This window comes from Lissotriton vulgaris, chromosome 11 (genome assembly GCF_964263255.1).
Source record: "Lissotriton vulgaris chromosome 11, aLisVul1.2, whole genome shotgun sequence".
Lineage (NCBI taxonomy): Eukaryota > Metazoa > Chordata > Amphibia > Caudata > Salamandridae > Lissotriton > Lissotriton vulgaris.
Genome location: NC_141699.1, coordinates 762,635,326 through 762,779,504, shown reverse-complemented (window position 1 = coordinate 762,779,504; position 144,179 = coordinate 762,635,326).

Genomic DNA, 144,179 nt, shown 5'->3' with positions numbered 1-144,179 from the left:
TCTATTCTGCCTCTTTCTGCTAGTTTCTCACCTTCATTTTTCCTCTTTCTGATGCTAAATGACCTTTATCCTGCCTCTTTCTGCCCATTTCTCACCTTTATTTTGCCACTTTCTGCTTGTTTCTCACCTTTATTTAGCCTCTTGCTGTTGGTTTCTGACCTCTTTTTTTCATTTTCTGTTCGTTTCTCACCTTTACTTTGCCCCTTTCTGCTCGTCTCTCACCATTATTGTGCTTCTTGCTCCTGTTTTCTGACCTTTATTTTGCCTCTTTCTGATCACTGCTGACCTTTATTTTGCCACTTTCTGCTGGTTTCTCACCTTTATTTTGGTCCTTGCTGCTCGCTTCTGACCTTTAGTCTACCTCTTTCTGCTCATTTCTGACCTTTCTAACCTTTGTTGTTCCTTTATTCTGCCTCTCTCTGTCCGTTTCTCACCTTTATTTTGCCTCTTTCTGCTCGTTGCTGACTTCTATTTTGCCTTTTTCTGCTTGTTTCTCACATTTATTTTGCTTCTTGCTGCTTATTTCTAAACCGCTATTTTGCCTCTTTCTGCTTGTTTCACACCTCTATTTTTCCCTATTCTACTTGTTTCTTTTTTTTGATAATCAATTTTATTGATTTTGTAAGAACTAACAAAAGAAAAACAATACCAGCCAATAACAAATCGTAAGTGCAAAATAAAGGCAGGAGAATACTACACCAGCGTACAGAGTTCGACAGACAAGAAGAGAATGGGCTTTCACAGTCGCCCCAGTCCATAAGTGATCTTCTGAGATTATCAGTCCTCGACCACCCCGACCAATTTGCCCCACATTCTACAAAACTTCTTCGGGCAGCCTCTGGCCTCATACATGGGCCGCTCCTGTGCAGAGTACCAATCGACTCCCCTGTGCCAACGCGCCATGGTAGATGCAGTTGAATTCAGCCAGCTGGCCGCAATGTCTCTTTTGGCCACCATCATAGCCGTGTTTAGAAAGAGTTTTTCAGCTCTGGAACAATCTAGTCCCTCGGTAATACCCAGGAGCACAGTCATTGGGCTAAGGGGAACCTCCCAACCCAGGACTTCAGTGAGCCTCCCGCGTTATTGACTCCCAATAGAGCATGATTGCGGGACAAAGCCATACCATGTGATAAAAATCAGCCTGGGGGTATTCGCAGTGTGGACAAGATGCATCAGGTCGGAGCCCAGCGTGTGGAGATGAAGCGGCATAAGGTAGGCAACATGCAGATAGTATATTTGAACCAGTCGGAGCCTTGCTGAGGCTGCAACTGCTTTAGGGGCCATCAATGCTTCTCGCCAATCAGCATCATCCAGGGATCCAAGCCAGCCCTCCCATTTGCCCCTAAGAAGGGATAGGGAGTTGAGGGTGTTATTTGTGATGGAACAATAGATGCGGGAGATCCCACCCTCCCCCAGGTTTCTGGTCATAACCTGGGCCTCTAGTGGACTATATTTTGGTAGGGAGGTATCCTCTGAAATGTGAGAGTGGAGGGCATGGCGCAACTGCAGATAGCGGTAAAACTGGGAGGCGTGGAGGGAGTAGCAGGTGTGCAGGAACTGAAAGGTGCACTTACTGTTCCCACCCCAAATGTCCCCCAGTTGTGAAATCCCAATGAGATCCCATGCTCTAAAACCGGAGAGATTGGTAACCTCCTGGAGACATGTTCTGCGCCACAGCGGGGTGTATCGGGTCAGTTTATTAGACCAGTGGGTGTGACGCAGAGAGGCTTATCAGGCTAGAATGCGTGACCTCAGGCAAGGTCCAGGGGAACGGTGTTCCCGTACAGCATTCCCTGAATGTTAGACAAACACAAGTTATGCAGTTCCAAGCAGTATGCCGGGTCCGACCAGCCACCATTGAACTAATCATGCACAGAGGGATCCGCCACTGGGCGAGGGCCAGCCTCGACCTTCGACCTCCCCATAAGAACTTGGTGGCTAAGCTGTCCATCTCCCGAAACTACGACCGCGAGAAGGAGAGGGGTGTGTTCTGAAGCATGTAAAGAAATCTTGCCAGAATCATCTTTTTAAAAGAGCTATTCTGCCCATATGATTCAATGGCAGTGTTTGCCTTTTATGGAGGTCAGCACGAACCCGTTTTACTAGTGGGGTTACATTGAGGGACCAGGCAAGGTTGGGGAGAAGGGCCACCCAGATCCCAGGTATTTGAATGTTTGTCGCCGAAGGGGTATTGACGACTGCCAATCAAAGCACTCTCTCGAAAGATGGAGAGGGACCAGAACAGATTTGGCTGAATTCAATCGGAGGCCAGAGATTCATTCAATCTGCTCATTTCTTACCTTTATTTTGCATCTTTCTGTTTGTTCCTGACCTTTATTTTGCCTTTTTCTGCTCATTTCTCACCTTTATCTTTCCTCTTTCTGCTCATTGCTGACCTATATTCTGCCTCTTTCTGCCCACTTGTGACATTTATTCTGCCTCTCTCTGCTTGCTTCACACCTTTATTTTATTTTTTTCTGCTCGAAGACGAAGCCTTGGGGTCAGGGTATTCCAAACCTGCCCCATTTTTTTTCCACTTTGTTTTTCGGACTCTGAATAGATTTACATGGGAAGCACACTTTTTTTACCCCCCCTTTCTCTCGGCCACCACTTTACGAATGTTCCTGAAACTTTCAATGCACAACAAGACTCACTATGACAATGTTTCTGGGAACATTTTGTGAAGATTTGTCTAATGGCGCCAAAGATATAGGCAAGTCAAAAAATGCTTTTCCTATGGAAACATATTCCTAACTATAACTACCTACTGGTGGCTGCAGTCAGTGGTGTCATTTGAGATGTCATGAGTGATGTCATAGACCATGTCATGAGTGATGTCATATGTGAGGTCATAAGCAAAGCATTGCAGGATCGCGAGTTATAGTTAGCTGAGCTAACTAAAACAGGCTGACATTATACTCGTACAAAACTAGAGAAATTCAGCAAACTATAACATCCCTTTAACCTTTATTTTTTCAGTGAATTTCTATGGTTCTTAATGTACTAGTCACCTGTGCAGAGTGGTGGAGAAAGGGGGGCGGCCGTCCGACACGATCTCAGGGATTCTGCTGTGTAGGAGTTATAGGAGGTACCAGGAGGGCTTCTTGGCCCCCAAGTTCCCTCAGGAGTAAAGAGGACTTCATCCCTCAACCAGTAGTACACCAGGAGCCACGTTTGCCGAGTGGTGGATATAAGGGGCTTGGCCTCCAAACACGTCTCTGGAAATCCCACTGTGTGCAGCTTTCTGGAGGTATAAGTAGGTCTTGTTGGCTGCTAAGGACTCTCAGCAGTCAAGGAGACTTCATCCCCCAACCAGGAGTGTGCCAGGAGGCGCATTTGCAGAGCAGTGGGATAAGGGGGCAGGGCCTCCAGCGAGTTACCGGCTTTTCTTTTTCTATTTTAGGAAGGAGGAAGGGGGCATGTGCAACCTTTCCCTGGACCAATTTAGGCCCCAGGGACTGCATCCCCCAGGGCAGGATCCTTTTTAAAAGATTATTATCCAAAGAACAGGAGGGGGGCGCATGGCCCCCCTCCCAGATCGATTTCGGCCTTGGGGACCCCATCCCCCAGGGTCTGGCATTCATAATTATTTGTATACACTTTAAAAGGAGGCGGGCAGAGCACCCCCCCCTCCTTGGTCATTTTCAGCCCCTTGGACCCCATCTCCCAGGGCCAGGCCACCTCGTTTAAATGAGAGGTGGGCCAGTGCTGCCCCCCTGCCCAGGCCAATATTACCCTGGGGACCCCATCCCCGGGGGCATGGCCACCTCCTTGAAGACCGCGGGGGAGTCTGAAGGCTCCCACTATCCCTGCCGGCTACCCACCTCCTGTGGGAGCCGACATTGCTTTTGGACAGAGGGTACTGCTAACATGCAGCTCCCTTTGTCCAAAAGCACACTTCATGCAAATGACAGCATTTTCTGCACTTGTTTGCATGAAGCGGACCAGAGTTTGCTAAGTTTTGTTTGGAGCGGTGTCCCAGGGAGGTGGCAGTCCCCGTGGATGCTGGGAGCCGCATGGCCCTCCATATTTCTTTGAATTAGAGTAAACAGGGGAGCCTGCGCTTGATTTTTTTTTATTGCAGGGAATATCAGTGTAAATAATTGTTTACAATGCATTTATGCCATGGCGAGGTCCAAAGGGTACTATGGCTTGGCTGTCGGGGCATTCCTACCCTGTCCCCTTTTTTTTATTTGTACTTTTTTGGGGGGACTCTGTGAAACGGAGTTCTAAGATGGCTGCCAACACTTCCTGGTTGAAGTGTTGGCAGCCAATCAAAGCAACGTTTTTCCCTGCAAAAGCTCAATTTTTTGGCGAAGGCTTCGCGACCAAAGATATCACTATTTTTTCTTCTTAAATTTCTCAAGAACTACTGAATGGATTTGCACCAAATTGCAAAAAGCACCATCTGCATAACAACACCTACCTTTCTGCCAAATGTGGTGTAATTCCATTCAGTGGTTCGGGCTGTAGTTGTGTTGACATGTTCCTATGGTAATTAACACTGCAACGCACCCTTTTTTAATCCCATTTTTCTCAGCTCCCACTGTAAGAATCCTCCCGAACTTTTCCATGTGCAACAAGAATAACCGGAGCACTTTTTCTTGGAAAATTTCATGAAGATTCATCAAACGGCACCAAAGTTAAAGGCAAATCATAAAACGCTTTTCCTATGGAAACATGATCCTATCTATAACTACCTACTGATGACTGTCAGTAGGTATTATATGTGTGTGTATAAATATATATATATAGGTGTTTATGGTTTAGGAATGGGGTGAGCATATGGTAGTAAGGGTGATTTGAGGGGTGACTGAGGGAATCGGGTCTTAGGGTGTCTTTAGAGTTTAGCGATGGATAAGGGAAATAGGTGGCAAGGGTGTTTTTAAGGTCATGAGGTGGGTAAGGGGATAAGGTGGGAAGGGTGTGTTTAGGGTTTGGGGTGGCTAAGGAAATTGAGTGGTAAAGGTGTTTTTAGGGATTAGGGGTGAGTAAGGGTATATGGCAGTAAGAGTGTTTTAAGGGTTTAGGGCGGGTAAGGGAATTGGGTAGTAAGGCAGTTTTTAGGGTTATGGGGTGGGTAAGGAAATTGGGTGGTAGGGGTGTGTTTAGGGTTTAGGGATGGGTAAGGGTATAGGGTGGTATGGGAGGTTATAGGGTTTTTAGGCTTTAGGGGTGATTAACCACATCGCTGCTGCGGCTATTCCGCCGCAGCGCTAAGGGGCAGGCGCATGCTGGTGACAGAACCGCTCCGTCACCAGCCGCTGTTGGGCTGTGCTCATGACGGAGCGGTTCCATCATGGTCCCGCCCGCTCAATAGAACGCGCCGCGCAAGCGCGAAATCAGCGCCGCGCAGGCGCGTCGGGCGGGCCATGACGGAACCGCTCCGTCATCAGCACAGCGCCACTGCAGCTGATGACGGAGGGGTTCCGTCATCAGCATCGAAAGAGTTAAGGGTGGGTAAGGGATTTGGGTTCCCCAATTTAAAAAAAGTAATATATTTATATAGACATATTCACACACACACACATATGAGGGTTTCACTTAGTTTACATATACTTCCCTGGTGTACGCATGGTTAAGGTGTGCGTTGTACAGGCAATGTGTGGTAAAAGCATTGTGTTGTAATTGATGCTTTGTAAAAGCATGCATTGTAAATGCATGTTTGCTAATGTCATACATCCATCTATTACATGTGTGGCAAATCAGTTTACTTCCAGTTAACACACAACTGGGTAGGGAGTTGTTAAGCAGCCCTAGTCTTCCCTAGGATCGATCACATTAGCAAGCTAGACCTTCCTCTTGAGTGATATATAAGGAGAAATAAGAGTGGTCTTCAGCAGATCCTTAGAGATTTTTTTGGAGTGCTTATACCTGCAATAGGAATCACTTTAAATGATGTTCCGATTGAAAGACTATCCCCTTTAGTAGATCAGCTTTCTATTTACACTGCAGGAGAACTGACCATCATATATAAAGTATTGCTTGCTATGATTAGGCAAAATAGCTTTGCGTTGGATTTGCTCCTCACAAAGGAGGGTGGAGTTTGCAAAATCATTAATGCTCGCAAATGCTGCGCTTAAATCTTGCACATAGATAAGCTGCTTGATAGCTACATTACTAATATTACGATAATAATGCATGAAGTAATCGAACGAGAGGAGGCAGGTGAATGGGAAGGATTGGGTTCTATGTTTGGAAATACTGGAAGGGATTTTGATAAGATAGGGGAGTGGCTTGCTAGTTTTGTTGGTGGATTTCTAAAACTGATTTTTATCCCTATCTAGGTCATAAAAATCGGTATTGCACATGTGCCTATTTTCCTGAAATTTTGCAAGAGAATTTCATCAAGCAATGGTATGGTTGAGGGTATAAGAAGCGGCCAGCAATGAGAGGAAAGAAAAGAAAGAGTTGACATAAATGTTGAAGAAATGCAAAGTAATTTCCATGACAACCTTGTAAGACTTAGAAGAAACCAAGAAGAAGAACACAAAGTAAACGAATGACATGTTGGAATAAATAGATGATTTAGAAATCATCTGGGGGGATACCTTGAGAGAGCCTGAGAAGCCATTGTGAGAGCTGTTTTTCTTATTCCCGCTTTACAATAGGAACTTGGCATACATTAACATAAGCTGGATTTACCTCCATTGTGATCACTGATGTAATATACCTCACAATGAGTAGTACTGTTGTTTCTTGTTCTAAATGTTTCCTATTGCATGTTCATCATTGGTGCATATCATGAGAACCATGTACTTGTGAATTAATGTAAGAAAAGAATTGTTTAAAGTCATATAAAAGGGCGTGTTTTTCTGTATCCCAAAAACATCCCAACTCCCCAACTTTAGAAGGCACATCTATGCCAGATTTCACATAAAACTTTACTGAGTTACTTGTATTTACAAATCGTACACTTTGCTGCGAAAAGTATTGATGGTATAAACCATGTATTTTGCTTCTTAATTCCTTATATACATTTTCAAACTCTAACCTGTGTCTGTCATTCTTATTGAGAATGTTACAGTCATGATTATTGAACCTGCTCTTAGAGGTATTGAATCACAGGTCCATTCGGGGAGCACCAAAGTTCATATCCTGACTACACCACTCCCGGTCCTAGCCTTTGACGTGCATTTTTTGCAAGATCATTTAAGGTAGGTTTTCTCTATGACTGAATTTCCTTATGCCAATTGATCAAGGTGAACTTGTATGACAGAACATCCATCACACTTAGTAAGAAAATATATGGGCAAATCACATTAAAGAGACCACCCTAATTGTTGCCACAGACGACATACAGATGATGATGCAAAGAGGTGACATCATGGCCCTCACCCTACTGGACCTTTACACAGCCTTCAATACTGCCTCTGCCCGTACTTCGCTGGATTTGCTCCTTCACACAGTCAGTCTGGCCCCCTTCACCTCGGAAACTGTCAACCTCCTCTGTGGAGTTCAACAAAGACCCTCAAAGCCTATATGACCCACTTATCAGCATCATCTGCCCCTATGGAATCAACATCCTATCCTACGCTGATGACACCATGCTCATACTTTTCCTCTCCAATTGGACGCCAAAAACCTGGAACAATTTTGCAGCCGGCATGACAAAGTCGCCAGATGGTTGAAAAACAACTGCCTCAAGCACAACGCAGACAAGACAGAAGTAGTAGTTCATGATAAAGACACCTCGCTCTGGAACTCCTCCGGTGGCCTGATGAACTCAGACCTGTACCCCTTCCTGCAACCCAAGCAAAGAACTTTGGAGTAGTAATTAACAACAACTTTACCATGACTGGTCAAGTGAAGGCAGTCTCCTTTGCCTGCTTCCACACACTCAAGATGCTCAGAAAGATATTCAAAGGACTCCACACCAACACTCGCAAAAGTATTGCCCAAATCCTCATCAACAGCAAGCTGGACTTTGTATACACACTCTATGTTGGAATCAATGTTAAACAGGCCAGAAGACTACAGGCCATGCAAAAATCTGATTCCAGTATCACCCTCAACCTCCCACCTCGTACTCACATTAATGGCACCTCAAAGAGTATCACTCTCTCCCAATCCCCAAATGAGCACACTTCAAACTCAACACTTAGACAATCAAAGCCTTACACATCATTGCACCCACATAACTCAACAATCGTGTAAACATCCACAAACCTAGCAGATACGTAGGCTAAGCCAGACTCCTACTTGCACGCATCCCAGCATACACAGAACCAGATCCTGTGGTCGTGTTTTGTTCTACCTTGCTCCTAAAGCCTGGAACGACCTTCCCCTGAACGTCAAAATCATCTCCTCAGTGTACTGATTTCATATAGAATATAGAATGTGGTATATAGTCATAGCCACAAATAGAATGTTGATAATTAAAAAATAGGATTATTGTTGGATGAGCAGAGCTGGGGAGTGGAAGCTGAAGAAGCTGCTCCAGCACATCAAATAAATATATGTTATATCTCAACTTAGGCTTAACGTTGTTACAAATTGGCGACGAGCGCCAATTGAAACCACAATTTAAGAACTGCTATGCCGGTAAGAGTGCACTTTTAAACAAGACAACAACAGTCAACCAACCTTTTAAACTGAATAACTTATATTCCGTGTAAAACGGCAACCGCCTTAAGCAGGAACTCCTACCACTGCAGTCTCCACTGCAAATATTTAAGGTAAAAATAAAAAGAATCTTAAATTTTTTTTTTAAGTAAAAGCACTTACTATTATATAGTATAGAATGTTGATATTAAAAAATAGGGTTTTTTTTTAGGAACAAAGCTGGGGAGTGGAAGCTGAAGAAGCTGCTCCAGCACATAAAATAAATATATATGATATCTCAACTCAGAGGCTGCGTTGTTCCACAAGAAACTGAAGGCCTGGCTTTTCACCTACCCCTTGCCCTGGCTCACCCCATGCAGCTCCTGTGTTAGCAACAGGATAGCATCCAGGGTGAGTTGCATGGTGGCTGGCATGGTTTGTTCATGGCGGGGTGGTTGTGGGCGCTGGGGGGTTGCGAGGGTAAAATAAAATAATAAGAAGAAAAGAAACACTTACCCTGTGCATTCCGAGGCACAGGAAGCACAGAAAAGGGTCTCTTGACCAATCACAACGCTGCAATGCACTACTTAAAAACAGTGGGCCGACGCTTCTCCATCATAGTGGAGGAGCCACCTCTCGTAAGTTGGGCATGATACAAATAAACAAACATAACATACCACAACACAACATAACATTACATATAAGATGGCATTACATAACATAGCATAACATAACAACATAGGGGTATGTGGGCAAGCCCAGGCTCTTTATACAAATGGAAATGGAAAGATGAGAGAACAAGTGTAAGAAGTACTGCAATAAATAAAATACTAGGGATAACATTTACAGAATAGGGTCAAACAAAACAAATAATATAATATGCCAAAGTTAACGAAAATTATATGTAGAAGTGGTTGAGTTCAATAAACACAAGTTACCACAGTTATAGTAAGGTGGATCACAAATATACAAAAAAAACTATGGGAATGTCAAGGGGCATGATACCAGGTGTCAAATAAATAGTTCAGCAGGGTACCATCAGATCAGAAAGACACATGAGATCCACAGGGCTGAAAGAGGGAGGAGTTCAACGTTTAGATTAGGGATGTGACAAAGTGTTGAACAAGAAGAAAGTGTTTATGTTCTCATTAAAAAGTGGGCAGACTGGTAATATTGTGAATGGGAGACGTAATAGCAACTATTGTGTCCTAGGATCAAAAAAAGAAGGCATATAGCTATATGCTCATGTAGTATTGAAAGCAATTCAATAGTTCCTGTGGCTGATTCTGTCAAACCGTGCTGAGCTATCCACTTGCACTAATAGGCAAAGCCCCCACCCTCTTCCACCATCGTCCTGCATTATGCGAACATCATAGAGCATTTGCAGCATCATTCTCTCCATACTGCTAGGGAGGTGGGAGTCAAATCATTCTTGGTGCAGGAGGTTATGATCAGCATCATGCCTTTTTCATTCTATTGCCACCACACTTTCAGTGATATAGAAGGGCGTTCTTTGAGAGAGAAGTTCAAATGTTCTATATCCAGTAATTTCAGTGAGTAGATCACTACTTTAAGCAAGTCTTTCGGTGCGAAGACCTTGGGGTGCGGGGTCTGGAATCTTCAATTCCGGGCAGTATCCCTCCAGCAAAATCCAGCAATTACTTTTGACTCCAGAAAGTGGAATTATCAGCTGGACCCTGAAATGTAAGTTCCTTTTCTGCAGTTTTTCCCTGATTACTGGGACAAACATGCTGATCTTTTCTGGCTTTTAGGGCAGGTGGAATACGTCAGCTTGAGGTTCGGTGGTGGTCTCGGTTGTTAGCAGATTCGCCAGTATCCACGGGAACGAAGAAGAATCCCTCTACCTCCAGGACACAGAAACAAGAATGTGATAAGGTACACACTCCTGCCCACTGTCCCCTAAAGTATGAGGGAAAAACCCAAGGAGTGTCCACCACTCTCCTCATACATGGGGTCAGCATACAGGTAGAAGTACTTCAGGTGGTGGTCCAGGCTAGGAAAAAGAACAGGAGGCAATATATATAATACACTCTAGTCATGCATATAAGTGCTCAGAACATTAACATGCGTGGTTGTCACAAGGAATTTCTTACCCCAAATGAAGTTCGTGATCGCTGTAAAGATGAGTTCTTAGCTCAAGGAGACGACCTGTGCACCCGGGTACCAGGCCAGTAAGGGCAGAACTCACAAAGGACTCACACACTCAAGTGTACCAAAAAGAAAAGAAAAAGGAATGAGGTGTATCGATCGGCTGTGCAGGGGAAAGGACAGCGGAGCAGTGACACACTCAGGAGGAGAGACACCCGGCCCGAGGGAGAATCAGGGCGGAGCGCTCACTCTCAATAGGAAGGACAACAAGGTGTAAAAGAAAAGGCACTTCTGTTTGCTAAGGGGTTTTGGAACCAAAAACACGGGCTGTGCCGAACGCCCGCTAAATGTGTGAGGAAAGGTAGGGTGAAATGCCAGCGCCCGACCGGGAGCCGCGAAGGAAAATGCCGGCAACAGCTTGTTTGAACTCCAGAAGTGCACGGAGAAAGTAGGGCCAGTAGGAAGGAGCTGTAACAGGAATCGGGAGCAAAATGTCACGAAACATCAAGAGGGAGCAGCGAACGCTGAGGCAAAGCGCTGCTGAATCAGGAAGTAGGAAGGGGGGCGTGGTACCGGAACAGTAAGCCAAGCAACGGCTACGTTCTGACGTGCATCTTTTACGTGCGCCAGGGAGGGTCTAAAAATTCCATCTGCTGTGCTGTCAATAAGTGGATAGGGATTAGGTAAAAATGACGGGACGGGGATTCCAGGACAACACGCATGTCAAGGTCTTCTCTCCAGCCCCAGTCACCGTTTCCTAACATCGGTTGTGGGGAGTGGTTAGGTGGCATCAAGACTGGCCAAGACCAGATTATGGTAGGCCAGGGGAGCACAGTCTGTTCCCCTGTGCCTGCAGGGATAAATTGGGGACAGTGGCGGTTGGTATAGTTTACCGGTGGCGGGTGCAGTCACAGGGGGTCACGAGGAAGGGTTGGTCAAACAGTAAAAAATTAATATAGATAAAAGAAACACTTACCTTGCTGCGCTGGTCCTGTGTCTCAGCTCCTGCTCCATGGATGCACAGGAAGCACAGAAAAGGCTCCCCTGACCAATTGCAATGCTGAAATGCAGAGTTGAGATTGGTTTTGAGTGTCCTGTCGGCGCTCAACCGGGGAATGGGGGCCTGGGCTTGTTCTCAATGCAGGCTGTAATGCAGCCTGCATGAAGAATGGGGAAAGTGTGCATGACTGGTTTGGGCGGTCCAAGAGGGCACCAACAGTCATTGGGCACTTAAGAGTGGGCAAACCATTCCTCTTTTTTTAAAGATAAGGGGTGAAAGGTCCTGATCCCTTACTTGCCGTAGGATGAGCAAAAATTTGCCAGTTTGATTCCTGCCCTTGACAGAGGGAAACCCCTAACCCCCTAATACGTGCAGGGTTCACCAGGATTGTCTGGGCAAGAAGGGTTTTATGATTCTTTGCAGGGAAAAAATTCCAATCACGCATTGATTTTTGTGGTGTGAGTTATTTTTTAAATAACTTTCACTCTATCCTTGAGAGTGAGTGGAGAAACAGCCAACACATGTTTTGCCCCCTTACATGGCCTTCCAGCCTAGGGCTTTCTCAGGGTGTTTTAGTAACGTTGAGTATAGAATAAGTCTTTTGAGTCGAAAGAGTCCTAGGATTTTCTTAGTCAGCGCATAATGCTGGTCCGCGTTGTGGTCATTCTTGCCCAGGGCAAACCACTCCTCCCCTGCTCCAAGAACATAGCAGCCCCGCCCACCCACAAAGCAAGAGGAAACATGAAATGATAATAACAAAAAGTTATTATCATTTTATGTTTCCTTTGCAGTTTACTGCTTAAAAGCAGTGGGGCATTGCTCCTCCGCCGTAATGGAGGAGACTCTCCTGCTGGGGGCCAGACATTGCTTCTGTACACTGCTCCCCCCATATCCCTGTTGTGACTTAATGGTGTGATTCTGTTCCCAGTGAAACAAGTGATGGTGCTCTGAAATCAGTGGGAGACACTAGACCAGAAGTAATAGCCTGGAGTGGTATCCTGTCTGAAAGTCTAAGTAGTAAAATGCTGAGTTAAACAATGCAGTGGGAAGACAATTCTCCCACAGTCATAGTTTGATATACTGTGAAACATTGTAGTGCCATCGGTGCCAATGACGTAGTAGTGTGCACAGACATTTCGATAGCAACATTTTGTTAAATTTCTCTTTCACAAAGTTTGTAATGCTTCGTGGTTTGCTATGCTTGAACAAGGTATTTGTCTGCATTTTGAGTTTGTTATCACTGGAAACACACCCACTCAGTCTGAAGAATATTTATCTGCTATTATATCTTTTCCAAAGATTTTCTATGTAGGAAGGCACATTTTTCCAGTGCGTTTTGCTGTATGTTAACATTTTGCATAGTTTTCTTTGCGCGGTTGGTAAACCGAAAAATTTCTAATTTTCAACAAAATGTCACCAAACACATACCTAGAAGTTGTGGTGCAGGCAGACATCGGTGCGCTTGCTTTTCTGTATATTTGTAAAATTGTCACTTTGTCTGTTGTGGGATTTTTTTTCTCCAGTCTTCTTACATACTGTCACTTACCTCCCTATGAAATTTACTTTTGGATGAAAATCTTTAATTCAATTGATTTGTTACACTTGATACGCACCTATCCTTACTCGACAGGGGTCTGAAGAGTATTTCACCTCTATTTTTGGTTCCATTGAAGTCAAGGGTTAACTTTGAAATCCCATATCTAACACATAAACAGAAAGCATCTATTTGAAGATGAAGCCTTATTCACCTACACGAACTTTGAGATCAACATCAAAATTGCTATTGCAAGTTCCAAAGGCTAAGCAATCTACTGAAAAAGATTGTTTTTTTTTCTACTGAGGGTTGTATCATGTGCTTGAAATTATCTGTATCTTGAACTGTTTCTCTGAGAATCACCTCGCTTTGGAGCTAAATTGGAAGTGTGTCTTTTCAACCTCTAATCCTTGATTCTTAGACAGCTTTCTGGTGCCCTTGAGTCAGTGGATTATCAGATCCGACAAAGTAATACATGTTATCCGATCATTTCTTTCTAAATATGCAGCATAGTTAAGAAAAAAAACCACAGTTAAATGGCAGGGAGGGAACATAGAATTTATGCGAGTGGAACACCAGCTGCAAGTGGATATAAAGTTAATTGTTTGAAGTCGTTGAGTAGTTACATATTAGCATGTGAATGAGTAATAATCATTTAGGAATATGCTAATATGTGCAGTTAGAGGCCTCCTTCAGTTTTTTCATGTGGAGTTTGGCTTTTGCTCTCTTTCTGAAGCCATTGAAATTGGAAAGTCCACAGCATAATGTTGGTAGTCTCAATTAGCGAAAGAGTTTCATACTAATACCAAGCATAATATTGCAAGGATGCCAGAGCGGCAACCTTGGCATGTTCGGGGCAAATGAATAGGTAGCTGGCTTTGAGATATATGGCCTGATTTAGGTGCATTTTCACAAGAACATGCAATAACTATCGCCATAGTTATGTATCGGCAGAAAAGTTAGCACTGGCTAACCCCGATTATTATCACCATGATAGCGGGGTATTCACAAGTCCACGCTACATGGCGATAATTACAGCGAATGGCAGAGAAAACAGGCGACAACAACATCGCAGGCGATAGTTGTGGATCAGCCCATCAGCGCCAGATAACTCACCTTTCTCAACTCAGGTGATATTGCATTGCGAACACGGCCCTACAAATATTAGGACGTGAGGGTTAGGATGTCAAGTGAATAACACAAGCAGGAGACATTGTCTGGTTCATTTAACATTTGGCATGCAGCCTGAAAGACTGCTGTGTCAACAGAGGCCTTTGCCGGACCTCTGTACCCCCGCTCTATTGAAAGACCCTGCCAGCCAGCACCTACAAGTGATAGATGGAAATGCATTCATGGTTGAATACTGAGGGGTTGTCAGGTTATTAAAAAAATATGGCGGGGCTGGGTGTGGTGGCAGTGGGTGTTGTGACCCTCGTGGGTATCAGAGCTGCATAATCATTGCCTTCATGGCATCTGTGGGTCTTCAGGTGTGGCTCTTGGCTGAGCTCCCTTTCATGCTGCAGTAGTCATCCTTCTTAGCACCAGCAAAAGGTAGGTGTAAAATCCCTGGTGGTACCGCGGGTTATCCCCTGTTTTTGCTTTGCTTCGCAGATCTGACAGTTCGTTGTGAATGTGGTGTTGTGGTTTTCTCATGTGTTTTGCATGGGAACGCCTACTCTGCATCTCATTAGTGTTAGTTGGTGGTGTCCACCTTGGAGATACATTTGGGGGCAGTTATTGCAGGAATACTGGTGTTTTCTGCAGTTTGCACCAGCTTGTGAATGGGGTATTAAGTCTATCTCCACTTTTGTTGAGTTAAGGTGGAGATAAATCGAAGTTTACTCCTTGTGAATATGCCCCATAGAGTCTGATGGATAAGTTACTCCCTCCTAAGGGTGACAGATGCACCGTCTGTCTTATTGCAAGTGCATTATATCTTATGGCCCTTGTACCAAGGCTGCTATAATATCTGTTACGTTTACGTTTGTGATGGAGTAAGCTGCCTGCCAACCTCTAAATCGGGCTACTAATATGGAGAAAAGTAGGCGGTATTCAAGGTTGTTTCACAGGCCAGAATCTGAAATTTGAAGTGCCACACTGACCTGTTTGCGACAAAGGCTTGGAAGCAGTGGGACAACCAGTGCATACGTTTTCATCATAGAAGATGAAGAAGCACCTTCAATGAAATAGATATATAATGCAGACGGAGACACAATGTGCCATTCGTCAAATACATTTACTACTAGTTTCAGGCCGGTGGGTTGCGGCCTGTGGGACTCTTAGGGAGTTTCTTTATTCTTACTATAAAGATTAGTGGTGGCCAATAAAGCAATGTCATTTTAGGATTAGATGTTTAAATGGGTAGTTCTCATTTTAACATGTGGCATGTAAAAATTGGTCTATTAAACGTTGACACAATAAGGGCTTTAGGCAACTCCATATGCACATCAAGGCCTACAGGATTTGTGATTGAGAAATGTGAATGTACGTGTGTTTGTGCTACTATACTTGTGGGCACTTGCGAGTGATAACACTTGCGGTGGGGACTTGATTCCATCCACTGTGGGAGCCTAACCGTAAATCACTACAAGGCAATGGCTTCCAAATGATAGAAAATTACTTCACATTTTTTACAACTTTATGAAAATGACATTGTGGAGACCTGCTTTTTGTGACGCATGTTTATTTTTTTGTTCAACTCTGCCTTTGTAGACAGGAGGTGGTACTGCAGCTTAAAACACACCCTGAAATTTAAATACACTTTTGTAGTTTAAAAAGTAGCATAGACAGCATCATTTGTGTTTAACTCATCTTTTCTATGTTATGTAACCTTTTCGTTTTTGTAATAAAATTAATAGAAATAATAATCCGACGAAACTGGTTAAATATACATTTTCAAACATACTTTTTCTACATGTCCAAAACTTTTATTTAGAGTTATTTTAAAGCAGGACCATAGGCAGAATGATCCCTTATGTTAATGTCTTCAGTGTATGATAGTTTCACTTTTTTAGTTTCATATATATCATGCTTCACACTTACAACTGGTATTTATAATTTATTTACATCTTTTTTGAGATTACATTTTAGGTGTACATGGCTGCCTTTACATTTAGATGCTAATGTGATGAATTTCTGACTTTATTTTGTTTGCCTGAATGTGAGTTATTCTATCCTAGATGTCCTTTAAAACATGGGGCCATGTGTTCAAATCATTTTTGCAGTCGGAAACGGCCCGATTAGCAGAATGAGGCAATTTTCAGGCACAAAAATGCCTTTACCTTTGTTCAAATTACAAATTGCAATTTGACAACATGTTATCGAATCGCAATTAGTGTTTTCAACTCAGTATTTGGAAAGGCCAAATACGTAACTGCAGTAGTATGTATGAATGTTTAAAATATTCATTTATGATCGACACCTCAAAGGAGGTGGTAACCATTAGTAAACGGGAGGGGTCCCCACATAACCGCTTCCCCTTTGTGGATGTTGAAACAAATACTTTATAAACTTAAAAGTTTAAATTTCTTTTTTTAAATGTATCCTATTTTCCTTTGGGAAAAAAGGGCTGCATTAAAAAAAGGTTGCTTTTTTAAAATAAAATCACAGACACATCCTTGATGACCGCGATTCCAAAGGGGGCACAAATTGTGAGCTGCTTCATTATTGTTACGTAGGTTTATTTGCGAACCCATTAAAAATGGGAAACCTCGTTACAACGCACGCGTTACAAGGCGTGTCATTACAATGAATGTTTTACAACACGAAATCCATGCTACATCGCATAATCCATTACAACGCTTTCCCCAAAGTAACGCCCCAGTGGAGTTAGAATAGTAATTGTGTTGTAATGGATTATGCTTTGGATCAACATGCGTTGTAACGAAATGCGTTATAATGGATTTTGCGATGTAAAAAAGTGTGTTGTAATGACACACCTTGTAACACGTGTGTTGTAAAGTGTCATATTCATTAGGAATTGCTATTTTGGAAATCTTTATCATGTTCATTAGGAATTGCGATTTCCTAACTACAATTCGGTAAGAACCACTGTTAGGATAGTGCAATCGCTATTTCTGTACATATGAACCATGGTTCCTGAGGATATTTTACGTTAGAGAAACCTACTAAACAAGTTAGGAGGGAGGGACACGCTGTGTTGTGGTCTATATGTTTCAGATTTGTAGGAGTTTACATGTATGAAGAAAATTTTCACCTTGCCCCCTTTAAAAAATCTTGGTGAAGACCGTGTCGGCAAGTGGAGCATGGCTAGATAGGAATTAGCCATCTTCACCTTTTTACATTCCATAACCAACACGAAAGAAACAGAATAAAGATAAGTCCCGTGTTGCTTGTGGCTTTTATGTATGTGTTTGGTCTCACGTATTGTGGTTGTTTGTCTCACACGCTGCACTTTTTCACAAACACTGTTTTGTTTGTTCTGTGGACAACTTTTTTCTTTTAGAGCTTAATGGCGCCAATGATGAGATCAGGGCAATCCTGGTGAGTACCTGCCAGGTTCCCGTTGGTGTTTCGCCTGTGAGGTGCCATCTCGCTCACACACACTTTTTCTAATTCTCTTCATTGTTCTAATTTAGACACATTGATGTGTGTTATTTGTTGTCTCACAACTGTCTTTTGTTTCTTCAAGGGTCTGGGCAATGTGTTTTTACTGATTGGCATATTTTGGTTGTACCTCCTACCTCAATAATCAAAAGAGAGGAGTACTGTGCAAAAGGTTTTTGCTGTTGATGGTAAACCATTAATATATTGATATCTCTATGCCTGGTTGGTCTAGGTCTTGTTTTGTATTTATATAACTGAGTGGAGGGTGACCTATGACCAATTCTTTTCCCTCTAAGCTCCTCTTTGTCTACTGCATTTCGTACGGCGGCTCAGCCATGAGAGCTTTTTCCCTTCTTGCCCTAAAGGTATATGTCTTTCCCTTGATTTTACAAGCCACTTTGTTTCGTGGTCCTGTGTGTGAGTGTCCCGCCACCTGTCACATCCAGCTAATAATTCTATCCATATTATGGACAAAAATTGTCTAGCATTCACAGACGATCAAATAGCCGCAATTCTACCTGGACCTTCACTACTCTCTGATTCTCCTTTCTTAGGGAACACAACAGTTAGAGAAGAATGGGAGAAGCTTTGCAATCTTAAAAAGAAGCAAGTTAGGATTGACCTTCATGGGGCGTTAATGTCCGAATACTATACATCAGGAGCCTCACCAGCAAGTCTTCTAGTGAGAATAGAGCCTAGGATTTTTCTGGATGACAAAAAGTTCAGGGCAGACTGGAGCTATATAGCCAACAAATGTACCAGGGATTGGCTAATTCTCATCATTAGCAAAGCTCAGCGATTGAGTGAGGAACTCTTGAAAGAAATTCTAGAATTGGAGGAAAGCATCAGTCGTGATAACACTCTCACCAATGCCAAAGAACTTCTCTCCAAAATACAGGACGACCCGAACGAATATAAGAGTTACATGATCAACCAGAAAATCAAAGGCCTCAAAAGAAATCTTCAAAGATACTCCCACGAATGGGCATTCCCCTACGTTAATGACACATACTATCAGTCAGGGCCAGAACAAGTCAATCAAAGCGGGCCACGTAGAGGGCGGGGTGGCAGGCAACAACAAAGAGGCACCCCTACGAACTGGACATTCGACAACACATCCAGTGAGGACGAATAAGATAGACCCCAAACTAGTAGAGTGAGATTCAACCCCCAGGAACAATCCAACGCAGACCTAGGGGTGTTGTTACGTTCTTTTTTAGGTCAGGGTCAAGGGGCCAACAGGGGTGGAGGACAAACAGGAAGAGGAAGAGGTCGGGGCAACCGTCCACCACCACAATGGCAAGCATTCTCCCCACGACAAACCCGGAGCAGGGGCAGACAACCCCAGTAAATAACATAGTGGTTAATTTGTCTAATCATACCCTATCTAAAAATGAACTAATAGTACTTAACAAGGGTTTGGGCTTCGTCCCGACGCCTACCCATGACTCTTTCAAATGTAGAGTTGAGTTTTTTGAAACGGTCCGAAAAATCAAACTCAAAAAGTTCTTTGCGAACCAACCACAGGAAGACCAAAGAGGGTTCAATACCAACTTAAGGAAACCCTCTACTTTTGTACCCCCGGGGGGGTCTGTGGGCCCTGAAATTGCAGTCTTTGAATCTAAAGTCCTTCATGATATAGAATTGTTGGAAGCAAAACAAGTAAATACCAACTACAAGAATATGTCTAGACTTGATTGGGAAGCGGTGAGAAGTTTACAAAATAACAGTGAGTTAACAATAAAGAGTGCGGACAAGGGAGGAGCGGTAGTTGTGCTTAATACAAGCGATTATGAGACAGAGTTCCACCGTTTACTCAATGTCCGAGCCAACTACCAGCCACTGAACAAAGACCCCACCCCTGAATTACTAACCATCATCAAAAAGATGGTAGGAGAAGCCAAAGAAAAGAACTGGATTTCGGTGAAAGAAGCAGAGTTTTTGGTGAATACCAACCCCAGAACTCCTGCATTCTACATCCTCCCGAAAATTCATAAGCCTGCCCGGCCTCCTCCGGGCAGGCCTATTGTCTCGGGGATACAATTGGTTCTAGAACCGTTATCGCAATTCGCGGACTACTTTTTACGCGAATCAGTTGTCACACAACAATCTTTTCTTAAGGACACCATGGACATATTAAATATCATCAAAGATATGCCTTTCAATCCAGATACCGAGATATTGGTAACAATAGACATTGAGTCGTTGTATTCCTGCATCCCCCAGGACACCACGCTGGTGGCAGCAGCACGGGCCCTGAGGGTGCAGGAATGGTTTTATGATGCACCCCAAACTTTTGTCTTGCAGTGCATCGAATTGGCCCTGACAAAAAACTTCTTTTGTTACAAAGACTAGATGTTTTTGCAAACGACGGGTACTTCAATGGGGGCTACGATGGCACCCAGTCTGGCCTGTATCTATGTTGGCCAATTTGAGGAGCACGTCGTCTATCCCACCACCAATCCCTTCAGAGACCATGTACGTCTCTGGAGGAGATATATAGACGACGTGCTCTGCGTTTGGTCTGGGGATGAAGCCAGACTCCTGGAATTCCTCAATTGGCTTAATGTACAGGACCAATGCCTGCATTTTACGTGGTCTTACAGCCGTGAATTGGCAGTTTACCTGGACTTAGACATTTAAACCAACAATGGTGGGCTTCTTACCAGTGTCCATCACAAACCCACCGACAGGAACAACCTTTTGGCGTACGACTCATACCATCCGAGGGCCCTGAGAGACAACCTGCCGGTGGGGCAGTTTCTAAGATATCGCAGGAACTGTTCGACCACAGAAATATACAATGACCAGGCACAGGTCATATGTGAAAAACTCAAAAAGAGGAATTATCCCAATAAGATCATAAAACAGGCTAAGAAACGGGCTTTGAACACACATAGAAGTGTCCTACTCGAAGTTAACAAGAAAGAAAAGAGTGATTGTCTCCCCGTGGTTATGACCTTTGATCCGTTGGCCCCCAAAATAAGGCAAACTATACGTAAGCACTGGTCGTTGTTGTCCAGCGGGGATTTTAAAATGCCCCTGCCCAGGTTTGCCTTTAAGCGTTCAAGTAACCTTAAGGACAAACTTGTCCATACTAGGCCGCAGGATAGAAATAAGCCAAAGAACAGCACTATTCCCAACGGACATTTTCCTTGTGGAGGATGTTTGGTCTGTCCTTTAACGTTTAAGACATCTGAGGTCACCTTGCAATCAGGTAGACAATGGTACCTATCGCAGTTCAGCAACTGCAATACCACGAATGTGGTATATAGGCTTGAATGTGAATGTGGGCTACAATACATTGGACTTACCACCCGAAAAATTAAAACGCGAATACAGGAACATCTCAGTACCATCAAGGGAGGGAAACTTACCACCAAATTGGTCCAACACTGTTACACCAACAAGCACTCTTTTAAATGGGTGGTACTAGAGAAAGTTATAGGTGACCCTGGAACAGTAGAGCGGCTGCTCACTGCCAAAGAAGCAAGATGGATCTACCAAGAAAAATGCGAACAGATAGGTCTGAATGAACTTCTGGAATGGAATAAGGTGCATTAATGTTAAATTGTAACACACCACCTCTCCAGTAACCTCATTATAACAACTTTGCGCTACAATTGGAATACGCCTTCCCTGCATTTCCCATATATTGTTCCAATGGACCAGTGTATTCAATGTCCAACATCACTCCACTTAACAAATATTTAACAAATATCTGCATCCTTACATTAACTTGACAGAAAACCTGCACTTTCCAATATACTGTTCAATTGAACCAGAGGATTCTATGTCCAACATCACTCCACTGAACAAATATCTGTGTCCCTTAACATCACTCTGTTATATACTCTCCATAAATAGCTGTGTCCGTGACCATTACTGGTGGGTTAATGGACTGGTGCATGTTATAGCACACCCTTGCAGTTTTGCCCATTTAATATCTTCAGGGGTTCGTGTCTCTAATACTCCTGTTTTTTTAAAAATTCCTTTATTTTATTTTTTGTGTGGGACTGCTCCCTTTTTCTGAATACCAAGTTAACATATAACAAAAGTTTCCCTTTACTTTCCCGAGATTTTAGGGTGGTGCCACAGAAGAGGCATTTAGGTTCGATCACGCAATCCCCTTTAAACGATATGAATATCACCCCGACTTAAAATGACAAGCCCGTAGTCACGCGATACTTCGCGAGGGTTGCCGCATTCTAGGTGGATCTTATCCTGTAGTAACATGGCGGACCCGTAAACTCGCGATAGGCAGCGAGGTCTTTGTAAGCTGGAAGGGACTATTTCTAGCCCGAGGTTTGAACTGCCGGTGTTCGCGAGTGCTGAGAAAATGCTGTTTTCCCCCGCATTACCGATAAGATAGTGGAGAGAGAGGTCGAGGGGAACCATAAGGGGACAGAGGTCGAGGGGTTCTATAAAGGGACATAAGTTGGGTGCTCGAGTTTGTTAGGTGGCCGCAATTTAGTTTTGACCCTTTTGTTCCGGTGCAATACCCATGAGCATTGGACTCATTTCTAGGGGATATTTAACGTCTTTTAAAGTTTCATTTAAGAAACGATTGATGTAGATTGCATCTACTCCCGGGAGCTGCCCATGCCGATGTTGTCAGCTTGAGTGTGCGGTCGGCATTCTCCTAATGGCCCTCTATGTCCCAAGGAAGTGAAATGGACACATGGTCAGAATAATATGGGGTGTTCATGGCTTATTATCTCTATGATGGGCCACATTTTTACAAAGGATATATAGAGATTAGAAATCAGCCATTTCTCTAGATACATATTTAGAAGTGCACAGAGATGAGAATTGGTACACTGCTCTCTATATATATTCCCTACAGTAAAATTACGGAAAGAAGAGTGACTTACAGCTGGAGTCATCTTGAAACCAATTATTGGTCTGGACCTCACGACTGGTACGAGCCCAGGTGGTCGTTTGAGGGTAAATAGCTGGATGTTGTATGTGGTTGGTGACATACTCATTTCTTCGAAGCCTTTCATAAACCTGGCTTCTGTTTTTAAACAGGATGACAAACTATATGTGTGCGTTTTTATTCTTATTTGTTTTTCAGTTGTGAATACGATGTGTGTCCTCATGCAGTGGCTCTAAAAATTTGTGATGCCCTGAAGAAATTGCCCGAAATATAAGTGGCAATGAAACATGTCGGCAAGTGGAGCATGGCTAGATAGGAATTAGCCATCTTCACCTTTTTACATTCCATAACCAACACGAAAGAAACAGAATAAAGATAAGTCCCGTGTTGCTTGTGGCTTTTATGTATGTGTTTGGTCTCACGTATTGTGGTTGTTTGTCTCACACACTGCACTTTTTCGCAAACACTGTTTTGTTTGTTCTATGGACACCTTTTTTCTTTTAGAGCTTGATGGCGCCAATGATGAGATCAGGGCAATCCTGGTGAGTACCTGCCAGGTTCCCGTTGGTGTTTCGCCCGTGAGGTGCCATCTCGCTCACACACACTTTTTCTAATTCTCTTCATTGTTCTAATTTAGACACATTGGTGTGTGTTATTTGTTCTCTCACAACTGTCTTTTGTTTCTTCAAGGGTCTGGGCAATGTGTTTTTACTGATTGGCATATTTTGGTTATACCTCCTACCTCAATAATCAAAAGAGAGGAGTACTGTGCAAAAAGTTTTTGCTGTTGATGGTAATCCATTAATATATTGATATCTCAATGCCTGGTTGGTCTAGGTCTTGTTTTGTATTCATATAACTGAGTGGAATTATTTTCCCTCTAAGCTCCTCTTTGTCTACTGAAGACCGTGAAGCACCTATTATCTTGTGTAGTGTGCCCTTTAACACATTGTCGCAGAGATGTAGTTTGACCACACTATCAATGTAAATCTTTTTAAATACCAGGTTTTGTGAACAATAAAACCAAAACCTTTTATTTTACGCAGGAGCTACAGCATGCTTTGATTCCATGATGCAAATAATGGTTATAGTGACATGGCGATAAAGCAAAATGCCAAAGGACATGTGGTTCGTAAATTTGACCAGGCCACCGAAATGACATTTTAGAACAAGAACTTGCAAAATATTAAAAAAGGAGTGAGGTACAGAAGTGATTTGCACAGCGAGCAAACTATGAACAAGAACATGAACAATCACAAGTAACAGATGAGCAACTATTTGCCTCAGTGTCACTAAACCATGCACAGATACTACCTAGTGTGAACAAACCCCAAATTCCTCCATTTAGATTTGCCATGTCATGGTCAGACACTTATTACGGGAGTCACCTGCAGAGTTTTATGACATAAATAATGTCGGTATTTTTTGACAGCAATCATGATGCAAGCACCTTTGTTGTTAGTAATCACGCCTTCAAAAGTTAAGTTCAGAGTCCAATTCTCTATAAAAAAACAGTAGATCAGCTTGTCTGTATTTATATAGTTATTTAGAATGAAAAGCATTTACATTCTAAAATGTAATTTCCTTGGTTTTATAAGGGTAAATAGAGTTTTAAAAAAATCAGTTTGTACCATTACAATCTTCTAATTCTCATACAATTAGTTATTTGCTTGAATAGCATAAGGAGTGCACACTAGCAAGGAATCATCTTGCTGTAGTGGTTGTATGACAGAGGCATGCATGGCTCAACCACGTGTTCCTCTACAATGCTGCCCAGACAACGAATGAGTATGAACAACGCATTTCTTTACCACGCATGCCTTTACCACACAATTTCATGGCAAAGGTATGACTTGTAACGTTATATGTGTGGTAAAAATCACACCTCAGCTCCAGCCCCCCCCTGAAGCCCAAAAAACTACCCAACCGCCTGAGCCCTGAAAACTACCCCGACCCGCCCTGAGCCCTAACCATTACCCTGAACCTACGAGCCCTAAAAACGACCCCATAGTAAAACTGTTTCCTCGCAGTAGTTCATGTACATTTTTTTCTTTCGTTAGAGGCTACTGGAAAGATAGACCTATTGTTTGTAAGAGTAATGCTAGTATCACAAGTGGCTCAGTTTCCTATGTGATAATTATCATATGTGATATAATTAAGCCTGGCCAAAATTCAACTTACTCCAGTGTAATTTGTGCAATTTCAGACATTTTGAATTATGTTTGTACGTGAAATTCCTGAAATTGGACTATTACACCACTTCGCACATAATTAGGCTGCAGTTCGTGGCACAACTATAGCATGAGTGCACATGTGGCAATTGTGTTTTTCAATCAATTTTTGGATGCAAAATGAGGCCTTGTGCCAAAAACACAAGGATGCATTTCACACCAAAATATTGCACCAAATGATGGATGTGCATGATTACGCATAATTTAACTCTCATTTTGCTTAATTACCCCTACCTCTAGATACATTTCAAAACCGAGATTTTTGGAATGTATTGTGAGTGGCAATTACTGTCTATAAGGTTTGCCTGCAAAATGGGAAATAAACAGAGGATTTTGATGCTCAATTTACCAAAATTCAGATGTCCTGGTGTTTTCAGGCAGAAATGTTATGCCAGGGGATGCAGATTTTATGCAGATCTTATTAAACCGATATTACCCAAGTTGGTAGCAGGAGTTAACAGACATTGGAAATATTTGGGCACACCTATTGACCTGTACCCAGGATTTTTTCTAGCAGCGACTGCTACCAGATGGGGTGGTGAGGTGAGGGAGTGGAAATGGAAATATAAAATTGACTTACCTGAAATGGATGGAAGGCTGCATCCCCTCTGTCCTCTTCATCTTCCGGTCTCCAGTTCCGGCCAGCAGCAGCAGCAGGAAGCACCCTGGCACAAAGGCTCTCCTGAGCCAATCACAACGCTGCAATGCAGTGTTGTGATTGGTCTGAGAGCCGTGGTTCCTCACCAGGCTGTGTAATGCAGCTTGGTGGGAAAGATGCAAAGTGTGCATAACTGCTCAGCTGGCCCAAGAGGTTCGGCCAAACAGTCATGCGCACTTAGTGAGTGCAAACCACTCCTCCTCCTGCGCTGCCCAGCCCCATCCCGTGAGCATCTGACTTCGGTAGGAAAAAAACAAGGATACAACGTTACATTATCACCATTGTATTTTTCCATTTGAGCAGTGAGGCGATGCTCCTCCGCCTTAGCGTAGGAGCCACCACTGATTTTTTCATAATGCAGCATTTAAATGTTGTCAAGATGACGTACTAGACATTTGTGTAATAATCACATGGTTTGTTGTGAAACATAATAACGATTGGAAAACAAATAAAATTAAAAAGATAAAACGACATTGAGCACATTTAGTAATCATATTTACATGTTCAATAGAAAGACTGGCATTTCCTTTGCTTTTATTCTCATGACGCATTTCATACTTGAATTAACTCATTCATCAGTTTTGTTTCTCGCCCCATGGCATCCAATAAACATAGTGGATTTTCAAGGCTGAAAATGTTCGTAGGACAAAGCAATTGATATTCATATAATTTAAATAGTACATAAATTGTAAAAAGGAGGCACTCGAGGTCAATGGAAAAGCAATATAGTTCAGGTGTTGTCACATGAGGTTAACAAATATGGGTAAACATTTTTGTTCACAATTTCATAAAGCATTTATTTGTAGGAGGTACATTAGTGTGAAATCAATGAATGATTACCTATATTTATTGGTTTATAATATGGTATGAAGGGAGTAAAAATATGGGTCCAGTCAATTGGATAAGCCTTTCCTAGCACAGCTGGTGGAGAAGAAATGTGTGAGAAATAAAGTGAAATTTCCAATTGAAAGAAATAATGGGGCATATTACCAAGCAATAGCGATAATTATCGCTATTGCTTGGTTAGAGACAAAAATGTACCGCTGAGCTGCGATGATTTTGATCACAGATAAACCTTGGTATTACCAAGGTTTATCGCAAATGCGATAAAAATCGGCCGCAATGCATGAATATCGCTGAAAAGTCCGCGATATTCATGCATTACTGAGCTAATGCTCTTAGCCATGTTATCCACCTCTCATTGGATAACATGGCTAAGAACTGCTCAGGGCAGGTGTTAGCTTTTGGAGATATTCGCGCTTAGTGCGAATATCTCCAAAAGTTGGTATTAGGAGATAGCGATGTTAGCGACTGTTTCCAGTCGCTAACATCTTGGCACGCCCACTTTGCATGTCATTAGTGATAAATATCACTGACATGCAAAGTGGGGCCCAAGATGGTCGCTATCTCCTACTAGCTGTCGCTAACTGGTGTTAGCGACAGCTAGGTAATAGGGAGATAATTTTATCTCCGCTTCCTTGGCAAGATAAACCCCCTTGATAATATGCCCTAATGTTCTCCTTACAAGGTTAGTGTGGGAGTGCTAATTTAATCACCTGTAGATGTGTGGAATCAAATCAAATCAAAGTAAGCTTTATTCCATTCTTTGTATAGAAACAATAAAAGCAAAATACAGCAACAAAGACAGTAGTTAAAATATGCAATGTATAAGCAATAAAAATTTAGGCATAAACTACATTGATATAAATAGGATTACATAAATATAATTATACTCAAAAACATACACAGCACATAAAAAACAAACCATTATCAGACAGCTTAAAAATCAGTCACAGGCTGTAGCCGTCGGTGGTGGGAGTGCTGCTTGGTGGTGACGTGGGGCGGGGGAGGAGCAGGGTGGGAGCTAGTAAACTATGGAATACGGTCAAATACAGGTAAGTAAACATATAAATTAAAAATATGAATTTCGTTGCGCGTACTGCATCGCCCAATGCGATGCAGTGCGCGCAACAAATTTTTTTTATTTACTTATTTGTTTACTTACCTGTATTTGGCCGTATTCTGTACTTTACTACCCCCACCCTGCCTCTCCCCCGCCCCACGTCACCGCCCGGCAGCACTCCTACCACCGACCGCTTCTGTCACAGGTTTGTAGATGTGTTATCAATGCTAGGTCAGAGTGTCAAGCGAATTGGTTGTTGAGTCCTCTTCTACTCTGTTCAACTGAGGGGTGACTCCTAGTAGCAAGAGTGACACCCTGCACACTACTTTATACATTAAAGGTGTAAAGTGTCTCTTTTTGAGGATCGTAAACAAAAGGAGAACCCACAAAGGGGAGAACCGTGTACATGCATGTTTTTGTCCAGGGAAGGCCAGAGGGCTTGATTGTAATCCTAATCTTAATGGTGAGAGGCTATTCTGTGTGGGTGATAGTGAATGGCCAGAGAGAGGTGTTTGTTGAGAGTATTGAGGAAAAAGTGAGCACAATCTGAGCAGGTGGTAATGCAGTATCTGTTGCAAGTTATTGATGGAACGTTCTTAAACATCCTCTAGATGTGATGGTTGGTGGTGGTGACAGGTTGCGCTATACAAGTATGCTACAATACAATGGTGACAACTTTGTGTAGTTCTTTGGCAGGGGGTTTGAAGCTTTGACTTGAAAGTGTAATGCAAAGTAGTACAGATATATGGGATTGAATGCTTCAGTGATTGTGGGCGGAGAGAGTGTGAGGTGGGCTGAGATGTATTGAAAATGCTGGAGGAACTGAGGGAGGAGATTAGGAGTGCAGGTTAGGGAATAAAGGTAAGGCCACCACCTGTTTTTTAAAGTGATTGATAATAAAATGCCATAGCCATCTTAGATGATCACTTTTTGATGAATCAATGTGCCTTTTTGACACTATTGCTTTTCACTGTTTCTCCATGGTTTCATGATATTAGGAATTTTTATAACAATAATTATATTAGTATTTGCTATTCATGAAGGAAACATCCCAACTGAAGAAGTTACGTAGTAAGTACTATCATTACCTTATCGAATAATATTCTCTCCATTGACCTCAAAAGGATTGAAGGTTTGATATCCCATAGAAGAACTCCAGCCATCAATGATCATGAGTACTCTGGTGCAGGTAGCAGCCGCGGTCGCTACAGGTAAGAGCAGTGGGGTGGTGGGGTTGGGGGGGGATTTTGAGAGACAACCACGAGGGAAATGTAAATAAATAATTGATTTTCCCTCATGGTCATTGTTGTGGTTACTATCCCTTTAATAGAACTTCACCAGCTCTACTTTCTTGACATCATTATCCAAATGTTATGTTTTCTCCTGAAGAGTCAGTTGCTGTGGTCTCCTGTTGATGGTTGTACTAATAAAGCTCCTTCTACAACTTATCCTGTTTCAGAGCTTTTATCACTGGCGACGAGGTCAAGGCTCGATTGGGGACAAGCACCTACAACCATCAACTCCCCTACCTTTGGAATTTCCTTTTGGACTTGGATTTATTCAAATTTTCGTTTTTTCTGGTTATTGGATTACCTTGGACACAGTATATTCATTTTGGACTTGGTTTCTATCATCTGGATTGTTATTCTACAGACTTATTCTATTGCCTTTCTTGGTTTGGATTGGATTTTTTTCAGTTTCTGAAACCTTCTACACTGACTGGCTGACTGTCCTTCTCATCGTTTTTGGACTGCACTTGAAACCACGTTATCTTTACCCTACGTTGGAAAGCTTTGCAGTTAATGCCTTCTTGTTAACTTCGGCCTCAACAAGGAACATACTGAATTTCCCAAAAAAGGTACAGTCACAGGTAATGCCTTCTTATGCTCGAGGCTTACCGTTACGCCTGGTTGTTGTTTGAAATTTTCATCGCGAGTGTCATTGCGCGAGTGCCACCAGTTTTCCTGAGGTGAACGTGTGCCATTGCGCGAGTGCAGCGAGGGCCGCCTGCCACCTGTCTTCTAGTTCTCTTCCTCGCTCCGGCAGCTTGATCAGAACCCTGACCTTTTGACGTCTGACGTCTGACGTCCTACGCGTGACGTCATCACGCAGCGGCCATTTTGGATTTCCCTGGCAACCACGCCGATGCGCACGGCAGCACATTTTATTTACCTTCACAACGGAATTAACTTCGCCGATGCGCACGGCAGCGCATTTTAACCATTTATTTCCCAGATGACCACGCTGATGCGCACAGCAACTCAATACACCAAAACAAAACTTTGTTTTCCTTCCTGTCATCGTTGATGTGCACAACAGCACATTCTCCCTATTATTTGGTCATTTTTGATGTGCGCAGCTGTACTACTCATCAATTCTAGGTTTGGACCACCTATTATTCTGCACTATCATACATCAATTTATTGTATTGTACTCACCTTACAAATCTTGGATGTTTTATAGACTTTTATCATAGTTCATTATTTTTCCTCTTCTGAAGTCATAATATTTTCCATTGTTATTGTATATAGACTTCCTGTATTTTGGTTTATTTTCATAATGGCTACTACTTCTAGCATGTCACAGCCACCTCCATTTCTTTCAGTGGAAGGTGAACCCATTCTTCCTTGGAAGAGATGGAGGAACTTATTTGATTCTTATTTGGTTGCTATTGGGAGAGAGAAATTTTCGGCATTCAGAAAACAAGCTATTTTGTTACACAATTTGGGAGTTGAAGGTAGACATACGTATGATAGTATGGACAGTATACCTGTGGGCAGATCTGATAGTGAACCTGCAGATGTTTTTGAAATGTCTATGACTATGTTAGAACAGTATTTTGGTCCAAGGATTAATGTTGTCTTGGAACGACATAGATTTTTTTACTCGTGTTCAAGGCTCTCGTGAACGAGTTGGAACATATGTTGCTGCTTTAAAAACTCTTTCACGCACTTGTGATTTTGGTGATCTATCTGAATCTCTTGTTAGAGATCAACTTGTTTGATGCACGAACAGTTCTAGGGTTCAAGAGAAATTATTGTCCAAAAACCCTTCATTGAAAGAAGCAGTAGCTATTGTAGAGGGTATGGAGAACACCTCTACATGGGTCAAAGAAATAAGAAAGAATAAAGAAGATGAGAGTCAAACTGTTAGCGATAATAAAAAGAAAACTCCTGACTCAGTACATATGTTAGGAGAAGATGAATCCAGTGAATGTCAGGAAGAAGTGGCTAAAGTCAGTGTTGCTTCTAAAAGTAAACCTTCTCAAAGGAGTTCTTTTTCCCCAAAAAATTCTTATGAGAATCGCCCTTCTTACTCCAATGAATCCATTATTCCTAAGGAACGTGATTCTCGTCAACAACGTTCTTTCACCAACCAAAAAATGCATTGTTTTAGGTGTGGGAGTTTCTTTCACACTTCCAATTTTCCTCAATGCTTTGCTAAAGACAGTGTTTGTAATAATTGTGGTATCAAAGGGCACTATGCACGTGTGTGCAGGTCTGGTAAAAAGAGAGAAACCAATGAACCTGTTTCTGATATTATACGTACAGTTGTAGTTTCTAGTGTTAGTGGTGGTATGGCTGACACAGAACACATTTTCATGCCATTTTGTGATATAGGGGTTGACAAGTTTGTATTCAAACTTATGGCAGACTCTGGATCCCCTTTTACCTTAATTGGGAACAAAATATGGGATGAAGTGGTGGGTTTAGAAAATATTAAACTCTTACCTTCTGATATCTCTCCTTTGAGTTATACCAAGTCAAAGATAGAGATACTAGGATATACTGTAGCCAACATCTCTTTCAAAGGTAAAAGTATTTCTGGTAAGGTTTATGTTGCTGTCAGAGGTGACAACCTTCTTGGATGGCGACATCAGCATGATTTGGGGATTATCCTTAATCCAGGAGCTGAAGACCCAAAAGACCAAGTCATGTTAAAGCAAGATTTTCTTGCTGCTTCCTTTCCTGTTTCTCTTTCTTCTCAAGTGGATTTTGTGTGTGGGTCTGAGAAATATTTTGCTGATTATCCGAAGGTTTTCGCAGATACCTTAGGGTGTCTAAAAGGTTTTGAACACAGAATCATTCTCAAGAAATCTGCCAAACCATGTGTGCACGAGGTGAGAAAGGTACCTAACATGATGCTGGAGCCGCTTAAGGATGAAATTGAAAGATTGTTAAATTTAGGGTGGATCGAAGAGATCGAATCATCTGAATGGTTAAGTTCAGTGGTACTAGCACCCAAAGATGGTGGGAAGTCAATTAGGATGTGTGTGGACTTGCGCGGATTGAATGAATGGATCTGGGTAGATCGACGGCCATTGCCGAACATAGCTGAGAGCATTAGTACTTTGAAAGGTGCGAAGGTATTTAGCGTACTCGATCTCTCTTCAGCTTACCATCAAAGCGTATTACATAAGGATTGCAGACATTTAACATCTTTTGTCACGCCATTAGGTGCTTATCAGTTTCTACGAATGCCATTTGGTTTAGCCTCGGCTGCTGCGTGTTTTCAAAGAGTAATGAAGATGGTTTTAGGCTGTCTTTCAAATGTCATGCTCTTTCAAGATGATATTTTGATATATGGAGTGGATGAGTGTGAACATGACAAGGTATTAAGATCTGTTTTGAATAAGTTAGATGAGAGTGGACTTACTGTAAAGAAGGAAAAGTGTTGCATTGGTTTAAAATCTGTCACATATTTGGGACATGTTATTTCTGGAAGTGGAATCCAGCCCAAATTGGAGTTAGCTGAGAGCATTGTAGGGGCACCGACTCCTGTGGATAAAGATCAGGTCAAGTCATTTTTAAGTATGGCGGAATTTTATTCCAAGTTTGTCAAAAATTTTGCCAGTCTTGTCGAACCCATTAGGTCTCTCTTAAAGAAGGGTGTACATTTTTCCTGGTCTGCTGATTGTGAGAAGGCTTTTGAGTTGGTTAAAAAAGCGATTGGTAAAATGCCAACTCTGGGTCATTTTGACTCAAAACTCAAAACCATTCTCACAACTGATGCCAGCCTTAAAGGGTTAGGTGCTGTACTTTCACAAGTTGTGAATGGTGAAGAGGTTGTTGTTGCTTTCGCTCTAAGGGCTTTAAGAGAAGCTGAAATTAATTATTCTTGTATTGAGAGGGAAGCGTTGGCAGTATTTTGGTCAGTACTTCACTTTTAATTTTATTTGTGGGGGATTCCATTTGTTGTAAAATCCGATCATCGTCCCCTGGTCCAAATTTTTTCATGTCATCAAAGTGATCACATGACGCCTAGGTTGAAAAGATGGAGTGAGGGGTTGCAGGAATTAAATTTTAAAGTACAGTACATTCCCGGATTGAATAATAAACCTGCTGATCTAACAAATCTCCTGAGGCGGAAAGCTGGGAGCGCAGCAAATTGTATTTTTTTTTAAAACTGTGATATCTTGTGTTTTTACCTACCTGCACTAAAGCTAGGATTCCAGCCTTGATTCTTTAACCCCCGGACAGCCGATCTTGACGCTGTCACGGGGAATCCTTCCTCGCTGCCGCCATCTACAGCGAGCGAGCTAGCTCCGCCCACTTCATCGGCCACGCCCCCTTCTCCCAGGTTAAAAGGGCGCGCTGATTGCCAGCGCGGCCACTCTAACAAAACTCCTGAGGCGGAAAGCCGGGAGCGCAGCAAATTGTATTTTTTTTAAAACTGTGATATCTTGTGTTTTTACCTACCTGCACTAAAGCTAGGATTCCAGCCTTGATTCTTTAACCCCCGGACAGCCGATCTTGACGCTATCACGGGGAATCCTTCCTCGCTGCCGCCATCTACAGCGAGCGAGCTAGCTCCGCCCACTTCGTCGGCCACGCCCCCTTCTCCCAGGTTAAAAGGGCGCGCTGATTGCTAGCGCGGCCACTCTAACAAATCTCCTGAGGCGGAAAGCCGGGAGCGCAGCAAATTGTATTTTTTTTAAAACTGTGATATCTTGTGTTTTTACCTACCTGCACTAAAGCTAGGATTCCAGCCTTGATTCTTTAACCCCCGGACAGCAGATCTTGACGCTGTCACGGGGAATCCTTCCTCGCTGCCGCCATCTACAGCGAGCGAGCTAGCTCCGCCCACTTCGTCGGCCACGCCCCCTTTCTTCTCTCCACTCCCTCTAAACGCCCCTATAAAACGATGTGTATGGGCCGGAAGTGCAGCGGGCGCGACGATGACGCGCCGAAGGGGCGCCTAAGGCAAGCCCGTCTGCGCCCGTCCGCGACCGACCGGGGCCAGGGGCATGTCACCCTGCCCAAATCATTACTTACACTTCCTCTCAACTCCGTACTCTTCATGGCCTGTGGCCTCTGCCCGCTTCTACTTGTTCCATCATTTCTTTACATGACCTGACCCCTATTTCCCCCCCTTCCCTTCCCTCCGCTGCTTCCACTCCCCTCCAGCTCCCCAGAGGGGAAACCAGCCCAGGTGCTCCTAGGACTCTCTCGGCCTACTACCTTAACACCCGGTCAGCAGTGGCCCATTCACATGAACTGTCGGTGCTGTTGGATTTCTACGCACCTGATCTTCTCTTTCTAACCGAGACCTGGTTTACTGACGATTCTCTCCCTACTCTTCTGGCCACTCTTCCCGCTCCATATTACGATCTACGAGCAGACCGTCCTACCGGTAGGACTGGGGGCGGAGTGGCGGTCATTACCCGGACCGACCTCCCCTTCCAACTTCTATCCCTGCCAGATATCGCTACTACAGAGTACCTTGTCATCCATACCATATCGACCACTCCCCCTCTTACCTGTTTTCTCACTTACCGGCCTCCCTAGTCACCTTTGCTTTTTCTTTCTGATTTTCAAGAGATACTCGCTACACTTACGGTTAATAATTCTTCCATCCTACTATTGGGAGATTTTAATTTCTGGCCCTCAGACCCAGGGGAATGTTCTTCTTCTAAACAGTTTTCAGACACGCTTCAATCTGTTAATTTTGTGTCACACGTTCATTTTCCCACCCACGTCAAAGGACACATCTTAGATCAGATTTGGTCCCTGAATTGTCCGGTAGGCTCCCTGTCCATCTCACCCGGCACCTGGTCTGACCATCACTTGATCTCGTTTACCCTTCCCATTAATTCTCCCGTTAGACCCCCGCTCCCAAAGAATGTTTATGTCCGCTCATGGAGCCGAGAGGATCCGGAGAATTTATCTGCACTATTAATTTCCTCCTATCCTACCCTACAAGGCCTATCCACTCTTTCTCAGGCCTCGGCTATCGAACACTGGCTTCTCTCAGGCTGTGATTCCATCGCCCCGCTGAAGCGGGTAACATCAAAGCGAGAGAAGGATGCCAACTTGTGGTTCAGCAATGATCTTAAGACCACCAAACTGGCGGTGCACCGAGCAGAGCGTGCGTGGAGGAGGAAATATTGCCCCATACTCAAATCTGAGTTTACCACTCTCTTGGCCCAATATAAAAAGGCCATTCTGGAGGCAAAAACGACCTATTTCTCCTCTAAAATCCTCATAGCTGAGAATCGGCCGAGGGAAATCTTCTCGATAGTCCACAGTTTGGCTTTCTCTGACAGGACATCTCTCAAGCCCTCCCCCTCCCAGGACCTTTGTCATTCCCTAAATAATTTTTTTATTGAGAAGATTGCAATGATTAAAGCCAACATTCCCTTACCTTCCCCGACTTTTGTTGACCCTCAACGTCCACCATCTAAGGGACAACTCGATGCCTTTCCCCCCCTTACTAAGGAATCTTTGACCTCGATTATCCCCTTGGTCAAATCTGGGTCCCCACTGGATGCTTGCCCCGCGCACATTCTTCGTCACATTTACACAACCTGTCCAGACCCTCCCCTTCACTTCCTTAACAGTTCTCTTTCTCAGGGAGTCGTACCCAACTCACTGAAGACAGCTGTCATTGTCCCCATTTTAAAGAAGCCTGGCGCAGACCCCTCGGTCCCCGCCAATTATCACCCCATCTCTCTTCTACCATTCCTGGCTAAGGTGCTCGAACGCCATGTCACCAAGTCTTTGAGCACCTTTGTTGAGGAACGTGGGGCTTTGGCTTCCCGCCAGGCCGGCTTCTGCCCCGCACACTCTACGGAGTCCGTAGTTCTCTCAGTCCTCGACAACCTCAGGGAGGGAATGGATACCAATCAGGCCCAGGCTTTGGTTCTCCTCGATCTCTCAGCCGCCTTTGACACGGTTGACCATATCATCTTACTCTCCCGTGTCGGGGCGGCGGGGATCAGGGGCACCGCTCTGCTATGGTTGTCCTCCTTCCTCAGGGACCGCACCCAGGCTGTTCGCCTGGGTGATTTTTCCGCGGACTTCCGGAAAGTTCAGTGCGGGGTCCCCCAGGGCTCTTCCCTCTCACCTCTTTTGTTTAACCTCTACATCGCCCCCCTTATTTTTTCGTTACAGCAAATGGAGGTCAACGTGTACAATTATGCGGATGACCTCCAACTTGTTTTCAATCTGTCTTCTTCCTCTGTTTCCATTTCAAACTTTCAGTCTATTATGATTTTTATCCGGGACTGGATGAGTCACAACCACCTGAAACTCAACCCGGATAAAACTGAGTTGGTGTTGACAAGTGGTTGCTCCAGTCCCTGGTCTTCTCTTTTCTGGCCCCCTTCCCTAGGCTCTCCCCCGGTCCCTTCCACCTCGGTTAAAACCCTCGGTATTAAACTTAACTCCCAGCTCACTCTCCACTCCCAGCTTAGTTTTGTGGCTTCCCCTTCTTTTTGTCACTACGCACCATCCGCAAGGTATCTCGTTTTTTCTCTTTTGATGCCTTGAAACTGATCGTCTTGGCGATGGTCATCTCCCGTCTGAATTATGGCAACGCCCTGTATGCAGGTATTCCTGCATACTGTCTAAAGCGCTTACAGCTGATCCAGAACCAGGCGGAACGTCTGGTGTTTAATCTCCCAAAATCTCACCACGTTACACCCCTTCTCAAATCCCTGCATTGGCTCCCTATCCGTGAACGCGTCCAGTTTAAGCTCGCTTCCATCACCTTCCAAGCTCGACTGGGTGCAGCTCCGGCCTTTATCACATCAGAGATCATTCTCTATGTTCCCACTAGGGATCTACGATCATCCACACAATCCTTGTTATCAGTCTCCCGTTTTCGGAGGAAGAAATGGGGAGGATCAAAGTTTGCGATCCTTGCCCCAGCTATGTGGAATTCCCTGCCTCTAGAGCTTAGATCTCTGACTCACTACCCTCAATTCCGTAAGAAACTCAAAGCCCATTTATTCGCTCAATCTTTTAACTAGGCTGGTTCTGTGTTCTGTCTTCCCCCCTAGGGATTTGTTTGTTGCAGCGCCATGAGACCGCTGGTGAAAGAGCGCTTTTATAAATATTTTAAACTCAAACTCAAACTCAAACTCTGATTGTCTTTCTCGCCTTCCTATTGAAAGGGATTGTGTCACAGAAGGTGTTTGTATAAATTGGGTTTTGGAGTCTAGCATTTCCAAGGGGAATGGTCACAGAGTGTTGCGGATTATGTCATTTTTCAATTGCTTAAAAATGTTATCAGAGATGGTTGGCCAAACTATGATGCTCTTGAGGGTGTGTTGAAGCCTTTTTGGACGGTAAGAGATGATTTAACTTTCATTAAAGACAATTTGATGAGAGGTGACAGAGTTGTACCTCCAGGTGTTTTGAGGGAGAGAGTCATTAACCTAGCTCATGAAGGGCATTTGGGTAGAAATCTCACGAAGGCTCGTATTAGAGAGAGGTATTGGTGGCCCGGTATGGATCGCATGGTGGAGACTGTTGTCAAAGATTGTCATTTGTGTACTGTCAATGACAAATCACGCACTACTAGTCAATCTCCTCTGTCACCTGTTGAAGTTCCTGTTGCTGTGTGGACTAAATTGGGTCTGGACATTGCAGGTCCGTTTGAGCTTATGCCCTCGCATGAAAGATTTGTTGTATTATTAGTTGATTATACTTCTAAATGGGTTGTTTCCAAATGCATAAGTGTTGTTAATTCTAGAACTGTAATTGAGTTTTTGAAGGAGGTATTTGTGTCAGAGGGTGTTCCAAAATTCTTGCTCACTGACAATGGAGTGCAATTCACCTCCAGAGAGATGGATGATTTTCTAAAAAGCCTGGGCATTATTCATCAGAAAACAGCTCTTTATTCTCCACAAGAGAATGGTCTCATCGAGAGGATGAATAGAGTTGTAAAAAGTTGTGCGCAGAGGGCTTTGGAATCCAAAGTCTCTTTTAGCAGTGTCTTGAGGGAAACGTGGTGGCCACACCGCACGACTCCCAACACTATCATGCAAAGATCTCCTTTTGAGGCTTTGAGGGGTAGATTAGCTTGTTCTAAACTCAATCCTTCTTGGCTTCCTGAGAAGAGTCGTGATGACAGTGTTGAGAGAGAAGTGAGAAGGAGGGAAGTGTTGACAAATTATCAGCAGAAATATAAACAACGTTATGATGCTAAGATGGTTGTCAAACTTAGGAAATGGAATGTGGGTGACAGTGTTCTGGTGAAAAAACCCAAGTGTGGTCATAAAGGTGTTTCAAACTTCACCGGTCCTTTCATCATTGTTTTCATCAGAAAAAATGTTGTCACATTGAACAATGGTTGCACTTGGAATATGTCCAAATTAGCCAGGTGCGATGGTGTTAGGAATCATTCCAATAGCAGTTCCAGTTCCTCCTGTAATCCTCGTGTTACTCCTTCTCCTTGTCATCAGAGAATTGTTCCTAGGAGGTCTATACACCTTCCTCGGAAGTTCAATGATTATGTAATGTCTTAGGTCTTAAGTTTTAACTTATTCCTTGTTCTTGATTTTATGAAGTGCTTTGCTTTTACTTTTTTTGTTCTTTCTTTTATATTGGTAAGGGGATGTGTTGTGGTTACTATCCCTTTAATAGAACTTCACCAGCTCTACTTTCTTGACATCATTATCAGAATGTTATGTTTTCTCCTGAAGAGTCAGTTGCTGTGGTCTCCTGTTGATGGTTGTACCAATAAAGCGCCTTCTACAACTTATCCTGTTTCAGAGCTTTTATCAGTCATCTCACAAAATCCACCCCACCACTCTTACCTGGAGCGGCCGCAGCTGGGAGGTGGTGCTCAGTCCATTGGGCTCTGCTTTAATGTATGTCCAATGCAGGGGAAACATCTGTAGCTCCTTACGGTGCAATGAAGTGGTACTAATTACTTTCATTGTGTCTCTGGCCCATGTACTCTGTTTTTCAAATATAGTGGGCCGCTTGTGCCTTGTATAATCATTGTCTTGTTAGAGATCTGCCAGTGCACCTCTTCATACCTGCTCTGTGAACTGTGATCCCATAACTGAGCTATTTGCAGAGGCCCCACAAAGTATCTCTATCCTTAACTGAAATATTTACTGGTTTTCCTGTACTGAGATATCCACTGAGGTCTCATTGCACCCCAGTACTGCCATGCCGAAATGCATAAAACATCACTGACCGGTAGAAATTTCTTCACATTGTCAAGTACTGAGCAGGTACGTACCCTTCTTGCTGGACAATGGGTACAAAACTAAGAGATAGCACTTTGTTATGATCTGGCCCAATGTTGAGAGAAGAGGTTTTTGCAAAACGACAATGCAAAGTAAGCAATCAATACTCTAGATGGGCAGCTAATTTGTGCCTGACCGTTTCAATGCCCAACTACAAAGATGTTGTAAAGACCCTCAATTTCATAATGCAGTACACCTGGATTGATTTCAGATGTCAAGATAAGAATTTGCTTAGGGACTACAAAAATGGTCTTTGATGAAGACATCATGAAACTATTAAATCCTACAATTCTGTCATTGACCCAGAAGCAACCACCAGACCCTAAATTAAGATTTTCTAACCTGCCTTTAAAGAATCATTTGTTCCTACCTAGCTCAATAATTGCAGCTCACCAGCATTAAAATAACAAATATTTATCAAAAGATGTGAATGCACACCTTCAATAGAGTTCCAAGAGGTCTCAGCAACTGAATTTCAGAGCCAACACAGTATTTTTCATTAACAAAACTGAACATTCTAACAGCACCACAATTTTGCCCTTGATATTCGTCAAAAATGCACCAAACCATACTTCCTTGATCATGAAATCCTCCTTGGTCAAGAACTGTTTGCGATACACCAGAATGATTTCATTGGAAAAATCCACATAAGTTGGGCTTTATTTCTTTGCATTGTGGTGCCTTTCTGATACAACATATTTCAATCTCAGGGGCATATTCACAAGGAGCTATTGCCGAATTAATGGCACATTAGCACAGCCAAAGTCGTAATAAATTTACCTCCCCATTCACAAGCCGGTGCAATCAGCCCACAGCACCACATTTTGTGCGTTAGCATCCGGAACAAACATCACCACGGATGACTCGGGCAACTATCGCTAACGAGATACAGAGTAGGCGTTCCCATGCAAAAAGCAGCTTCCACGTCACTCCACAACCTTCTCAACGACCAGCCAGATCAGCGATAAGAACACAAAACAACAAAATTAGCAGCAGGAAAATAAGTCGAACCACAGCCTGCACCACAAAAGGGAGCATACCCCAGAGCCACACCTGAAGACAAACAGATGTCATGGAGCAAATAAACATGCAGCACGGACACCCATGAGGGCCAAAACACCCACCGACATCACACTCAGGACCGCCCCTCCCTTGCACCCCGACCAAAGACATTCCACATCAGCTACACCTAAACATGTACAAAACAATCTGCCTGATGTTGCACAATCACAACTGGTGACATGCATGTGTCGTCACAGAAATGAACATCACACATTCCCTTTCGTAGCAACCAATGAAACTTTAATGAAATGAACACTGTGATGAAATGAAGACACATGGCGGCTACCCTCAGGACAATTCATAGGTCACAGACTGCAACTCAAAAAACATGATGAGAAGGTGTGTCCTGCACATATCAAAGGACAGAGAGAGTGAGGAAGAGAGAGAGAGAGAAGAAGAGAGGGGGAGAGAGAGAGAGAGAGAGAAGAGGGGTGAGAGAGAGAGGGGGGGAGAGAGAGAAGAAGATAGGGGGAGATAGAGAGAAGAAAAGAGGGGAGAGAGAGAAGAAGATGGGGGAGAGAGAGAGAGATGGGGAGAGAGAGAAGAAGAGAGGGGGATAGAGAGAGAGAGAGAAGAGGAGGGAGAGAGAGAGAGGGGGAGAGAGAGAAGAAGAGAGGGGGAGATAAAAAGAAGAATAGAGGGGAGAGAGAGAGAGAGTAGAGGGGGAGAGAGAGAGAGGGGGAGAGAGAGAAGAAGAGAGGGGGAGATTGAGAGAAGAATAGAGGGGAGAGAGAGAGAGAAGAAGAGTGGGAGAGAGAGAGAGAAGAAGAGAGGGGGAGAGAGAGAGACGGGAGAGAGAGATAGAGAGAAGAGAGGGGGAGAGAGAGAGAAGAAGAGAGGGGGAGAGAGAGAGAGAGAGCGCCGTCCCTGAGCAATCAGACCACACTGCTCACCTGCTGCCACAAGTGTGTCTCCAACCACTTGCTGGTATGCATATCAGTACACCAGGTCACACATCAGAGTCAGAGCCGTCATCTTAAACAGAGTCCAGATACATGACTGGCACAGTACACACACTTGCACAAGACAACATCGCCCGCCCTCCCATGCACATCCAGGAAGAGGCACACCAGCTCATCCCGCTGCCCATCGGAGCATGCCCGCCCATGTACACCTGGGCCTCACAGCTCACCTTCCACCACTGGCGTGTAGACAGTCAGTGCCACCATGTGCCGGTACAAGCCACACCCCGGGCTCGCAGACATGGTTCCCTCCACACCATGCAGCCACGTTGCACAGGCCACCAGGTCTCACGTCTGCTGCTAGGTCTTGATCACTCCATGGCATAGGACAACCCAGTGCACCCGGCACATCGCAGGCTGCACACCCGCTCAGCCCAATGGGTGCCACTAACTCTGTGATCCCGGAAGCAAGGCCCCGTGGCGGTAGGCCCGCTGTCTCTGGCCTACACTGCAGTCCAGCAGGGCACACAAAACCTGAGCTGTCCAGACCGCCGAGACGAGCATCATTGCAGGCTGCACACCTGCTCAGCACTTAAGGTGCTCCTACCTCAGTGCACCGAAAGTCACCATTCCGTGGCGGGGTGCCTGTGGCGGCCGCAATGTTCATGGGCCACTAACCCTGTTCAACCCCAGTCAACGTCCCGTGGCAGGGTTCCTGTGCCTGCCGCAATGCTCCTGACCCAGTGCTCCGCCAGACAGCACCAGGTGGTGGGAGGCCCATGTCGGCAGCAAGGCCTTCGGGTACCACCAACCCTGTGTGCAGCAAATCATGGGCCCTTTTCATTGAGCACCTGGTGCGCGACTCATCTAGTCACCACCGGTAGAGGGGAATGTGACTTTGCCAGCCCCATATATTTGTGGGGTCACATGGCCTTTGATGCCTGTGCCGGATGGGTGTGGTGTGCATGCAAACCTGCCCTCAGGGAGTGGCTGTGACATGCTGACAACTAGACCAGTGACCTGCACACCACCTGCGAGTACGCCTGGGAAGGATAGCAATGAGGCCCCCCCTGGGAGCGTTAGCAGAGCGGTCTGGCCTGCCGTATGCCGGAACAGCGCACGGCTTGCAGAAATGTCTTGTGGGCTCTGGGCATGGTTCAGTCCATGTCCGAATAAGGAAGTGGCTGATGCGTGTGTCCTTGTTCTGGTGTCCACTGGATCCGTTACACAAATTGCTATGCAGCACCCTCTGACTGGCATCCTAAAGGATGAGCATCATTGACGCAAGGGAAATCACTGTCCCAACATTCATCCACACATACATACATGAATGTTGAAAGACATGACACAGCAGTGCGTCACTGGATGTTTATTGCACATCCAGTGCAGTTCTGCAGCTGGAGCGGTACAGGGCAATGTCGAGCTTACTACACAATATGGGCCCATGGAGGGCCAGCCAGAGTCCATCCGGGGATGACAAGTACTGCGGAAGAGGAAGGGTGCATTCCAGAATCTGGCTGCTTCATTGGTCTTCAAACAGGATGTGGCAGTCCATGTTGCTGTCCAAGGTGAGTGCATCTGAGTGAATCGGGGGTCAGTGGAAGGTCATGAGCCATGTGCAGGACCAAGCAGAAACAGGCCAGGTGGCGGAAATGAATGCTACTGACTCCTTCTGATCACATGCAAATCCACGTCCTCATTGCTGGATGAGTGCTCTGCCCCACCTGTGGGTTTTGCTGCACCAGCTGTGGCTCTGTTTGCCACTGACACATCAGGGGCCGGAGGAGGATTGTCGGCTGCACTGTGTCCCACTGACACATAAGGTCCCGGAGTGGATAGGCCTGCCGCACTGGGAGACTCTGACACACCAGGGGGCGGAGATGTGGATGGTATTGGGGGCAGCAGCAATTATCATCGCCACGCCTTGTGACAGGATCCCATGTACATTCCGCTGATGTGCAGCGGTGGCTGCCATCTTTTCCACCTCATCCGCACCATGTCCTCCATGAGCCTCCGCTTCTGTGCCTGGTATCACTGGAGCCAGACTGAGTGGACAGGTGTTCTTCTCTCCACGTCATGATTCCAGTGATGTCAGTCAGGGCTCGTTGGAGACCATGGAGCAGGCCTACCCACCCAAGGATGGCATCAAGTTTGGTTGCCATGATGCCGAAGCCCAACCGCACCTGCTCAACCATCTCCCTCTGGCACTCCAGCACACTGCATTTGAAGGCCATGTGTTGTTCCTGGGAGTCTTGGGAGAGTGCCGGGCTGTGGGTGCCTCTGGCTGGGTGGTTTGGGTAGTGAGTGGGGTCTCCTCGATGCAGCTGGGATGCCCTGATCCTGGAGGTGAATAGCAGATGAGGTCAATGATGTCTTGGATGGTTTGGGTGTCGATGCTGTTGTTGTCCTCCTCGTCATCTGTGAAGAGTGGCTGGGACTGCTCTGCAGGAAGTGTTGATGGTGCCCCTGCAATGTGAAGGAGAGATGGTGTATTACAATGTATCCACATGTATGTAGCCGCATGGTGCATGTTGACATTCAGACAGTGCCAGTGTGGGTGTGCACTGTGCTCTGCTTGATTGTGCATGTGTGCCAATATGCCCATCTCCACCCGCCCCCCCCAGTACCTGGTGGTCACTCACCCTGTTGCGGTTGTGTTGTGTCATGTCGAGCAGTGTCCGATCCCGGGACTCCGGCCACAGTCTCCACACTGATGACTGTCGACACCAGCTCCTCCATGTCATCCAGCACGAGCTGTGGCGCTGGGATCCCACCTCCAGTCTGCATTGCTGCCTTCTGATTGGCGGAGAGTTTCACAGAACTGTTTTAAAGAGGCTTGTGCCATAGACTTGAAGGTGTACCAAGTTTCTTAAAAAGTCATACGTTTCCCAGCAAAACATTAACTTTAAAGTAATCTCCAGACAAACCCTTCTCAGCAAGACACTGGATGGAATTATTGTCAACCAACCCCAATACCACAATGAGTCCATAACCTCCTTGACCACAATCAAGCCAGATACTTGCGTGGGCCATGGATTTGCATTATTAGATATCTGGGAGCACCTTTTTTGAAGATCTGGATAAAAGTCATTGATTCAATTTTTTGGCAATTTTCATTACTATCAGCCATCACATTTCTGCGAAGGAGTCTGAGAATCTCCTCAAAAGTGATGGACTGGTATGTTTTTTCTTTCTGGCTGGTTATAACAACTAAACATCTGGGGCCAGATGTAGGAAGCCTAATACCTGTTGGTAATGGCCGAAATTACCGAATTTCGTCCGTTATTGACCGGTATTAGGCTTTTCAGATGTAGGGGCCTAATTTAAGGATTCGCTAAGTTACTGAATCGGTAATTTAAGGAATCAGTAAATTACTGAATTCTTAAATACGATTCGGTAAATTACCGAATCCTTTATGTAGGAAGCACTCAAGTGAGTGCTTTACACTTGTAAGGATTCGTTATTTACACCAAATACAAGTTGGTGGTAAATATCGAAAACCCTAAAAAAGCTATTTTGTGCTTTTTTCAACTGTACCATGTTGCAGACATACATGCCCTTAGGGCATGTATGTGTGCCACATGTGCACCCATGCACTATGCAGGGGTGCAACAGGATGTCGATGTGACACCCTGCCACCCTTGTAAGTCTACCCCCTTTTACAGATTTGGTATTTACCGAATCGGTAATTCTCATTCATTCCTATGGGCCTCTAGGCCCAGAGAATGAATGGGGAATACCGAATGGGTAAATACCGAATCGGTATTTACCCAATTTTACTGATTCCGTAAAATTCACCGAATCATTAGCGGCATATCATTTACCGATTCTAAAATACCGAATCGTAAAATTCGGTATTTTAGAATTGGTAAATGATATTTACCTACATCTGGCCCCTGGTGCCGCATTTACCACAAAATGACGCAGCACAGTGCTGCAAGCTACTTTGCCTTGCCGAGCTTCGTCATTTTAAAAGCACAGAGATGCGTGGTGTTAACAACTATACGATGCATCCGTGTGTTTTCCCCTGTGCTTGCGCAAAATTGGATGCAATGAGCTAGTGCATGCACTCTTGTATCATGGTGGAAGGGTGCCTGTGTTGAGGGCAATAATGTTTTTGTGCGGGAAGGAGTACCTGAGGGCACAAAAACAATCATTGATGGCATTTCTCTCTTTCTATGCATGCTGCAGAATGCACTCGCATAGAAAGAGGACCAAATGATGAGAAAAAAGTATTTTTCCTTGTTGCGCCACTCCTATGCCTTCCCTGAAGAGGCGTAGGATTTTGATGCATTAGCAGCTTTACAAAACATTGTACCTTTGGGAATGTGTCAGGTTCCATGGATGTTGCGTGTGAATACCGACAACCGCACCCACTGAATGCCCCTTCATGCAGAGTAATGAGTGAAAGGGGCCCGTATATGCAAGGCCATGAAAAGTCACGTAGGGTGACTTTACACCCCCACCACTAAATTACCTTTCGTAGAGCATGACTGTCTTTGGAAACATCTATCGCTAATAAATAAAGTTAGAAAAGTAGGTGTTATTTTTATCACAATTTCTTTTTTAACAACCAAATTTACCCTGTTATCAAGAATTCAGGCAAACCTCTTTGTGGAGAAATCTAAAGTTGGAGTAAATTATGCTAGAGATGAGCGCATGGTGGAGTAGAAGACACCATATGGATAGAAAATATGTTGTGAAATCTAATTTTTTTGTTTAAAGCAGAGGTGTTTTTTGTATTATTTACAAATATTGGCAAAACCAATAGATCTTGCTTGGAGGGGCAGATTACAGGCCCTGGGTATATGGTATACCACTTTGAAGGGACTTATATGTAAACTAAATATGCCAGTCAGGTATATACAATATTGCCATGTTTAGGGGAGAAACACATGCAAATTAGCACTCATCAGTAGTGGTAAAGTGCTTAGAGTCCTAAGGCCAACAACAAGATACAACAAAAAGTGAAGGTAAGCAGGCAAAGGTTTGGAGGAAGACCACCCTAAAGATGACAGGTCTAACTTATATTTGTGTTCTGCTCTTTTACTCATTGCATCTTATTCTGAGCTTCATGCTATTATTTTATTTAAATGACTGGTTTATTTTCTCACTTCTAACCATTCTTTTAATGATTTGAATCTTTAATAAACCTTCATGACTTTGTTCTCATACTTGTTTCATTTTCATTGTAAACTCTACTGTGCTTTACAATTTCAAGTTTAGTTTTGGGAGACTGAATCCAGTGCGGAGCAAAAAAATCCTTGTGGGATTAACAATGCTCCCGGTCTGTCAGTAGTGTTTTGATTGACAATTATCATAAAAAGCATCTTCAGCAGTTCAAGACAACTAAAACAAAAACAAATGGACAGTAGTTTTTTCTGAGAAAGGTGGCAACCTACTTACATCAGGCTCAACTAAGGCTGCCACCTGACCTGTTTTCTACCAGCATACCAGTATTTCGATGTTCCCGCACAGAAAAACCACAAAAAGCCGGTATTTTAAGCCTTTATCTGAATGTACTTGATACAGCAACCATCAATAGAAAGCACTTTTAAATGGGTTCTGGAGCTGCCCTAACCCCTTGCGTGCGGGGCGTATTTTCCGCCTGTGCTGACTCCGCCTTGCACGGGCGGAGTCATGACGGAATGGTTCCGTCATCAGCACAGCTCAACCGATGCTGATGACGGAACCGTTCTGTCATCAGCACGCAAGGGGTTAATGATTCATGACTAATAATGAACCTAAACAAAGGCAGAAAAGATATATTACAATAGAATGCCTATGTTTTTGTTTACAATCCTATTTAGTATCATGCCCAGGTCTTTGCAGATAACATCAAATGCCCAGTATCTTTCTCTTGGAAATGTGGCAACACTAGGCTCAAAAAGTCTAACTTTCACATTTTTTATTGCTCTCAAAGTGTTACCTATTCACTCAGTGCCTCTAAAGTGGTCAAAGGACATTTTTAGGTCGAGCCTAGTGGCAGTGCATGCACTGCTTGCTCTGCGAAGCATACAGAAGTCGAGTATGCTGTGGAAGCCTCGCCTTCTCTCCGCCTATATTATCGATAGGCTGGTGTCATTGTCTTTGGTTAATGCTGGCTTCCAATTGATATTGAGGCTTGTTAGCCCCTCCTTGTTACCACCCTGTCGATCTGTTACTTGTGGCCTTACACGGTCTCCTTCATAAGTCGGCAAGCACTATTTTTTTTATTTGCAGCAGCGGTCCGCTTTCACTTTAGCGGCCGCGCGTATTTATGTAATTAATTTGCGCATGGTCCGAAAGGGAGCGTTTCTACTCACTAATCTAACAAGCATTTGCAATGCAAAAGGTCTCGCATTTACGCGAGTTTGAGCTGTTTGCATTGCAAATAACAAAGCCTTTTATTTATTTTTTTCGTTTTTAAATCATAAGTAAAAGGCATTTACAATGCCAATAGCTTAAACTCGCTGGACCTATTGCATTACAAATGCTTGTTTTCTCTCTGTGTAAAACAAATAGATGATGTAAGGTTTGGGAGTCATGTTCCTGTTCTATGTAGCGTAGAGGTTTTTTTATCAGTCTGTATTATTTGAGAAAATGAGGATCCATAACGTCACCCTGAACAAAAAATATCCATTTGACATTAACAAAAATATAAAACTCAAGTGCATTTTATTCTTGAAAAACTCGAACGAAAATTGAATGACTTACGACCGATTTGCATTGTTTTCGTGTTTTCTTCCAAACCTAGCCGAAGTCCTAAAACTCCACGGACAGAGGAACGCACGGACAGAAGAAAGACTCCGTTCTAATGACAAGGAGGTTATTTTCAACACCCCTGGCTCTGCCATGCTTCAGTGCTCTAAACTCTGTCTAGATAAATACAATTTCTTCATTAGCAGCGCAGGACCAGCTTCTCCGCTTTATTAAGCAGCGGTTGAACTCTTTCATTAATCGTGATGGATTTCATTTGCAAATGAAAATGAATCTCCTCCACCTTCTTCCACCCTCAACCTCACAAAAACATACTTCGGTGCCCTCTACATTTCTCCCCCTCCTAACGCGTCCTCCCAACGCCCACTAACGCACAAACATTTTGGCTTGCTGCACAGATTCCTCGTGGAAAATAAATTATTGAGAATAACAAGTTCTGCCGGGCAGACTCATTAGCTTGATTAACCAAGCACTATATTCGAACGGCAGAGCCGAGATGGGGATATTCATGGGTTGTGAATTATAAGTGGATTTTGCTTAAGTAAAGGCAACAGGCCATCCGCATCCTAAATTCCCCCGTTTGAGCCCAAAAAAGGTGGAATATTTAACCCAAGAAAATGGTGTTAATTTTAAATATGAAATACTCAACCTGCATTTTCTTTTTTTCCAGAAGCATATATGGGTGGATTTACAAGAACAGGCGCATCTCTGCATATTAGAAGAGACGCGTCAGTGAATTTGCGTCATGGAAAAAGCCCTTGCGCCACATTGTTGCGTCGCATTTACAATGTGGCGCACCATGACGCAAGGATAGACAGATGTGTGACGCATCTTTAGGCATAAAGGCAGAGCATTGCTGGAGTCGTGTCCCAAGCACAACACAACTCCAGCAATGGTCAGGAATGCCTATTCCTAATATGTTGCATCACTCCTTACGACTGCTTCAAGCAGGCACAAGGTTTTGACGTAGTGTCATCGTAGAAGTGTTGTAATGAAATCTTGTAGATTTCACTGCATCACTTTTACGTGGCTTTCTTACATCGGAACGCCCACCCTGCATACATTATACCTGATGCAGGTATAGCACAGGGCTTTACAACGTGACGCATCTCCCTAGATACGTCACGTTGTAAATATGTCACAACGTGGTTCATTGTTTACGACGCCGCTGGGTCACAGAAGTGTCGCAACGGGAGCATAAAGTTGTCGCAAGGGGCTTGTAAATCTGCCCCATAGTGCGAACTCGGCTCGAAGGTATTGGAGAGTGGTTTACATTTGCCACAGCCACATTACACAAGGATACCTTCACTTTGTGTTTTTCAGGCATGGAGAGAGATGTTCAAATAATTCGGGACGAATCAAAGGATGTTGAGATGAAGCAGAGACGGGAACATGTCTCCCATGCTTCAAAGTGAGCAGCTCTAGCCCTTATACCACATACTTTCCAATTAGCTGCTTTTATCTGCTTTAGCTGTATTGTTATGTCCAGGGGTGGCTCTAAGCTCATGGCAGACATGGGTAGGGAGCGTAGGTAGGGGGCCACGGAAGAGGGGGTCCGGGCGGGACGGAGCCCCCCGGAGTTCAGGAAGGTGTTATAATAAAACATCCAGAAAAGATGTTAGATGACCAGTACCTGCGGCTGCTCCTACCATTCCAAATTTGTCTCAGAACGACAGCATTTAACAGGAGGAGGGTATTGTGACACACAACGTGGCCAGCAGTGGATAGGAAAAAAAAAGAAGCCAATCAGGAACCAGGAGGAACGCAGGCGTGGAGGCCAGTGAAGAGTGGGGGGGTCAGGGTGTTTGGATGTGAAACAGAGCCGGAGGCCGCCAAATCCCTGCCAGGGGCCGCCACGCAAATATGTATCCATTCTCAGAGGAATATTATATTAAGGACATATATTGGTGTGGTGGCCCCTGGGGTTTGGTGGCCCTGTGCAGGTGCACAGCTTGCACATGCCTAAGGCCGCCCCTGGTTATGTCCCTACCAGTAAAAAAAAAGAAAAAAATTGAAAAAAACAGCAGCATCCGTTTTTTTTTTACCCTTTGAAATATAATCCTACAATAGTTCAAGACAGGTCTCAATCATTTAAAATTCTTATTAAAACAAACGGGAATAATTTCAAAGTTACAAAATATTACAGATAATCTCACAAAAAAATATGATTCAACCTTACCAGTGTACATTTGAGTGTGAGCTGTCAGATTCAATGGAAAAAAATCGTAGGTCTTCCTAATGATAGTAACACGCCCATGAGCATCAAAGACATGGGTTTCTTCCTAGATTCACGCACTTCACCTCCTATAAGGGTAGCGCTTACATATTTGTATTTGTCTGTTACTTTTTCCTATAAATTCGCAAGTGCAAAATATTTGCATAGTAGAAAAGGGGGATGTACATTTTTTAAAAACTTGTGAGAATTGAACTGAAATGAATGTGAATTGTATGACTTTAAATTTTCTTTTTTAATTCATCAGTAAAACTTTACTAACCTCACGCATTCCAGAAACAAGCACTGGCAATGCTTAAATGCTAATTTTAAAGAGTTTAGATGTGTACCATCAATCATGTAACTCTATTGGGAGCTCAGTTTTGATCCATCATACAGTAATCGTTGGTGCATGTTGAGCTTTACACATTCCCGCACTAAGGGGCACATTATCAAGACAGGCAATAAAATTATCGCTGTTTTACCGGCAGAAAACTGCCGCTAAAACAGCGATAATGGGCTTGATAATATGCTCTATGGAATTCCAATTGAAGCCCATGTTAAATGTCCTTAACATTTCCGTATGCAGCAGTTTTCGGCCACTAAAACAGCGATAATTTTATCGCCTGTTTTGATAATATGCCCCTAAGTTCAAGCAATGATTGGAGGGTGCAATCCTGGACATACATCACTGATACACTAGTTGCAGAACTGGGTGTTTGTGAAGTATCAGGCGCTCATATAGTTGTCACATATGTATATTCAAGAACAGGGTTTTCGTCCACGGTGCATTCAATGATGGGAAGATACACCCCACTTCCCTGGTACAATTCTGAGATTCAGAAACAATGTCTAGTTGCATGAAGCACACGCCATTCCAGTAAATCAACAATTTAAAAAAAACAGAAATGAATAATGTTGGCATGCGGATAAACTGCCAAGCAGCACTCTCAGAAGCGGACTTGCATGCGCTCAAGGGATTTCCTCGTTATTTCGAGCCCTGTTCATCATTGGCAGTTTATTCACATGCCAACATTATTCATTTGGAAGCACACCTACTATCAATTTACTGCACCATTGGAGGAAATACTGTCCCTTGATGCACACCATTTAATTCTGTAGTCACATTTCATATTGGATTAGGGTAATCTCAGAAGATAACCAGATTTATTGACCTCCCACGCTGGTTACTCTAGGCAGGAGGTCTGACCACTGAAACCTTTCAGCAGACCATCCCTGACGAAGTCGTTGGGATACTTCCCAGCCGACGAAACACGTGCTGGCTAAAGAAAGGTCGCCCGAAGAAAAGAAAATACAACAATATAAGAAGAGTAAAGAAATCTGTAATGATTATTACGATTTCTGTTTTTCAAAAACTGTTGATTGACTGGAATAGAATGTGCTTCATGCAGCAATACATCACTGAAATCTAACAATGCAGGCTGTGTAAACCAAATGCAAGGATTTTCCCTCAAATTTGGAACTCATTCTAAATATTGAGCTGCACTTGCATAAAGTGTTACAGTATGTCCCAGCTAGAAGAAAATACATACTATTTAAAGCCAGTAGTGCCTGGCAGGGAAAGGGTGTGGAAGGCCAGGTTGAAGAAATATATAAAAACCACTTACCTTTTGGTCGCTGTCTCTCTGTTGCTGCTTCTCTTCCAGATGAGTCCCGGAACCAGGAAGCACCCAGGCTCCCTTATAAGCCAATCACAATGCTGCAATGAAGCTTTGTGATTGGTATGAGTGCTGTGGTTCTGCGCTCTGATGGGAACATGCAGCCTGTGCATGCTCTCCGCCCAGGCTGTGTATTACAGCCTGTGGAGAACATGCAAAGTGCGCATGACTGTTTGTCCTGACCAAGACGGCCTGCTAACCCGTTATGAGCACCTAAGTGCATGAACCACTACTCCCTTGTGACACCAGCCCTGCTTTGCCTCACCCCATAGCTACGAAACATAGCATTGTAATAACAATGTTATTATCATTTTTTTTCTCCATTTTCAACTGCTCTGAGAGGAGTGGGGCAACACTCATCCGCTGTATTGCAGGAGCTGTCTCTGTTTAAAGCTTTGATTCCAGCAGCCACTGCTGAAAATATATTTTGAGTGTCAGGGTTTGCAAATGATATAAACCAATTGGCAGATCTAACCGTGCTGCACTGTAGACTGTTTGAAAGACTATAAACAGCATCTAATGTAACATTTTCAATCAGTACTTGCTCTTTAATGAACAGCTTTTTGCAGAGATTACTCAAATCCTTTAGAGGTTGTTGGATGGTGCATCTGCCATAAAATGCCATATGTACTGTTACACCAAACTTGTAGTTCCACAACACCATTTAGAATTGTGGAGGCCAAAGGGTTTCCCAAGGAGAAGTCTTACCTTGTTTTACTGTCGGAAACCTCTGACCTAATGACCCATTGACCACAGGGTCGAATTTATTTTATTCATTTAACATTATTTCCTATACAGTGTTGTTTTAAATCCCTGCTACCACTATTTTCTAAGGGAGTATGTCACCCTACCTGTGATTGGCCTTGTGTGATGCTTGACTTTCTCCAGGTCTGGGCTGAAGCATATTTACTACTGTTTTGTCACCTATGAGATTGAAGTAACTTAAGAAGTGTTGTTTGTTAATAGAACTGGGCTTACCTTTGTGGGGGTGGGTATTTAACCCCTTCCCTGCGGGGCATATTCCCCTGCTGTGCTGGGGAAGGGGGGTGCGCACAGCACCCAGGTGCTCATGGCGAGCTCAGCTTGTCATGAGCCACGGTGGTCGTGTGCGCATGACGAGCTGAGCTCGTCATGACCACACCCGTTTCTTTAGAACGCTTGCACAGCAGGGGAATTTTCCCAGCGTGCGAGCGTTCTAACGGTCATGACGAGGTCAGCTCGTCATGAGCACATGAGCACCGTGGCTCATGACGAGCTGAGCTCGTCATTAGCATGGAAGGTGTTATAGAAGCTTGTCCCTCCCTAAACCAATCCTTACTTTTTCATCAACCACTTCAATTTTGTAGTAGATATTTTTAATTTTCTCACCACTCCTTCGGCCCCTCCACATTTGCTACTTAGTGGCCGATTACGATCTCGCTAGGAAAGCCCTCTGTGCTTTCCTACCGAATTGCGCTCTGCGAGTTACAGAGACGGATTCCGATGCACCCGTATGGCAACTGACTCAGTTCGCTTGGACACCTATTGGACTCTATGGGAGCCTGTATACCGAATGCGTGGACAGGCTCCCATAGCAAAACGGGGTGGGTGGGGAAAGCGTACACCCTGTGGTGGGCACCCCATGGTGCCCACCACACTGTGAATGCATGGAAAGGGGGGACCCATGGGTACCCCCGAGACTGATTCAGAGGGCCCCGGGTGAAGGGGGGTCTGCTACAGCCCCCCAAAGTCCGATTCCCACAACCGTTTCGTCTTGCTGCGCCTGAGTCGATACGGCTGTCTGAATCGTGCATTGTACTCGCTGGTTCGGAAGCCAGCTCCATTTCACAGCATGATTCGGCTACGAATGAGTCTGACTGACAGGATCGGGTTCGGATATGATTTGGTCGATGTGGACGAGATCATTGCATCGTACTGGGTTGTTCATAATGGGGGAAGATTCGGTTGGAAACATAGGCCCCAAATCTGATTTGCTCGTTCTACAACCCGTCTGGAGGTCTTCCTAACTGAATCGTAATCAGCCCCTTAGTAGTAAAGTTACGTGTTAGACGATCTCCTCATAGAGCAAACCCGTAGATTTGTGAATTACATTTTGTAGTAAGTAATTATTACTACTCTAGTACTACTTTAAGTACTACAAAATTCAGTTTTTGAATTAGGCCAAATGAAAGTGAAACACAGAATGACACAGGAACTAGGCTCACACAGCTGAGTACAGCCAAATAACTTAGTGATAATTAGGTTGGTCCATTACAAATACATCATCAACTTGACCTACTGTTTGACTTCGTTCTTTCTGCTGGGTCATCCCCAAACTTTTTGCCTTCATGTTCCTGTTTTCTGAACCCATCTTGGATTTTAGAACTCTGTGTACTTTACCACTGCTAACCAGTGCTAAAGTGCTTGTGTTCACTCCCTCAAACATGGTGAAATTGGCTTACAAACAATGTGCACATTTAATTTACTTATACATCCTAGTAGAGTGGTACTACATGTACTCAGGACCTCTATAATAAATGTCACTAGTAGGCCTGCAGCAATGATTGTGCAATGCACTGAAGTGGCCCTTTAAAAATGTCTCAGGCATGCTATGCAGCCTGTGTATGCAGTTTTAAGCTGCCATTTCAATACATTTTGCCAGGCCTAAACCTACATTTTTAATACATGTAAGTCTCGCCTAGGGTAGACCCAAAGGTTAGGGTGCAGCGTATTTAAAAAGGTGAAGACGTACTTTTAACTTTTACATATCCTGGCAGTGAAAACCCAATTTTTCACTATTGGAAGGTCTGCCTATCCAGTAGAATAACACTGGATTAGATTATTACATTTAATAAGCATAACTTTCAATTTGGAGCAAGCATGGAAGTCAAGTTTGATCTCAAAAAAATTACAATTTAAAACCCTCTCTAATGGTAAATTTGAATTTTAAGTCACAATTCTGGAAATTACAATTTTAGTAAGCTGGCATTGTCTTGTCCTAACAATGTGGCGCCTGCAGCCTTTTCCTGGGCCACTTGACTATATGGAGTTGGTAGTTTGACTTTTTGTATGTCTCATAGACTACCACACAATAAAGAGTCTGGGTTTTACAGGATGGGCCATCTATGACTTGACAAGGGGGGATAGATGTCACTTACCACACTTGCAATTCAATGGGGCTGCCTCAACACACACACAAAGGACTTCACTCTAGCCTACTGTGCCTTCAGACAGAGTGCGACAAAGGCAGTGAGGAAGGAAATACCAAACACTCTGTAGGGGGAAACTCAAGAAGCTGCTTCCATTTCAAAGTGGGCACCAGCTATAAAAAGGGAACCCTGAGGCCCAATTCGTCAACTGAGAGAAGATTAAGAAGAAGGACTGCTGTGCTGCTCTGCTGAAAGAAGGCCTGCCCTGCTATTCTGCTACCCTGCTGCATGAGTGAGAAGGACTAGACCTGCATCTTGAAAGCCAGGGCCTCCTGAGTGACTAGAAGGGCTAGCTGACTGGCCTCCTGATCAGAGCCTCAGATACAGAAAAGACTTCAACCATCTTGATCCCTGCACCTAGACTCTGTTGCGTTATAATCTAGGACCCCGATCAATACTGTGACCTTATGCCCCTATACAGCTATAATCCATTTATACCCCTATAATGGCATAAACGATCAAGAGTGATATTTCAGAAACTCGTCTCTGGCCTAACACAATCAGAGCCACATTTCAGAATCTCTTCCTCTGCAGCTCATTAGAGCAAATGACACAGCAGATGCCACTATCTAAGATTCCTAGATTACACTCCGAGTTCTTCGACAAGATAAAACTCAGCAACCTGGGAAAGCCCCGCTTGCTATATTTTGATTAGTAATAGAACTCTAATGAGCACTGAGAGACGATCACTTCCTAGTGACGTCTTATGTCCAAAAACTTACGTCAAACAAGGCACCTTTCAGGTATAAATATTACCAACGTTGCCTTAAGCAAACGCTGCCTCAACGACATTGATGATAGCGATGGTGTGGTGAACACAGGAGCAGAACAGCTGTCCCTTACAGAGCCCAGCAGATGCAAGCTGCCCACGGACGCTGCCCCTCCTCCTCCTCGACGCGCTGAGAGAGACGCTGTCTTTTCTCTTGCCGAGAAAATCCAGCTCCGGCGTTTCCAGCCCACTCTTGCGAGTGACTGGGATATCGAGTCCTGGAAGGAGATACAAGACTTCCAACATTCTATTCCAGAGGTATGGTGTTGACTAAACCCTTAGAGAGAATTCTTGAAGCAAACCTTGGCAAAACCAACTTAACTTAAACTGTTACTTCCTTACTCCCTCCCAAGTATTAGGCTTAGGTCAGGTACACTGGGGTAGGCGTAGTTAGAAGCACCAGTTCAGTACGTTAGCTAAATGTATATATGAATGTATATAATGTATTCATTTTAACCACTGTACGGTTAAGAAACCATATCAATGCTTTTACAGTATTATTTCGCATTCCTCATTTTACTGTACGCACTTTTTATAATAACTAGTCTTGCAATTGTGGCAATTCATTTCTCTTACATGAGAAGAAAGACTGTTCAATAAATACTACCTTTTATTGAAAACGCCCATCTCTCTATTCTCTGCATCTTGGTGAAAGTAATCTGCACAACTGACTGAGTAAAATAACTGTCTATTGTTTCACACGACTCTAGAGATTGACTCTTATTCTAAGGATCAAAGTTGTCATGTTTATGCGGTTGTTGGGAAACTGAATCCCTTCTTGTCTGTACCAGGGAAGCTGATCACTTCCTATTCAGTCAAGAAAGTTTCCAGTGACCTCTGAGCTAGTTGGTAACAAACCCAATTAAGTTTAGCATAGTCAGTAGAGACCTGGAAGACCGCACTTCTACATCCATACTATTGTTTATGTTATTCCAATGCGCAGGGCCTATTGGGAAAATAGGAACTACACTACAACTCTGCTTGCTATGATTCCTAGCCCCCAAGTGGTGTTCCTCCAGTCATGGAGTTTTGAACATGGAGCTAAAGATGCTCTGCCAGCCCGTCAGTGGTCCCTACCTGAACCTACACCGTGCAGCACAAACCTGAGCAGCACGTTGCAGTGCCTCACCAGATCTGACGCAGTGTGATGCAGCCCTGACACAGACCTCAAAGCTCTGCATCAGTAACTGATGCAGTGCAATTCAGCCTTGACACAAATCCACATTGTAGCCCTCGCAGCTCATCAGAACTGCTGCTGCACAACAAATACTCAACGCAGACCTCCCATCTCTCTTTGGGACCACAGCTGCCCAACACAGCCCTTCATAACCAGGATTTAAGGTACATTTCTCAGTGGGACTTGGTCCCTATATCTGGCTCTCGCTGCATTGTGATCGACCTGAACTTGTGACTTTATCCTGGTCCTTCGTGACCAGATAACTGCAGTTGGCACTTTGTGCATTTAAGAACTATTTTTACCTAAACCTTTAAAATTGCTTACGTTCAGTTCTGCTGATTGGGATTTTGTCATTTTGTTTTCAAAAAATGTATTACATTTTTGTCTATTTTTTATATTGGTGTGGATTTTTTCTTGTGTTGTGAATTTACTTTATTACTGTTTGTGTGCTGCATAAATACTTTACTCATTGCCTCTAGGTTAAGTCTGACTGCTATTGTGCCCAGCTCCCAGAGGGTTAAGCACAGGTTAATTTGGGGTTTGCTTAACTTTCACCCTGAACAACAATTGTGGTTTCTGCTGGAGTAGGGTTTCACACGACCTCAACCAGTAACCCAGTCTCCTACACTTACCAAACAAATTATGAAAAATTGTCTACTTCACATTCAAGAAACAGATCAGTCTCTCAGACTCTGTGTTTCTCACCCACAACCTAGGCAATATGACTAGAGTGATATATATTCATAACATCTTAAGATATGTCTATAGCCATCATGTGCATCAGAACTCTGCATTGATCACAAGAGCAACAATCAATACCAACGGAGCTCACATGGGTTATTTGAATGGTAGCAAGGGATGACTCCTATGTCGTAGATAAAAACCTGTGACCTTTGTCACTTCCACAAGAATTTTGCTGGCTGCTCGCAGGACTTCCTATGGAACACAAGGTGAAGTCTCAGCCTTCTATCTACACTGCAGATATTAAAGAAGGGTAGGGCAAGCTGTTAGATGGTAACCACTGAATGGATCCCATGGACATACTATAAAATACTGACTCAACCTGTGCAATAAGAAGCACTATCAAGGCAATAATTCATTAAAAATTAAACACATTATAAAAAAGTGTAACATGCCATATTAGAAAAAGTGCTCAAAAACAAAAGAAATGCTGCTCATAAGTATTCACTGTTATTGTAAACATCTACAAAATACCAAAACAATTGAATAAGCAAGAAATGCGACACAAAAGAAATCCAACAACAGTTTATCAAAATAGGTCTTATTGTTATGAAATATTAGACAACAAATTAAACAAAATTTACCAGAAGGTTCCTGAGGTATAAACTATTAAGCAAATTGTAAATCACTGTTTTTCACTCTAAATGCAAACACACTTAGGCAACATCCAAGGTTAGCGTTTTTTTGAAAATTTGTATAAAGTTGTGTCCAGCTGCTCTGGATTGCTTTGGGTGACCAACTCCTACAGGGAGAAATTCACAGGGACCTGTAAGTCCTGGCAGGACAGTTACCTTCCAGTCATAGCAGCCTCCAATTAATTTCCAGGCTCAAGGGATACACCACCACAGGCATCAATGGTTGTGGTTCTGATGCAAGAGATACAGCATGCTGAAAATGCTGAGTATGCTGATTCAGTCGACCGGGGACTTCCTGGGACCATCCATCAGTCCATGAACAAAGTGGGGTGCTTTTTTCACAGGTGTTGATGTCCTCAAAGTCCAGGTGAAGTCCATCCAAAAACCAGTTGCCACTGGTCTCCGGTCACAGCAAAAACAGTAATTCCCTTTAACTGAGTTGAGTGTTTGTCTTGGGTGACCAAACTGCACTCCGATAACTGGCCCAGGTCCAACATACTTAGGTAAAACTTTTAAATGCCAGATCTCGATCTCCTAAGCTGTGCTTTAGTGGTCAGTGGTGATAAAGCACTCGTGGCTACCAACTCACCAAGGTGGCTTCATCAGTTTTGTGGCCATGTAGCTTTAACAGGAAGTCAGCCAAATGACTCTTGGAGTTCACCTCTTCTCTCTGGGGCACAAGGATAACTTTCCCCAAGCAGGGCACCACAGGTACAGACCTCTCGGTAATAGCCCAAGGACCTGCCTTTGGTGAAGCATCTCTTTGCTGGATCCAGGGAAGAGCTGGGCAGTCCTTTTTAAGTCCTCTCTCCAGTAGGGATGTGATCTGAAGTCTGGGTACCGGGGGGGGGGCGATTTTATGCCCTCAACTTGCCCTCTAGAGATGTGGTTAATATTAGCCAATAGTCTACTAGTTCCCCTCCTGCTTGAGGATAAATTTCTGCAATATGTGGATGTCTGGTATGTAGTTATTTCACAGTACAATTTTCTGCCCATTCCCAAGATGGCATAACCTGCTTCTGGGTGTGTGGAGCCAGGTGTGGCTACCTGAGGGGTAAACACCCATGGGAACACTGTTTTGGCTACTGTTTCCCCCTCAGTCCCTGTCTCTCAGAAGATAAGAGCAATCCCTATCATGTGTGTCCACCACTTGCCTTTTGACTGCAAGTTCCCATTTGAAGCTTACCATTTGGGCTCACACCCCATGTGGCTTCCTGCCAGGGAGCTGTAGCATCTCTTTCAATGGCAGGCTCCTTGGGAGTCATTCACACCTCTCCCAGGAGGGCACAAGGCTGTCTTGTAGCCGGCATCTGAAATTGGCCATTGGAATACTTGAGCAACAGAGGAGCAGCAACTTCTCTAAAGTTGTCTTTTTCTCAAAGGTTATATTAAATTCAACTTCGGCATCAAGTTGTGTTTAATGTAAAGATCCTGTTTATACCTTGAAATACCAACTATAGTAGTCCCATCCAGAAGTTAGCACAGATAAGTTCTCAGTGTGCAATTCTGTACTTGCCAATGGATTTAGTAGCCTTACCAGAATAAAATGACAATTTAGGGTTTTTACTGTTAGAACATTAAAAAATACATGTCCTACTTTTTAAAACACCACACCTTGCCTTAGTTCTTGACAAGCCTACCTTAAGGTAGACTTAGATACATTAGTTTAAATGTCAAAGTTGATTTAGAAGTCTAAAACTGCTCTATCAGTTGCAGTGGCAGGCTGGGAGACACGTTTTACTTTTGACACTCATGGTGGCACAACAAGTGCTGCAGCCCGCAAGGGACACCTTAACTTAGAGGCCATGGGTACCCTTTGTTTCATATATTAGGTACTAATAAGTAAGCTAATGTATGCCATTTGGGTGTAAGCCAATTAAACATTTACTTTTCAGGGTCAGTGCACTGGCACTGTGATCTGGTTAGCAGGCCTCAGTGCACTCTCATACCTGAAAAAACAGCAGCTTGTAGTCCAAAGTTTTTGGGGATCATGCAAAAAAAAGAGGCATTTGCATGCAACTACATTTAACATCCCGTCATACGATGCAAGGAGCACTGCAAAAGGCCACCACTCACATAAGTCATCACACAGCAACCAAGACAATACCTCCTTAACTCTAAGCACTGTTAACCCTTCGCCGCGCGGCGCAAATTTTGCCATGGTCCGGGGTGGGGTGGGGGGGGAGGGGGGGTTATGGGGGGGTGGGTGTTGGGCTCCAGTACTTATGACGGCTCCCGGCCGTCATAAATCACAATCACAGTGGCCGTGTGCTCATGACGCCCACTGATTAATTCTCCCACACAGGAGGGGAATTAACCATGTGTGAGCGGAGCGGCAACGTTCTGACGGCTCCCGACCGTCATGAACACACGTCCAATGTGACTCATGACGGCCGGGAGCCGTCATGAGCACCGAAAAAGTTAATCACAAAGTCAACCTTTCAAATTAAATCCAGCATATATTATCGAACATACAAGAAGAGCAATAAGAAGGTGATGTGGTTTAAGACTAGGTAGGTAGACATACAAGAAAAAGAGAAAAAAACTCTTGAGCAAAAAAACAAAATGGATGAGTACACAGCAGTAGGGAATGGGATAAAAGAAACTTTGAGTGTGGAAAGAAAAACAAAAATGGGAACAGAGAGAAAGGGGAACCAGGGACACAGAGTCAAGTAGAACACCAAATAGTATGGACTAGAGACCACCTAAACAGCAAAAAGGAACTTAAAGCCTCCCCAAGCTACATAACATAACTGTTCCCTATACACATGGAACAGACCATGCTTCTCAATAACTAATGCAGCTTCTTGTTCAGCTGTGCAGTGCATAAACTAATAACGTTCAACACATATTGACCACACTCACAATCACTGTCGCAACACAGTGGAAGGAACATTTCATCATGCCTTGCAGTACGGGGTCCAATAAGGCCCCAAGCATTGGATAAACCTTTACAGAGGACACCGCATTAGCGGAGGGTCAAAGCACCGGCACTTTCACAGTAATACAACTCACAGACAGAACTGAAACATATATTAAGTCACACACGCAGCAGGTCACAAGAGCCTCCTTTCCAGCCACAGACCTCTACTCGGGGAACCCTCACACCCATTTCACTCCATGCTCACTCAGTTGGGCTAAGGCTTCCCTCGTTGTGGCCGCGTCAGGTGGGCAGGGCTGGCAGCAGACCTGCGATGCTGGAACGCGCAGCCACCTGCTGTCATATTTTTATCTTTTGTTCTTTGCAATGGTTTTATTTAAATCATGCAATAAAGTTATTATTATTCACAGCCTCTTGCTGAGGTGGGAGGCATCGGGTGACCGCAGGACGCGGGGTGGAGTACCGCCTTACTGTTTGGCTTGGCATGGGAGGTGGAACAGTACAGCCTGCCCAGTGGACACATAACCCTCAGTTCACTTCGCATTTTCTGTAACTTCTGCCCTCTAAATTCCACCTAGGTATGTCCTGATAATTTGGGATGTGCTGAGAAGAGCCGCGGAGCCCAAAAGGACGCCTTCTTTGAAGATCTCGCACTTTCTGCTCATCTGCCAAGGTTGAATTGACTCGACTTAAAAAAAATGTCTTAGTCCTCCATTTATCATGTCAACATGGACACTGCAACAGCCTAGTTGTTTTTTTCACTAAACGAGAGAACAGTATTACATAGGCTAGCATTCAATATATTAAGATTGCGTTAATTTATAGGCGTGCGGATGCTCGCTTTTTATCCCTGCATTGATATTTGGCCTTTCTGTATATAGCTCATAAATTTGCACCTATACCATTAATAACGACATCGGACAGAATAAAGTGATATATCATAGCAGGAAGATGTCGACTCATTTTTATGATATTTATACTTCTTTCTTTAATCTTCTTAATGGCAAATGTCAAAAATAAAAAGATATAAACAAGGTTTATTAGTATAGGCAGGCAGTTTACTGTATCTCCTGTTTGCTAAGGGCCAACATGAGCTGCCTTCTCAATTGAATTTACAGGCACTGCTGATCTCTGTGAATGACGCCACCAGCTCTAATGTCCTGAGTAAATGTACGCCGCACCCCTTAAAATCTGATGTCCCTGGGTTCAGAAGTCATCAAGTACAATACATAGTACCTATTGGGGGTTTTGCTCAATAAATGTGGCATACCATGTACATATTGGTGCTTTCCTCTCCAAAATCTGCACGATCCGGTATTTTCCAGACATTTAATCACCTAATATATTTTGGCACATTTTCACAGTCCAAATGTACCTGCAAAAAATTATGGGATTGCTTGGTAAAATCTGCATCATTTACCCCTGTTCCCTATGCCTATAGGAGTTTGGGCAGCGGTCAGAATAATCCGGGGCACAAATAAAAATGGCCTTTGTAAATTATAACCTTGGAATTAGGTATTGTTTACAGCCTTCCCTAGACTTAGACTCCTTATGCAAAACCAGAGAGGATATCGCGATGAAAATAGATTCAACCCTGTGCTTTTCATAGCCTAGCTTCTTTGACTGACAGTCTCTCAGTAGAGGCGGCTGCGACCACCGGAGACTTAGGCATGGAGGCTGGCACATGTAAATGAGGTTCGAAGTAGACGGTGGCCTGATCGAAGTATTGATTAGCATTGCGGAATGGAAAGACGAGTTTCCATGGATATTTCCCTTACTTCACTGTTACATCGTGGCTCTGGTTATACCCACCACAGGCCTGAGGCAGATGCCAGGGATGTATTTGCATATCATTTGCTATTCTGCATGCCCCTTAAGAAAACCAATTCCTCTCTTTTTGGGGGCCTTGTAAATTATGACATTTGCGCCAAGCCTTCTCTGCCCTAATACAAAGCCATTGCTTACTGTGTTTTTTTAGTGCAATTACATCTCTTTTGAACGAGAAAGCTCACGGTCATTTGCATATCGCTCAGCCTGAGCTCATTTGGGGTTTCGAAGAGAGAGAAAGACGAGGAAATGGCAAGAAGGTTTTCCTGTGTGGGATCCAGGGTTTCTCGAGACGCCAAAGACCCCATTCTCATCAAACAGAAGACTTAGCTTTGCAGGAACAGTAGTGTTGTACAACAGAGCAGCTGCCTGTGTACCATTAGCGATTCAGAAAAGGGGGTGGTGATGAACAGAGTGTCTGAATTAAGCAGACCACTCTTACCCAGTCAAAAGATCAGGGCTTGATCCATCACCGTTATTTAGCTCACTGCACCATCCCAGCTCAGAACCTGGCTATATGCAAATCAGTCTGGCCCTGGCCCAGTGCATCATGGGAACAGGGCAGACTAAACTACCAAGCCAATTCTTCATCAGAAAGGAGACAAGCTTCCGGGGACCGGTTTCTGGCATTTCAGCCGTCGTCGGCCCGGCTTGCTTGAATCCTGATGGTGCAGTGAGCAAGGGACTCATGTCTGAGTATACCCTGCCACACCTATAGTGGCCAAAAACGATTCAGAAAAGGGGGTGGTGATGAACAGAGTGTCTGAATTAAGCAGACCACTCTTACCCAGTCCAAAGATCAGGGCTTGATCCACCACCGTTATTTAGCTCACTGCACCATCCCAGCTCAGAACCTGGCTATATGCAAATCAGTCTGTCCCTGGCCCAGTGCATCATGGGAACAGGGCAGACTAAACTACCAAGCCAATTCTTCACCAGAAAGGAGACAAGCTTCCGGGGACCGGTTTCTGGCATTTCAGCCGTCGTCGGCCCGGCTTGCTTGAATCCTGATGGTGCAGTGAGCAAGGGACTCATGTCTGAGTATACCCTGCCACACCTATAGTGGCCAAAAACGATTCAGAAAAGGGGGTGGTGATGAACAGAGTGTCTGAATTAAGCAGACCACTCTTACCCAGTCCAAAGATCAGGGCTTGATCCACCACCGTTATTTAGCTCACTGCACCATCCCAGCTCAGAACCTGGCTATATGCAAATCAGTCTGTCCCTGGCCCAGTGCATCATGGGAACAGGGCAGACTAAACTACCAAGCCAATTCTTCACCAGAAAGGAGACAAGCTTCCGGGGACCGGTTTCTGGCATTTCAGCCGTCGTCGGCCCGGCTTGCTTGAATCCTGATGGTGCAGTGAGCAAGGGACTCATGTCTGAGTATACCCTGCCACACCTATAGTGGCCAAAAACGATTCAGAAAAGGGGGTGGTGATGAACAGAGTGTCTGAATTAAGCAGACCACTCTTACCTAGTCCAAAGATCAGGGCTTGATCCATCACCGTTATTTAGCTCACTGCACCATCCCAGCTCAGAACCTGGCTATATGCAAATCAGTCTGTCCCTGGCCCAGTGCATCATGGGAACAGGGCAGACTAAACTACCAAGCCAATTCTTCACCAGAAAGGAGACAAGCTTCCGGGGACCGGTTTCTGGCATTTCAGCCGTCGTCGGCCCGGCTTGCTTGAATCCTGATGGTGCAGTGAGCAAGGGACTCATGTCTGAGTATACCCTGCCACACCTATAGTGGCCAAAAACGATTCAGAAAAGGGGACACTCTGTTCATCACCACCCCCTTTTCTGAATCATTTGTCCACCATAAGTGTGGAAGGGTATACTCAGATGTGAGTCCCTTGCTCATTGCACCATCAGGATTCAAGCAAGCCGGGCCGACGACGGCTGAATTGCCAGAAACCGGTCCCCGGTAGCTTGTTTCCTTCCCAGTATAAGAATTGGCTTGGTAATTTGGTTTGCCCTGTTCCCATGATGCACTGGGACAGGAACAGACTAATTTGCATGTAGCCAGGTTCTGAGCTGGGATGGTGCAGTGAGCTAAATAACGGTGATGGATCAAGCCCTGATCTTTGGACTGGGTAAGAGTGGTCTGCCTAATTCAGACACTCTGTTCATCACCACCCCCTTTTCTGAATCATTTTGTCCACCATAAGCGTGGAAGGGTATACTCAGATGTGAGTCCATTGCTCATTGCACCATCAGGATTCAAGCAAGCCGGGCCGACGACGGCTGAAATGCCAGAAACCGGTCCCCGGTACCTTGTTTCCTTCCCAGTATAAGAATTGGCTTGGTAGTTTGGTTTTCCCTGTTCCCATCATGCACTGGGACAGGAACAGACTAATTTGCATGTAGCCAGGTTCTGAGCTGGGATGGTGCAGTGAGCTAAAAAACAGTGATGGATCAAGCCCTGTTCTTTGGACTGGGTAAGAGTGGTCTGCTTAATTCAGACACTCTGTTCATCACCACCCCCTTTTCTGAATCTTTGTGTACCATTAGAACACCCCTGAAAACAATACAATGTTCGGGAATTTTCCATATAAATATTGAGATGGTATATTCACAATGCAGTAAATTTTGCACAGGTTAACTTGCACTTCTACCAATCTCGCGCATCACTAGAAAGCTTGAGTACAAAGGAGCCACTGTCCGAGAAGACAAGGAACTGAGGGGCATATTATCAAGGGGGTTTATCTCCGCTTTTTGGCTCTAAAAGCCAAGAAAGCGGAGATAAAATCATCTCCCTTTTACCTAGCTGTCGCTAACACCAGTTAGCGACAGCTAGTAGGAGATAGCGACCATCTTGGGCCCCACTTTGCATGTCAGTGATATTTATCACTAATGACATGCAAAGTGGGAGTGCCAAGATGTTAGCGACTGGAAACAGTCGCTAACATCGCTATCTCTTATTACCAACTTTTGGAGATATTAGCGCTAAGTGCGAATATCTCCAAAAGCTAACACCTGCCCTGAGCAGTTCTTAGCCATGTTATCCAATGGGAGGTGGATACCATGGCTAAGAGCATTAGCATTAGCTTGCTAATGCATGAATATTGCGGACTTTTCAGCGATATTCATGCATTGCGGCCGATTTTTATGGCATTTGCGATAAACCTTGGTAATACCAAGGTTTATCTGCAATAAAAATCGCCGCAGGTCGGCGATAAGTTTTTGTCTCTAACCAAGCAATAGCGATAATTATCGCTATTGCTTGGTAATATGCCCCTTTGGGGGATATTATCAAGGGGGTTTATCTCCGCTTTTTTGGCTTTAAAAGCCAAGAAAGCGGAGTTAGAATTATCTCCCTATTGCCTAGCTGTTGCTAACACCAGTTAGCGACAGCTAGTAGGAGATAGCGACCATCTTGGGCCCCACTTTGCATGTCAGTGATATTTATCACTAATGACATGCAAAGTGGGCGTGCCAAGATGTTAGCGACTGGAAACAGTTGCTAACATCGCTATCTCCTATTACCAACTTTTGGAGATATTCGCGCTAAGCGCCAATATCTCCAAAAGCTAACACTTGCCCTGAGCAGTTCTTAGCCATGTTATCCAATGGGAGGTGGATAACATGGCTAAGAGCATTAGCTCGCTAATGCATGAATATCGCTGACTTTTCAGCGATATTCATGCATTGCGGCCGATTTTTATCACATTTGCGATAAACCTTGGTAATACCAAGGTTTATCTGCGATAAAAATCGCCGCAGGTCGGCGATACATTTTTGTCTCTGACCAAGCAATAGCGATAATTACCACTATTGCTTGGTAATATGCCCCTATGGTATTAAAATTGTTTGAGGTAAGTTACTTTTTGCCGATATTTTCCACTGAAAACTTGTGTTGCGAGTACATTCTGAGAATTGGCACATGTGTGTATTTAGAAAACAGATAAGAGACCTTTACAAACTGAGCTCCAGAATTACTGCTTTTGGTAGTTCTGTTGTAAATTTGGTTTCCTCTAGGATATGCCCATATTGCAAGCATATTTAAGGTTATGCGAATTTAAAGACAAAGGGGGCAGATCACAAATCATTTTCCCTGATGCTATTTAAGTCCTTGGTGCTAAATTAAAGTAGGGCTTGCTTCAAACACCTTTTACTACTGACTTATGAAAACAGGATTCTGGAATTGGTAATGTGTTATATTCTGTTCTTTCCATTAGATATGTCAACAAACACTTCTACGTTTCCAACCAAAAGCAGCACATGCCTTTACAGTTCCTGTGACAAGAAAACATCTTCCACTATGTAAGGTGATAATATAGCGCAGTCCCAGCTATTCAACTAATTAAGATACCGATCAGCCCTAACCTGTGGCAAAGCCTGAGAATACACTTAGCATCCCAGTGCTCCCTTTAGGCCACACGTCCCCAGATGTCAGTGAATAAAAAATCCAAGTAAGTAGAAAGATGGGTTCATCTAATGCTGTTGATTCCGGAGTTAATTATTGATCCATTATACTTAGTTTTATGAATGTTTGATAGGTTATATCAATTCATTCATCAAGAGTTTATTTAATCAACATATATTTGATTTAGTTCAGCCTACACCTATTTCTCTCCTTTTTGATTCGATTTGACCCTTGAGCTTACTTAAGGCAGAAAATTGGGACATAAATTAGTACATTACTCCATACATAACTTAGGCCCTCATTATAGGTGGCCACGTTAAAATCCCTAGTCTTTTCCTTCCAAGAGATAGTTGTCACTGTAATTCTCGCAGCAGGGAAATAATGTTGATCACCAGAATTTAGGGGATATCATAAGTGTTTTCCTGCTGATTTACGCTGATTCGCATATTTTTCCCCCGTATTTCTTTGGCTACTTTCAACGACGCTTCTCAGCGTGCTGTGATCCTATTTTTACAGGCTCTCAATGGGTCATTCAGAGCCTGAAATATTATGATCACATCACACCAAACATGATGGAACTTCATTAGCTTCCCTTACCGACCTGTGCCAGCTTCAAAAGCATCTGCATCATGTACGAATCCTTCATGACCAGAACCTCTGCATATCTGCAGACAAAATCAACATTTCTTGCGATTCTCGGCACACCTGTAACCAGGGCAACATCAGACTGCAGACTAAGAAGTGTAAAAAAGAAAATACTTTTCTCATCTACAGATGCCGGATCTGGAGCATCCCCATATCCATCAGGAGGGCCTCTATGATGCTCCAATTTAGGAAAGAGTTGAAGACCAACCTCTTCAAAATTACATCACAATGCATTACCTGTCTAAACTTCAGCCATCTATTTAAACGCTCATTGACTTTATTTTTGTCTTTGAGCTTGTACAGTGCTTTGCTGCCTTTTGGTCAGCTTTGCACTATAGAAATAACATACATACATACATATCTTCATACATGCATACGTTAAAGAATGGGCTGCAAAAGCTTGTGGTTTCCTTTGTATAATACCAAATTGCAAGGAGGACACAAAAATCAGGAGCAAAAGCCCATTGCACCATTGAAGCACTTTATATCCTGGTTGGTATTTTACTGATTCAAAGCTGTAATACTGTGCCTGGAGTGGTAATTGGCTTTTGTCATTTTACAGCTCGGCATGTACAGCACAGTGCTAGTCCTATGCGTAAAGCCTTTGATGTAGAAATGACAAAAATACTTTTTCCCTTTCTATCTCGGCATGGATGGAACTGTGCTAATCCTATGCTTAAAGTCTTTGATAGAAAAGTATACTTTTGAGGTGAGCAGATCCAGAGTGTTGCTGGTGTTGAGAGTGCTCTATACAGCAGCTGCTTTCCACTTAAACTTGAGAACTACCCAGAGTTCTCCGCTTCTTTTTTGTGTGTATATATATATATATATATATATATATATATATATATATATATATATATATATTACCTACTGGCGGTCGCCAGTAGGTATATATAGTTAGGATTTTTTCCCTATGGGATTTCTGAAAATTCTATGTCTAATAACTTTGGCGTTTGTGGACAGAATCGGCTGAAATTTTCAGGAAAATGGCACATTTTGTTTCTGAGCAGCTCCTGGAAATTTGGGGGGGGTTCGTCAAGGGGGGGCCGAGAAAAAAGGGGGGTCCCAAAACGCGTTTTTCCCATGTTAATTTCCATAGGGCGGTTGGACTCACTTTTAGCCCGAACGGCTGAATGGATTTTCACGAAACTTGGCAAAATTGTAGGGACTGTTAGCCCGATGTGCCTTTGCTAGGTCTCAATATATGTGCTTCAGTGGATTTTGAGAAATTAACGTTTAAATCAAGATATATATCTGTAACAGCGCTCCGGGCAGCGATCCGGTTAGCGAACCTTTCGCGTATCGGAACTTTGCGATGCGAAGCTGATTGGCCCTCTGGTGTCTGTCAACATTCTAAACAGTTCGGAGCGGCCGCCATCTTGTCTCTCGGTAGGATCGAGAGACAAGAGGAGGCCAAAACAAAGGGGGAAATTACCATAAGGGGGCATAGTAGATCCTCGTTGACCCCCTAGGTTTTATGTGGAGGTTTTAAAAGGGCCTAGGAGGGTCCAAAAAAAAAAAAAAAAAAAATTTTTTTTTTGCGTGGTAAGCGCCAAGTTCGCGAACCGGAAAGCGTTCTGGGCAGCGAACTTTATGGATAAAAGAATGAAAGACTTTTCTAATACTGTATGTTAATTATTTGTTGGTTTTGTTGATTATTTTTTAATTTTTTTATTTTTTAAGCAATTATTTATTATTGTGATTGTGTTTCAAAATTTAATAACATTTCTAACATTTAACTAGTTTATGAATTACATATAAAAATGATTAAAGACTCAAACAATTTTTTAATATTACATACAATTTTATTTTTCGGATTGTTTTTCAAAATTTAATACAACGTCTAGCATTTCACTGTCTGATATGTGTTCTTGTTCAGTGAACATAAGTTCCAACATTTGACCGTCATCATAATGCAGTAAATGATCCACAGATTCTACACATTGAACTAATTCATGGTCCCGTGATTCATCCATGAAATTTGAGTCATCATTGTCCTCAATAACTTTTTCTGTGTTGTTCTCCAGAACAATTTCGAAGGAAACATTTTGCTCACCTTCCATTTTATTGCTGTAATTTGCATAAAAAATAAATATATCAGTAGAGATAGGGCACTGTTGGGTTTAAGTTCAGACAGGCACTTGTGAGTTTATAACAGAGAAGTAATCTATGGGCACTGTATGGTTTCAGGCGTGAAGTAGTACTATTAAAAAGTGCCTGTGAAGAAGCCTAAGTAAATTCATAATTATACCACAGAAACCTAAATCAGTCCATAATTATAATAAAGAAGCCTTTCTCAATGTCTAACTCTTACAGAGGGATAGTATATAACTATCTGAAAAAGTTTACCATATTTACTTATAGTGCACAATATACTTCAGTTTTAAAAATAACAACTTACCTTTAGAAACAAGTTGATGTTATTAGTGATATTCTAAATGATATATACAACAACAAGTAGTAGTCAAAATGGCTGTGTTTCCTTCTCTTCCTTTATATATATTCAGGTATATAACCAATCAAATGTCAGGTAATAAAAGTAGAAAATGAAAGTAACATTTTCATTGGTTGTCAATTCCAACACTTCAGATGTGTTTTGTGAAGTAATTTACCTCATGGTACTTAGAGAGGTCTACAGGCTTCATGGCTAAATGGAATTTCAATCAAATTTGTGAAAATGAAAGGGATTGTTATGTAGTATGAGCTAATCTATATTTGGTGAGAGTGACTCTAGTCGTTTTTCTGTAAATTACTTTCCCACCTTTTTTTTGGACCGCTTTCCGGGAAGCGGCCGGGTTCGCGAACCTTAAGCGTCACGGGAGTCCACCATTTTGTGTTTCGGTCGCATTAAGATACAAGATGGAGGACAAATAATGTTTAGAATGGGTAGGTGGGGTCATGGTAGACTTACCTTGACCCTCTAGGTTTTCTGAGGGTGGCTGAGGAGGTTTATATGTGCGGAAAAAAACATTTTTTTTAAAAATTCTGCGAGGTTAGCTTTCGGTTCGCGAACCGGGTAGCGCCCCGGGGAGCGAATTTTGTGGAAAATTAATGAAAAAAGTTAGAAAAAAATAATAATTGTGAGTGATCAGATGAAGGGTAGCTCTGAGAAGAGCTTTTGGGTTTATGGTACATTTAGGTACTTATAAGTAGGTACCAATGCACAGTCTTAAATTCAGAATGAAAATTCTGTTGCCCTCATCTGAGAAGTGAACTCCATCTCCTCTGTAGATATCTTGCATGTAGTAACGCAAGTTATTGTTGTACAGAGAGCCCATTCCATGGTCTCTCATGAAAGCTGAAACAGATTTGTTTACATGCTTCCTCGCTTTCTCAATTTGTGGACAAAATTGGTTGGACCACCTCCATTTCTGTCTTTGGCATATATTGGAATATACCAAGGCAGTTTGAGGAAAAAGTGCCATTAATTGCTCAAAGGTGTCCTTTAAAAGCATTTCCAGACCTACCCCTGTCAAAGTGCCCAAATCATTACCTCCACAGTGCACAATTAACAGGTCAGGTTTTGGCAAATGCATTAAGGTTTTCACCAATGGTATCAATTGGTGACATTTTAATCCTCTTTGGCCCAACCACTTAATTTCCACATCTTGTAAATTGAGGTTAGGTAAATTTCTGTTTTCAGCATACCTTTGAGCCCAGTGGATGTAACTATGTCCAACAATCCAGACCTTAAACATGGTGGGAGAAGGTTGTTCTGCAGTCAGATGAAGTGTGGTAATGAAAGGGCAGTTGAAACAGTAGGAGTTTGTAAAGAAAAAAAACTGTGGTTTTCAATGCTAATGAATCATTAGCAGTGATTGGTGCATTTCCATTTCTGAAAACAGAAAGTTAGGGTGCATGGATGTGTTCTTTGAAAGATGTAATTTGAATGGTCAAGGAAGAAACATTTAATGAAAGATTGCACTGGATACGCAGGTGCACTGAGAGTTCAGAGTTCAATTGAAACATTGTTGTGTGAATTTGCAAACATGAGAGGTCTTCCAGGAGGTGGTTGCTATGGAAACAAGGCAGACAGGGCAGAGGGGGGAAGGGTTTTGATTTGAAAAAAGTGAGGGAAGAGGTATGATTGGCTAATATGAGAGATATGTGAAATGAATATCTGTATTTCTGTGCTTTCAATAGCTGCAGCCTTTGGAGTGCATCCTTTTTCTTCTGCTGAAGACAATTTGGTGTATTTCTTAGACTGTTTTGAAAACTCAAAAAATATTTGCTAAGGTGAGAAAAAATTTATTTAATTTAGATAGAGAATAGTATGATTTAAGGAGAAAATGATGAAGAAAGCTGTGTTTTTAAAATGTGGTTTTGTCTCTAGTGATATAGTAATAGAATTAGTTTCATAGAGAAATTGTAACTGCATATTTGGTGTAACATTCTGGCATGCAGTAACACAAGTTATTGTGGTACATGGAGCCCATTCCATGGTCTGTTATGTAAGCTGAAACAGATATGTTGCTTTTAAAAACGATTTAAGAAATCAATTACATTTCTGGATATGTACTGCTAGAGCTTCATAGGTTGTTTTGAGCCATATTTATAAGGTATTTGAGTGTCTAAGATGTTATGTTTTCCTTTTAAAATGTAAAGTGTTCCTCATGGGGCAAGTGTCTTGTAAATACGCTCCCACTTGTGCTTGGCAAATTTAGATTTTGATTATGGGAGTTACCTAGCTATGTTAATAGTGTCCCAAAAATGGTGCTAGGGAATTGCAGAAAACACTTTCATGTGTCTCAAGGACATTTTTAGTCATTTCTTCATGAATGCAGGTATACAATTGATTTATATGCTGTGTTTAAAAACGAATTTTGAAATCAATTAAATTTCAGGATATGTACTGTTAGAGCTTCATAGGTTGTTTGGGGTCATATTTAGAAGGCATTTTAGTGTCTTTGATGTTATTTTTCCCTTTTTAAATGGAAAGCGTTCCTCATGGGGCCCTGAGCAGTTCTTAGCCATGTTATTTAATAGGAAGTGGATAACATGGCTAAGAGCATTTGCTGGAAAATGCATGAATATCGCTGACTTTTCTGCGATGTTATGTTTACCTTTTTAAATGGAAAGCGTTCCTCTTGGGGCAAGTGTCTTGTAAATACGCTCCCACTTGCGCTTGGCAAATTTAGATTTTGATTATGGGAGTTACCTAGCCATGTTAATAGTGTCTCAAAAATGGTGCTAGGGCATTCCAGAAAACACTTTCATGTGTCTCAAGGACATTTTTAGTCATTTGTTCATGAATGCAGGTATACAATTGATTTATATGCTGTGTTTAAAAACGAATTTTGAAATCAATTAAATTTCAGGATATGTACTGTTAGAGCTTCATAGGTTGTTTGGGGTCATATTTAGAAGGCATTTTAGTGTCTTTGATGTTATTTTTCCCTTTTTAAATGGAAAGCGTTCCTCATGGGGCCCTGAGCAGTTCTTAGCCATGTTATTTAATAGGAAGTGGATAACATGGCTAAGAGCATTTGCTGGAAAATGCATGAATATCGCTGACTTTTCTGCGATGTTATGTTTACCTTTTTAAATGGAAAGCGTTCCTCTTGGGGCAAGTGTCTTGTAAATACGCTCCCACTTGCGCTTGGCAAATTTAGATTTTGATTATGGGAGTTACCTAGCCATGTTAATAGTGTCTCAAAAATGGTGCTAGGGCATTCCAGAAAACACTTTCATGTGTCTCAAGGACATTTTTAGTCATTTGTTCATGAATGCAGGTATACAATTGATTTATATGCTGTGTTTAAAAACGAATTTTGAAATCAATTAAATTTCAGGATATGTACTGTTAGAGCTTCATAGGTTGTTTGGGGTCATATTTAGAAGGCATTTTAGTGTCTTTGATGTTATTTTTCCCTTTTTAAATGGAAAGCGTTCCTCATGGGGCCCTGAGCAGTTCTTAGCCATGTTATTTAATAGGAAGTGGATAACATGGCTAAGAGCATTTGCTGGAAAATGCATGAATATCGCTGACTTTTCTGCGATGTTATGTTTACCTTTTTAAATGGAAAGCGTTCCTCTTGGGGCAAGTGTCTTGTAAATACGCTCCCACTTGCGCTTGGCAAATTTAGATTTTGATTATGGGAGTTACCTAGCCATGTTAATAGTGTCTCAAAAATGGTGCTAGGGCATTCCAGAAAACACTTTCATGTGTCTCAAGGACATTTTTAGTCATTTGTTCATGAATGCAGGTATACAATTGATTTATATGCTGTGTTTAAAAACGAATTTTGAAATCAATTAAATTTCAGGATATGTACTGTTAGAGCTTCATAGGTTGTTTGGGGTCATATTTAGAAGGCATTTTAGTGTCTTTGATGTTATTTTTCCCTTTTTAAATGGAAAGCGTTCCTCATGGGGCCCTGAGCAGTTCTTAGCCATGTTATTTAATAGGAAGTGGATAACATGGCTAAGAGCATTTGCTGGAAAATGCATGAATATCGCTGACTTTTCTGCGATGTTATGTTTACCTTTTTAAATGGAAAGCGTTCCTCTTGGGGCAAGTGTCTTGTAAATACGCTCCCACTTGCGCTTGGCAAATTTAGATTTTGATTATGGGAGTTACCTAGCCATGTTAATAGTGTCTCAAAAATGGTGCTAGGGCATTCCAGAAAACACTTTCATGTGTCTCAAGGACATTTTTAGTCATTTGTTCATGAATGCAGGTATACAATTGATTTATATGCTGTGTTTAAAAACGAATTTTGAAATCAATTAAATTTCAGGATATGTACTGTTAGAGCTTCATAGGTTGTTTGGGGTCATATTTAGAAGGCATTTTAGTGTCTTTGATGTTATTTTTCCCTTTTTAAATGGAAAGCGTTCCTCATGGGGCCCTGAGCAGTTCTTAGCCATGTTATTTAATAGGAAGTGGATAACATGGCTAAGAGCATTTGCTGGAAAATGCATGAATATCGCTGACTTTTCTGCGATATTCATGTATTGCGGCCGTTTTTTTTCGCATTTGCGAGCAGTTCTTAGCCATGTTATCCAATGGGAGGTGGATAACATGGCTAAGAGCATTTGCTGGATAATGCATGAATATCGTTGACTTTTCAGCGATATTCATGCATTGCGGCTGTTTTTAATCGCATTTGTGATAAACAATTACATTTCTTGATATGTACTTTTAGGGCTTCATAGGTTGTTTGGGGCCATATTTAGAAGGCATTTTAGTGTCTTTGATGTTATGTTTACCTTTTTAAATGGAAAGCGTTCCTCTTGGGGCAAGTGTCTTGTAAATACGCTCCCACTTGCGCTTGGCAAATTTAGATTTTGATTATGGGAGTTACCTAGCCATGTTAATAGTGTCTCAAAAATGGTGCTAGGGCATTCCAGAAAACACTTTCATGTGTCTCAAGGACATTTTTAGTCATTTCTTCATGAATGCAGGTATACAATTGATTTATATGCTGTGTTTAAAAACGAATTTTGAAATCAATTAAATTTCAGGATATGTACTGTTAGAGCTTCATAGGTTGTTTGGGGTCATATTTAGAAGGCATTTTAGTGTCTTTGATGTTATTTTTCCCTTTTTAAATGGAAAGCGTTCCTCATGGGGCCCTGAGCAGTTCTTAGCCATGTTATTTAATAGGAAGTGGATAACATGGCTAAGAGCATTTGCTGGAAAATGCATGAATATCGCTGACTTTTCTGCAATGTTATGTTTACCTTTTTAAATGGAAAGCGTTCCTCTTGGGGCAAGTGTCTTGTAAATACGCTCCCACTTGCGCTTGGCAAATTTAGATTTTGATTATGGGAGTTACCTAGCCATGTTAATAGTGTCTCAAAAATGGTGCTAGGGCATTCCAGAAAACACTTTCATGTGTCTCAAGGACATTTTTAGTGATTTCTTCATGAATGCAGGTATACAATTGATTTATATGCTGTGTTTAAAAACGAATTTTGAAATCAATTACATTTCAGGATATGTACTGTTAGAGCTTCATAGGTTGTTTGGGGTCATATTTAGAAGGCATTTTAGTGTCTTTGATGTTATTTTTCCCTTTTTAAATGGAAAGCGTTCCTCATGGGGCCCTGAGCAGTTCTTAGCCATGTTATTTAATAGGAAGTGGATAACATGGCTAAGAGCATTTGCTGGAAAATGCATGAATATCGCTGACTTTTCTGCGATATTCATGTATTGCGGCCGTTTTTTTTCGCATTTGCGAGCAGTTCTTAGCCATGTTATCCAATGGGAGGTGGATAACATGGCTAAGAGCATTTGCTTCAAAGGTTGTTTGGGGTTATACACCATTTTTGGGAAATTATTAACATGCCTGTCTAACTCCCATAATCAAAATCTAAATTTGCCAACCGCAGGTGGGAGCGTATTTACAATAAATTTGCACCATGAAGAACGTAAAATAGCATACTAGACAATCAAATGCCTTATAAATATGACCCAAAACATCTTATGAAGCACTAGTAGTGCATATTTCCAGAAATGTATTGGTTTTCATTTAATGATTTACTTCATTGGTAGGCCTTCACATGTTTTTTTACCTAGGTTTTTTTCAGTGATAATCTTATCTGCAACCATGTGTTGGCCTCACCTCAAATAAACAAAACAGGTGATGGACTGAATGTGGATCAATGACACACATTCACCCCAGTCTAAAGATCTGGGCCTAAACAAATCTTTAGATAGGCTACATCTTATCGTCATCCTGAATTAATGATTTAAAATATTAGGGAGTGATTTATGAGTGTTGTATGCCTGTTTTGTACCATTGAGTGTCATTTTTGTGATGCAGTGCTGGTGGAAAATATTTGCTATGTTAAATAATTAGTACAGCATTAAGTTTTAGATGACTGTTATTTATTTACTGTTTGGTAATAGTGGTTAATAACATTTTATATTATATTTTTCCACAGATTCAACTGCAGATTCTTTCATAGTTTGTAAAATGCCTTCCAAAGGTAGAATAAGAAAGGCTAGAAAACGTCAAAGACAGCAGGATGATGTTTTATTGCAGCAGTCCTCTTCCCCAAATACTTGTCAAAACACCAAGAAAGGTCCGGGTAAGAGCACGAAATCATTCTTAAGAAATATTTGTAGTAAAAAAAGTTTTGCTCAAAAAAATGTTTCAGTTCACAAAAAGAAAAGTAATTTAAATGGAAAGGAGAGACCCATCACAAATGTTACTGGTAGAGGAAGAGATAACTCTGTGCATGATAGTAGAAGGAAACAACAGTTTAGGGACATTCGAAATCGAATGTTCCGTAATAGGATATTAGTTAATTTATTGAAAAATATTAAAAAGAAAGGCCAACAGAAAGCGGCATTTTATAAGAAGAAGAAAAATGTAGAGAAAATTATTGATCATGCTTTTGAAATTAAGCGAAAGTTGTTTATTTTGGTAATCAATAGAATTAGGAAACCAAGCAAGGTAATTTCTGATTTCAAAACAAAAAGTAGATGGAAGAGAGTAGTAAATCGTTCTAACTTTTGTGAAGTTTTTTCCGGAGAATGGATGCATAGTTCAAGTTCTGAGGCATTTTTTAATGAGGAGACTTATTTTCAGGATAATGATTTGGTGCATGCAGTTGACATCAGTGGTCGAGCTTATGAAGTGAAGGATGGTTGTCCAGTTGAAAAAGAACAACTTGTGACAACAGAGACAGAAGAGGCGCTAAGTGATGAGGTTTTAGGAAGACGTCCTAAGGGTCCTGTGTACATTTGGAAGTGTAGTTCTATTTGCAGTGTGCAACAGGTTTCCATCAATTTGCTTTCTGATTTTATACGGACATTTAATAAGAAAAGTTTGAAGCAGAAAATGAAGTTGTTGCAAGATTTAGATCCTTGCAGAGTGAGACAAATGACAGGTTTGCGTGGTCATTCACTGGCTTGTCTTTCCAGGAGAGTATGCCAGAGTGTTTTTCATCATTTCAGGATGCTAGCAGTGCATCATAATAAAGTGAGAAAATTAGTGAGAATGTTGTATTATGCTAAGAGTCCAGCAATTATGCTTAAACAATTATGTGCTGCTCTTTTGCATGGTTCTGAAATAGATGTGAAGAATATTTGTGAAGAAATTGAGTTTTGTTACTTTGGTAGTAAAGATGAGAATGTTCAAATTGACCCTGTAGTAGAGGGTAATGTGGAAGATAATGTACAGGTTTCCAGTACAGATAATTTTCAGAAGGAAATTGCCACGTTTCAGATGAAATCAAGTGAGAGGCCTAATTTCACTTGTTTATGTTGTCGACGCACTTATTATAAGAATCAGACTAAGGTAGTGGATTTATATGCAAAAAGTGAAAGGGAAAATAATAGTGAATGGAAGGATTTTGCCACATACTTGATGGTAGAGAATTATTTTGATTTGGGATCGGATCAACGTGTGTGTACTTATTGTTGTAATAAATTAAACCAAAACCAGATGCCTGCTAGGGCAGTTCATAATAATCTGGAATTGGTTGAGATTCCTTCTGAATTGAAGGATTTAAATACTTATGAATCTATTTTGATTCAAAGTATCCATCCCTTTCAGGCTATTGTAAGAATGGAGCCAAAGACAGGGAAGTTGCCTCCAGCAGATTTACAGAGAGGATTAAAGGGAAGAGTTGTTTATTTGCCTCTAGATTTGAACAAAAACATTAACACAATTGGAATAGAAAAAGTGGAAGAGGAACCTCTGGTTATCTTGGTTAATGGGGTTCCGACAAAGAATAAGAAAATATGGCAAGATTTAGTGGATGTTAGGAAAGTCAAAAAGGCAACAGTGTATTTGAAGAAAAATAATAAGTACTATAAGAATGTATATGTTGCAGAAGAGGAAGTAAGTGATGAAGAGGATAGCGATTTGTGTGCTGGCCAAATTGAGAAAGTAGAGACCTCTAAAAGTGAAGAAATATATGAACATTATAGTGTTCATCCTTTGCATTCCAAGGAAGTCATGGGGAATGCTATTGAGTTGTTTCAAATGAAACAAGCCAAAGGGAGTCCCATTAGTGTTTGGGAGGAAAGTTTGGAAGCTCGGTGTTTCCCACAGCTATTTCCCACAGGTCAAGGAGGAAGATATGATGAGCGACCTCATCAAATTCCTGCGTCTGAATACCGGACTTTACGATTGTATGCAGAAGATCCTAGGTTTCGGCAATGCATTCCCTATTTGTTTCATCTCCTGTTTGAAAGCGATCTGTCTGGACTGTCATATGCAGTGAACCACATCTTAAAAAGTGGTATACAGATGCGAAACATCTCGGCAAGTGACTTTATGCATAAAGTCAATGTCCAAGACAGTATTTTGGATTCTCACTTAATTAATCTCATGGCGTGTCAGCGTGGTACTAATGAGTACTGGTACCGTCGTCATGGTGATTTAAAATGTATGCTGAGGAACTTAGGAACTCCAACATGGTTCCTCACTCTGAGCTGTGCCGAGTATGGCTGGGAAGACTTACTTGAATTTCTACGAGAGGCAAATGGAAATATTGAAAACATTGAATTCAAGACACCTGGAGAACTGTGTTCTTTGGATCCAGTGAATGTATGCAGGTACTTCAATCATAGATTTGAAGCTATGATGTCTTTCATCACAAATAAAAAGAATCCACCTCTTGGAGAGGTGTTGGATTTCTTCTGGAGAAAGGAGTACCAAGCAAGAGGTGCCCCTCATATACATATGTTGTTGTGGATCAAGGATGCACCTAAATTTGGAACAGATCCGGATGAGTTAGTGATGAATTTCATCGAACAGTATTCTACGTGTGCTGTTCCAAACGCAACGGAGAAGAAAAGTCTAAGAGAACAAGTTCTACGTTTCCAAAGCCATCGTTGTGGAAAGTACTGTCGTCGTAAATTCAGAAACAAGGACAAGTTCTACACCAAATGTCGTTTCAACTTTCCACGACCGGTGATTTCTAAAGGAAGAGTGAACAGTTTGATGTCTTCGCTGCGACATAATGTGACGAGAAAATCACCCAAGAATACATACAATTTGAAAAGGAACGAAGAGTCCAAGTACATCAATGACTACAACCCAGTGATTTTGTCCATGTGGAATGCTAACATGGATATACAGTTTGTGGCTGACAACTGTATGGCTGTGGCTCGGTATGTGACATCTTACATCACCAAAAAAGAAAAGACCGAACTGAAGGATATGTGGGAGGACATTTCCCATGAAAAGAGCCTCAGCAAGAAGTTGTACAGTTTCAGTCTGAAGATGTTGTCGCATCGAGAAATCGGAGCTTACGAATGTTCTGACCGATTGTCTTCAGCAAGTCTCTATGCCAAATCCAGGAGTCTCGTTTGGGCGAGTCTTGGTCTTGCTGCAACGCGAAATCGAGTTCTAAAACCTGTCCGGGAAATTGAGTATTTGGCAGAAAAGGAACCAAACAGTACCGACATTTTGAAGACCAACATGTTGGATACATATTATCCAAATCGAAGCAGTCACCTTGAGAATGTTTGTCTATATGAGGTTCTCCAAAATTATATATTCAAGAGGAACATCAAAGAAGATATTGAGAAAGGAGTGTATGCTGTAATTGGAAGTGAGGGATGCCTGGTCAAGCAAAGAAAATGCCAATTAGTAAACCATCGAAAATTGAGTGGTGAATCTCCAGAAAAAAAGGAGTTTTTTTATTTAGCACTTTTGCAACTTTTCAAGCCTTGGCGTGCAGAAGAGGAACTGCTTGGAGATTTCCTCTGTTACGAAGACTCTTTCAATGCAGCCAAGGAGTCCATAGAATGTCCTGCTTTTTCTAAATATCAAGAAATGCTAACTTTGGAAATTGAGCAGGAAGCAACGATTGCAGCCGAGATTGCCAGAGACAGTTCTCAGGACAGTCAGAGTTCTGTTTCATTGAGTCAAGATCCACTTGGAGGACCTATTATCGAAAATGAAGCTGCCACTGCTATGAATGAAGTGGAAAGAGCCATGGCACATGCTCAGGAGGATTCAGTTAACTTAGAAGACTTGGAAAAACAACTCAACGTTGAGCAGAGGAAAATATATGATGAAGTTACCAAGGAAATTGAGCACGGATTAAGTCATGAGAAGAACAAGTGCTCATGTACATCGTTGAAGCCTGTCCGACTGTACGTGAGTGGAGAAGCGGGAACTGGAAAAAGTTTCCTCATTAAAGCAATCTCTTGTTATTTGCAGGAAAGGACTGAGTCATCGCTGTCTTGTGTTGTCACCGCTCCTACTGGACTGGCAGCACATAACATTAAAGGTATTACTTTGCATCGTCTACTGATGCTGCCGGTGGAGCATGACAACAAATTACAATACAACAAGTTATCTGGAGATGCTTGCTGTGAAGTTTCAAGAGTCTTGAGGAAAATGAAACTACTTATCATTGACGAAGTAAGCATGGTTTCCAATGTCATGCTTGCCTTTGTGCATTTGAGAATGCAAGAAGTACTTAAAACTGAATATGATGTGTTATTTGGTGGGAAACACATCATTGTTTTCGGAGATCTTCTGCAGCTGACACCAGTAAAAGGTCAACCTGTGTTCAAAATACTCACGCATGAAGATACCAGGAAGTGCCTAGGGAGCATTGGCAACGTCAATATATGGTTAAACTTCAATTATGCAGAACTGCATCAAAATATGCGTCAGGCAAAGGATGAAGATTACAACAATATTCTACAAGATATTAGAATTGGAAAAGTGACTGAGCATGGGAAAGAAGCTTTAAATGCACGATTACTGTCAAATTTATATCCCAAACAAGAGATTGTACCTGAGAATATTTTTCAGAAAATTACTGAGAAGAAATCCGGGATATGTCTCATGCCAACTCTTGCAGAATGTGCCATCTTCAACAACAAAATGTTGAATTTAGAAAAGCAAGAGATTGTGAAACTTGAAGCTATCGACAAATTAGAGCATATGGGATCAACAATTATTTTGTCAGACAATTTGAAATCAAAATTGGATTCATTAGAGAAGACTATATCTAAAACAGCGGGTTTTGAAAAGACTTTGAATGTGTGTTTAAATTGCCGAATTATTTTGAGAAGGAATTTACATGTAGAAAGAGGTCTGGTAAATGAATCAATGGGTAATGTTGTTGATTTTGAGAAATACAGAAATAGAGATGGAATAGAATTTTTAAGAATTAAATTTGATGGCATTGAGGAAGTACAGCAAATTGGTCGTTGTTCTGCTAGGTTTTTGCTTGTTAAAGATTTATATGTTCGCCGTAAACAGTTTCCTGTTTGCTTGGCATATGCGGTGACAATCCATAAATCGCAAGGTTTAAGTGTAGACTGTGCATTGGTGAATATTGGCAGTTCTGTGTTCAAGGAGGGTATGGCATATGTGGCATTGTCACGAGTTAGAACTTTATCGGGATTGTACTTGATTGACTGTGATGTCACAAACATTTGTGCAGATCTAGATTGTGTTAAGGAATACAATAGGTTAAGAAGAGAGTATGCGCCACATTTGCCTCAATATCCTTTGTTTGAGAAACGTGTGGTAGGCCGCAAACGTAGAAATAGCAGTAATAGTAGGGAGGTTGTTGCAAAAAGACTAAAAGTCAATGAACCGAAAATTGTTAGCAGAAAGAAAGTGGATTCTGTTGAAGATGTTGTCGGTTTTCAATTTGAAAACAGTTCTGGTGTCAACTGCTATGCAAATGTAGTGGTTAATGTTCTCTTTTCACTAGAGAGTTTAAAAGAACAGATTCTGTTGAATTCTGAACAAATTTTATGCTGTTTGTTGAATTCTGTTTTCGAGAAATGTAGCACTGATCGAACAAAAGTAGAAAGTGTGTCTGAAGTTCGTTATCTGTTAGATGAATGTTCAGGTCAAACAGACTTCTCTGAAAATAATCAGCAAGATTGTCAGGAGTTTTTAATGTATATGCTTGATATATTGCAAGTTGAGGGTGTAGATGTAGATCACCTGTTTGGGCTTTCTTATCAATGGCAGCATGACTGCGAGAATTGTAGGGTATCAAGTACTACTAGTGTAGACTCAGAAAGATTTATATATTTAACTTTGCCAGACAGTAAATCAGTCTCCTTTAATAAGCTAGTAAATGCAGCGGATCACAACATGGAGTGTAGCCAATGTAAATCTGAAATGATGTCAACATTACTTATACGTAGATATGGACAGTATGTCATTTTAATGATGCAACGATGTAGGCCTGATGGATCAAAATTGTCAACTTTAATAAAAAAATTTGTGGCTTCTCAGCTTTCAATATCAGGAAGGACTTTTGTAACTGTAGCAATTATCTATCACGATGGTCCTTCAACAACTTCAGGACATTATACAGCTTATTTAAAGTCTCGAAACGGCTGGTCATTCTGCAATGATTCCGTTGTAAGTTTCAAAAAAAAATTGCCGTTTGACCTTAAAAATTCTTACCTGGTGTTTTTAAAACCAAAATTTTAAAGAAAGAATCTCGAGATTTCCTGTGAAGAATTGGAAAAGGTTCATCAAGTTGAGGGAATGTAAGTCTGCAATGCTGTCTAGATTATTGGTCCAAAACTTTTAATTATAATGTTATTTTGTAAAATCCGACTATATAAACCTGATGCAAGTAAGTCTGCTTCATAGTAAGCAGTATCAGTGTCATAGGAAAAGGAGAACATGAGTGACAAAGAAGAGTAAGATAATAGTAGTCCAGGATTGTGAAAATAATCTCAAATGTTTTCTTTTTGCAAGTTGCGAAAATAGAAAATGTCGGGATTTGATTGGAAGAATTACAAGACTTGCGAATCGCGGCAACATGATTTGGCCTAGTGGAAACATGTGATAGAATGAGAGAAGTCTTTTTTTCTATGTAACATATTTTTCGTATCGATGGAGGTTTTCTTTCAGAAAGTGGCGGGCTGAAAATATTTATAGCACAACAGAGTGGATGCTGTTCATAGGAGATCCTTCGACGTCATTGAAAGTAAGTTAATTTTAAGGAGTTTTGAAATCAGATTTCTTAGGTTGTATGGGTTTTTTAAACACAGTCATTTTGATTGTGTTTTTTTTTCCCCGCTGTTACATGATGAATATCTTCAAGTCACTGATTTAAGTGAAATTTGATACATTCTGAGAACAGCAAAAATAAACCATTTAACATGTATAATTAATGTTATGCTTTTTGTACTTATGATATACATTTAGAAATGTGAGGTAGATATGGAGAAGCTGATTTTCTGTAAGTGTCAATTTTAATGCTTACAGTGCTGTACTTCTGGGTACTGTTTTTTTAAAAAAAAAAAGAAATAGGCCTCACCTCAAAGAAAGCTCTTGAAAGTACACATCTTATTTGCATCCTAAAACAATCATTTAAAATGTTAGACACAATTTTATGATGGCTTTACATCTTTTTTGCGCTGCATTTGCATCACTATTGTAAGACATTAGCAGTGCAAAAAAAGCACCATGTTCCAAAATAGGCCTCAGTTATTCAACATCAAGATACAGTTTTTTGTAAAATATATATATTTAGGATTGTGTAGGGGACGTAGAGAAGCAGAGACTTCTGTAAATGTCAAAGTTGTTGAAAAACTGTTTGTTCTTGAACCTTTTCCCTTGTCTTTTCTAATTTTTAAGTACATGTTTTAATATTTTTGGAAATGTTTGTTCTCTGTTTCACAGATTGAAAGTATGAAAAAATATTTTAAAAAGGTAACAAGAATTATAAGGTAAATGTTTTCTACTCTTTACCCGCAATGCACTGCTGATGATGTCACTGACACTATCTCTCATTTACTCTCTATAGCTGTCTTTCTTTTTACATTATTCTCTGTTTACTTCCCTTATACTAACTCTTCTTTTTTTTAAAAAATATTTTTTTAGTTCGCTTAAAGTTCGCGAACCGGTCAGCGAACTTGAAGCGAACCAAAAGAAATAGAGCTTGCCAGAGTGATAAACATTCTAGCAATTTTATTTGAAAGGGGAGGTAGTTCTGAAAAGAACTTTTTTTTTTTGTTTTTGTTGTTTTATATATATTTTTTTTTTTTTCTGAACATTTTTTGATTTTTTTGTATTTTTAGAACAGTTTTATGTTTTTTTTGTGTTTTTTATGGAGGGGAAACAACAAAAAAACAGGCATTGAAAACGGCTCAACAGTAGCAAAAAAAAAATTACTTCTTGGGTGCATTAGGGCACTTATGGTTTTCGAACACCATATTAATCAAGTTGATGCTCATGTTCCCATACGACAACATTGCACCGCAATATATACAAGTAAACCTCATATGTTGGAAATTTGGTTGAATATTTGGCACAGTTTCCTGTGCCTCTCTTCCTGACAAAGACATTGATGAGGTAGATCTGGCCACAGGAGTTGTCGGGGGATTGTCTTGTAGGTCCCTTAATTCAGCCCGGCTGTAGTTCAAGGGATGCCACCTGGTCATATGTCGGTGCATAGTATAGTTGCCCATACTATATTTCTTCTCTGTGCCTCTTGACAATCTGTAATCACAGATGAGGCAGGTGGCATATTTCGCATTCACCTTCTTCTCCCCTGGAGGGATGGAAAAAAACTGCCAGATGAAACTAGTTTTTCTCTTTGAAACACGGGGCAACTCTGGGATAAATTGTTGTTGATCTGGATCCTCTTCTTCTTCTTCCTCCTCTTCCTCCTCTCTGTTAGAGATAAATTGACTGGGTGGTCCTCTCTTCTTATGAGGAGGTTGAGGTGGTGGTGGGGGTCCACCAGCTGCAGCAAGTACAGAAGCCATTGCTCAATTGTAGGTAAATGGTCTTTCTCTCACCAAGATGAAAGTCAGAGTGAGGAAAAAAGGAGGGGTTTACATGATTTGGGAAAAGCAAAAGTTCTGAACCAATGAAAAGTGTTATTTTTAGGTCACATGACCTAGTCATACATCATTTGGAAACCAAAAGTGAAATGAACCAATGAAAAGTTTGATAAACAAGTCACATGACCTGTTCCGCTTACGTTACGCGGTGCGCGCCGCGTCCTGGATCGCTTCCGGTTCGCGGTCCGGAGCACTTCCGGGAGCGCTAACGCGGCGCGTCATTAGACGTATTACGCGACAACGTGATACGTCGTGCTTCCGCGACGCGTCACAGTTCCGCTAACGTAACGTTGACCGGTTCGCGGACTAGGTCGCGGCATCAAGATGAGCTAACGGAAAGCTTCCCGGTTCGCGAACTAGAAGCGAAGGAAAAAAAATATTAAAAAAAAAATTATTAATAAACATCTAAAATATATTTTAAGATTTAAAGAAGAATACATTTTACAGTTACAGATGTTAGCTTTTAAAAAACCAATGAAATTCACAGAAAAAACCATAGGTTATAGACCATATATAGTTAGGAATTTGCATTTACAAAACCTTGAAAATTCAGTGAAAAAACCATAGGTTATAGACCATATATAGTTAGGGATTTGCATTTACAAAACCTTATTTTACTCGCATAAAACCATTGAAATTCCATATATAGTTAGTTGCGCTAACTATATATCGCGCACCCGCAATCCACTGCTGATGATGTCACATATTACATCATTCATGACATGGTCAGTGACATCACTGATGACATCACTGATGACAACATCCAGTGACTGTATGTTTCTGTAAAGTGTAAATATGTCTTACATATTGAAGAATGAGTGGATGTATAAGTGTCTGGATGAAGGATTTAGTAGGTGCATGACTGACTGTATGAGTGAGTGATTAAATATGTCTCACTGAGTGCATGGGTTAGTGACTAAACTGTCTTAATTTGTGCATCATTATGTCTGTTGTTCTGTAAACTGCTGCATGTGTTGATAAGTAGCTATATGAGTAACTATATGGGTTATTGATTGGTAGCCCAGGTATTTGTATGGGAGACTGAGTGTGTGTGTGGGTGGCTGGGAGGTGTATGACTCTGTGCATAGATGTGTGAGCAGTGGATTCACTAGATGTATGGGTTCAAAAGTGCATGTGGAAACAGCTGTATGGGCGGTTGACTGTGTGCATGAGTGTATTGGTGAGTGAATGGATATCTCAGTGCTACATGTCAAAGTAAGTACATATGTAAACACAGTACATGTGAGAGTTGACATATATAAATTACTGTGCATAAGAGCCAGTGAATGTGTGAGTGGCTGTATGGATCATTGAGAACTTGTATCAGTGATTGTATAAGAGAGTAAATATGTGTTCGAATATGTTTGAATAAGTAAGGTGTGTATAAATGTATAGTTGAGGAAATGGAGGTGTGATTGATTCTTTGCATGACTGACTAGGTGTGTGAGTAACTCCATGAATGAGTGACAGTCTGTAAGTGTCTGTTTACACTGAGTGTATCTAAGGTTATATTAGAGTCTGAAGAGGTTCATCGTATTATCATATGAATGATGTCATCAGTGATGTGATCAGTCATGTCAAATGAGATGTCATCAGTGATTTCATCAGTGATGTCATTTGAGATGTCATTTGAGATGTCATCAGTGATGTCATCAGTGATGTCACTGACCATGTCATGAATGATGTAATATGTGACATCATCAGCAGTGGATTGCGGGTGCGCGATATATAGTTAGCGCAACTAACTATATATGGAATTTCAATGGTTTTATGCGAGTAAAATAAGGTTTTGTAAATGCAAATCCCTAACTATATATGGTCAATAACCTATGGTTTTTTCACTGAATTTTCAAGGTTTTGTAAATGCAAATTCCTAACTATATATGGTCTATAACCTATGGTTTTTTCTGTGAATATATATATATATATATATATATTACCGCTCCAAGACTCCCCCTCTCCCAGTCGGGAAAGAAGCACGGCACTCGCGGGGTAGTTGTCAGATTCCTAGAGAGGGGATATGGTAACAAAATTATTGATGATGCAATCAAGAAAACTGCTAAATTTACAAGACAGCAAACACTAGAGCATCAACCAGCTTCAACTACAGAGAAGGGAGAAACAGAATGCAGGGCAATCATTACCTATAGTCAACAGCACGCTGAAATTCGAAAAATATTCACAAAAAACTGGAACTTGGTACAGGGGGATCCTGATATAGGCGGGCTGGTACAAGGGAGACCTGAAATAACCTTCAGAAAATCGCCCTCACTAGGCAGTGCCCTGGTAAGCAACAATCTTGAGGTCCCGAAAAAGTGGTGGGAAAGAATTACAGGCTTCAAAAAATGTCAAACATGCAAAGCCTGTAAACATGCAATCAATAAAACCCACTACCAGAGCCCCTTTCAGGACAAGCCAACAGCCATCAAACAGAAATTAGGATGTAAAACTGAATTCGTAGTCTACATTTTGTTATGTCCATGTGGTCTGCAATATGTCGGCAGCACTCGGCTGCCGGCACATAAACGCATCCTGCAACACCTAAGAGCCATCACAGGGAAGGACCAATCCTATCCAGTTGCTAGACATTTCGAGAGCTCTCATAACAGCAATCCAGACCTATTACAGTACTACCTGGTAGACTCAGTCCTGCCCCTTAAAAGAGGAGGGGACAGAGATGGCAAGTTGCGCCTTCTGGAAACACGCTATATATTAGAGCTTAATAGCAAACAACCGGGAGGGCTCAACAGTAGTGAAGATCTTTATACCTGTTTGTGATACAATACATGAAGACCACTACTAGTTGTGACGATTAGATGCATATCCAGCCTATACCGATTCGGCAGCCTGAAATCTTAATTTTCTTCAATTATGATTCTAATTGTTTATAGCACTATCACTTTAACATTTACTTTTTTGAATACAACCCCTTAGGAGTTTACATACATTGTGCAATATTCACACATCAATCTATAGATGATTTTTAAACATTGTTTACCCACTTTGGGTATGATGGTGAATCACAGTACAGCACATACATTCCATTTTTTAATCCCTAATTAATGTGCAAAACTAACAAATAATGAATTCCATATTGATTTTTAGACAAATAATGCAATTGTTTTGAAATGAAATGGTTTTTATAATGGTTTTTTCTTTTCTAATTTCTTAAGGAAGTTTAAAATATTTATACTGTGTACATATATTAATTTTGTACAATGACATGTGTATATATATATAATTATGCTTTTTTAGAGAACGATTTTTTCTAAACATAAGTTATATTGTACTGTATTTAACTGCTTTCGTATTTGCACATCTATATACTTCTCACACTGTCAATTTAGTGTGGGAAACAGGGATTTTCATATGTATGGAATTAGGGCACTATGCCCAGTATTACTATCAAATATGTTACTGTGACTTTAAAAATGTGGAATTTTGCACTGGTCACATGACCACCCATACTATATATGTCACCTCCTACTCTCCTTGCATGACATGTGATCAAGCCTCGGCTGAGGCGAAACGCGTCATGACGACTGTTTATTCACAAATAAATGCACTGAAAATTGGAACGCGCTTACTTGGTGGCTTTATTCCCTTTTCCATGTTTGCTTCGTATGCTGTGGTCGAACGTTGGAAACTCGAAGGAATATATATATATATATCTATATATATATATATATATATATAGATATATATATATATATTACCGCTCCAAGACTCCCCCTCTCCCAGTCGGGAAAGAAGCACGGCACTCTCGGGGTAGTTGTCAGTTACTTCTTTATTTACAACGCTCGCACAGGCGCGTTTTGGGAAACTCCCTTCCTCAGTGTGTTCACAGAGTGTGAACCCGGGGGGCATGTATTTATAAAACTACTTTCGATCATGAAGTTCACAAGATAAAGGTAGGACTGTTCACCATAGATATTTGATGAGCGCCATCTTAGCACGTGCAAAATTGACATTATTGATTCAAAAACAATGCCTAATTCTCGTCATAGTTTCTTCATACCAATAATATTATTATGTACATCAAAACTCTAGTTAAATATTACATTGCACGTTATTAAATAAGCAATCTTGCCGTGGATCGGCATTTGGCGGTTCCAAGTTATGGAGCCGCCTTATGTCCTCTATTTTTGGGCCGTGTATCGGCATGTTTCAAAATACTTCATAATTCATTGTTTATTCAACATTTACTTTGCGGGTTCTCAATCGAAGAAGGATGGACTAATTTCCTAGGTGGACTGCAAGTTCTTCTCCACTATTCAGTCACCCAGGATTTTTTGTTTGCAAGTCAATAATAAACCTGGATTCCAGCCTTCTGAGTTTCAATGTGATATCTCCACCTCTTATGTGTGCCGGGATGTGGTCCAGTCCGAAATATTGGAGCAAATCTCTATTACTTTGATGTTTGATTGCGAAGTGCCTCGCCACTGTATATGTCAGATCTTTGTTGGCGATGGCACGCATATGCTCCAATATTCTCAGTTTGACAGCATTTATGGTGCTCCCTATGTATTTTAACTTGCAAGGACACATTAAACAGTAAACAACGTGCGTTGTTTGGCATGTTATAAATTTGTTTATGAGTCTTCTGTCTTTTAGGCCTCGAACCTCATAGCCCAATACTCTTTTGCTATGTGCGCATGCTTTTCATCTTCCACAAGGGAAGAAGCCTTTCATTGCTGCGAGTGAGTTCGATTTAGATGGAAGCGTATCAAGATGGCTATGGACCAACTTATCTTTAAGAGATTTCGCTTTCTTAAAGGTCACTAGGGGTCCAGATGGAATGTCCATACCAATAATGGGGCCAGTCTTTAATATGTGCCTATTTTTTCGTAATGTATTTTTCAAGAAATTTGTGTCTTCAGAGTAAGTTGTAATCATACGAAATGTATCTTCGCTTTTCTTTTCATCTCTATCTTTCCGCAATAGATGTTCTCTGGGTATCCTTGTTACTTTCTTAAGTGTGTTTTTAAGATGTTTGGGATCATAGCCTCTGACTGAGAATCTTTCTATACTTTCCTTTGCAGCTTTTTGGAAATCTTCCTCCTGGGAACAGTTCCGTTTAAGACGCAATAGTTCGCCATAGGGAATACTTTGTTTTAATTTCATTGGGTGTCCACTTGGTGCATGTAAAATGCTGGTGCCAGTGGTTGGTTTTCGATATAGAGAAGTAGTGATTTGATTATTCTTAATTTCGACCCTCAGGTCGAGATAGCTCACTGCCACTGAGCTTATCTCGCCTAAGAACCGTAAATTGATGTTGTTGTCGTTCAGATGTTCCATGTATTGTTTAGCACTCTCCACCGATCCCCTCCAAACCAGGAAGAGATCGTCTATATAATGATACCAAGTGACAATTTTCTTTGTCCATTCTGAGTTCCCTGCGGACCAGGCCACCTGCTCCTCCCACCAGCCCACAAATAAATTTGCGTAACTGGGGGCGAAGCAGGTGACCATCGTGGTCCCCGAGACCTGTCTATAGAGGTCCCCCTGGAAGAGAAAGATATTATTCAACAGACAGAATTCAGTCATTTCTAGTAACATTGTACTGTGTCCTGCAAATTTCAATGCTCTTTTCTTGCGAAAATACTTCACTGCCTTTAGACCCTGTGAGTGTTCTATACTCGTGTAAAGGCTTGTGTTGTCTAGAACCATCAGTGTATAGTCTGGATCCCACGTGAGTTGTTCAATATGTGAGATAAAGTCCTTTGTGTCCCTAATGTAAGATTCCAAGGATAGGACTGACTGAAATAAAAAATGATCTATGAAGATTGACATATTTTCAGTGAGGCTTCCAATGGAAGAAACTATAGGTCTTCCCGGTGGGGCCTTAGTATCCTTGTGAATTTTGGGTAGTTGGTAGAACGTTGGAATAATAGGATTCATAGTTCTTAAAAACAGGTATTCTTCAGTGCTCAACATGGTTTTATTATGCCACTTCTGAATCAGGACATGATATTCATTAATGCTTTCCTGATATCTTTTCATCGTTGTCAGTTCATAGTGATCTTTGTCTGTGAGCTGTCTCAACGCTTCTCCTACATATTGTTCTCTTGATAACAGGACGATGTTTCCTCCCTTGTCCAAAGGTTTGTATATGACATTGGGATCATCTTCTAGTCCTCTTAGAGCGATGGCTTGAGCTTTGGTAAGATTTTTCATTTTCACTGCACCGGGTTTCACTGCATTCCCCTTTGATTGAAATTTGATTATCAAGAGAACATTCATGCCGATATGTTTTAACTCCATATTGAATATTTTTATAAAGTTTTTAATATGAGATGTTTAAATAACCTATGCGTCATATTGCACATACTAATCTTAGGCATTCATGCTGTTATTTTCATTATATACAAAGGAATACTGCGCTTAAATATAATGTTGCAAAAATAATGAAAACGAGAATTAAGTCTCTATACATATAATTTTTAGTTATTTATTGCATAATGTTGCACATTGTTGTATAATGCATTTATGCAGTAATATGTATATAACATCACAAACCAGAACCTATCCAATGTTTAATCTGGTCGCTAATGATATATAAGGACATAACGTCAACAGAAGTATTTTTTCACTGTTTATTATCACATGACTGAAATGTTTGAAAAAATGAGTATTTAAAAATGTAACAAACTGCAGTGTCGCTATGTGATCAAGGTTACTAGTTAACCGAAACGCGTCATGCCTGGAATACCATTTTTTGAGAGCAAATAAATCTTCCCACTGGAAACTCATCTGCTGCTTTGGGGTCCTTCTTTCTGTTTGGTGTGGAATCGCTGTGGAAACAGAAGTTGCTACTATATATATATATATATATATATATATATATATACAGCAAATATCCAAGTATTGACTGCCTCCGCCAGATCGAGAGTTGCGTCGTCTCAGTAGGACTCCTCGGATTGAGTCCCTCACACTCCTTTGCATAAATGACCACGCCAAGTGAGATTTCACGATTTCTTTATTGCCGCTGCCAAACGCGTTTCGACTACACAGTAGTCTTGATCACTGGTTGATGTAATCAGTGATGTCATCAGTGATGTCATTTGAGATGTCATCAGTGATGTCATCAGTGATGTCACTGACCATGTCATGAATGATGTAATATGTGACATCATCAGCAGTGGATTGCGGGTACGCGAAATATAGTTAGTACAACTAACTATATAGGAGCAATTTCAATGGTTTTCTAAATGCTAATTCCTAACTACATATGGCCTGAATATGGTTTTTTTAAGTGAATATATATATATATATATATATATATATATATATATATATATATATATATATATATATATATATATATATATATATTACCTACTGGCGGTCGCCAGTAGGTAGTTATAGTTAGGATTTTTTTCAATGTTAAATCTCAAAATTCTATTTGGAATAACTTTTGCGCCGGTTGACGAATCTGCCTGAAAATTTCCTGAAAATGGCCTCGCGGCGTTCCGGTCCTTCCCTGAAAGTTTGGGGGGGATTTGTCAAGCGGGGGCCGAGATAAAAGGGGGGTCCCAAAACGCGTTTTCCCCATGTTAATTTCCATAGGGCGGTCGATTTCACTTTTAGCCCGAACGGCTGAATGGATTTCCACCAAACTTGGCAAAATTGTAGGGACTGGTAGCCCGATGTGCCTTTGCTATGTCTCAAGATATGTGCTCCAGTCGATTTTGAGTAATTAAGGTTCAAAAAAATATATATATCTGTAGCCGCGCTCCGGTACGCGCTCCGGTACGCGCACCGGGCGCGCCACGCGACTTGCGCGCAGAAAGCTGATTGGCTCTTAGTTGTCTGTAAACATTCTAAACAGTCCGGAGCGGCCGCCATCTTGTCTATCGGTAAAATCTAGTCATAAGAGGTGGCAAAAACAAAGGGGGGAATTGACCATAAGGGGGTAGGGTAGACCCCCCCTGACCCCCTAGGTTTGATATGGGGGCCATTAAAGGGCCCCGCGGGGCCTCAAAAAAATTTTTTTTTTTTTGCGTTTTTCGCGGGGGAAGCGCCCGGTACGCGCACCGGGGAGCGCACCGGGGAGCGCTCCAAGGAGGGTACTTTGGAAAAATAATCACTTTAAAAAATTGTATGTTTATTAATTGTTTTTTTTATTTTTTGTAAGTACCTACATGTAGGTACCAATGCAGAGACCTTAATTTAATGTACACCATCTCCTCTGTAGATATCTTGCATGTTGTTATTGTATTTCTTGTGGTATATGGAAGTTATAACATAGTCTGTCTGGAAAGCAGAAACAGATCTTTTAAGCACTCCCTGAGAATTTCTAGGGGATCATGAGTAGTCTATCCTGCTCCCTTATGAAAAAGAGGTGTAAAATATACATAGGAGATACTATAGTGTGAGAAAGGTAGTAACTATGAGTAAACTTACTATGTAATAATAGAAAAATAGTTGAACAGTATACTATAAGTCTCACTTTATATTTTAAAAATTTTTCGTAATACTTTATGAATTACATATAAAAATGAATATTGTCTCAAACAATTTGAAATTATTAAATATAAATTTATTCCTCTGATTCTTTTTCATAATTTAATAAAATTTCTAACATAATATTGTCCGGAATTTCCTCATAATTATAAGTACATGATTCCATTTGTTCCAAACATTCTATAAACTGTTCATCCAAAGAGTCATCCATGAAATCAACTTCTTTTTTTTGCTCTTCTGCTTTTTCCACCTTTACTTTGATAGAAGTATCATTTGTCTTATTTTCTCCTTCCATTTTCTTTCTGAAAATTGCATAGAAATTAACTATATTAGTAGAGTTAGGGTACTGTATACCAGAGAAGCCTAACTCAATCCATAACTATTACAGAGAAGTCTATCTCTATCTCTAAGTATTAAAGAGGGATAGCATATAACTAACAGAATATTTTTTCAGAAATTAACTTAAAGGGTACAATATACTTCCATAATAACAATTTACCTTAGAGAAATCAGTTGAAGTTGTCAGTGATATTTGTTTTCAAATGTACTTCTGGAAGCAGTAGTCAAAATGGCTGTGTTTCCCTCTCTTCTTTTATATATATTCTTGTACTTAACCAATCAAACGTCAGGAAATAATCGTAGAAAATGAAAGATACTTTTTAATTGGTTGTAAATTCTAACATTACAAGTGTGTTTTTGTCATGTAATTTACCTCAGGATATTTAGACAGGCCTGTAGCCTAAATGTCTCAATGGAATTTCACCAAATTTGGGCAAATGGTGGGGACTGCTATGTAGTAGGGCGTATTCTATATTTGATGAAAGTGTCTCCATTGGGTTTTCCGTTAATTACTTTCCCACCTTTTTTTATTGTGCCCTTACTGGTGCGCGTTCCGGTGCGCGCACCGGCAGCGTAACGGGAGTCCTCCATTTTGTGTTTCGGTACAATCGAGACACAAGATGGAGGGTAAACAATGTTCGGTATGGGTAGAAGGGGGCACTGTAGAGACTTCTTGACCCTCTACGTTTTCTGAGGGGGTCTTAGGAGGCTCATAAAGGTGAAAACAAAAAAAAAATATGTGATATTTTTCGCGGGGGAAGCGCCCGGTACGCGCACCGGGGAGCGTACCGGGAAGCGTACTTTGGTGAAAAATAGTGAAAAAAGTTAAAAAAAATAAACGTTTTGAATGATCAGAGGTAGGGTAGCTCTGAAAAGAGCTTTTGGGTTCTGTGGTTGATTTAGGTACCTACAAGTAGGTTCCAATGCACATTCTTAAATTCAGGAGGAATACTCTATTCCCTTCATCTGAGAAGTGCACTCCATCTCCTCTGTAGATGTCTTGCATGTTGTAACGCAAGTTATTATTGTATATTGAACCCATTCCATAGTCTCTCATGTAAGCAGAAACAGATTTATTCACATGTTTCCGTGCTTTCTCAAATTGTGGACAAAATTGGTTGGACCAGTTCCATTTCTGTCTTTGGCATATATTGGAATATACCAAGGCAGTGTGGGGAAAAAGTATCATCAATTGATGAAAGGTGTCCTTTAAAAGCATTTCCAGACCTACCCCAGTCAATGTGCCTAGATCGTTCCCACCACAGTGCACAATTATAAGGTCAGGTTCTGGCAGATGCAAAAAGGTTTTCACCAATGGTATCAATTGGTGACATTTTAATCCTCTGTGGCCAATCCACTTGATTTCCACATTTGATAAATCAAGGTTATGAAAATTTCTGCTAGCTGCATACCTTTGAGCCCAGTGGATGTAGCTATGTCCAATAATCCAGACAGAGTACATGATGTGAGAAGGTTCTGGTCCAGTCAGATGAAGTGTGGGAATGAAATGGTAGTTGGAACAGTAGGAGTTTACAAAAAAATAATTGTGGAGTTTCTCTGCTCTTGAATCACAAGCAATGATTGGTGGATTCAGATAGTTGAAAACTGAAAGTTAGGGTGCATGGTTATGTTGTGTGAAAGAAGCAATTTGAATGGTTCAAAAAAAGTCACCAAAAGCAAAAATACCCTGTATAGGCTGCTGTATTGAGAGGTCAAACATCCTTGCTGAGTGAATTTGCAACATTGTAAGATAAACTTTTGAACCTTACAGTTCAGTTAGGAGGGAGTTGCTATGGTAACAGATAGAAAGGTTTGAGAGGGGGATGGGTTTTGGTTTGAAAATAGTGAGGGAAGAGTTTTCATTGGTTGAATTAAGGCATATGTGTACAAAGATAGAGATTTTCTATGCCAGTCTTGGTTTCAGTGTATTGAGAGCACACCTTTTCCTCTGCTAAAGAAAAATTGGTGTGTGTGTCTGACACTGTTTTCAATCTCCAAAAGCATTTGTAAAGGTAAGTAATGATTCATTTAATTTAGATAAAGATTTATTTGCTCTATGGAGAATATTTGGAAGCAGATAGTTATGTTTTAGAAGTGAAATTGTATGTTAGTATATAAGTCCTGCGCAGTGCTTCTTACATGTTATTTAAAAATCGATTTTTGGGTGCAATTGATTGGTATGTGCATTTGGTTCTTTTTTATGATTGCCATGTGCAGCTGATGCATGACTTTAAACATGGGTAATAAGTGACGCACTGGTGGCGCAAGGCTTTCATAAATAAGGCCCTGACTTTCTTTGATGATATTGAGTGGTTGTACATAGGTTCTGCCCAGTGTTTCTTACATGTTATTCAAAAATCGATTTTTGGGTGCAATTGATTGGTATATGCATTTGGCCCTTATTTATGAATGCCATGTGCAGCTGATGCATCAGTTTAAACATGGGTAATAAGTGATGCACTGGTGGCGCAAGGCTTTCATAAATAAGGCCCTGACTTTCTTTGATGATATTGAGTGGTTGTACATAGGTTCTGCCCAGTGTTTCTTACATGTTATTCAAAAATCGATTTTTGGGTGCAATTGATTGGTATATGCATTTGGCCCTTATTTATGAATGCCATGTGCAGCTGATGCATCACTTTAAACATGGGTAATAAGTGATGCACTGGTGGCGCAAGCCTTTCATAAATAAGGCCCTGACTTTCTTTGATGATATTGAGTGGTTGTACATAGGTTCTGCCCAGTGTTTCTTATATGTTATTCAATAATCGATTTTTGGGTGCAATTGATTGGTATATGCATTTGGCCCTTATTTATGAATGCCATGTGGAGCTGATGTATCACTTTAAACATGGGTAATAAGTGATGCACTGGTGGCGCAAGGCCTTTATAAATCAGACCCTGACTTTGTTTGATGATATTGAGTAGTTGTACATAGGTTCTGCCCAGTGTTTCTTATATGTTATTCAAAAATCGATTTTTGGGTGCAATTGATTGGTATATGCATTTGGCCCTTATTTATGAATGCCATGTGGAGCTGATGTATCACTTTAAACATGGGTAATAAGTGATGCACTGGTGGCGCAAGGCCTTTATAAATCAGACCCTGACTTTGTTTGATGATATTGAGTAGTTGTACATAGGTTCTGCCCAGTGTTTCTTATATGTTATTCAAAAATCGATTTTTGGGTGCAATTGATTGGTATATGCATTTGGCCCTTATTTATGAATGCCATGTGGAGCTGATGTATCACTTTAAACATGGGTAATAAGTGATGCACTGGTGGCGCAAGGCCTTTATAAATCAGACCCTGACTTTGTTTGATGATATTGAGTAGTTGTACATAGGTTCTGCCCAGTGTTTCTTATATGTTATTCAAAAATCGATTTTTGGGTGCAATTGATTGGTATATGCATTTGGCCCTTATTTATGAATGCCATGTGGAGCTGATGTATCACTTTAAACATGGGTAATAAGTGATGCACTGGTGGCGCAAGGCCTTTATAAATCAGACCCTGACTTTGTTTGATGATATTGAGTGGTTGTACATAGGTTCTGCCCAGTGTTTCTTATATGTTATTCAAAAATCGATTTTTGGGTGCAATTGATTGGTATATGCATTTGGCCCTTATTTATGAATGCCATGTGCAGCTGATGCATCACTTTAAACATGGGTAATAAGTGATGCACTGGTGGTGCAAGGCCTTTATAAATCAGGCCCTGACTTTGTTTGATGATATTGAGTGGTTGTACATAGGTTCTGCGCAGTGTTTCTTACATGTTATTCAAAAATCGATTTTTTGGTGCAATTGATTGGTATATGCATTTGGCCCTTATTTATGAATGCCATGTGCAGCTGATGCATCACTTTAAACATGGGTAATAAGTGATGCACTGGTGGCGCAAGGCTTTCATAAATAAGGCCCTGACTTTCTTTGATGATATTGAGTGGTTGTACATAGGTTCTGCCCAGTGTTTCTTATATGTTATTCAAAAATCGATTTTTGGGTGCAATTGATTGGTATATGCATTTGGCCCTTATTTATGAATGCCATGTGGAGCTGATGTATCACTTTAAACATGGGTAATAAGTGATGCACTGGTGGCGCAAGGCCTTTATAAATCAGACCCTGACTTTGTTTGATGATATTGAGTAGTTGTACATAGGTTCTGCCCAGTGTTTCTTATATGTTATTCAAAAATCGATTTTTGGGTGCAATTGATTGGTATATGCATTTGGCCCTTATTTATGAATGCCATGTGGAGCTGATGTATCACTTTAAACATGGGTAATAAGTGATGCACTGGTGGCGCAAGGCCTTTATAAATCAGACCCTGACTTTGTTTGATGATATTGAGTAGTTGTACATAGGTTCTGCCCAGTGTTTCTTATATGTTATTCAAAAATCGATTTTTGGGTGCAATTGATTGGTATATGCATTTGGCCCTTATTTATGAATGCCATGTGGAGCTGATGTATCACTTTAAACATGGGTAATAAGTGATGCACTGGTGGCGCAAGGCCTTTATAAATCAGACCCTGACTTTGTTTGATGATATTGAGTAGTTGTACATAGGTTCTGCCCAGTGTTTCTTACATGTTATTCAAAAATCGATTTTTGGGTGCAATTGATTGGTATATGCATTTGGCCCTTATTTATGAATGCCATGTGCAGCTGATGCATCAGTTTAAACATGGGTAATAAGTGATGCACTGGTGGCGCAAGGCTTTCATAAATAAGGCCCTGACTTTCTTTGATGATATTGAGTGGTTGTACATAGGTTCTGCCCAGTGTTTCTTACATGTTATTCAAAAATCGATTTTTGGGTGCAATTGATTGGTATATGCATTTGGCCCTTATTTATGAATGCCATGTGCAGCTGATGCATCACTTTAAACATGGGTAATAAGTGATGCACTGGTGGCGCAAGGCTTTCATAAATAAGGCCCTGACTTTCTTTGATGATATTGAGTGGTTGTACATAGGTTCTGCCCAGTGTTTCTTATATGTTATTCAAAAATCGATTTTTGGGTGCAATTGATTGGTATATGCATTTGGCCCTTATTTATGAATGCCATGTGGAGCTGATGTATCACTTTAAACATGGGTAATAAGTGATGCACTGGTGGCGCAAGGCCTTTATAAATCAGACCCTGACTTTGTTTGATGATATTGAGTAGTTGTACATAGGTTCTGCCCAGTGTTTCTTATATGTTATTCAAAAATCGATTTTTGGGTGCAATTGATTGGTATATGCATTTGGCCCTTATTTATGAATACCATGTGGAGCTGATGTATCACTTTAAACATGGGTAATAAGTGATGCACTGGTGGCGCAAGGCCTTTATAAATCAGACCCTGACTTTGTTTGATGATATTGAGTAGTTGTACATAGGTTCTGCCCAGTGTTTCTTATATGTTATTCAAAAATCGATTTTTGGGTGCAATTGATTGGTATATGCATTTGGCCCTTATTTATGAATGCCATGTGGAGCTGATGTATCACTTTAAACATGGGTAATAAGTGATGCACTGGTGGCGCAAGGCCTTTATAAATCAGACCCTGACTTTGTTTGATGATATTGAGTAGTTGTACATAGGTTCTGCCCAGTGTTTCTTATATGTTATTCAAAAATCGATTTTTGGGTGCAATTGATTGGTATATGCATTTGGCCCTTATTTATGAATGCCATGTGGAGCTGATGTATCACTTTAAACATGGGTAATAAGTGATGCACTGGTGGCGCAAGGCCTTTATAAATCAGACCCTGACTTTGTTTGATGATATTGAGTGGTTGTACATAGGTTCTGCCCAGTGTTTCTTATATGTTATTCAAAAATCGATTTTTGGGTGCAATTGATTGGTATATGCATTTGGCCCTTATTTATGAATGCCATGTGCAGCTGATGCATCACTTTAAACATGGGTAATAAGTGATGCACTGGTGGTGCAAGGCCTTTATAAATCAGGCCCTGACTTTGTTTGATGATATTGAGTGGTTGTACATAGGTTCTGCGCAGTGTTTCTTACATGTTATTCAAAAATCGATTTTTGGGTGCAATTGATTGGTATATGCATTTGGCCCTTATTTATGAATGCCATGTGCAGCTGATGCATCACTTTAAACATGGGTAATAAGTGATGCACTGGTGGTGCAAGGCCTTTATAAATCAGGCCCTGACTTTGTTTGATGATATTGAGTGGTTGTACATAGGTTCTGCGCAGTGTTTCTTACATGTTATTCAAAAATCGATTTTTTGGTGCAATTGATTGGTATATGCATTTGGCCCTTATTTATGAATGCCATGTGCAGCTGATGCATCACTTTAAACATGGGTAATAAGTGACGCACTGGTGGCGCAAGGCCTTTAAAAATAAAGCCATGAGTTGCTATTGTATAAACTTAAATATGTTGCAATTTATTGTTTATATTGTTTGCTTTTTAACATTACTTTGTTGTTTGCTAATAGTGGTCTTTAATTTGTTTTTTTAACAGAACAACAGATTCAAATCAACTTCTGAAAAGGAAGCAAAAATGCCTTCAAGGCAAAGAAATATCAAAAATACCATACGGAAAAGGAGAACATCAACAACAGACTTTATGGAATCCTCTTCAACAAGTACTTCAAAAAACACCAGAAAAGCTTCTGGTAAGCCAATTAAGTCCTTTCTTCGCAACATATGTCGTAGGAAAAAAAATGAAATTGCTAATGTGAATATACAGAAAAAGTCAACAAATCTAAAAAGGAAAGAGAAGCCCACAAAAAATGTTTCCATTGGACCAGGAGAGAAGAGAATGGTTAGCAATAGAAGGGTAAATGTTTTTAGGGACATTCGTAGGCGAATGTTCCGCAATAGGGTAGTTTTAAATTTGCTAAAAAATGATAAGAAAAGAAAACTAAAAGCTGCTTTTTACAAGAAAAAGAAAAGTGTAGAAAAGATTGTTGATCAGGCTTTTGAAGTTAAGAAAAAATTATTTATTTTAATAATCAATAGAATTAGGATACTTAATAAGGCAATGGATGTTTTCAAATCGAACAGTAGATGGAAAAGAATTATTAATCGGAGTAATTTTTGTGAAGTATTTTCTGGTGAATGGATGCATAGTTCAAGTTCTGAGCCTTTTTTTAATGAGGAGAGTTACTTTCAGGAAAATGATTTGGTGCATGCAGTTGACACCAGTGGTCGTGCATATGAGGTGAAAGATAGTTGTGTGATGGAAAAAGAGAAACTTGTATCTAGAGATGCAGAAGAGGTGTTAGCTGATGAAGTTTTAGGGAGACGTACTAAGGGTCCAGTGTACACATGGAAATGCAGTAGTATTTGTAGTGTGCGACAGGAATCAATTGATTTGCTTCGAAATTTCTTACGTACATATAGTAAAAAAAGTCTCAAACAAAAAATGAAGATCCTGCAAGAGTTAGATCCTTGCAGAGTGAGAGAAAGCACAGGTTTGCAAGGGCATTCACTAGCATGTCTTTCTAGAAAAGTTTGTCGGAGTGTTTTTCATCATTTTAGGATGTTAGCAGTGCATCATAATAACGTAAGGAAATTAGTGAGGAAGTTGTATTATGCAAAAAGTCCTGCACTTAAGCTTAAACAGTTAAATAGTGCTCTTTTGCATGGATCTGAAGTGGATGTGAAGACTATTTGTGAAGAAATTGAGTTTTGTTATTTTGGGAACAAAGAGGACAGTGTAGAAATAGATATAGTAATGGATGGTAATGCAGAAGATAATGGACAAATTTCAAGTATTGAAAAGTTTGATGAGGAAATTATCAAGTTTAAGGTGAAATCAAGTGAGAGGCCTAATGTAACTTGTGTGTGTTGTCGACGGACTCATTATAAAATTCAGACTAGGTTAGTTGATTTATATGCAAAAAGTGAATTGGAAAATAATAGTGAATGGGAGGATTTTGTAAGTTATTTGTTGGTGGAGAATTCTTTTGATTTGAGTTTGGATCAGCGTATTTGCAATTATTGTTTGAAAAAATTAAATGAAAATAGAATGCCTGCAAGAGCAGTTTATAATAATCTTCAGTTGATAGATATCCCTTCTGAATTGATGGATCTAAATACTTATGAATCTATTTTGATTCAATGTGTCCATCCTTTTCAGGCTATTGTACGCATGGAGCCTAAGACAGGGAAATTGCCTCCATCAGATTTACTGAGAGGATTAAAGGGAAGAGTTGTTTATTTGCCTCTAGATGTAAAGAAAAATATTAATACAATTGGTGTAGAAAGAGTAGAAGAAGATCCTTTAGTTATTCTAGTTAATGGGGTTCCAACAAAGAGTAAGAAAATTTGGCAAGATTTAGTGGATGTTAAAAAAGTCAAGAAGGCAACGTTGTATTTAGTTAAAAACAATGAGTACTACAAAAATGTAAGTGTTGGAGTAGAGGAAACAGCTACAGAAGAAGATAGTGATTCTTCAGTTGGTCAAATTGAAAAAGTTGATGTGTCTAGAACTGAAGAAATATATGAACATTATACTGTTCATCCTTTGCATTCCAAAGAAGTAATGGGAAATGCAATTGACTTATTTCAAATGAAAGCAGCAAAAGGAAGTCCCATTAGTGTATGGGAAGAAAGTTTGGAAGCTCGTTGTTTTCCACAATTATTTCCAACAGGTTGTGGTGGACGATATGATGATCGACCAGTTCAAATTCCTGCAGCTGAATACCGGACTCTAAGATTATATGCAGAAGATCCAAGGTTTCGTCAATGCATTCCTTATTTATTTCATCTACTGTTTGAAAGTGATTTGTCTGGGCTTTCTTATGCAGTTAATCATATATTAAAAAGTGGACCTCATTTGCAGAATGTTTGTGCGAGGGACTTTATGGAGAAAGTTAATCTGCAAGACAGTATTTTGGAATCTCAGCTAATCAATCTCATGGCATGTCAACGTGGAACCAACGAGTATTGGTTTCGTCGTCATGGAGAATTGAAATGTATGCTAAGAAACTTAGGAACTCCTACATGGTTCCTCACTCTTAGCTGTGCTGAGTATGCATGGGACGATTTACTTCAATTTCTACGAGAGGCAAATGAAAACATACCAAATATAGAATTGAAAACACCAGGAGAACTGTGTTCTTTAGAGCCAGTGAATGTTTGCAGATATTTTAATCATAGATTTGAAGCTATGATGTCTTTTATTACCAACAAAAAAAATCCTCCCCTTGGAGAGGTTTTGGATTTCTTTTGGAGGAAGGAATATCAAGCGAGAGGTGCTCCTCATATACATATGTTGTTGTGGATTAAAGATGCACCCAAATTTGGATCAGATTCAGATGAAACAGTGATGAGTTTCATTGAAGAGTATTCAACATGTGCTGTTCCAAAATCTACTGAAGAAAACAATTTAAGGCAACAAGTTTTACGTTTTCAATCTCATCGTTGTGGAAAGTACTGTCGTCGAAAATTTAAAAACAAGGAAAAGTACTACACGAAATGTCGTTTTGCATTTCCTCGACCAGTGATTTCTAAGGGAAGAGTAAATAATTTGATGTCATCTCTACGACATACTGTGACGAGAAAATCTCCCAAAAACACATATAATTTGAAAAGAAATGAAGAATCTAAGTACATCAACGATTACAACCCAGTGATTTTGTCCATGTGGAATGCTAACATGGATATTCAGTTCGTTGCTGACAACTCTATTGCTGTGGCTCGATATGTGACATCTTACATCACCAAAAAAGAAAAGACAGAACTGAAGGAAATGTGGGAGGACATTTCACATGAAAAGAGTCTAAGCAAGAAATTATACAGTTTCAGTCTGAAGATGTTGTCGCATCGAGAAATTGGAGCATATGAATGTTCTGATCGGTTATCATCAGCAAGTCTCTATGCCAAATCAAGAACAATCATTTGGGTGAGTCTTGGTCTTGCTGCAACACGAAACCGAGTTTTGAAATCTGTACAAGAAATTGAATATTTGGCGGAAAAAGAACCAAACAGTACAGATATTTTGAAGACAAATATGTTGGATACATACTATCCAAATAGAAGTACTCACCTTGAGAACACATGTTTGTATGAAGTTCTTCAAAACTACAGTTATAAGAGGAACATCACAGAAGATATCAATAATGGAAAATATGCACTCATTGGCAATGAAGGATGTCTAGTGAAGCAGAAAAAAGGCCATTTGATTAATCATCGAAAATTGAGTTGTGAAGTTCCAGACAAAAGAGAATTTTACTATTTAGCTCTTTTGCAACTCTTTAAGCCATGGCGTACAGAAGAGGAACTACTTGGAGATTTTCTGTGTTATGAAGACTCTTTTAATGCAACTAAGGATACCATAGAATGTCCTATTTTTCTAAATTATCTGCAAATGTTGAATGAAGAAATGGAGCAAGAAACCACAATTGCTGAAGAGATAGCTAGAAACAGTTCTCAAGATAGTCAGAGTTCTACTTCATTGAGCCAGGATCCACTAGGAGGACCAATTATCCAAAATGAAGCTGCCACTGCCGTGGATGAGGTGGAAAGAGCTATGGAACAAGCTCAAGAAGATGGAGTTAACTTAGAAGATTTGGTAAAGCAACTAAACATTGAGCAGAAAAAGATATATGATGAAGTCAAAGAGCAGATTGAACATGGATTCAGACATGAGAAAAAAGAGTGCTCATGTATATTATTTGACCCTGTCCGACTGTATGTAAGTGGAGAAGCGGGGACAGGAAAAAGTTTTCTAATTAAAGCCGTTGCAAGTTATCTGCAGAAAAGGACTGATTCACCACTGTCTTGTGTTGTAACTGCTCCAACTGGTCTGGCAGCACATAATATTAAAGGGATTACTCTACATCGTTTATTGATGCTGCCAGTTGAACATGATAATAAATTGCATTACAACAAGCTATCTGGAGATGCGTGTTCTGAAGTTTCAAGAGTCTTGAAGAAAATGAAACTTCTTATCATAGATGAAGTAAGCATGGTCTCAAATCTAATGCTTGCTTTTGTGCATTTGAGAATGCAAGAAATTCTTAAAACAGACTATGATGTGTTATTTGGAGGAAAACACATTATTGTTTTTGGAGATCTATTGCAGTTGACTCCAGTAAAAGGACAACCAGTGTTTAAAATGCTCACGCATGAAGATACCAGGAAGTCCCTTGGAAGCATTGGAAATGTTAATATATGGCTAAATTTTAAATATGCTGAACTGCTTCAAAATATGCGACAGGCCAAGGATGAAGATTATAAAAATATTCTACAAGATGTAAGAATTGGAAAAATGACTGAGAAAGGGAAAAAAGCTTTGCATAGTCGATTAATTTCAAATTTGTATGCAAATGAAAACATTCTTCCAGAAAATATTTTTAAAAAAATGACTGAGAAGAAATCTGGGATATGTTTGATGCCAACTCTGCAAGAATGTTCCATCTTCAATCAAAAAATGTTAGACTTAGAAAATGAAGAGATTGTGAAACTGGAAGCAATAGATAAAATAGAGCATATGGGTGCAACAATTGTTTTGTCAGAAAATTTGAAAACTAAATTGCATTCATTGGAGAAAAGTATTTCAAAAACAGCTGGTTTTGAAAAGACTCTGAATGTGTGTTTAAATTGTCGTATCATTTTGAGAAGGAATTTAAATGTTGAAAGCGGTCTGGTAAATGGAGCAATGGGTTATGTTGTTGATTTTGTGAATTACAGAAATAGAGATGGAATTGAATTTTTAAAAATAAAATTTGATGGCATTGAAGAAGTACAACAAATAAGTCGTTGTTCTGCTAGATTTTTACTTGTAAAAGACTTATATGTTCGCCGAAAACAGTTTCCTGTTTGTTTAGCGTATGCGGTGACAATTCATAAATCTCAAGGTTTAAGTGTAGATAGTGCATTGGTGAACATTGGAAGATCTGTGTTTAAAGAGGGTATGGCATATGTGGCATTATCTCGAGTCAGAACTTTATCAGGATTGTACTTGATTGCGTGTGATGAGACAAAGATTTCTGCCGATCTAGATTGTGTTAAAGAATACAATAGGTTAAGAAGAGAGTATGCTCCACATTTGCCTCAATATCCTCTGTTTGAAAAACGTGTGGTAGGCCGAAAAAGAAGAAATGAGGATAATTGTAGTGAGGTAGTTGCAAAAAGACAAAAAGTAGAGAAAACTGTAATTGAAAACAGGAAGAAAAAGAATTGTGGAGAAAATGTTGTTGGATTTCAGTTTGAAAATAGTTCTGGTGTCAACTGCTATGCTAATGTAGTGGTTAATGTTGTTTTTTTTCTTAAAAGTTTACAAGAACAGATTGTTGAAAATCGGGATCAAAGATTGTGTGGTTTATTGAATTCTGTGTTTCAGAAATGTAGCAGTGGTACACCACAAATAGAAAGTGTAACGGAAATTCGAAATATTTTAGATTTGTGTTCTGGTCAAGATAAATTTTCACAAAACATTCAGCAGGATTGTCAGGAATTTTTAATGTATATGTTTGGTGTTTTGGAAGATGAAGGAGTAGATGTAGATAATCTTTTCAGTCTTTCTTATCAATGGCAGCATGACTGCCACAATTGTAGTTTATCAAGTACTACTAGAATAGACACTGAAAGATTTATATATTTGACTTTACCAGACTGTAAATCAGTGTCTTTTAAAAATCTAGTTAAAGCAGCAGATCATAATATGGTGTGTACCCAATGTAACTGTACAATGCTGTCCACATTATTTATACAAAGGTATGGGCAGTATATCATTTTAGTTTTCCAACGATGTAGACCTGATGGAACTAAATTGACAACTTCTATAAAAAATTTTGTGGCTTCTCAGTTATCAATTTCTGGAAGGACCTTTACAACTGAAGCTATTATTTATCATGATGGACCTTCGACCACCTCAGGACATTATACATGCTACTTAAAATCTGAAAATGGATGGAGTTACTGCAATGATTCTCATTTAACTTATAAACAACGTTTGCCTTATGACTCTACAAATTCTTATCTAGTGTTTTTAAAACCAAAGTTTTAGTAAGGGGAATTGGCCTTTGAAGACGGGAATAGTTAATAAAAGTTAGTTAGTTAGTTAGTTAATCTAATATTTTAAATTATTTATCTCATGTAGATACTTTAAGTGGATCTCAAAGTAAAAAATACCGATATATCAGACACAAATTGGCCGTGAGGATTGTGTATGGTATGATGTTTTTAGATCTTTTTTCATAGGAAGTCGATGAAATGGAACTTATAAGGAACAGCAGACTTTTTTTCTACCAAAAGGACCTTCACTATCTTCTACTTGGCCTCATGGAAAAGTAAGTGAATCAAAGATTAGTGTACATATATGAGATGTATGTTTGAATGGGTTTTTTTAAACACAATCTTTTAGATTGTGTTTTTTTTTTCCCGCTGTTATATGATGAAGACTTTGAACTCACTTATTTAAGTGGAATTCAATATATTCTGAGAACAGCAAAAATAAATAATGTAACATATTGTAGAAGTTATTGTGTAGTTTGCATTATGTAATTTATATTGTGTTCACATTGTTATGCACTCATTTTCTTCTTCACCCTTATTTACCTCTCTTTACTAATTTACACTCTTTTTTCATTGCTGTTTCTTTACTGTACTTCATTCACAACTTCTTAATGTAATAAGAACTTTCTGCATTTCCTCAGTTCCTTCCACCACTTTTTATCTTTTTTATATTCTCTTAGTACCACTGCTTTAGTTTCCTAACCCTCTTTCTCTTTCTCCATTTTTTTTTCTTTCACACTCATTGTACTGTAGTTCAGTTAGTTCTTCCTTTTGTCTTTCTTTTACTCTCTCTCTTCTTTCTCTCTATTACTCCCCATGTGTTGCCCTTATTCACTTATATGTACCCTCTTTCACCCCTCTTTACTTATATTCACTGATATTTACTTTCCCTCAATCACTGCTATTCTTTTCCTCTGATTCCGTCACTACCTGTCATTCTCATACTTATCTGTCCTTCTTTTTACTTTCAATATCCATTTATATTCTCCCTTAACCTCTACTTTAGTGTTCTTCCTATTTCTTCTTTCTTTTGCTCCCTTATTCATTTTTCTTTTCTCAGTTACTTCCTTTTAAACTTTTTATCTGTCTTACTATCTATTACACAGTCACTCCTTCATTTTTTTTTTCTTTTTTTTTTGTTAGTGCGCTGACGGTACGCGCACCGGTGCGCGCACCGGAAGCGCACCAAAGTGAAATATAAAAAAAAATATTTTAAATTAAAAATATTATCTCAATATACATTATAGTGTTCATTTTTACAAAAACATACTTTAGCAATTCACTAAAAAACACATAGGTATGAGTCTGTATAAAAAGTTAGGAATTAGCATTAAAAAAACCTATGAAATTCACTGAAAAAACCATAGGTTTCACACCAGTTATAGTTAGGAATTAGCTTTTAAAAAACCTATGAAATTCACTGAAAAAACCATAGGTTTCACACCAGTTATAGTTAGGAATTAGCATTTTAAAAACCTATTAAATTCACTGAAAAAACCATAGGTTTCACACCAGTTATAGTTAGCTGGAAATTTTACTGATATAAAACCATTGAAATTCCCACGTTATAGTTAGTCGGACTCACTATAACTTGCGCGTACAATGCACTGCTGATGACATCACTCATGACATCACTGATGACACCATCCTTGTGACAGAGTGACAGACCTAATTTCAGTGTAATGTAACGCTTGAAACACATATTCAAAAATAGAAACAAACATTTTCAAAAAAATGGAGATACCCAAACCAGTAACAACAACCAATTCAGTAATTCCACCATCTATATACACATCCACTCATTCACCAACAGTTCTATATAGTCACTCATATATACTCACTCATCATATGTAGTGATACACCTATACATCCTGTTACACATCAGCAATCATCCAAAAGTTACTCACACACATACTCACACATGCAAATAAACTATTGAACATCCATTTATTTGCATATACATTTATACACACACTGCCACCTTACTTCTAAGGAAACTTACCCATACTTACTCTCTTAAACAATCACTTATAGAAACACATACTTATTTAAACAGGAACTCCTACAATCTCTCACTATATATACTATACTCACTTATATACATCAATACTCACATATACTAGATTAAAACATATGTCGTTACTAATGAAGACACTAGTGAGACAGTCATTCACTCACTAACACACACATATATACACTCATCCACCCATACAGTCCAGCACATATGCTGTCTTCAAAACACATACAAACAGTGAGTCAGTCACCAACCCCATGCAGCCACTTATACACAAAGAGAAACACTGATACAAACATTTAAATATTTAAACAATACTCGCTAATATATGTATTCACTAAGATACACATAATATGCCAGTTACCCAACCAATTTTTTTTAAAAAAACATCCATTTACACACTTATTTAAACATTTATTCTTCCATCGACCTTTACAAATACATATATAAAACAAATTTATTTTTCAGAAAGACACACATTCACTGGATGGTGTCATCAGTGATGTCATGAGTGATGTCATCAGCAGTGCATTGTACGCGCAAGTTATAGTGAGTCCGACTAACTATAACGTGGGAATTTCAATGGTTTTATATCAGTAAAATTTCCAGCTAACTATAACTGGTGTGAAACCTATGGTTTTTTCAGTGAATTTAATAGGTTTTTAAAATGCTAATTCCTAACTATAACTGGTGTGAAACCTATGGTTTTTTCAGTGAATATATATATATATATATATATATATATTACCTACTGGCGGTCGCCAGTAGGTAGTTATAGTTAGGATTTTTTTCAATGTTAAATCTCAAAATTCTATTTGGAATAACTTTTGCGCCGGTTGACGAATCTGCCTGAAAATTTCCTGAAAATGGCCTCGCGGCGTTCCGGTCCTTCCCTGAAAGTTTGGGGGGGATTTGTCAAGCGGGGGCCGAGATAAAAGGGGGGTCCCAAAACGCGTTTTCCCCATGTTAATTTCCATAGGGCGGTCGATTTCACTTTTAGCCCGAACGGCTGAATGGATTCCCACCAAACTTGGCAAAATTGTAGGGACTGGTAGCCCGATGTGCCTTTGCTATGTCTCAAGATATGTGCTCCAGTGGATTTTGAGTAATTTAGGTTCAAAAAAATATATATATCTATAGCAGCGCACCGGTGCGCGCACCGGGGAGCGCTCCAGGCGCGCCACGCGAGGTGCGCATGGAAAGCTGATTGGCTCTCGGGTGTCTGTAAACATTCGAAACAGTCCAGAGCGGTCGCCATCTTGTGTCTCGGTAAAATCGAGACATAAGAGGTGGCTAAAACAAAGTGGGAACTGACCATAAGGCGTCAGGGATAGACCCCTTTGACCCCCTAGGTTTGATGTGGGGGCTATAAAAGGGCCCCGCGGGGCATTTAAAATATTTTTTTTTTTTCGTTTTGCGCGGGGGAAGCGCACGGTGCGCGCACCGGGGAGCGGCCCTGGGAGCGCACTATGATGAAAAAAGGTGACAGAGTGTTTAAAAAATGAAGTTTTGATTTAGAAATTGGAGGTAGTTCTAAAAAGAACTTTTTTTTTTCTTCTTTTTGTTGTTTTATATTTTTTTTGTGTTTTTTGAACTTTTTGTACTTTTTTTGGCTTTTCAAAACAGTTTTATATATTTTTTTGTATTTTTTTGGGGGAGAAACAAAAAAAGGGAATTGAAACTGGCTCAACTGGAGCAAAAAAACAAAAAACCCAAAAAATTACTTCTTTTTGGGGCACTTGTGATTATCACCTGCAAGGACGATGAGTTTCACACTTTGTTCCCCATAGGAGATAAGTTTGCCACAAGCTTTGCAAGTAATTTTAAAATCAGCAAACCTCGGCTGAATGCAAGGCATCACCTCAGATGTTTCTGGTTGCGAGGAAGTGGGTTGGTTTCTTTGGGAGGGGGTCCTTGATGAATGGGGGAGGTTACTGGCCAGTTCCCGGAACTCTGCACGAGAGTAGTTGTTTGGATGCTTTCTTGTCATGTGCCGAATCATGGTATAGTTACCAAAAGAATATTTCTTATTTGGGTTGCCCCGTGAAAGTTCATCATTGCAGATGAGGCAAGTGACTTTGGGCGCATTCACCTTTTTTTTCCCCTCTGGAATTGAAAAAAACTGCCAAATGAAGTGTGGTTTGGGTTTATAAGGTGTGTTTTCTTCAGGCAGCCATCTTCTTCTCCTCTCCTCCTCTTCCTCTTCCTCTTCCTCCTCCTGTTCTTGACCACCAACATAATTTGGAGCTGGTCCTCTTGGTGGTTGTGGTGGTGGTGGTGGGGCAGATGCACCAGCTGATGCTACTAATGAAGCCATTTTATAGTACAAAATATTACTCAAAGAGCAAAAAAGTTGACAGAGCAACAAACAGGTCTTCCTCAGTCAAAGGACAAAGTCAGAATAAGGAAAAAAGGTGGGGTCTTTCATCATTTAGAAAAAAAAACTGTCCTGAACCAATGAGAAGTGTTATTTTCAGGTCACAAGACCAGGGGCTTCATCATTATGAAACCAAAACTGTTATGAACCAATGAAAAGTGTTATTTTCAGGTCACATGACCCGACGCGCTTACGCTACGCGCCCGGGGCGCGCCCGGGGGCGCGCCCCGGGTCGCGCAGCGTAAGCGCGTCGGAAGTTTACGTTGTGCGATCGTATTCGCTCGAGTACTTCCGGGTGCGCTTACGCCGTGCGTATCACGCGGTCGCGGCTACGCGATACGTCACGATTATGTTTTCGTTTGCGATATTGGCGCTTACGGGACGCTCCCCGGAGCGCGCCCCGGGGCGCTTTGTAAAAATACGCTTTTCGGGGCGCTCCCCGGGGCGCGCTCCGGGAGCGCTCCCCAAAATAATTTTTTAAAAAAAAATTGGGAAAATTGTAGGGACAGGTAGCTCTATTCTGAAGTGGTTTGTAAAAAACATTAACTTTAGAAAAATATGTATTGTGCTACATTGGGCTTAATATATGTTAGAGCCAAAATGTAGCCCAAATGTAGCCCAAAGTAGCCCAATGTAGCCCAAAGATGGCCACCAGAGATCAAAAATTGAAAATGTAGCCCAAAATTCAACTAGATGTAGCCCAACTGTAGCCCAATGAGAAAATGTACCAGAGTGTTAAAAAGAACAACTAGAGTGCTAACAGTCTTATTTATAAAGTGAAACTTATAGTTAGGAATTAGCATTAAAAAAACCTTTGAAATTCACTGAAAAAACCATAGGTTTCACACCAGTTATAGTTAGGAATTAGCATTTAAAAAACCTATTAAATTCACTGAAAAAACCATAGGTTTCACACCAGTTATAGTTAGCTGGAAATTTTACTGATATAAAACCATTGAAATTCCCACGTTATAGTTAGTCGGACTCACTATAACTTGCGCGTGCAATGCACTGCTGATGACATCACATATTACATCACTCATGACATGGTCAGTGACATCACTCATGACATCACTGATGACACCATCCTTGTGACACAGTCACAGACCTCCTCTCAGTGTAAAGTAACCCTTGAGACACATATTCAAAAATAGAAACTGAAATTTTTTAAAAATGGACATACCTATATCAGTTACAACAAGCAATTCTGTACTTCCACTATCTATATACACATCCACTCATTCACCAACAGTTCTATATAGTCACTCATACATATACTCACTCATCATATGAAGAGATACACCTATACATCCTGTTACACACCGACATTCATCCAAAAGTTACTCACACACATATTCACACGTGCAAATAAACTATTGAACAACCATTTATTTGAATATAGAGTTATACACACACTTCCACCTTACTTCTGTTGAAAATTACACATAGTTATTCTCTTAAACAATCACTTATAGAAACACATACTTATTTAAACAGGAAATCTTACAATCTCTTACTCTCACATATACTCACTTATATACATCAATATTCATATATACTAGATTAAAACATATGTAGTTACTGATAAAGACACTAGTGAGACAGTCATTCACTCACTAACAAACACATATAGACACTCATCCACCCATACAGTCCTGTACATATGCTGTCTTCAAAACACATACAAACAAAGAGTCAGTCACTCATGCATCTATGTGCTAAGTAATACCCCCACCAAACCATATAGACACTCATACTGATACTAATAAAAATATCAAATAACCCATATACATACGCATGTAGCTACTTATCAACACATGTAGTCACTTATACACAAAGTGAAACACTAATATATGTATTTAAATATTTAAACATAACTCACTAATATTTATTTTTCAGAAAGACACATATTCACTGGATGGTGTCATCAGTGATGTCATGAGTGATGTCACTGACCATGTCATGAGTGATGTAATATGTGATGTCATCAGCAGTGCATTGCACGCGCAAGTTATAGTGAGTCCGACTAACTATAACGTGGGAATTTCAATGGTTTTATATCAGTAAAATTTCCAGCTAACTATAACTGGTGTGAAACCTATGGTTTTTTCAGTGAATATATATATAAATATATATATATATATATATATATAGAGAGAGAGAGAGAGAGAGAGGGAGAGAGAGAGAGAGAGAGAGAGAAGGAGAGAGAGAAAATGAGAGAAGTTAAATCTTTAAAAAGAATATTGTTTAATTAATATATTTTTAATTAATTGATTATTTAATTCACAATAAAGTTAATAGTGGCATTATACATTTTATTTTGTTCTCCATTTATAATAAATATATCAAATTAATGTACATTAATATTAACATAAACATAGTTTTACTATTTATTTCAAGTTTTATTTATTTTGTTTACTTTTCCCTATAATTTGACATTGGAAGATCTCCACCTTCGCCATTGTATACAGTTAAAAGTAATTTAATTATATTTAAATAAAATATATTGTTATATTAATATTTTACTCCAAAACAGGTTATTAAAATATTTTAAAATACAATTAAAAAATGCTTTATTTTCCATTAAGTTTTAAAAATTACATCAAATCTATATATCGAAACCTATTTATTATTTCAACAGGTTAAAATCATTTAATTTAATTTAATACTATTTCCTATTTGTTTTGTTTTTAAGTCCCTCTCTCCATTATTTACTATTGGAGAGTTTTGAAGTGATAGGGGTTGGCCACTTGTGGTGCTTGACTTACTCCAGCTCAGAGCTGGAGTACTTTTACAACTGTTGTGCGTTCTTTTTGACTGTATTAACTTTTGAAGTGCAGTTTATGAATTGGTATGGCTAACTCTTTTGTGAGTCTGGGGGCATGTCCCTCCGAAAACTTCTCAATAGTCCTCACTAAACTCCTCCTTACTCATTGCAAAACACCTCTCATTTTGTAGTAAATATGCCCCTATTTCCAGCCACTCCCCATCGTCCATCCCAGATTTACTCCTAAGGGCCTGATTATAATTTGCTCATTATATTCCACCTTGTACGTAAAACCCTGTGTTTACGCATGGGTCAGAATTGCAAGTTAAAAAGTATTTAAAGCATCCAATAATTATTGGATGCGTTAAAAACTTCAAGCTTAGTTACATTCGGCGGGTCAAATCTGCCAAAATGTAACAGGGAAACATGTACAGTATTTACAGTACCATGCAGATTTTGGTGTGTTAAATACCAAAATCTACATGTTATCCCCCATTAACTCGTAATAGATGCTATTTATCACACCCGATCAGTAATGAACCCCATGGTATCAGTATTTACCAGTTGCAATAAATAGCACCTTTACTTGTAATCAAGGCCTAAGTAGTAAACTTACTCATGTGGGGATCTCCCCTTATACAAACATGAGAGGAGGAGTTTTACACTCATAAGATTGTGAATTTCATTTTGTAGCTGATAACAAGTACTACTGCAGTACTACTTTAAGTACTACAAAATGCAGTTTGTAAATTAGGTCCAGTATTTTCGATAATGGTATTTTTACATTCCAGTCATAGCAAGTTTTTAAACCCCTCCTCCGCGGCCGGAATTCCTCGCCTGTGCGGGACACTCCGATCGCGGGCTTGGTCATGACGGCCCCCAGCCATCATCAGCACACGCCCACCGTGACGCATGACGGCCGGGGGCCGTCATCAGCAGGGAAGGGGTTAAAAGACTTTGATATATAAATCTTCCCGGCTGGATCTTTGACTCTGCAAGACTAGTCGCAGAGGCTTCTTAAAGAGTTTGTGTTACCTGGAGTTAGGCAGATTTCGTGTGGGGGTGTGCAAAGTTGTAAAGTCAAATATTTCACAAGTTGTCATATTTTTGAATGGTGCAAGTGCTCAAAATTTAAAACAACCATTGACAGATAATGGTAGTGAAACCACCTGTTGTTAGCAGTGCTTTTTTTGGAGTTAGATAGTGGTGGTGAATGCATACATATCTGCGAAGTTCATCTGGGAAAGTGATTTTTATTGCATTACAGATCCATTCAAAGATGGCATATGTGGATGATTATGCATTTTTGGGAGCTGTCTTCGAATTGCTTTGCTAAAATAATTAAAACTCATTCCTAAGTGCCTGCTTTGTTCGCGTGCACATGATCACTTGCTGATGGCCATCATGAAATGGTCAAAAGAACATATTACGATGGATGTCTGCTGATAGTGCAGGAGGCTGAGGAATGTAAAATAATAAAATATTCAAAAATGTATTGGAAGAAGAGTGGATGGTAGATGTGACAAGCGGGAAAGGGCTGGGTAAGAACAGGGGAGCAGATGTGAGGGGGATATTTTTTAAAAAATGAGCAGGATGGAAAGGGGCAAGGTCAATCAATGGGCAGAATGGGGGGACAGGAGAGTCGCCCTGGAGAGTGAAGGGAGTCAGTGCCGCACCGTCAATTCTTGGTCCCTCACTGGAAGTATGGCTACAGTGAATCCCGCCCGCACGTAGCCACAGGTGGCCACTGCCGGGCCTTACCATAATGATTGATGGCTGACTTGCGAGGCGAGAGTAACGTGCGGGAGAGACTCACTGTTGGAGCTCGATGGGGGTCGGCTCCATGCTGCGTTGCATGCTGTGTTGCATGCTGTGCTCTAGAGAAGAGGCTTGAGAAGGCTTCATCTGGCTTGCTGGCCCCGCTGGGCTGAGTAGAAGAGCCAGAGATTTGTGACTGCAGTGGCTGCTTCTTGCATCTCTTCTTTCTGCATCCACAACCTCCCACATAGCGGGATTGAAGGAGGAAGGTGGGGCTACTCGCACGGCGGAGGATGCTGGAGATATCAGGAGTCATGGGCTGCCAAAAAATGAATGAGGCAACAAGTAAGCATGGGAAATTGCAAAAAGAATTGAAAGTGCATTTGAGATCCCTGGTTTGATTTGGCAGCACAGATAGGGGATACAAACTGTATCCCCTAAGCCGAACCCGGCACAACACAAATATTAGAACCAATGAGAGCCAGCAGGAAGCATTAGCACTCAGTATTTGATGTCTAACTCTAACTGTTAACAGGTTTCTTCTCTCAGTGGGGCACTGCAGCTTTTAACCTCCTACGTAAAAAATTTGGAGAACAAGAGGTGGGCCAGCAATCAACATTGAAAGTCAAATTAGCTAGCTTAGCGCGAATATTTCCAAAAGTTAGTAATCGGAGATAGCGATGTTAGCGACTGTTTTCAGTCGCTAACATCTTGGCACGCCCACTTTGCATGTCATTAGCGATAATTATCGCTGACATGCAAAGTGGCCCCTAAATGCCCGCTATCACCTACAAGCTGTCGCTTGGTGTTAGCGACAGCTTGGTAATAGGGAGATGAAATTATCGCCGCATTAGCGGGAAAAATTCCAGCTAATGCAGCGATAATGGCCCTTGGTAATATGCTCCCTTGTACCTGGCAAAGAACTGAATGGCTGGTAGGTCTGACTAGCAGGGTCGGATTGGTAAGTCAGGCACTCAGGCACTGGCCGAGGGGCCGGAATCTGAGTTCCAGCTGTGGGCTGCTTTTTTGGGCAGCCTCAAAGGCGGATTTGTGCAGTGTCTATGTTGCTCGGATGCTGCCAGAGGCCCAGTGGGTGCCTGAGTGGCCTTTCTGGAGGCAGATGGGTGTTTATTACCTCCCTTTTATTAACGTGCAAAGGTGTCACACCCTTTCCCTCGCTGGACCAGCCCATTAATGTATGCATATTGAGTGGGGACAGGGGGCCTGAGCAAAAGTGGCCTCACTTGTTTGCAGGTGTGTTTCACCAGTGTGAACTAATCCCTGCATTTTTATTCATCTAAGTAAAGTTAAGAAAACATGCCTCTGTCAGAAACCCCGCCCCACACCCTGTTTTTTTAATAAAACTTAGTTGAAGCAGTGTTTTGCAGAGAGGCAATATGTAAATGTGGGCCTCTTTTTTTTTTGCGTGCCTGGGCCGATTTTTAATTCCAATCCAACTCTGCTGACTAGAATCGGCGATAGAGCAGAACACCGCTTCTGAATGATTGGCAAGGTAGGGGCTGAATCTGTTACTTGTTAGCCTTACCCCCTCCCAAGATGGAGCAGATTTAGTCCCATTCACTGCTAGCTACTGAAAAGCCCATAGGGCTGGCCTATCTAATGCAAATGGCAGACTCATTTCTAAAACAATAGTAGGGCGAGAGGATAATAGCATTCTGGGAGGCAACGGGCGCACCTTAACTCACATATTTTGTTTTCCTTTAATTCAATTGTTTTCAATGCAAACCTGGTAAATGACAGTGCTTGTTACTTCTGGTGTCAATAGAAAGCTCATTAAACTCAGATAAGGAGCAAGTGAGATTTATGGCAACACAGATTTTATTTAATTTAGTGATCAAAGGCAAAATGTTACTGAACTAAGTGGTCAATTGAGAAATTCGGTCATTGACCTCGGGGGAAATGTATCTTATAAGTAGATTGGGAATTAGACCCAAGGGAGCGCACAGGGAAATTAACTCAGGGATTCATTTCCAATTAGGCTCAAGGGTGAGGGGGCGAAAGAAAGAACAAATGAATACTAGTACGGTTGCAAGCTGTTTGAGCTTTCTTGGTTCTATCATGATATTGATACACAGCACTCCATTAAATACATGAATTCGGATACCTCAAAGGTAAGCTTGATTTCTATCTTGTATGCTGTATAGTTGAACTTCTGAAATAAGTAAGATCTGATATGGAGTTAAGGGAATTGTGTCCTGTTTAATTTTGTTTCCTGTTTATTTTCAGCATTTCGGTTGAATCCTGTTTTTTTTCTCTCAAAAGCAAGATTCAATCTAAATTCGTTTTCAGAATGTATTGATGGGAATGGAATTCTTTGCTTTTCTTTAAAGTGTGGTGGTGGCCGGGCCCATCAAATATTTATTTCGAAATTAAATTAATAAAACTAGAAAAAGCAAGTGTCAAAAGAAAATAAAAGTAGCTGCATATCACAATGGCAGTCATTGCAGGTCATGTCTTACGTTTTTGCCTGCAGCTTACTCAGAGGAGCTGACTAGACTCATGGCCTAATTCAAAAAAAGCTTGTACATATACAACCCACACGCGCTCCTACACATAGGTGTATATTTATGAGTTTTGAGAATTCACAAGTATTTCCAGTTCTACTCCGAGGAAGATGCACCATTCGAAGGTTTCCAGCCCTTCAAATCCGAATTTAAATGACATCTACTATTTTCCCAGTGCAGAGTTCTACGCTCTTCACAAAACTGCAATGAGGGAGGGAAGCCTACTGTGCAACAATACATTTATATTTTTCGCTCTTCAAGAGTAAAAATGTTTTTACCCCTGAAAAAATCCCTTCCACTACACCTCCACGAACTGTGGGGGTTACTCCATCCCCTTTCCTCTATTAAAGAGATGTTACTCCAACCAGTGTTTAATTTGAGCCGGTGGTTACCGGTGCTGAGCACCAGCACTTAACCATCAACTCTGATGCTTTCCATGAGCACCAGTTAAGGACATATTCATTTTGCCAAAATTGCTATTAAATCGCATATTCGGCTGTTTCCCAACCCCAAATTGCGATTTCGCAAATACCGAAATCGCAAATAGCGATCTCTCAGATTGCGAGATCGCAAAAACGGGAAGTCGCATTTTGAGCACAATGATGACATCTCTACCAGGAAGTAGGCTGCTCCATGCTTCATTTGGATCACAGAGCTGGATAGAGGAGGAGGCACAGCACTGAGCTCCAAGAGACACACCCTGCAGTCCCAATACAGGATACACATTGATTTCAGAATGTCCCAGGAAGCTGCAGGACCCAGTGAAACAGCCAGGAAGCGTAAAATCAAGTTCTCTATCAAGTACTCCAGTTCAAAAAGAACTGGAGTACTTGATAGATGGAGTCAGCAGGGACCGTGACCAGCTGTTTGGGAAGCTGTCCCGGAAGGTGCCCGAGGCTACCAAAAGGCGCATCTGGCTGCGCATCAAGACCAAGGTCAACGCCGTTGGAGTCACGCCCCCGGTCAATCGATGACCTCAAAAAGAAGTGGTACGACCTTAGAGGCCGTGCCAAGGAGCACATTGCGGAGAGACTGGGGGAGAGAGTGGCCACGGGAGGAGGAGACTCCACAGTTCCTGCGAACACACCAATGAAGGACTTAGTGGAGGACACCATCAACCCTGCAGACTGCGTGGAGGTCACTCAACTGGACACCTCCCGTGCCGCACACCAATCACATGGTAAGAGCCATGCAACTGCGACCCCATCCCCTAACAATGCCCATGCCCCCAGAGCAGGCCATATTGGTAACCCCGATTACTGCAGTCCCTGCCCCTCCCAAACGCCCAACTGCATTGTGGGACCTGTAGTGTGACAATGTGCCCTGATAGCCACACTCAGCCAGACTAGTCAAGTGAGACATACCCCTAAAGGCAGTCAGGGAATGCTAGCCTGCATGCATGTTGCTACATCCCAGGTTCCTGAATCATGTCATTAATCATGCACTCATTCACATCACAGGTGCTGCAGATGCTGAGACGTCTGATAGCGAGACACTCCACATTGTGGAGACTCCTGATGAGACGGAGGGAGAGAGCCAACCAGCACCAGCACCTGGACCAGCACATGCACCAGCACCTGCACCAGCACCTTCCCAAACACACAGGGCCACCCCTGCAGCCATAGGAGGAGCACAACCTCACCAGTCATCATGCATGGCAGTGGAGCAGCCCCCACCACCACCCAGGAGGCAGACAGGCCGCACAGCCACTGTGCGGTCCCAGGCAAGCAGCAGGTTGAGGCAGCAGCGCTCTGTGGCCACCCCAGCAGACATGGAACAACAGGCACATAACCTAGGCCTTGGTATAGAGGCGCAGATGCTTGCTGTGCACCGCAAGCAGGCACAGTACATGGCAGCAATGCAGCTGCAGCTCTACAAAACTGCATGAAACATTAATCAACTAACTGAGAGTGTGCAGGAGCTAACCGCAGCTGTCAAAGAGAGCACCCAACTTATGGTGGCGCAGCAGGACATCACACGCAGACGCCACCACCAGCTGCTGACACGGCTATCTGTCTACATCCGCTCAAACCACCTGATTGGGAACACCACTTCCCAGCTGTCGCGCAGGTCACTGGCCATACAGATACAGATGGTACAATGCTGCCAAGATGTTGCAAGGGCCCTGGAGCAGGTCACCACCGCTGTGGAGAACCAACAGGCGTCCGGCCATGGCCATGCAAGGGGGGGGTGATGCCAGTGAGGGTACATCTAGCCTCAGCATCCTGTCTGTGCCGGTGCAACCTGAAAGGCGCCGCAGTTCCCGGCCCAACACTGCATCACGGCAGGACACTCCTAACGTGGAGGTTGAGAGGCGACAGGGTGCATCCGGCAGGAGGCACCAGTGACTGTATATTACCGGCAGTGCCATGGTGAGGTAACCACGCACGCCTGCTCAGGATACAAGAACCTGTATGACTCAATACAGTTGCACAAATGTTTGAATATTTGAGGCACATCAAGAGCTTGTTAACTAAACAAAAGATTTATTTTGAACACAAATCCTTCTCGTGTCATTCATTCATGTGGCATGCATGAGTGCAGTGTTGTGTGAGGGGTATGTGTGCACTAGAAATAGTTCAGTGTGATGTTGGTGCGGCGCCTGTGTCCTTCAGCAGGATTCTCCCCGTGTGCATGATGCACATGTGCAGGTGGCAGGTTGTCCCCCTCCGACTCACTACCAGACACCTCCACAGGTATCCTCCGCTTGGTGGCAATATTGTAGAGTATGGCACACACGGTCACGATGTAGCAGCAGACCTCAGGCCGGTATTTGAGGGCCCCGCCACTCTTGTGGAGGATGCAGAATCGACTCTTTAATATGCCAAATGTCCGCTCTATCACATTTCTGGTGTGTATATGCGCAGCATTGTACTGCCGTTCCTGTGGTGTAGCAGGGTCGAGGTATGGGGTGAGGAGGTATTCACGGAGGCCGTAGGCGCTGTCACCTGAAGGTAGGAGCAGAGGGTCAGTGCCTGTTATGAGCAGCAACATGGTCTTAACAAACTGTATGTGGGCATGTGTACTTACCTAGGAGATGTCCTTCGCCAAATTCACCCCTGGCCAAGCAGGTGTGTATGCCGCTGTGACGGAAGATGAACGAATCATGTCTGTGATGATGGTCTTCGCATTGCAGACCATCTGGATGTTGAGGAAGTGGTATGACTTGCGGTTCCGGTACATGTATTCGATCTCTGCAGGTGGACAGATGTGAATGTGGGTGCAGTCGATGCAGCCAATTACATGGGGGAAATAGGTAGTGTGATAAAAGTCCAGTTTTGTTTGCATTAAGTCCTGTTGGGTTGTTGGGAAGGTGATATAGTGGTGTATCCGGCTCAGCATGCCGTACAGGAGAGTCTGTAGGCAGCGTGACATTGTGCTCTGTGATATACCCCCTGCAAATGCAACTATCCCCTGGAAGCTGCCGGAGGCCAGGAGGTGCAGGCAGCACAGGACCTGGACATGGTGGGCACGGCATTGGTCCTCCGTGTTGGGTGCTGCATCAGGGGGTCAAGGTCTCTGATGAGCTTCTTTATCATAGCCCCATTGAGCCTGTATTTGGAGTAGATCTCCTCTTCAGTGTGGCCCAGGAGTGTAATCCGCAGCCGGAAGATGCGCTCCTGGATTCTGCGTCAGTTCTGGGCAGCAGCCTGGAGCCTCAGTCACCTTGCCACGATGTAGAGACCTGGCATTGTGACTTTCCTCATGCTCCTACTGAGTCTCCTTAAGTGTGTTTGATTTACCCAACACCTGTTTCTTATTTGCCATTTTTTTTTCACCAATTGGACTTCATGGTTACCACCTGGTTTTGCTTCTCAAATTGCGACTCGTTTTTAGTGATTTAGGGTATTTTCGCTATTTGCGATTTATGATGAATGGGAATAGTGATTTATTTGCGATTTCGCAATTTATTTGCGAGTTCGCTATTTATTTAGCGAAAAATTTGGGTAATCGCTGTTAAGGAATCGCAATGGGGGTTACCAAATGGTTTTGCGATTCTTTGTTTTGCAAATTCGCTATTTGCTGTTTTGTACTTGATGCATTGCGGGAGCGGAAATTACAATCGCAATCGCTGTTTTGCAGCTATTTCGATCGCAATTTCGCTTGATGAATCTATGCCTAAGTGATTTATCCAAAATCACTAGATGTTGAGTCGACGCCCAAACTTGAACCAGGTTTTCCAGCTCTGAAGTCTACAGCTCTGGCAATTAGCCACAACCTCTCCTGCTTTCATGATTGGTAGTTAGTTCTGTTGTTGGCCACGCTAACAGGAGAAATGGGCTGAGGCAAGCAGTGGCGGCTCCTCCACTATGGCGTGTGTGCGTCCCCCCTCCCACTGCTTTTAAGCAGTGCAAAGAAGCATAACATGATCATTTCAAGTTATTTTATGCTTTGTGATGTGTTCTGCTGCTTTGTGGTCGGGCATGTGGGCGGGCTGCTCTGTTCATGGAGTAGGGCAGGGGAGGAGTGACTTGCCCACTCCTAAGTGTGCAATGACTGTTTGGTCGGCCCTCTGGGGCCACCCAAACCAGTCATGCACACTTTCCCTGTTCTCCATGCAGACTGCATTACAGCCTGCATTGAGAACAAGCCCAGGCCCCCATTCCCTAGTTGAAGCATTGTGATTGGTTAGTGGGGCATGGCTGTGCTTCAGTCCGGAGTAAAGCAGCAGTGAAGACATGGGCTCCGGCGCAACAGTAAGTTTATTTTATTTTTAAATAGAAAAAATATACATGAGCGACCCCCGCGTGACCTACCCGCCCTCCACCCACGAGTCATGACATCTGCACCTGGATGCAAGCTGCCTCGTGACGAAACCCCCAGCTCTTTACTGGAGTAAATCCCCAACCATTTCCAGGTTTGGAAAGGATCAGAGAAAATTTTGTGAATGTCAACAAACACAAAAATTTGTGGGCATTCACAAACTGTCAAGTCAAACCCCACCTGGTTGTGCCTATTCCACCCTGCATTGTGTTAACTACTGCGTAATTAAAAGCAGTCATGCCAAACAAATACAAAGTAGTGATATCTTTCACACTCACTGGGTAGCCCTTTGAGAATATCAGACAGGCATACAAGAAGAAAATTTGGGCCACAAATGTTATGCAGGATACAGCCATCAGACCCCCAGAGGCAACATATAAATCAGTCTTCCTTTCAAAAAAATACCTTTTCTGATTCACCAAGATTTTGGTGTGACATACTCTTGTAGAGCAGCTTGCTTAATTCACTAGAGTCCATATTGAACATTATTGCACGTAACAAAACCAGCAAATTTGCACAGTGTGATTGGGCAGGATGGCACCATATGTTTCAAGATATGGCACATTCTTGCTCTCTGTCAGTTCTGTTACACACACCACTACCTAGCCCCAACATAGGCACCCTTGCACAATGGTGCAAGGGTGCCTGCATTGCAGAAAGGTCTATTTTTTTACCCAGAGGGACACCATCCTGCACAAAAACAATCCTCTTAGTATTTTTCCTCTTTCTATGTGAGCTGCAGAAAGCACTTCCAATTAGCGCTTGTTAAAACTTCCAATTTGCCACTTTACCACAGTATAAAACCCCCCGGTGTGGCACCCTTCTCTACCGATGAGGAGACCGAAAGGACGACTTTAGATGGAACGGCTGGAAGCGCTGACTTCAGACAGTAAGAGTGTGATTGCCACAGTTGTGTGAGAGAGTAAGATTTTGTTTCACCCTCTGCTGAAAGAATGTGTGTGCGTTGCCCACACCGGTCATGTAACATTTAATTGTACAAATACTGTATGTTGGCCTGATTGTGTCATAAGTCTTTTGACAAATAAACAGGCTCTGACAAACTGTACATCTCCATTGCAGAAAGTCTCAGTAGGTCCTTCCACCCTTGCCCTTCCATGGAGCAAGTAGGATAGTATCTTAGGGTAAGAAATGATATATCACTTTGGTTGTATGATGACATGTTTGTTACTTGTCACGTGTCTCATAAAGACCACACCACCATGCAATAGGTGTGAATTTGCATGGAAGGAAAAGTGTGCCATGTGTAAATATACTGACACCTCTGGTTTGTATGTCTCCTTTTGTTTCCTTTTTTCCTGCAGAGTTTCTTACATTGGTACTACACCAAACGGGGAGCGTAAAGGCTAATGCCCCCGTCCCTTCAAGGGCAGGTTCTTTCTTCTTTGTACTAGGTGCAAGAAGACAGTGCCCATAGTTAGCTTCCCTATTGGTCCTGACAAATGCTACCTACCCTTTGGGAACACAAATGCAGAAACATGTTGACCACACTCAATATGGTGAAGGGAGAGTAACGTCCCATATCACCATTCACCTTTTTAATACCATACATTTACTCCCTAAATAAACACAGTCTACTGATAAATGTAATGGTTTTTAGACCACTTTTCACTTTTTCACGGCCATCTCTTAGCGTTAGAAGTGCATCCCGGCCCTCTATCAAACAAAGTTTTTAAAGTGCGAGGACAGCCTATGATGAAGCATGACACCGGGCAGTGTGTGAGGCCAGTCTGTAACTTTTCATGAGATGTCCCCATTAGTACTTCATCTCTAGTTGACTCTGTAGGAAACTGTAGGAACCCATACTAGGGGCAGCCAATTTTTGTGTATACATAGTAGAGTGGAGGCTGGCTGCCCTCTTAGCCCCGTGCCTCTAGTTCCCATCCCCAGCAAGGTCTGGGGTTATAGTGTGTGTGAGTGTTACAGCAACCCCTTATGCCAGGAGGGACTGCCAATACCAAAATTGCTGAGGATAGGGCTGTCGACTGAGAACTATGAACCGTGTCATCACCAAACATCAAAGATTGTGCCTGAATTGTCCCCATGTACCGAGAAGGAAGCTGTGAGTGCATCGCCATAACACCAGTACCCCTGCCAGGAGTATCTAAATCCAAACCCCTCCCTGTTGGGGAGTGCAAGACTCACAGGGCAGGAGGAGCACTGGAGCACCTCCCATTACTGCTTGAGGTGGCCGCATATGCTTAGGAGAGTGCACACTTGCAGGGTGCTGCCACTCCACCCGCGTACAGTCAACTCTTTGGACTAGACTGGAGTAGGGTGGGTGCCCGCTAAGGCACTGCAAGATTTGTTGATTCGGGAGTGGGTAAGAACACCAGATATGGGCATATCAAGCCCCAGGGGGACTAGCTGCAATGGGCACTTTGGCACCAAGACATTTTTGACTACCTTGCTGAGAGTTGGAGTTGGACTCTTGATTTAAGGCCTACTGGTGAGTATTCCATGGAGGAGGCCACCAGTGAACCACATTATGAAGAGCAGGTGGGACAGGGATTTTCCACTGGAAGACTAGAGCCCAGACCTCAAAGGGAAATGTGTATGTTGTTTACATATGTCGCAACATTGCTTTGAATGAATCTTTTTTATTATAAAAATAAGTATTTGACTTGATATTGATTTATTGATACTCCTGTGTGCTCTTTGAGTTATGAGTCGTGATCACTAACCTGAATTCATGCTTTCTCTCAAGGGAGTCTTGGACTGCTCGACCATAGCTACCACTGACAGTCAACAGCAGAAGGGGTACTTGGCACAGTTGCTGGGGATTCATAGTAGGCTGGGCTCCGGGACATCGGGAGTAAAAGGCTTCACCCCCTACGATTAAACCCAGTAACCCTGATGTGCCATGTAGCCCTCTGAAAGGGGTTCTGACACCAATCATGTAATTAATATTTTTTTTTTCAAATTTAATCTCTAGTACACAAGTTATGTTTTGCTATTTATACTTTGCATTTGAAGATCTGGTTTTTCCCATAATTTCTGGTTGCTCACTCTGGTTTGCCGCTCCGTGCTGGGTTGCTTCCGATTAGCCATGCGCTTTACAAAAACCCATTCCATTCCATACTTAGATGTTTTGCAAGCTATTCCCTAGCAACTGATATCTAGGGGACTGACCACAAAGGAAGTATCCATGGTAAGCGCATCTAATGACTTTACTTTATATTCTTTCTTTGGCCATTTATTAACAAGCAACTAATGTAAATGTATATTATTTTAATGTATTGCTGCTCTATGTTAATATGGCATATGCATTTTCAACTATTCACCAGCGTCTCTGTTTAAAACACACACACAAACTGTCATGTCATACAGAATAATTATATTACATTGTTTCAGTTACTGGCTCCAAAAACCTGATAATGATGCCTTACCATCTGCAAACAAAGGACAACGTGCAATCCCGGAAGAAAACCCTATCCTACTCCAAGCTGCCATGTCTTCACCCACCACTGTTAAAGAAGAGGTGGAGGAGATTATTGATCTCACAAAGAATATCCAGAAAGCACTCCAAGGCAGATATCAGTCTCCCTCTTAGGATACTCCTTTTGATTGCAAGTCAACAGGCATCAGCAATAGCAACAATATCATAGATGTTTGAGTAAGCTATGTAGGCTACCTCTTTACCCACCATTCGGTCTACTGGTAAATCATTAATCTACCTTGTTCAATCCTCCAACCAGCACAGGTACAGCTGTAGTCTCCTCTGAATCCTCTGAGGGAGAAGCAACACCTCGTGTGAAGGACCTTTGATTGGCTGGCTGTGATTTTTTGTCGTGAACCCATGGATCAGTGAGGTCAACCACAGGTTGAGATTGGCTGGTTGCAACCTGAAGGAAAAGTTGAGGTGCCAATCTTAGGACTCTATCCCAGACACCTAGAACATAACATTTATTATATTGTGAGGGGGCAGGATAGGTAGTAAATCACTCATAACACATTCAATGACTGCATTCATAACATCTTAATCACATCTGAAATGACATCACTGATAACACTGTGCATGAGTGGGGTGTGAGTTATTGTTATTTTAGGGCACAAATTATAGTTCCTTGAGATAGCTATAACTGGTGGATTTCAGTTGTTTTGTTAGTTAACAATGTTATGTTTTAACTAATATTTTCACCTAACTAGAACGTCCTTTTATATTAATTGGGGTGGATGGCAGTACACCTTCAGTGGTAAGGTCACTATCTTGATAGGCCAAGTTAAATTTTTCAGTAATTTAAACCTTAACCTCCGGTTGCCATGGCAGAGAGAAGACCGGCTTAACTTCAGTAAATGTGTAAAGCATTTTAAAGAAAAGAAACTAATTAATACGTTGAAAACACAACCCAATAAAAATCCCCCTCCAATTAAAAAAATTAAGAAATGATTTAATGAACCAAATGACACCAAAACAACAAAAATCTAATAAGGGCAATTGGAGATATGAATTGTTTAAATTTTAAGTAAAAATAGCACCAAAAACTGCAAAGCACCAATGGTAGGAAATGGTAGCAGTAGACTAGGCATAGGCCCAATTTCAGATCAACCGCGATGGAGCACAGGGTGGATACACAAATCAGGTTTAACTTGGTCAACCGCTTTACCTTAGTACTTAAGGGGCATATTTATCATGGGGTTGCAAAGCGGTAAAACGTCTACGTTGAATTTAGGAAGCCATGCAAGGCAATCTTAGGTGGCCTTGAGTGGCTTGATAAATCCAGAAGAACCTAAAGCAGAGCAAATCACTGTGTTGCGTTACTCTGCCCTGGGAAAGGGTTTCATGGGTGGAGCATGCGTTTTCCCTAGGCCCGGGCAGTGAACTGCACTCTGTGCTCCGCGGAGCATGCAGAGGGCAGAAAACTCCACTCCACATAGTGCAGCAGAGTTTTTTCCCCGCTAGCGAACGGTAAGTTGGCGAGAGCGAGCTGCTGCTCAGGTAGAATTTCTACCTGAGCGGCAGGAAGATCAACATGAATGGCAGTTCGTATTGCATTCTGCCATTTGCAGAACCGGTGAGGTTTTTTGTCACTTCACAAAGTTCCGCGTAGCGAAACATTGCAAACTACGCACAGGCCTGGTATTCCCACACATCCACCCATGGATTCTAAAGCATCCCAGATTTACCAATACTGGAATACCTGGGAATGTGCCAGAATGCTACGTCTTCCCAGGGGAAGCGTAACTAGGAGAAATATCTTTATCTCTCCTTCTTCTTCTTTCTGGATGTGCTGCATTCTGCAGCACACATAGAAGGAGAAAAATGTCTTAGGGGATGATGTCTGTTCCTGCACAGAAGCAATCCTGCTTATGAAGCAGGCACCCTTGCACCTTGATGCAAGGGGTGCCAGCATAAGTGCTAGGCAGCACATTGTGTGCCAGCGCTGGGAAAAGATAAGAATGCTCTGTATTATGTTAAATATAGCCTATTCCTGTCCTTTCCGTGTCACACAGTGCGTGCAGCAAGAAGATGTGCTGTGCTGTGTGACTTTTTGGTAACTATGTTTCTTAGGGGGTCATTACGATGGTGGGCGGACGTTGTAGTGGGGAATGGGGCCACCCGCCATTCATGCGGCGGTTCCGCACTCCGAATTAGGATGGTACTACCACCATGGCGGTCACATTTTGCAATTTAACATTGCGGTGGCACCCGCAGTGATGTAAAAAATGCATGTTATGCATTTCACTGCACTACGTGGCAGGCACCACACAGTGTCTGCCACGTAGTTCAGTGATATGTAGGGGGTACCATTGGTACCCCCAGTGCACAAACACCTCCCCCCAACACAAGAGAGGCCCACAACAGGACCCCAAAACCAATCCCCGGCCAGCTCTTCCATGGTGGTCTTGCCACCATGGAACGGCTGGCTGAAGCCAGCATCCTAATTTGGCAGATGGATCTGCTAGGCACCGCCACTATTTTAGGAATGCAGACCGCTCCACCAGGCAATCGTAATGATTGCCTGTGGTGGATCCGTGGCGGGTGGTCTTTACCACCCTTAAACACTCCTATTCAGAAACTAATCCCCCCTGCTCCCTCCTACCTCTCCCCTGCTGCTTTCTCCCTCTCCCCCCCTCAGAATCTGTTTTTCCACTACCAGCGCTTGGACGCCCTCGGGCAGCAGACGCGCTCTATAAAACCTCTTCAGATAACTTCACTTCACTTCTTTGCTCCTGCCAAGGTCACAGTCAGCTGCCCCCTGCTATAGTAATGTGGTGGGGGGAAATTGCCTTCCGAGGGTGGAAGGCCCGCCACCGCACTGCTGGCGGTGGCAGGCCTTCCACCTCGTAATGACCCCCTATTCTTTTTTCTGAAAGTCATAATCCTGCATGACATCGGATAAGCATGGGATGAGTTCCAGGTAAAGCTGTTGGGTTTGGCAAAAAATGCAAGAGCAGGAGTAATTCCAAATTTGCACACAGTGAAGTCCTCTGTCCGGCTGGATACTTTTGACGCCTTTGCCCGGTCAAGATTTCTACATTCAGACTTTGGGCCTTATTTAGATCTTGGCAGAGCTACCATCATCACTACACTGCAGAGTTTCTAAGTACTCCGTCAAGTTGACGGAATCCCACCTGCCCTATTTAGATGTATGCAGGATGAATCTCTATCGGCATTGACAGAGTGTTTACCGCCGTGTACGTGGCTCGTGCTTCCAACACAGCAGACACCTATGCTGGCGATTAGAACTCAGTTGCCGCCAGGGAAGTAGGGTTGCTCCGAGCCTATTTAGATTTCACAAATGTGCTGGTAGTCTCCTAGCAGTGGTTTCCCAATGGATGTATCCCGTCATGGAACTCAGTTAACAGTGTACCATTCCTACGGCTGTTGGATGGAAGCTAACACCCCACACCTTATGTGTTTTGGCTAAATATTAACACCTACATATCATATTATAAAACACACTCCATTTCAGACTATTATCCCTTGCCATTCCACTGCAGCCAAACATTTAGGAGTTGAACTGTTATCAGTTAAGCCAGGGGTCTTATTTTGTTTTCTCTGTTTCGTCTCCCTTTTTCCTTCTCTAGTTTATTTTCTTGTGGGTTATATAATTTATTACAATTCTGTTAATTTAGATAATGGCAGGAAAGACAAATCCCAATTTTACAAAGGGAGAATGCTCAGTCATGGTGGATGAAATTATTATAGTAGACCAATAATTGTTTGAATCCCAAGTACAAAATACAACCATATCTCAGAAAAGGCAAAAGTGAGCCAGAATAGTTGACAGAGTGAATGCTGTAGCTAACAACCCACACACCCAGGGGGAAATTAGGAAGAGGTGGAATGAACTGCAGGGGATAATGCATTCCCTGGCCTTTAAGCAACAACTGGAGGCCCAGGATACAGATGGTGGAACTCCCAGGCCCCCTTACAACATTTTCCCTGGGAGGAGAAGGTCTTGCAGATTCTACATCTGAAGGCTTGGCATGATTCCCTGGTGGAGTGGAGAGAGGGAGGATATACTGTTGAATGTGTCACTAAACCTAAATGTCCTTATAATTTTTCATTTAGCTTTTGCTAATGTGTTATGCACTTTTTGCAAACATAGAAACATATACATATTTGTATCTATCTATGTTTCAGTCTTGTTTGTGTGTTTCAATACATTATCTTTGATTTAAGATTACAAAGTTTCAACCTCCGATACATTTCCCATGATGTAATGGTCCTTGCAAGTGTTTTTGCACCAAATAATACATTTCATATATGTGTCTTATATAATAAATGTCTATTATTTCTTACTGCATATATTCACTAGGTATGTTTAACTTTCAATGTTGCAAGTGTTGATAATATGTAATTCGAATAACTACAACTAACTGATGCCTTGTTTTGATTTTGTGGACAATAGTGCAAGTGCTTTTGTGGAACTTTGTCTTTAAATAAAGTGCAAATGCTTCTACTTTTAGAAGAACTAATAGAATACACACAAGACCATATCCCATAGCATAATGCAAATTGTGAGATAAAATATCGTATTGTCTCGTATATGATAAAGTGCAAGTGCTTCTGTTCATGTCATTGTTCTGAAATGTAAATGCATGACTGGAAAATATTTCTGGAATTTGGCATAAAGTGTTAGTGCATAGGATCACTTTTTTCAATTGCAATCCATCTAATCTGGGCATAACATTAACAACCTCTCCTGTATATCCTAATTGCTCAAATAACATTTTAATCTGACTGTCTAATACACTCCATATACAAGAGTAAACTACATTGGGACCTAATCTTAGAGTTAAGTTATTTACCTAAAAGATTTTTTCCACCTCAGTGATAAATCACATAAAAAAACATTCAAACAGTATACAAACATGGATATTGTGATTCATAAATATCTTTTGTTTCATGGATTTCATTCTTCTAGTAAATGGATCAGTAATTTATGCATTAGTCTTACTCTGGGTGGACATGCATATCTTCATCAGAGTTTAGGCCTCTAGGTGTCTTGCAGTCAAAAACAAGTATATATCGGATTCTAGCTGCCTAAACTTGCATTCTTGATTCCTGCCTCGTCTGCTTTTGGGGACAGAATCCACCACAAAATTCTTCAGGTCTTCAACTCTTCCTCCATGGATATCATTTATGTGGCGGGCTACAGGGTTTGACTTATCTTCGTTCTTCACTGCCCTAAAGTGCTGTAAGAGCCTAATATAGACCATCTGGATTGTACTCCCCACGTAGTATTTGAGGCAAGTGCACTGGAGGACGTACACCTCATGGTCGCTTTTACAATTGAAAAAGCGTGGAATTTTCCAAGGTTTGTTAAAAAATTATAGCTGAATTTACTTTTTGTTGATCCCATGTCTGCACACCTTGCACTTAAAACATTTGTGAGCACCTGCACTAGCCTTCAACCAGCTCTCTGTTTAAACTATTTCTGGACTGTTTCTCACCAGTTGTTGCCTCATACCCATGGCTCCCCTAAAAGAGATGAGTGGTTTGCTTTAAACCAGAGTACTCAGTACTGAATCCCCTTTCACCAGATGGCAATGCCTATGCAAGCAGTCTCTCACCCTTGCATGATAGGCATTGTTACCAGTTATCCTTCTCACTTTCTGTGCCATTTCTCCTTTCGATAACTTCACTCCATTTCTTTGAATAATATGTCTTCTCTAGGTATCCCATCTACTTTCACTAATGCCTGGTCCAAAACTATCTGACTGTAACCTCTCTCTTTGAATCTTACTGTTAAATCAGTTTGAGCTTGCTTAAGAGAGTTAGCCTCTCTGCAATTTCGCTTAATGCGGAGATATTCCACGTAGGGGATACTTAGTTTTAACTTTTGAGGATGAATACCACTCGAGTGGCAAATGCAGTTCCCAGCAGTAGGTTTCCTAAAAGTGCGTGTGTGCAATTTACCATCTTTGATAAAGACTTCAAGATCCAAAAAGTGCACTCGTGATTGACTGATGGTACTCGTAAAAGTCAAATTTAACTCATTATTTAGAGCTGCTATAATATCTCTTGCCTTTTCATCTGCCCCTCTTCATACAATAAACAGGTCATTGATAAAACAACACCAGACCTTGATGTTATTTTGCCACTTTGCCTCATACTCCATCCTGGAACCAGTGAATCAGTACCTAGACGGTTTCTTACAACCCTTTGTGTGGGAGGCAAGATCATTCCTCCGTGATACGATGCACACTATTCAAATCCTCGAAAATCAACCATTCAACAAATCCACACAACTATTTTTCACACTTGACGTGTGCTCATTGTACACCAGCATGCCACAAGAGGAGGCAAGTAAGTAATTAGGAACGTTCTAGACACCCGTCCGTAACCACATTGGATCCCTACAGATTTCTTGGTTCAACTACTGCAAATCACAATGACAAAAAACTACTTCATCTTACAAAACACATTTTTCTACCAATGCAGAGGAGTAGCGATGGGGGCTGTGTTCGCCCCTGATCTGGCTAATTTATTATTGGACAGTTTTGAAGATCAGTACATATACTCAGACCAGAACCCTTACATAGACAATATAATCACATGGAACCGATACATAGATGACATTTTGATGATTTGGACCGACCCAAAGAAAGAATTGAAGTAATTTCTCACATGGTTGAATGCCCGTTTCCAGGACATCCAATTCACTATGGCCCACAGCAACGACTCAATACCATTTCTAGACCTTACTCTAGTAGTAGAAGAAGAAAAGATTGTGATGAATCTGTACAAAAAACCAACAGACCGGAACACGCTCCTACAGTACAACTCACATCACCCAATGGAACTTAGGGACAACTTGCCCTATGGGCAATTGCTGCGGTTGCGCCAGAATTGCACAAGACGAAAGGATTACTTCAAGGAAACTGATTTACTAATCTCCAAGTTAAGAGTCAGGGGCTACCCGAAGGGGCTCCTGAACAGAGCCAGAAAAAGGGCCTGATACAGACAACGTGAGAAGTTGCTGGAAGTGCAACCGAAAGACCAAAAAATTGACAAATTAATGTGCGTGACTACTTTCAATACGAGAAGCCATGAAATAAATAAAGTCATCAAAAAATACTGGAATCTAGTAGGACCAGAAATCGGCATGCCAGACGTTCCCATGTTCTCTTTCAAATGTGCAAAGTATATAAAAGACTTTGTGGTTTCCTCATTTCTTGAAACACCAACAGCACCTGACATTAGATCACAGCTCTGTCTACCGCCGATAACAGGCCATCAAAGATGCGGTAGCTGTAAGGCCTGCAAGTACACCAAAACTGGGAAAACATTCTCACACTGGAGTAAAACACATGCTCTTACCCAATTTACGAACTGTAACAGCCAAAATGTGATTTATGCTATTAAACGCCCTTGCCAAATAATTTAAGTAGGCCAGACTACACAAAAAGTGAAGAATAGGATCCTACAACACCAGAGCAGACTAAAATGTAAGGTCCAAGGGGTACCTCTAGTGGAACACTACACTAGTACCGGTCACACTCATGAGCACTTAGAGTGGTGGGTATTACAAAAAGTGGTACTGCACCAAAGAGGGGGGAAACATCGCCAACTCGCTTAATTTCAAAGAGTGCCGCCGGATCCACAACCTCGAGTTGGTTGTCCATGGGTTAAACGAACATGAAGAGACTTGCATACAAATGAACGGACTATAGGTCGGTCCTAGACCGGATCTAGCTTGTAGATGTAGTTCACATGAGTATTGACGTACTGTAGATATGCAATCATGTAGTCAGTGGAGACACTGAATCACTCACCTGCTTGACGCTGCCACGCCGCCACCGCCAGGAGTCATTTTGGGGCAAACAGGCACCTGGAACTAAGCCGCCACCGCCGAGAGTCATCTTCCATCAGAACTACACGCGCCGCCGCTCCGGGACTTCAATTCCCGGCAGCCTACGCGGCTGCGCGCTTACCAACGACGCGAGGGCGCCAGGAGGCGCACAAAAGCGCCTCAGTTACCGGCGGAGCGGGGGAGACAGTGAATCACTCACCTGCTTGACGCTGCCACGCCGCCACCGCCAGGAGTCATTTTGGGGCAAACAGGCACCTGGAACTAAGCCGCCACCGCCGAGAGTCATCTTCCATCAGAACTACACGCACCGCCGCTCCGGGACTTCAATTCCCGGCTGCCTACGCGGCAGCGCGCTTACCAACGGCGCGAGGGCGCCAGGAGGCGCACAAAAGCGCCTCAGTTACCCGCTGCGCGGGACGCGAGCGGAACGCCCGGGGCTAAGCCCGGGCAAAGGGCGGGCCCTCTACGGCCCTCATCGACAGGAGCAGGGCCAAGACTGCTGCCCAAAATCACCCAAGTAAGTGAAGTAATCTCCTCATTCCTGTAACTGCCTGGGGCATCATACTGACTCTAATCCCAAGGACCAGCGTCGTTGCTACCTAGCAAAATGTCAAAAGCTAAAGCATCTTCTGCTCCACTTAATACAATAGACAATTATATGGTACAGAAAGTTGCCAAAATTAATCAGGACAGGAGATCATCTTTGGGTCTTAGCTATTCACCGGACTTGCTCATCGACAACACGCCCCTACCACTCTCAGTTCTTGATATTAGTAATGAGGTCTTCCAAACCCCAGATAATAACCCACTGACCCAATTATTAGTTGCAATCAATGAACCAGTTCCTGAATGTACAACTGATACTGAAATTATTACTTTAGAAGAGGAAACCCCTACACCGGTCCCAGCCCCTAGAGCAACAAAGGGTGGGGAAAGAATATACCAAAAAGGGGTGGTCTTCGTTCAGGAAAAAAGCGTCTTGAGGCCTCGCCTCAGGAGAAAACTGGAGATGATAATGGGAGTAACGGGGGAGGAAAGGTTCATTTGGATGAAGAACAATTTAAAAAGCTACTGAATGCCATAGATAATAAAATTAAAACTATCACCAAACCACTCCTAAGCAAAATTGACCAGCTCACAGCAGAGGTCAACAGATTGGGGGTACTATTGCAAAAAACTATAGAAGAAATACCAAAGACTGCTTTAACAAATTCGGTTATGGCTGACCCAAAAACGACCAAAACCGCAGTTGGGACAGATTTTACAGCAAGTACTTCCCAAAATACCATGTGGAGGCCTGGCCAAGGGGGAGAGGGGACGGGAATCCCAAACCCAGCTACCATCGATGAGGTTTCTGCAAGGCCAACCTCTAGAAGCACAATAGAGATAGAGAACATAGATAAAGGGCCCATAGAATTAATAGTGGAAGCTTCCCCACTAATATTGGTTTTAGCAAATGTCCCTCAATTGGAACCAGGGCAAGTAGAGAACATCCCTTCTTTGATAAACAAATCACTTCATTGGTTATCAAAGAATATGGCTTTTAAACCAGGAGGCAGGGATCAGTTGGCACAGGAAGTAGTAAAAGCTAGAAGGGTTGAATGGATCGGGGGTGGCATCAAAAAGTTTAAGGGGGATTGCGTGGTGTTGCACTTCTCAGATCCTGAAGTCCTACCAAACATACTAGCTAATATATATCCCCCTCAGCGTAGATCTACTGAAATAGTGCCATTAACGTTGGACTTCTTTTATATAAAAAAGGGAAACAATATAAATCCAACAATGTTAAAAACCAAATGGAACCCTGTAATAAGAAAAGCCAAACTCCCTGTAAATAAAAACAATTGGGGAATTGCGATAGAAAATAGGTTCTCTGCCCTATCAGGGCTAAGTCAATGTGACTGACTGGAAAAATCAACGAGCTTAGGGCAATTAAAGATTGCAAAGGTCAAACATGAGAATTCTAGTACTCTCATGACAACAGGAACAGATTGTTGCGAGTATAAGATATCTGAGCCTAGAGACTACACCTTTAATTCAGTAGAGAACAGCTCATTACCTGTTCATACTGGTATTAATGTAGATGAAGCAAGGTCTCCACCTTGTGCGCCTTCCCCTAACCTGACTATTCCCTTAAATAAGAGGAATATGGAAAGGGAAAGTTGCATTAAGATCATCTCATGGAACATTGCGGGTATCCAACATAAAATAGAGACTCCAGAATGGTGTGACTTTATAGATTCTTATGACATTGTGCTGCTACAAGAAACATGGTCAGTGTCACCAGCTTTTCGCCTGGGCTTCTTAAACTTTTATGTGCCCGCGAAGAAGAATACTAAGGGACGCCCTTCAGGTGGTCTAACTATTTGGATACGGCAAGCTCTGCAATGCACTATTAAGCAGAGCCATATTACTAATAGCGACCTACTCTCTATACTGCTCACTTGTAATGACGGTTACAAGTTGGCAATATATAACATCTATGCAAGGGGAACCCAAGGGGGTACGTCCTCTGACATAGTAGGAGCCTTAGACAATGACCTAGAGATGCTACCCACTCAGTACACTATTATGGTGGGAGGAGACCTAAACACAACATTTGAACCCCTAGGCTGTGAGGATAACGATCTGACACATGAAGAAGACACCAAATGGGGAATTCCCCAGTTAGACCTTCCGATGGTTAAAAAATGGACAGAAGTAGCTATACAGGTTAAAAGTTTATGCCTATCCAGAGGATTGAGGGCAGCCAACGGCCGCACCCCTTCTGACTTTCAGGGCAGGCATACCTTTGATAACCTAAGATCAAGCAGCAGGATTGATTATATTCTGATAGATGTTAGAGGTTGGAGCAAAGTGGTCGACAAGCAGGTCATATCTAGGTTGGAGAGCGATCACAATCCTTTGTCTTTACTATTCAACCTAGAACAAAAAACAACAATAGAAAATTTAGCTAGGAACTTCACGACTTTAGATGTTGTTCCATCCAATAATCTCCGTCACATCAGATGGGCAACTTTAGCAGACAACCCAGAGGGTATGCAGGTCCTTGAGGGGTTAGTTATTGATGAAGTCGCCAGACTGCAGGTTTTAATGAACGATGAAAATTTTAAAGTAAGGATTGAAGAGTCACAGCCAAAGTTCTTTGCTAGTATCCAGAAGCTATTCTTCAAAACAAACAAGAAGAGGAAGGGTATTGGACCACCCATAAAGAAGGGCTGGTACGATCAATCATGTAGAATAGCAAGACAAAAACTTAGTATTGCATTAAGATCTAGAACAGGAGTTTTAAATGCCAGGGATGAATATAGAAAAACCCAGACCAAGGCAAAAAAGTAATGGGATGAGAACCTTTGGCTAGATTTGAAGAAAGCATGTGTTGATAAACATCAGAAAGAGTTCTGGGCCATATTAAAGTGGGGCTCAGGGGGTGTAGCTGATTGCCCGAAAAATCATGTAGCTAAGGAGTCCTGGGTGGATTTTTTCAAATCCCAATATGCTGACAATACAGGTCTACAGGCTGTCCCTTCCCCAGAAATGGTATTTTTTACTAATGAATTATTCTCATTAAAAGATGTACACGAGGCAATGGATGGTGTGACCAGAGGCAGGGCACCAGGAATTGATGGCATACCGGCAGATGTTTTCCTAGCGGACAGGGATAGCTGGTGTAAATACTTTGTATGGCTTGGAAATGCCATTGCACAGGGGGCAAAGATCCCAGCAACATGGAAAGGAGCAGAAATAATCCCAGTCTACAAAAAAGGGGACAAGGCTCTACCAAGCAAATATAGGCCCATCAGCCTCATCGATTGTGCCCAAAAACTGATGGGCAGGATGGTTCAAAACAAGATTCAAGACTGGATAGTTGATAAGAACATCCTTTCCCCATACCAAGCGGGATTTCGCCCCTTAACCAGCTCTGTCGACCAGGTATTCCACTTCCTAACTATATATTGGAAAAATGTTACCCTGCTAAATGGTCCTCTGTTTGCTGTTTTCGTTGACCTGAAGTCAGCGTTTGATTTAGTTCCCCGGCAAAAACTCTGGGATGTTTTAAGGGATTTAGGAATAAGTCCAGAATTACTAACTTTGCTTGTAAGGCTCCATGAGAACAACTATGCCCGGATTAGGTGGGGAGCCCAGGGAGAGGTCACGGAATCCTTCCCTGTTGAGAGAGGCGTGAGACAGGGCTGTGTCTTGGCCCCCACCTTATTCTCCCTGTACATTAATGGCATTGTGGACTTTCTGAAGCAATTTCCGACGGATGCTCCATTACTAGACGGAAAGCGAGTTCCAGTACTAATGTTCGCAGATGACACCCTGCTGGTCTCGCGGACCCCTAGTGGTCTACAAAAGACAATAAACGCTTTTGGTGATTTCTGCCGGATCCGGGGCTTAGAAATAAACACAACTAAGACAACATTTATGAATCTGAATCCCTCTAAGAAATTCAAGGGGAAAATGATTTACAATGGGGCCTTTTTGGAAGAAGTGGATGACTTCACTTACTTAGGCATCTCTTTGAACGCTATGTATGAATTGGAGATCTCATATGGACTCTGTAGTGTTAAAATTTAACCAGTTGGCAGGGGCACTAGCCAAAAAGCACAAATCTTCATTCACAAAACCAATACAGCCAATAATGGAGATCTATGGCATGAAAGTGCTGGGTGCATGCCTTTATGGATCAGAACTTTGGGGTTTCACCAATTTGAAGACTTTAACAGTGGCAGAAAACAAATTCCTGCGGGGCCTAATTGGTGTTCCACAGAGCACCCCCTCAACTCCTCTCCACTACGACCTTGGGAGGAAAAGGATTGAGGACATGATCAGACTGCGTCCCCTCCTATATTGGAGGCGTATAGAAACTACTCCAGAGTTGAGTCATTACGCAGCTGCCCTCCTGGATGTTGATAACTCTGACACTTTCCATAAAGTTCTTTGGCTAAAAGAAGTGAGGAAATTACTTCAAAAACTGCACCTTGAACACTTGTGGTCCGTAGTAGACCCAGATGATTTTCCTTCAAAGACTACATTAAAAAAGTTATACTGGGACATGATAAACAATGCTACACTGACCTCTAGTCAATCTCCTGCCCTGACATCCCAGTTCCTAGAAGTTAAAACTTTCCCAAAGTTTGAACAATATTGGGACTTGATCTCCAAGCCTCTAGATAGGAAATTGTACTTCCAGCTCAGAATTGGCACCTTACCCTTAAATGCTTTTACTGACAAATGGTCTTCTGATAATGTAAATACATGCTTTTATTGTAAATCTCATATAGAAGATATTTTGCATTTTCTATATGTATGCCCCCTATATGCTGCCCCAAGGAGTAGATGGTTGAAACCCGCATGCAGAAATTTGGGTACAAGGAGATGTTTAGAGGCTTTTAGGGTCTTGAAATCAAACTGTGCCCCTAATCTTGCAATTGCTGTGGCCAAATTCTTGGGGTGGGCTTGGATAATACGCACGCGCACTTTAAAACTCCTATGAACTACTTGAGCATCCTTTGGGCTGTGATGATATTTTTTTTTAAAAATGTGTAATTTTTAAAAAATTGTTATTCGCCAACAAAGTACAAATTGTATGGTATTTAATACGTTTTTATTATTAGATTAGTATTTATTCTGTCTAGTTTAGGGATACATGCTTTTATGACAAAGTTGTCGAATAAAGTATTTAAACTTGCAATCATGTAGTAGCTATCATTCCTCATGGACACTGCTAGACTAACGAACCTTGGGACATGGTTATGAATCTAGGGGTACATCATTCTCCCTCGAAACCCACTGTACGTGACATCCGTATGGTTCGCGGCTGGTTTTTCTGACCCAGCAAGTATGATTCGTGGCTCCGGATACGAATCGTACAGACGGTTTTTTACCAGGATCGGAATCGACCCCTGTCTCTCACTATATGATCAGATGTATTTAATGTAAATTATTTTTAATTATGCTCATGTTTAATGCACCTTTCCCCTCAAGTGCGGTTTTCCAGAATTACATTCACAATCAACCTAAATGTGGATTTTATTTCAAATGTAATTGTATAATACTTTGTCGCTGCATGTGTGGATGTTCAGAATTACATCAATGAACAACGAACTTGGTTATTGCATCTCTCTCTTATTCCTGTAATCCGGTAGGATGATATGAACAACCTGTGAATTTCCAATGTGCAAGAAGCATCCACGGTCTCACGGTAGTACCGTTTACACTTCCATATTTAACTTGCTCTGAGCCACTCCCGTGTTTTACTAATCACTCGGGCCATGTCCAAATGCCAATTCACATTCTTTTACACGTAAACAGCACCGCGTGCACATCAAATAGTGGCCGTCTGCAGGCCCCAGCTGTAATTCGGCGCTGCTGTGAGACGGACGCGGACGTCTCTGCTCTCTACCTACAAGTAAGTGCCTCACGCCTCGGCCCACTTTCGAAACAATAGGGCAATGCTCGTCATCTGTTCTTTTAGAACGGCCACATAATATGATCAGTAATTAGACAATAACGTGCCTGCACGCATCCTTAATTAAAGCATGACTATGTGATTCACTTGCACAATTAGTTTAATATTACACGATCACATTCTTTCACCTCCTGGGATCAAACGCGGCATCACCTACTCTTTATAACTGCACTGAATCACTCCCTGAGCGACACTTGTGCTCAGTTCGGTGTAAATGCCAACGGCACACATAACCCGGCCGGTTAACAGGACCTTCACATACTCGTATTTGTATACGCTTTTCATGGAGCATGACAACTTAATTGAGCTTCCCTCTTGCAGGGTGATCCAGTTTAACTAGCATGATCACGCGCCACCTTTTTTAACCTTTGTATAGTTTTTCATGGAGCATGACAACTTAATTGAACGTTTCCGCATGTAAACGCTAATTGAGCTTCCCTCTTGCACGGAGATACAGTTTAACGAGGTTGATCACTTGCCACTTTTTAACCTTTGTGTAGGTTGAACCTCGGGCACTGCACTAAACCAAAAGCAATGTTGCGGACTCTTAAATCCTTTTTAAACAGCATGCCTTTGGAGAAAATTAATCCCTGCATGGTAAAACCACCACATATAAACGTGTAAATCTCAGCAGGCCACAAGTTCTTTAGGCTCATTAGTGGTACCTTTTTACTTCCCCAGGTGATCGCTACGGCGGCACCCAAGAGGATCGCTCATTAATCACTCAGAAAAGGTATGTGCATCCATAAGTATGCACACATTTCTGAACTACAATACTCAATATTGGTGGCAGAGGCCTGATTTGTGCCCTGCTTTTTTTTTTACAGATTTGACCACTTCAAGATTACCTTACGAGGTTGTCGGCTGACATCCTCTGCTAAAAGGACCCACGGAAGTCATTTAACACGCTTCCTTTGTGTTTTCAGGTGAGCCCTCCCTGGGCACCTTGTCCCTTTTTAAGTTGTTCATCCCTGACCCACACACACAGCTCTGACCCCCCCTTTTTTACATTCTCAGGCTGTCCACCCCCTCCTCAGTCCTAATGAAGACCGACACAGATGCATAAGAGTCGGCACTAATGTATAGAGTCAAAACGTCGACTTTGTTTATGTCAATCCATCCACGCTAGGTCTCAACACAAATAAGGAAATACTTAATCCTGTTGGGACTATTGTTCTCAAAAGTGGACACTTAAGACCAAATATTTTGTCAATATGTATCAATTAATGTCATTTGTTTTATCTTTGCACAGCACTATGTCAGCAATCACGACCAGTCACTGAGTGTTTTACAGTCTATACATTTTTGTTGCGGACAGCTATATATCTTTTGATTGATTCAGAAAAGGTTTATAATAAAGATTTACCTTTCAAACTAAATTCAGTGTTGTGTGTCTCCTTGTATCATTCACTTGATATGTTTCATGATATGTATTAAGTACAGTGGAACAAAGTATTTGTGATTCCCGTCAGAATCCCTGTTTTGGTTTAGCTTCAATACTCAGGTTCTGAGGGTTACTGGGTTACATTATTAGTAGAAGTAAGCGAAGCCTACCTGCAGGATGCACTGTGCCAAGAAAAATCCTTTCTTAATCTTTTAAACCAAAAAATAAATAAAGATAATCAAATACTACGTGATCTTTTGAATAATCAAGATGTTTACATATTTATTTGCTTGAAATCCAGTTTATCAAACACGATTCTGATTTGGGCATCAGTATTTGCCTTGATACTTAAATGCTCTCAATATATACATATAACGGTATCTTGTTACTGTACATTACATCATAAAATACTTCACAAAATCACATAACTGTTCATTTCATGTAATGCATGGAATATTGCAATGCTAACAAAACTTGCGAAGAAGCGTCCCCCAATGCATTTCGGGAAACCCTGTTCCCTTCTTCAGGGGAAAATACCTGGAAGAAACATAAATGCATAAAATGACTGAGGTGTCCTAAATACTATATAACATAGTAGATACACATTAGGGGATCACAAAGTAAAATGGTAAATAATGATGGCCTATGATAGGTGATGGGACCTCTGTTCGATTGCAAAGATTACTCCTGAGACATAGAAGTACTTTCCACAGTGAAAAATGTTTTCATGTCAAAAAAATTTCTCCTCGTTAACAAACACGTGAAACATACTTCTTCCCCAGATGTTCAGGAAACTACCCTGTTTCACAGTCACTAGTATGGAATAGAAGGAGTATATGAGTGGAAATACATAACAACCATCTCATATATTTTGTAGCGATCCTATAGTCACAATACTTAAAGTAAGATGAACTCAGAAATCAAATGCATAACAACCATCTCTTATATAGTAACGTGCCTATAATCACAATTATAAAATTAAGATGAACACAGTGATCAGTGATAGTCACAATGCGAATCAAATGTGGACTGAATTTGGGTTCATGAACCGCGTCCGTCGTGGAGTCTTTTAAACACAGTAAGGGCATGGCTTGCCTTGTATGACAAGGGTCTGCTGAAATGTCAGTGAACATCGGTAAACAGGTACTTACGACAAAAAGAAGAAAAGAAACCAATAAAATAGACAAAATAAATCTGGCAAAAGTATGTGCAAGAGATAGATGGTGTTTATCAATAAATTGGGTGGTGCATGTTGCATACCTTGATGCTACTTCCAAACGATAACTTCTTTACTGCGAATGTTATATGCGGTACCACAACGGGATCTAAAAAACATCAAGGGGATGCCAAAATATAATCAAATCTATCGTTACGGCAACATCAGTGTAATCAGTTACTATAAACAGGCTCAACAGGAGCAGATAATGTATCTCTCATATCAACAGTTGCTGACCTTACGAGTACTTGGTTCAAAAACACTACATTTAAAAAACACCAAAACAATGACCTAATGGTAACGCGTTCCTAATAAGAAAATCATGGGGGTATCCAAAATACCTGAAT